The 121,896-nt window shown below is 37.7% G+C and overlaps 1 protein-coding gene across 1 annotated transcript; it reads left to right on the top strand.

The window, feature by feature from the left end:
- The first annotated feature begins 430 nt into the window (after nt 1–430).
- LOC115760440 (G protein-coupled receptor kinase 1) lies at nt 431–108,209 on the top strand. The gene is made up of 15 exons (XM_030701757.1): nt 431–786; nt 29,112–29,188; nt 29,248–29,321; nt 29,385–29,486; nt 29,535–29,609; nt 56,888–56,949; nt 70,847–70,898; nt 70,965–71,156; nt 71,217–71,372; nt 71,429–71,755; nt 80,231–80,331; nt 80,392–80,610; nt 93,576–93,782; nt 107,687–107,849; nt 107,906–108,209. The coding sequence occupies exons 1-15, from the start codon at nt 674–676 to the stop codon at nt 108,086–108,088; spliced, it is 2,103 nt and encodes a 700-aa protein (XP_030557617.1). The 5' UTR covers nt 431–673; the 3' UTR covers nt 108,089–108,209.
- The last annotated feature ends 13,687 nt before the right edge of the window (nt 108,210–121,896 follow it).

Raw genomic sequence — 121,896 nt, 5'->3', positions numbered from 1 at the left:
TTGTCTAGACTGACTGAATGCTTGTTAATCAACGCGAAGCCTAAACAGTAAAAGCTAGGGGGCTGCTATTTTTCTATTTTATTGCTTCCTTATTCGATGGACTTTAAAAATATTTTCAAATATCCATGTAAATTTAGACTAGACTTTCTCGGGTAGTAAGTCCACCCACAGCCGGAAACTGGGGAAAAAAATGATGTTTATCTAAAATCACAAAACTTGCCACGGGCAAGGCCGGAAAATACCTTTTAAATTATATTTTTACACTACCATGCATTTTCTTGTAATTTTTGCAACCGCTTTTTTCAAGAGCCAGACTTGGCACTGTGTACTTTTAATATGTATCTCAATGGTCAGTAACGTTTATTAGTGATGTCTTCGCTGCAAATACATTTTTAAAGTACTTTTCGCAAGTAACTGGGACTATAAAATACCATATCAATAAACGCATTGGTAAACAGCGTTTTCAGTCGTGTTCAAAATAAGAAATATTATTAAATTCGGGCAAAAACGCATAAGACTATTATTGATCATTTATAGAAAAACTCTAATTTATTCTAAGTTGTTATATACCTTGGTGCTTTCAAGTTGAAAAATTGTTTGTTTCATTAAGTTCACTTCTTTCAAAGCGAGCCATATAAACGTAAACAAATCACATATTGTATAAACTACTAAAATGGCAGATTTGGAAGCTGTTTTAGCTGATGTCAGCTATTTGATGGCAATGGAAAAGTCAAAGTGCACTCCAGCAGCAAGAGCCAGCAAAAAATTAATTTTACCGGATCCCAGGTACCCATTTGCAAACGTATTTATTCAAATGTCAATGAAAATTATGTATATATGCATATACATATATATATATTTATATATATATATATATATGTGAGAAAGCAATGTTTTATATCTTAATATAATTAAAATGCGCTAAATTTTAGAAGGAGCATTAACTATAACAATACATTTTTTCATTTCCTGCCAATCTGTATACAAACTAAAGGGTATACGAATATATGCACATACATATGTACATATATATATACTCATGGACAGTTTTATTAACATATGTATTAATGTTTACATATTTATGATTTAAAATAAGCATTTGGTTAAAACTTTTAAGAATGTACTAACATTCGTCATACATATACAATAAAAGAAAAATAGCCTTAGACCAAAAAATGTGTATACATAATAAAATATACAAGTGTTCAAATGCACGTACTTGCATATGTATGTATGTATGTACTTAAGTACATATTCGATTTGTTCTTCCCTGAAATATTGAAAGTGGAACGAGTCAAAGTATGTGGTGAATGAATTTAATGTTACAAATTTTGTGTAAACATACAGAAGACATATCTGAATCCATAAAGCATTCATGTTTTCGTATGACAAAAACAAAACTAGACAATATTCTTGAATTTTGTATATTGGCTCAACAGAATCACAGAAGTTATTGTTTTTTTAATATTCACATATTTTGACTAAATAATAAAATCTTTGGCATATCCCATCCTTACGTTCGAATTCCATATTGTTGGGAAAAATCACTTAACAACAATTTATGAATGAAAATACCATATTCTGAAGATGAGAAGAAAGGAAAAGAAACACATCCCCTACCAAAAGGGCGCAGTTTGGGCGTGTGTACCAATTAATAATTGTATATTTTACGTTAAAATAAAACTGTTGGGTAAGATTACTAACAAGTACAATAAATCCTTTAGATATCAGAATATAAACGAATGTCGAAATTGCTAAAGGTATCTTGGAAAAAAAAAAGTTTTTCATGCAAGAACTTAGTCAGAATATAGTGAAATTAAGAAATAACAAGTTTTTGTAAAGATGTCTTGAAAAAGTAAAGTTATCATTTATAAACATATGTACATTTGGTTTACGTTTGGTGGCTTTTTCACGTTCTACATTTGCCTGATTTTTTTATACGTCGAGATACTTTAAAAATAACCTTTGGCCTTAACCGTTGTGTTTGCCACTTGAATAACATTTGGGATTTAGATGGCAGAACATGTTGAATCGAAAACAAGTAAAAATATAGATAAATAAAAAAAAAAGTTCCCTTGGCAAGGTTCGAACTCGCAACTGTCGCATTACTTGCTACCGACTATACGCCAAAAAAAGTTGTTTCCTCCCTAGGGTTCAAACTCGCAACGGACCGCTGCACTTGGCACCGTCTCTAATAAACATCAACGCCATTAATTAAGTCTAACTGGGAAAACAATGAATTAAAATAGCCGCACAGAAAGCAGTACAATCGCAATTGCAATGCTGTTGATATAATTCAAAGAAAATGCCCATGAATGTGTTTGTGTGTATATGTATGCAGAAATTCTTGCAATTTGCGCTTGCTGCCCCAAACTCGAGACCAGCAAAAACATGTTTTATTAAATAACTTCTGTTTATTTTAACCGATTTTGATAAAATTTTTAGCACCTTACTGTACCATAAAATATTCGTGTATTATAAAAACTTAATTACGTTTAAATTGTGGCCTTTATTGGTGGGCGAATATATATATTATTTACTTGATTTATAGCTATAGATACTTAATATGTATATATACTATTCTAAATGCAACATATTAAGTTTGATGGCTCTGGCTCTTAATATTTACCCAATTTTCTCAAAAAGCAGGATGTAGACATCGATTTTTATCAATTGCTTTGAAACGGAGTAAGTTATCGATTATCGGAAACAAACTCGATCTGCGCAGGCACTAGGACGACTTATAGCTAAAGTCAAGTCTCTAGCTCTTATAGGTTCTGAGATTCTTGCGGTTATACATACGGACGGGCAGAAATAATATTAACAGGTATAAGGCGGCATATATACCATGTGAAAAGTTCGCTGAGCGCTGTCATTTACGGGACCCTATAATTATTATGAAAAATAATAGTATTCTGAATGTAACTCTAAAGTTTCTAGTTTTGGTGTTGGCACACAAAACTGGTATCCTCTTTGTATTTATTATATGTTGAACAATTTTCTTTTTTCCTATTTATTGTTTTTTTGTTTTAATTAATATAGCAAATAAAGATCATTTTTAATTTTACTTAAGAACATTGTTTTCCTAGTTACACCCTTCTTCTTAGCTGTAGGGTCTAATAGCGTCACTGACAAAATTACCTGTGAAAAGGAGCACAGGCCGGACTGGCAAATAAAAAACCTCCATCGGTCGGTGATGCTATTTAGAAAATTGTGTTCTTTAACTTGGCTTTTAGCACATAATTCCATTTTCTATTGTATAATCTATTGAATAATGAGAAAGACACACGTTTTGTCGACCATTAATAATAAATAAATAAATATGTATCTCTGTATAGGAAAAAAATACATTTTTTATTAATGCTTTTTTTTATTTTTTAAAGGACTTATGACTTACAATATTTACAAATTTATTTTTTTTGATTTTGGCGATTTTGCAAAATGTAATCAAAAATGGCTTATAATTAAGTATATTTTGACAAATGTATGTATGCTTATCATTTTCTAAATCCTCTTAATTAGACAATGTTTTACTCTTCACTATGTTGGGAGAATAGTTTTAAACCTGTATATTTTTGTTATACCCTAAACCCATTGAACATGTGTAAAAAAGGTGTACAGCAAATGTATGTAACGAAATCCTATTTCAAATCTTATTTTAACATGTAGTTTGTATAATAGAATATATACATTAATTATCTTTCATTTCAAAAATAACCATTCTTATATCTCAGTTAATTTGGTTTATAAAATCAGCTGTCAAAGCTGCAGTTGCAATAACAGGTATCGCTGTTAAACCTATCAGCATTACATTAACATCATTTTGCGACCAATTACAAAAGTAAGAATGTCCTTACTTGAACTCAAAACAATTGTCAATAAACTTTTAAAAAACATGTAATGTTAAATATGTATAGGCAGCCCTTGACCGTGGTAAGTTTTGGGTTTTAAATTTAACGTATTACTTTTTCACCTATATTCCGAAGGTAATATGGAAATAGGCTATCAACCCTACCTCCATTTATCAGATTTCCTTTGAAGCTCCATCCATCTCTAGAATTAATGCGCAAAAATGTTTGGTTCTTTAAAATTATGAATTAAATAATTAATAACCAGGCCAATAAAGCGATGTTATTTGTTGGTTAGCTTCTTAAGCTAGGTAATTGCTTAAATTTTCGTCGTCTGATTTAATACTGGTTTGACTATATATATGGGGCCCTGATCTAAGTCGCCTTTAAAATAAATTTTTCTTGGTTCGTCTCGGATGTTTTTACTGATTTTATAAATTTTCTCGTTAGTTTTTTGAGCTGCTTATCATATTTTGTCTTAAAAGACTGATGCATTATTATTAAATTAACCTGCGATAAAGGCAACCTAAGTTGCCCACCAATAAACTCATGTCACTTGCAAGGTTACCACAAAGTAGTATCCATGGATTACACAAAAGGGCATAATATTTTCCTTCAAGGGTCATTACCAATACGTGTATATACCGGCATTTGCATGGGGGAATAAATGGCTAAGCAACGCTGTGCTATGCCGAAGTTGGTCAAAGAAGTCAAAGCAACTTGACCTAAATGTAGAAATTTCGTTGGTCAGAATGACTTCTCTATCCAAAAGGTATACAATGTCGACAAACCAAATCAGAGTAAGCGAGGAGTGACGTGAAGACTTGACTGGCGAATGAAAAGTGTTTTCAATATTTAAATGTTTTGGATGAAGAATTCAAATTTATTGAATTTCCTATAGAGCCGTTGAAGCTTTTAACAGCTAGTCTGCTATTTTTACTAACTTCCCCAGACCATTAAGCTTATATTTATTGGCTAAGACCAGGACTGAACTGCAACATGGTCAGTTTGAAATAGATTACAGGAAGCAATAACTTTATAAGCAAGGCGAACATCATATGTACATTATTCCGCGAGTTTGGGACAGTGCCAAGGCAAGGTAATTGGTATCAGAAAGTAAGGAGCGGATTTAACAGCGAATAGATAAATTAGATAAATTGGCATATAGGACCGTGGGGGAAACGAAAGAGCAGAGTCAACGGCGCACGGTAAGGAATGTGTAAGTAATTTGGAAGAAAAGACTGAAGAAATTGAGATGTCCGATGCAACCAAAAGCTCAATAAAATCAAAAGCAACATAATGTGCTTTAAGGGTAGAACTAGGTTAGAAAGTTAGTTTCGATTTAAGTCCTTTATTTTTACAATTAAGCAGGTAAGCTCAAGATATGTTGATAGCTATCTGAGGGGCCACTGAAAAGGTGGTTTTAATATCAGAGATGAAGTTTTCATCCGTAATACTTTAGGCTTGAATCTTAGCTTATATAAAGAATTTAATCAGTGCGATAGTGGGTATAATTTCAGCTGTGACACACAGCCGGGGGTCGGGACGACGAACTGCCCGATTGTCCTGAGACTGGGAGTTAAGTTTGCGAATATCAACGATCTTAAAGCTAATCCTAGTCCTACTCTGCCGCATAAACGCAGCAATTATAAAAATCATTTCTTGGGCGGTAGCATATCCCGGACCTGTGTAATCCACGCATTGCGTCTCCTTTTAAAAGACCCTTTTTAAAACAGTCAATTTTATGCTCCAATTTTATTACACAACATATGTATAAATGCCCACAGAAGCTACTAAATCAAGATAAAACAAGTTAGACGCTCGAGTCAGGAACTCTCGACTATGGGAACCCTGAAAGCGTTACGAGGTCATTTGCATTAGAACTCGAGACCGACCGCCAAACCAAAAATTCATGATCTATGATAAGAAACAAATTAAATTAGCAGTACATGCACACAGCACAGAATACAATACAATTCAATAAAGACGCGCATAAATATGCATGTCTACAGGGATACAGAAATTACTGCAATATGCGATAGCTGCCGCCAACGAGTGTCAATATAGGCACCTGCTTACGTTAATAACTTCTACATTTCTTAATCGATGACCGTTGATGAAAATTTCTGCAGTGATCTTATTGTGCTATAGAATATTCTTTATTCAAAACAAGATAATTGCACAATTAAAATTGAGGCCTTAATTGGTGTGTAGTTTAAATTTATTTATTTATTTGATTTATAGCTATGTTGCCGGCGCGGGTGGGGATGGCGATAACTATAATATGAAAGATATTTGATATATGTATATCCAAAAAGCTACATGTCATTTGGTGATTCTAGCTTTTAAAACCTAAGACATTTGCTCTAAAATAGGATTTCGATATCGATTTTTATCGATTGCTTGGAAACGGGAAAAGTTATCGGAAACAAGCCCGTACTGCAGGCACTAGGCACTAGGCGGACTAACGCTTAAAATTTCAAGTCTCTACCTCTTATGGGCTCTGAGATCCTTGCGTTCATACATACGGACGGACGGACAGATAGACGGATTTGGCTGGTATGAGCGTTAATGAGCTTATAAACGAAAGACACATTGAAATCCAGGGTCCAATAAGGTTTATACCCAAAAATATTCGTTAACTATATCCCTCAACAAAATTATTTATTTTATTATTATCAGTAAATCGACAAAACCATAAGTCCAATCCAATAAAAGTTGATCCTTTGGACAACCTGGAATACCTAGTAGTGAATTATTGTCGTTTTGAACTTAGTGGTTACATCTGGGAATTGCAAAATCAGGCACGTGCCTGTATACAGTAGAACCACCCAGCAACTATCGAACTGACTAGCCCCGTCAGTAACTCCTTTTCTTCAGCGCTATTGATCACAGGAGATTAGATCACAGTAGATTACATTAACGATTAGCAGGAACTAAAAAGCTGCTCGAGCTTAGAGACATACAGTACAAAAAAAGGTCAACATTTGAACTTCAGAATTACAATAAAATATGACATAACCACATAAGGGGGATCTAATTTATGAAAGCCCATGCAAATGCCCCTAGGCTTCGATGAAGAAGTGAAACAACAAATATAAGGGATGATCCGAAAATCAAAATCTTCTTATTGCTATTGTAACTTGACGAGTACGAATGCCCCAGAAACTTTTCAACGTTGCATGAATCATGTTTTGGAAGACCTTATTTATAAAGATTGCTTAGTATATATGGATGATATAATAGTGTATTCCATTATTTGCGAAACTAATTAAAGCAAATCTTAAAATTTAAATTATTTATTATTTCCGACCCAATATTAATTTATATAAATTTCGAGAAACCGTTCTCATTAACTACTGACGCAAGCAACATTGTTATAGCTGTGTTATCACAAGACCATAGATCATAGGAAATTCGGGATCCTTATTAATCACAGACTTTTAGTTTGGCTTAGTTATATGAAAGAACTAAACATGAAACTTCAGTGATAGCGAATTAAGCTAAATAAGTTTAATTACCATATCAAATATGAGCTAACCAAGGAAAGTTATATCGCAGATGTACCACTCAGAATAAAGTTAAAAAAATAACTGTACTAGCAACCATACGTAGTGTTCAAAAGGATAACGAAAGTCATATACCTATAACGGAAAGACCAATTAAATACTATAACAGACAAATCGAATTTACCCAAGCAACAAAAATGAAGTCGAAGTAACTTTATATTTTCATAAGAATATGATAAAAACAAGTAAGAGGTTCATGTCGGGAGCTCCCGACTAGGGGATACCCTGAACCCTCTTCTTCCAACATTAAATGCATATATATGTTATATTTTAGAAGCTATATGTCAAGTTTGGTGGCTCCAACTATTATTATTTACCAAAATTGCCCAAAAAACAGGATATCGATATCGATCCGAGCACCTACATCTAAAATTTCAAGTCTCTAGCTCTTATAGGTTCTGAGATCCTTGCGTTCATACATACTGACAGACGGACAGACGGACGGACGGACAGGCAGACAGACGGACATGGCTAGATCGACTCGGCTATTGGTGCTGATCAAGAATATATTTACTTAATGGGGTTGGAGATGCTTCCTTCTGCCTGTTACATACATTTGCATTTTGCACAAATACGCTATACTCTTATACCCTACTTTTAATGATTTCAGGGTATAACAAGAGGTTCTAGTCGGGAGCTTCCGACTAGGGAATACCCTGACCCCTCTTATTCCAACACCAAATGAAGTTGGCGTAACGAGCTCGTTCGAAGTAATTAAGATAAATTAAAAAAGAAAAGGTCCCTTGGCAGGGTTCGAATTGACCACATTTCTTGCTGACGCTCTACTCAACAACCACACCAGCAAAAAAAAAATAAGAAGAACAGGGCAGGGCTCGAACTCGCGATCGACCACACTACTTGCTATTAAATTTCTCTACATACGGACTAGCTCAACGCGGCTATTGAAGCTGATCAAGAATATATATACTTTATGGGGTCGGAGATGCATCTTTCTGCCTGTTACATACATTTCCACAAAAACATTATACCCCTTTTACCCATTTTTTATGAGTTCAGGGTATATTAATGTATGTAGAGTTAATAATACTAATACTTACGCAAATAATTTGATAACAGAATATATATGTACAAGAAAAACTTTCTCTAATTCCAATCTGCTCATATAAAAATCGTCAGTCCGAATAACATAACTAAAGTTATGAGATCCACTAATAATCTAACAGACACTAAAACATATGCAGAAATCATTGAAATTATTATGAAAACTCACAGGAACCTGTTACACCCAGGCCTAAAGAAACTAACTTTAAATTTTAAACAAAAATATTACTTTCCAGATTATTAAAATCTCTACAGTTTGTAGTTTGTAGTCTGCTCGGCTCAACATTAAAACAAAAACGCGCTTATAGATATGTCGGGGACACAATGGTCCAGCGAACAGTATTGTGTTAACAACAAAGATGTCACTTTCTGCTAATAACAACTTTGATCCTTTGTATGTGTATGTGCGTAGTAGGGATTCGAGAGGGACCGAAGAGTTCCCAAGGTAAGAGATGTAATCCGTCAACATGCCAAACGATATTTTAGACGCCTTCGTTCCTATCCCAACAAGAAGCCTTGCTTCTTCTGGAAGAAGGAGAATATCGTGCCCATTACTGGAGCTAGGCTCTCTAGGGCAAGAAAGAGAAACACAAACGGTGCAATACACATGATTCTCTTAACCAAATCTCATAATCAGACTTCGATATAATAAACATAGTTAAAAACTTTTCGCATTATAACATTGACCTCCTTAGCTTTTTTCCCTCCTATATAAGTACCTTATGCTGCCAATGCTATGTAGTAGTAGTCTTGTTAATAATAATAAAAATATATATATATTTAAAAAAAGAATGTAAGAATATAATGTTAAGATTAATTTGGGGGTGTTTCACAGTTTCCGAAAAACCCATTCCTCCTTGGTGTAAATGGTGGTTAAAGATTTGGTGGGTGACGTTTCGTGCTCAAATTTATTTCCATAGATCTATACCAAAAATCATTCGCAGGATCCAATGAGAGCAGTTTCCTGTAGCGCTTCGTGTCTCGAACCCGAACGAAAACGAAGGCGGCTTTGGACCAGCCGCACAGAAAACGAGAGGCCCCATCGCTGTTCACTGATTGTCCAGTCTATATGTTGTTTGGTTACTGGTCGTACGCTACATGACCTTGTTGGGGAAAATACCTTTATAGATTATAATAGTACTGGCCTTGGGGTCAACGATTGTCCTGGTGCCTGATGCGTCCTGACTTGGTGGCCAATTTATTTTTTTGTCTTAAACCAGCTAGCGACGCGTATAGAAAAAGAGTAATTAGCCTTTTTCAAAGAACTGGCGCATCTGGTCGATAAAAAATAAATCCTCACAACTGGGTTCTATCCTCAGTCAAATGAAAAAATGGTTCAGATAGATTAAAGCAGCATTCAAAGAGGATACATACTGTCCAGCTGCAGCAATGCTATATGACTCACCGTTGCAGATTCTAAATGAACTTTTGAACCACCTTCACAACGTTGCCATCAGCTTTCGCACGCAGGCAGCATAGTCTACCGAGGACAATAGCGCATTTTATCAAGCACAAAATGATTCTCCTAAGTGGCTTATTGTCTCCCGTTGCGTGCACCGCTGGAACCTCCATATTTTTTTAAATGGATGATAACGCACAGATAAAAAGTTAAAAACCAACAGTCTCCCATGTACATATATAAAAAATTGCATTTGAAATGGAAAAAGAAAAATCTGTGTGTGTCGTTTAACTGCAACATAATGGCAACGTTTTATTATTATCGATTGAATTCCAAATAAATGCGTATTTAGGTTCGTGTTAGCACAAGTAAAAAATTGTTGTGTTTAAGCACAAATGCCAGTCTTACTATCACTAACGGGAGAGCTGCAGTCCAGTCTATGCATAAATCGGAAAAATCGATACGATTCCTTCCTCTTGTTAAGCCCTTAATGTGTTTTTTTTCCTCGTTGTTTTCATCAAAACATATTTTGCTTAAAAAGGCTCTGCGAACATTCAAAGTGCGTTAGTTAAAAAGATGTGTTTTCAGGTTATCACAAAGTTGTCACAATTATTGTAAAATTCAATTTTATCACCCATTTATGCCAATTTGTGTATCACTAACCATTGAACCATGTTTTATAGAACATTATGTTAAATATAGGCAATATTTTTGGGGGCGATTTCCTCGCCGTTAGGTAAATTCCAAATTTCCCAAAAAAGATGTGTAGGCTGTGTTGTCGCCGCTCTTATAATTCCATTTACATTCGCAACTGCACTATGACACTTCGATTATTCGATTGTATTATATCTTCAAACGAATCTAGCTCAAATGCAAACAGCTCAGATGCTTAGAAGTGAAAAGCTAGTTGACGTTTGAAATTTATGAGGCTGAACGCTGCGACGAGCGTGACATCGATGCGGCTGACTGGGGAGTAAAAGTCGACGAGGGCATGAGCTTCAAACCATCTCTTCTCTGTGTCGATTTAGACATCGGCTGTTGGGATTACCGTTGTGCTTTTCTGTTGGAGCAGCACGGCCAACGATCTGCTACCCAAGCGTCTATTGCAGGTCGTTGGGCAGGGTATGCGGGAGGAGTGTGCGGTTGTCCTTTTGACACAGACAGAATTTGTTATTGCTGCCACAGGATTGCTCATTTCTTACTAATAAGTACTGCGTAGGGTCTTTTTTTTTGCGCTTAGTCGCTGAAATCGGCTGCATTTTCGAATGGACTGCTTTTCTCGAGTATGTACGGGGACTTGGCTTAAAACTGCGTGTAGAAATATGTTAATTTCTAATGTAAGGAGTAACCTTCTTTATAATTGGCCTGCAATTTGGATGTGCTTTTGATGGTGCCGAGTACAGTGAGGATGCCTACCACGCAGACCTTATCATTGGCTCCCGGCTTGTACTTGACCGAGTCGCCATTCATTGGAAAGGTTGTCTTCTGCGATGATTTATATGAGTTTTTGGAAAAAGCATTTAGCTTAGTGTTGGAGACTTAGCTCGACTTTACGCTTGGTATACGATGATTTTACCCCAACTTCGGAATGGGCGAAGAATAAATCATGAAGTAGGTCTCCATTGAATACCTATCTTGGCAACGCATGTATTATATATTTGGGTAAATCGGAAGGAAATAGATGATCGCAAATGATATATTTTGCATTTGATGTACCCTCTCTTAACCTACCTGCATAAAGCCCCTAATAATGATACTGTGCTTCTACATCATAAGCTAAAAAACTCGAACTACCAAGAATGGAGCGCAGGTAACTCCTCAAGTGACAGTCTTTGAGTCAAAATCGCAGAGTTCTCCATTCTTTACACGGAATAAAATACTTTGAAACTTTCGTTTATTTCCCATTTCCAGAAAGAGTCATACTTTTACAGGTATATAATACACTACCAAGAACTTGGCAAGAAGTGTATCTTTTTAATTGATAGACACTTGGGTTGCAACGTCGATGGCATAATTAATGACGGCTGTGCTCAGCAAGACTACTTGCATACTGGATGCAGTATAATTTTGTAGATTTGCAGACTTATCTGTGGAAGTGTACCGTAAACTTTTATAAGGAGTATTAAAAAAAATTGGTAGCGGAGAGCGCAACAGTATGGCTATCACGCTTCAGGAGTGAGTTGTGGTTATTATACATATTTCACTTGTGTATTATTTACGCTAGTGCCCAAAAATTTAAATATATTCGGTGGCTTTGCCTGGCTTATTCAATCATTTTTTTATATTTGAAGTGGACTGACCTTGGCTTCAAAACAATTGATCTTTTTTAATCCTATTTCTTTCGGGAAGTGTTAAACTAAACTTGGTGTGCTTGCGGAATGCTCATCTCAAGCTAGGTTGGCATCTCAGCCTTGTTAGTTTGCTGCCACTTTAAAGAGCCTATAAGGTCGGGAAGCAATAGCTTATTGGTAACCTTAATTAGTCTTATAACCTTATTTTTAAAATACTCAAAAACGCGGTTATACATTCTATACATTAGGTCTGTTGGGGATTTGGAATTGTATGTTTAGTAGCTACGTTTTATTACCGAACTTTTAGTGGTGACTAGTTCCCCGCTTGTATTAGCATTCCGTTGTTAAAGATTATCAGCTAGGCGCAAGGTCTGGAGGGTCTACTTCTAGAGGTAGCATTTTTAATTGTTTCTGTGAACTATGCAGCGCTTCGTCCCCATTTGCTAAGCAGAGGCAGGCGTAGTTTGTACAGAGAGATTTGGATAGGATTCTTATCGATGGTGCTAAGTGGCCCGCAAAGAGAGTTTTGGGTCGACCCAATACGTAGTGGAATGAAACAATGAAAACTGTAACCCGAATTTGTCCTCGGATGTTGGTGAAAAATAAATAGAAAACATTGGAATGATAGATTGATACAGTTGGTACAAACAGTGGAACAATAGAAAATTGAAAGAGTTTATCTGCTATCGATTGGCGAAAAAACAAGCCGTAAAATGAGCATGGAACGATGGAAGGGAACACATACAAGGAGTGGACTGATAAAAAATATTTCTCATATTCTATTTAATTCTACTTGACAATTTTGTGGAAATGTATTTAACAGACACAAGGAAGCATTTTCGACCCTATAAAGTATTAATATTCTTGATTCAATTGCCGAGTCGATCTGGCCTTGTCCGTCTGTCTGTCCGTGCGTATGGATGAATTGGTTGATCTCCGAATCTATAAGAGCCAAGTGCCCGCGCAGTACGAGTTTGTTTCCAAGATATCGATAAAAATCGATGTAGAATTCTTGTTTTTGAGTAAATCTCTTGGATATTAAAAGCCAGAGTCACAAAACTTGCCATATAGCTTCAGTCAATATCATTTTTAGTTAGCCGTAACCTTCAAAAGACATGTGTATAAATTTGACAGTATTTGACGGTATTTAGAGTAAAGCAGCTTTTGTGATTTAAAAAAAATGGATAAAGGGAATTGTGTGTTTTGGCGAAAAAAAATACTGTTAAATCCAAGGCTTGGCTTGATAAACTCTGCACCAAGAAAATCAACTGTTCAGAAGTTGTGTGCCAAGCTTGAACGAAATGAGCACTGAGGACGATGCACGCAGTGGAAGCCCCCACGCTGTAACCGACGAAAACATCAAAAAAGTTCCTATACAATAGTATCGAAAAATTGTATGCACCGCTGTAATCGATGTATCGCCTTTGAAGGCAACTATATTAAAAACTATAATCAAATTTTATAAAAGAAAGATGTTAGACTATGTTAGCCGTCGAACTTTTCCGCCGAAATGTTACATTCCAAACAGTCATTTATGTTATATTAACTTCACGTTTATATTTCTGTAGCATTATCATTACGAAAAGAAAATGATCGGTATTTTCATTTTTGCGTTGACATTGTATCGTTGACTTCCATAAACTGTAATAGTTTTGATTTAATGAGCTATTCCTGATATTTGCTGACGGATGACAATAAACTTAATGGATGTTAAGAATAAGGTAGCTCCGAAGGTTTCCAATTTCCAAATGGGAATTACTTTTCAAAGCACTCATTGATGTATTTTACGTCATTACGTGAAAAACCCTTAGCTATTTTATGTTCATAAATATTTTAAAGCTGCTAAAAAATAATGTTTCAAGCAATGCATTCATTAATGTTAGTAATAGAGGGTCACTAAGGTTATCTGTAATTAAGTAATTTACACTAAACGATTGAGCTAAAATACGCTCTTTCTTCCCCAAATTTTAGGGTGCCCAAAATTTTTGGGGGTTGTAACGCCGGTCTCACGATACACTGCTCTGAGTTCCTCAAAAATATGAGTAGCAATGGAGCGAAGCAGGTGCCTTTTGCGGTACCCTTCAAGTACACATAGGATTTATCGCACATTGTCATTTATTTAGTAATTATTTTCTTATTTCTTCAAATGGACACAAAATGCATATATGCATAATACATGTGGAGTCGGACTGAGAACACGAGAGACATGTGGGAACATATACATACAATTTTATTTACATTTGAAGTACATATGCGTATGTAAATGTGTTTCTGTCTTCTAATTAATTATTTACTGCTGAATAAACAAATATATACAAATATATTTTAAGAACTTTATGGCTTCTGATTTTATGTTGCTTAATTTTAAACTTGATTTTTCCCCTTTTAATTTTTAGCGGTCGCAATGTTGCGACAGGCTTTTATAACACGAGTGCTTGAAAAATGAATAAATTTCGCATCGATAAGCACATCGCTTGTGGGTGCATCCATTTTGCTAATCTCCAGCGCTCGTCGGCTGGAAGCTTGGAAGCGGAAGCAATCGGTTTTGAAAATGGTCTTTATGAACACGGATGTAACCAATTCTTTTTTAATACGTTTGCCTATTTTTCATATAGATTTTAAGTTTTGTTATTAGTTTTACAAAACACTAGTAATTATATATATGTTTAAAAATTACTAAATTTGTATTAACAGAAAATTAAAATAAAAACAACATAAATGACAATTGTAAAGTTAATTTACAGTAACTATTAAATATACGCAAATAACAAATGTTCCAAATCTACCTCTTACAAATTGTTGTAAGGAATTATAAAAAAAATTTAGTATGGTATTATTTAAAGTTTTTATTTCAGAGGTGAGCTTGCGCAATTGTAATTTATAAGTTCTTTACTGATGTAAAAATGTTTTTTATACCCTGAACGGGGTAATAGGGGTGCAAAAGGTATATTGCTTTTGTGCAAATGTATGTAAAATGAAGCAGTCCTTATGTATGAACGCAAGGATCTCAGAACCACTACAATATACCTGAACAATGGTCCTCCTAGTGCCCGCGCTGTACGAGTCTGTTTTCGATATTCGATAACTTGTCCCGTTTCCAACTAATAAATAAAAATCGATATCGAAATCATATTTTTATGAGCAAATCGTTTAGGTTTTTAGAGCTAGAGTCACTAAACTTGAAATGTAGCTTCCAGAATAGTATATATCAAGTATCTTTCATTTTATTGCTATCGCTACGTCCCCGCTATCACCACATAGCTTTAAATCAAGTAAATATACCAACTTGCATACAATTGACTTTTTGACAATATACAAATGTTCTATATACAATTAAGTTAAAAAACTATAAAGTTATCAAAGAAAATGTGCTTGGCTGGCCTCGTAATTCTGTAAATGTACATACACATACACATTCAAGCGCATCTTTATTGAATTCTATCAACAGCATTGCAATTGCAATTGTATTGTTTTCTGTGCTGCTATTTTAAATCCGTATTATTTCTCAGCAAGACTCAATTGTTGGTGAGGATGATGATTAGATGCGGTTGCAGGAGTGCAGTCCGAGCCCTAATGAGTAAAATTTTTTTTTATTATTTTTTTTCTGATAAGGCAAACAAGCTCGTAGTGCGACCTGAATTTGGTGTTGACAGAAGAGGGTTTAGGGATCTCCTAGTTGGGTACTCCCGATTCGTGCCACTTACTGTAACAATATTCTTTTAAATTTAGAAAATTTAGAAAATTTGGAAAAACTAGAAAACATGTTGGATACTGTTGCAATGTTTAATTCGCTTATTAAAATCATAAGATAAGCCGTTTATCCTTTTCCGCTTTTCAGTTCGCCCCGCGCTGATATTCGGGCCCTACAATGTTCTGCCCGTTATATGTGTACAGATAAGTTGACTCTCAAACGCATTAGGCGAAGATAAGCTCTCCGCGTCTACCGTTACGCATTAGAGACAGATTAGATCTCTGCGTCTACCGTTACCCAACCCATTATCAATTTTCACCGGTGTAATTATTTATTCTAAAATAACGAATACTTTTTTCAGCCATATTATTATTACCTGCGAACGTTTTGAACAAACAAAAATCGAAGAATTTTATTTTGACCACAGGTTATAATACAAGGTCTGACATTAATCGAAACACGAAATTGCCAAATTTATACCAGATAAAATGAATAACCTTGTGCACCCAAATTCGTGTAGTTGAAGTCCGGATGCTTTCTGCTATATAGTATGTCGTACCTACATTGCCAATATAAAATTAAGAAAAATCTTAAACATAAGTCTCCACAATATTTCTAGTAATATTTTTAGAATTCAACTTGCAAAGATGATTAAGCAACATTATTTATTTGCAATTTTTGCCAAGCACATTTGTCAAAAAAAAAAAAAAAAAAAAAAAAAAAAAAAAACGACGAGTAAGTACCATATTACACAATACAAAAATATACTTTTGCTCCTACTACTACTACTTTAAAATTTTTAAGAGTTATGATATGGAATAATACTTATTTCTATAATTCCGCTAGCTACTGTTACGTTTTAAAAATAAACGGGATGAATGGAATGAGCTTATCCGCAATAACTATTCAGCTTCTTTGAAATTACTTGCTGGCGAAGAAAATAGTCAGTGAACCCCAACGGAAACAAACGCCGATATTTTTCTTTCTCTCAATTATATAAATTCAAAGCTTTGCGAAACGAGTAAAGTCTTGGAGGGCAGTGGTTAAATAAAGTATAACTGCATGCTCCGCCTTAATGTCCAAAATGTGTCTCTAGTAAACGTTTATGACATAATATTGCCACACGAATTACGTAAAAGCTTTAAGTACGGAAGCACTAGGCTATATACAAATTGTTTTCGTACTTTCAATGGCGAAAATGAAGGAAGGCGCAATTGATGGGCCGCAGATTCGAAAGCTAATCGGAAATATGTGTACTCTATTTCGACATTCGATGAAAAATAAACGTGGAATTCATTCCGACGAAAATTACTGGTCACTTTCTGTGCTACAACAAGAGTGAGGATTTTATTGAAAACGTCAAAAAATGATTACACCAACAATTAAAATCTCTGGAGCGCCGATATCAAACGAGATTCTAATTCTCATTACGCGATGAAAAGCACCCGTTACTTTAAACATTTTAGGAATACTGATTACGTTGCCAATTCACACTTGGAAACTTAAATAACATTTAATACCTTAATAAATAAGCACTAAATTGTGCTGTTAGTAAGCACTTATAAACATCTATTTTTATACCCTGAACCCCCCATTAAAAATGTGTATAAGGGTATATTGTATTTGTGCAAAATCCAAATGTATGTAACAGGCAGAAGGAAGCTTCTCCGACCCCATAAAGTATATATATTCTTGATCAGCATCAATAGCCGAGTCGATCTAGCCATGTCCGTCTGTCTGTCGGTCCGTCGTCCGTATGTATGAACGCAAGGATCTCAGAACCTATAAGAGCTAGAGACTTGAAATAAGATGTAGGTGCTCCTAGTGCCTGCGCAGTTCGAGTTTGTTTCCGATAATCGATAACTTACTCCGTTTCCAAGCAATCGATAAAAATCGATTTCGATATCCTGTTTTTTGGGTAATTTTGGTAAATAATAATAGTCACCAAACTTGACATATAGCTTCTAAAATAGAATATATATATGCATTTGATGTTGGAAGAAAAGGGTTCAGGGTATCCCCTATTCGGGAGCTCCCGACTAGAACCTTATACTTGTTTCTGATTACTAAAGGGATCGTTTGTCCATTAATTCGTGGGCAATGTGTATGAAAATAACTCCAAATATCGGATAAAACAGCCAGAATAAAGTTTTCGGTGTAGTGGCATTACTTGGATCAAGTATTAAAATTTTGTTTTTCTGTCTCACCACCGATTTAAATTATTAATGCATAAAATACCTCCTTGCTTATGCGATTATGGAAATACATATGTGAAGAACAACATTCGTATTTCTTCCAAATCTTAAAGTCAAAAGTCGTAAAATATTGATGAAATATTTTATAACTTATGATCCAAATTTAAAAGTATATGAATGACAAGCGGGAATTCTCCGGCTTTGTCTGTGGATCGTTTTGAGCTAAAATTTTCACTTAGTACACGCTCGTTTAAAATTGAAACCTACCATATTGAAACCAACCATATTGTGCTCCACTTTTATTTAAAAATATGTTTAAAGTGCCTCGAATAAAGAGCCAAATCTTAGAATCAAAAGTTTACCGCCCTGTTAGTCTAGCGGTAAGAATTTTGAAACCGAATAAAAAACTTGCGTTTACAGATTTTCCATCCAATAGCGGTGAACTTTGAAAAGGCGTGTCAAATATCGGACATAACTTACAAATGTATCAAAAAAAATTTGAATCGTTCTTGCCACCGAGGATTCTTTGATTTTGCGAAAACTGTGAAAAACGTCTTAAATAATTTTTAATATAGAACCTTTGAAATGAACTTGAGCGCGAAACGTCACTCACCAAATCTTTGACCCCCATTTCCACCAAGGAGGAATGGACTTTTCGAAAAGTGTGAAACACCCTTGACAAGATTTTGAACATAGAAAATGAGTTTACGGCCGATCGGATGGTAAACAAAAAGGTTTCATATAATTTCACGATTTGTCCACACTTGCAGGTGTAATTCCCCATATGGGCTGTACGTAGATCACCAATCAGTCAGTCAGTCAGGACAAAAAAATATATATACTTAAAAGCTTTATATACTGTAAAGCTTTTTTAAAATCGGTTATGAGATTTTTGAGCAATGATCGAAAATACCAGCTCATTTCAAAAAAACCAAACATACCAGATTTTAAAAGTTTGTTAACAGATATAGTTTGGCTGTTTCATATTATCACTAACTATACAACATATAGATGGGACGGCTATGTGTTCGTTTTTGTTCGTTTTCGACAAGTCACATGAAATAATGACATGCTGCATGTATTCAAATCTGCAAATTCAGTTATTGCAAAAACTTCAATTCTTGTCAATTTTGCATCGCATAGGCAGACAAAGACACACAAGCGCAAAAATGTTTGTATACAGATTATGCAAGTTGTGTCTACGATGAATCGGTAGGCGTCTTTCTCAATCCAATGTTGTTGGTGTCCCGGTGGAATGAATAGAATAGAATAGAATAGAATGCTGGCTTTGTAGCTCAATAATAAAACAAATGATTAAAGGCAAATGTGGGAGAACGCGTGCGTGTGCTATTCTCCTCATATGTTGCCAAAGGAAGATTAGGCCGCCGAAAAACACGCAAATTCCTATTCCGTCTAAAAATGCAATTGCTCTCTGGTATGCGTGCAGATTCTGCTCACTAAGCCGGTGTAGAAATGGGTCAATTTCAGATCGTGTCCTGTAACGTTCAGCAAGGAAGTGGATACGACTCCAAGTATTTTACTCGGCAATCGTAATTGATACCAGGTCTCTGGGCTGAGATTGGCAGTTGGCAACGCTTCCTGCTTGTAAGCCACGAGCGCAGGTTTCGCGGGTCGCAAGTTCGCAAAACATCGAATATGTAGTTGGCACACAATATCTGACTGCTACAATATAACCATTCCGCTAAGATACTATTTAAGATTTGCAAGACTGTTCTACGGTTTTTATTTGAATTTGTTGGCATATGCGCTTAGCTCTAGGGTATTCAATAAGGCAGTAGATGATGCTATATATATAAAACTATTTGTCCTGACTGACTGCATGACTGAATGAATGACTGACTGACTGACTGATTGGTGATCATCGCACAGCCCAACCCGTAGGTGCTAGGAGGAAGAAATTGTCACTGCAATAACCTTATGTGATGAAATTCCACGTTAAGACGGGGTTTCGGGAAATTCCACCCGCAACCGTAGAAATATCGCGAAAAACGTTTATATGAAACTTTTTTGTTTACCATCCGATCGGCCTCAAACTCAATTTTAAAGTTCTTTGTTCCATTTCATTGGGGGGGGGTGTTTTACACTTTTTACACAAATCCATCCCTCCTTGGTATAGAGGTCAAAGATTTGGTGGGTTACATTTCGCGCTCAAATTCATATCCAAGGATCTATATGAAAAATCATTTGGGAAGTCTTTCACATTTTTCGCAGAATCAAAGCATTCTCGGTAGAAATGCGATTCTAAGACTTTTTTGGTGAAGTTTTATGTTTTGTCCTATTTGCTTCAAACTTATTTTCAGAGCTCTCGAAACGAAGTCAATAAATACATGTCTCAGCGATTTGGGAAATTTCGCCCACAACAGTGGGTAATTGATGAAAAATCTTCGTATGAAACTTTATTAGGTTACCATACGGTCGGCATCAAACTCATTTATAAAAAAATGTGTTCAAATTAATTTGAGGGGTGCTTCGCACTTTTAGAAAAATCTATTCTTTCTTGGTGGAAATGGGGTCTACGATTTGGTGGGTGATGTTTTGCCCTCATATTCGTTTTCAAGGATCTACATAAAAAATCGTTTAAGACGTGTTTCACATTTTTCGTAGAATCTAAACTCCGGTGGAAAGTGCATTTTAAAGATTTGTTTGGTGAATTTTAAGTTGTGTCCGATTTGCATCAAACTTATTTTCGAAGCTCTACATAAGAATATTATGAATATGTGTTTTGCGATTTGGGAAATTTCACTCGCAAATGTCGTAAAATGGCGGAAAAAGTTTGTAAGAAAATTGTTTGTTTACCCTCCGCTAAGTTTCAAAATGATTTTCAAAGCTTTTAGAGAACATTGATTTTATAACATACCTGACACGGGCAAGGCCGGATTATACCCGCTAGTCGGATTATAAAATCTTATTATAAGATGCTTAAATCGGTAATACTCCTTATTTGTTTTAAGAATTTTTTAAGATGTTAAAGTGTGTGTTATACGGTTTGCCTGATCTACCGTGAACCCATTAAAAATGGGTAAAAAGCGTATAATGTATTTTTGTAAATGTATGTAACATAATGTACATTACATATATTGTTGATCAGCATCAACAGTTAAGTCGATCGAGCCATGTCCGTCTGTTTATCCGTCCGTCCGTATGTATAAACGCTCAGAACCTATAAGTGCTAGAAATTCTAGCTGTATGTCCTCCTAGTTTCCATTTCCGATATTCGATAACTTGCCCCGTTTCCAATTAATCAGTAAAAATCTATATCGAAATCCTTTTTTTTTTAAGCAATTTTGGTAAATAATAAGAGCTAGAGTCACCAAACTTGGCATGTAGCCTCTAGAATAGTAAATATATTTGCATTTGGTGTTGGAAGAAGAGGGTTCAGGTTCCCCTAGTCGGGAGCTCCCGACTAGAACCTCTTACTTGTTTGGTGTTAGTCATGGGTGCCTGCCATGCTGTATCCAAAAAATCTGGGCTTCACGCCATCCTGTGGTGCACTTGTAAGGCGGATAACAAGTTTCTCATATGTTCGATATATATGTCTAAAAGCCTTTGCATGCGAGTCTGTGTAAAAAATCTGACATTCCTTATTTTTTTATCCATCATTCCATGTGAATAGTCGGTTATCCGAGCATTAGTCACTGTGTGATATAGAAGTACCGCGGATAAGCCTGGGGTATTGGAAAAGGATAATTTCATAATCTATTACAAAAACTAATGTCACATCCGGCATTTAGGTTTTAGGTTTGTTGTCCTTGTGGACCACACTCTTCTTATTTCAGACTGTGGTCCTTAAGTCTTACTCGACTTTTTGTTTTCTTTTGTTTGTGCTTACTAAGACTTTGTCTCCTACGTCAAATACTCATTTCTGGCCTCTGTTTTCTTTATACCGTGTTGTGTTCTGTCCAGTGTTGTAAAACATCTGACTTTCCATAGATTTGTAAAAATCATGGAAATATATGGTATCGGGTACTTGTCTTGTACAGTATTCTCGTTAAGTTTACGAAAGTCAGCTTTTTCTTATTACCCAGCTCATTGTTCCCTTTTTGTCGACCATATTGGACTAATATAATGGGCCATGGCTCTCTGATAAGGTCTTTCGTGAAGGTCTTATATTTCATATAACTTTAAATAATTTGTCTGGTTATCGGTTGATCGGGTTGTGGCTATTAAAGATGTGTTATATAACAATGTCTCATTAGAGTCTGCAAAAACAGAGTTAGTTTTCGATATTCGATAACTTGACCTGCTTCTAAGTAATCTAAATTATAAATACACGAATTTTTTAAAGAATTATAAGATATACTGTTGAAAATTTAATCAGATCGGTTAAGAAACACAGAAGTTATTAAGAAAATGTGTTTGGCCCACATGTTTGCGGCAGCTAGAGCAAATTGCAAGAATTTCTGTATACATGTATACACACATTCACGCACGTCTTTAGTGAAGACTACCAACATCATTGCAACTGCGATTGTATAATATTCTGAGCTGTGTGTATGTGCCACTATTTTAATTCGTTTATTCTTGCTAGGTGTCAATTGGTGGTATGGCTGTTTAGTAGAGGCAGCGCTAAATGGTGCGGTTTGTTACGAGATCAAGCTTTATTGAACGAACAATTTTTTTTTTAAATTTATTTTTATTATCGCTAAAGCAATTGTGTTCGTAGCGCGAGTTGAGGGGTCAGGGTATCCCCTAATCGGGAAATCCTGAATAGAGCCTCTTATCTTTTTATTTTAAGTGCGTGCTTTTATAAAAAGACTAAGCTTACAAAGGTCTCCTAGGCTACAACAGGTTGCACCATAGAAGTAAGCAATGATCGTAGTGCTTATAAGACAAAAGTATTAATAAATATTGTAACAATAATAAAATAATAGCACATTGTTCTTCTTCAGTAATTGTTTTTAAATCAAAATTCAATTTTTTGATAAGTGACGACAAAAGCGTTAATGACAAAGTAAACTGCGCGATTTCCAGGTCTCGATTGCCAGGTCCTAGTTTAGTGGGCGATGTTGCTTTTAAAAACAAATGAAGATTTCTGATAGGGTTACAAAGGTGGTGACAACGCACAGTCTGCAAAGCGCGTTGGAGTACAACATCACAACATCGCCCACCTTGGTACGTCTCCGACCCATGTCCCATGTGAAAGGACGACGTCAACAAAGTCTATGGATAAGCAAAGACAAAACCGAGCAAAATCGAATTTTGGAAATTCATTCAGTGCAGTATATTATAGACTGCAAAGCTTAAGTATGGCACCGGCATAATAATTGGAAGTTTCATTCAACACCACTTCTTTCAAGCGAATTGCAATCCAGCACAGTGAATCTGGCCGCAGGCTACCGCCAATCGCACTCTGTGCTATCGCAGGCTCGAGCTTAACACGACTATTCAAAATAAATTTTCGGTGTCGAATTCGCATTGAACCGAGCGAACTTAGCATATAATACAATCGTCATTGCAATTATATTAACGGAATTCGTCCGATTTCTTTTTGTAGCCACGTGGCTTTATTAAATTCTTAACCGATCTTGAAGCATCAGCCTTTACCCTGTGACAACAAATGGCTGTTGTTCCAATTGGAATTTGTATTTTTTCGATCATGCTGGATAAGATGGCGGTATCCAATAAATACAATATAATATTTTAATAATAATATAAATATAATTAGTAACTATAAGCGGGTCAATTTATTGGTGATTTGAAACGTTCTTATACCGCGTGGGCACAAGGAGGACACACATTCAACATTTTAATTCTCTAGGTCATAGATTCTGCGATCAAAGCGTAGACGGACGGAGGTGAGTAGATCGACAGGCTATTTATGCTGAGCAGCAAAATATTTACATTTAAGGACGGAGATGCTTCTTTTTTTCTGTTCCAAATATTTGCAAAAAATTTTATAACCATAATAAACATTTGCAAATAGATGCGGGTATACAAATGAAAATAATAGCAGCAGCAAATCGATTGAGCTTTGTAAATCTATACAGAATTTAAAGTTAGAGACATGTGCAGAGCAAACAATTCGAAAATGTTGCAGTTTGTTCTGAGGCTCAAGCAAACGTATTAATTATTGTTACTAACTACTTTTCGATTAAAATAATTAATTAAAATCAATATTTTAAGCCTTTCGATTATTTGTCAATTGCAATTTACAATATTTTAATTTGAAATTGTTATCAGAATGGAGCGTCAATTTCTATATAGCTAGGCAGCCCAAACCGCTGTTGGCTAGGAGACCGAAATTTGTACTGTAGTATGTTATGTGTTTCTAGGAAATTCCAACTACAAACCAAAAATATCGTGAAAAACAGTTTTGACATCATATCGGCCTCAAACTTGATTTAAAAAATATTTTTTCACATTAATTTTGGGGGTGTTTACCACTTTTCAGAAAATCCATTCCTACTTGTTCTTATACCCTGAACCCATTAAAAATGGGTATAAGGGTATATTGTATTTGTGTAAAATCCAAACGTATGTAACAGGCAGAAGGAAGAATCTCCGACCCCATAAAGTATATATATTCTTGATCAGCACCAATAGCCGAGTCGATCTAGCCCTGTCCGTCTGTCCGTCTGTCCGTATGTATGAACGCAGGGATCTCAGAACCTATAAGAGCTGGAGACTTGAAATTTAGATGTAGGTGCTCCTAGTGCCTGCGAAGATCGAGTTTGTTTCCGATAATCGATAACTTACTTCGTTTCCAAGCAATCGATAAAAATCGATATCGATATCACCAAACTTGACATATAGCTTCTAAAATTGATGTTTGAAGAAGAGGGTTCAGGGTATCCTCTAGCGGGAGCTCCCGACTAGAACCTCTTACTTGTCTTTTTATTTTTCACTTATTTGTAGTCTGTCTAGTGGATAAATCACTATCATTTTTGTGTGGAGGTATATTTCCTAACCAACAGTTCCGTTGGACTGAAGGTTTGCATTGCGGTTTGTCGCCAATTATGCAAGTTGTGTTTACGATGAATCCATTAATTGTGTCAATAGGCGTCTTGCGAAATCCAATGTTCTTGGTATCCTGGTGGCGGACACAGCGTGAATCGATGTTCGGCTCCACTTAGTAATAAGACAAATGATTTAATGTATCGACCTAAGCTAAAACCTTAAACAGAACTAAAATTAAAACCATCAGCGAGCTGAGTGATAAGCTACAGAAAAGGCACAGGCGATATTGACTGACTGATTGGTGATCATCGCACAGCCCAACCCGTAGGTGCTAGGAGGAAGAAATTGTCACTGCAATAACCTTATGTGATGAAATTCCACGTTAAGACGGGGTTTCGGGAAATTCCACCCGCAACCGTAGAAATATCGCGAAAAACGTTTATATGAAACTTTTTTGTTTACCATCCGATCGGCCTCAAACTCAATTTTAAAGTTCATTGTTCCATTTCAGGGGGGGGGTGTTTTACACTTTTTACACAAATCCATCCCTCCTTGGTATAAATAGAGGTCAAAGATTTGGTGGGTTACATTTCGCGCTCAAATTCATATCCAAGGATCTATATGAAAAATCATTTGGGAAGTCTTTCACATTTTTCGCAGAATCAAAGCATTCTCGGTAGAAATGCGATTCTAAGACTTTTTTGGTGAAGTTTTATGTTTTGTCCTATTTGCTTCAAACTTATTTTCAGAGCTCTCGAAACGAAGTCAATAAATACATGTCTCAGCGATTTGGGAAATTTCGCCCACAACAGTGGGTAATTGATGAAAAATGTTCGTATGAAACTTTATTAGGTTACCATCCGGTCGGGATCAAACTCATTTATAAAAAAAATGTGTTCAAATTAATTTGAGGGGTGCTTCGCACTTTTAGAAAAATCTATTCTTTCTTGGTGGAAATGGGGTCTACGATTTGGTGGGTGATGTTTTGCCCTCATATTCGTTTTCAAGGATCTACATAAAAAATCGTTTAAGACGTGTTTCACATTTTTCGTAGAATCTAAACTCCGGTGGAAAGTGCATTTTAAAGATTTGTTTGGTGAATTTTAAGTTGTGTCCGATTTGCATCAAACTTATTTTCGAAGCTCTACATAAGAATATTATGAATATGTGTTTTGCGATTTGGGAAATTTCACTCGCAAATGTCGTAAAATTGCGGAAAAAAAAATGGAAAACGGGAGGTATACGAATCACTGGCAACTAAAAACCTACTGTAAATTCTTAAATGATCATTGATGGGCATCCATTGTGCTCGTACATTTTGATGTGACTAATGCATATTCCCATTTACGCATTGATCACGAATTCATTCACGAACTGACATTAAATACGGTCTCACTCGACCGTCTCGTGCAACATTAGAAAAATTACAGAACCTAGGATTTAAGTTATAAAAAATCAAAATGTGTACTCGCCGCATTTACGGTTGAATTTCTGGGACACAAGATTGACGCAGAATGCATACAAAAATCAACTAAGCATTTTGAGGCCATCTTAAAAGCACCCAAACCATCTACAATCGAAACACGTGCACCTGTTTCTTGGAAAAGCAGCTTACTACTTAAATTTCAAACCAAATCTGTCAACTCTGGGAAGCTGGCGATATACTTATAGGACGGAAATTCTACTGGTCAGAAGGGACGGAATTAGCTTGACAGAATCAAACAAAGTCTAATTTTACAGCAAAGGTGTTATGACCCAACACTTCGCTTGGAAAATGGTGGCAAAAGTCCAATTGCATATGCAAGCTGTACAACACAACCGGAAGCTTTAGCAATTGCATGGGTGTACAACAATTCTTCAAATATTTATATGCCAGAAGTTGGATATTAGTTACCGATAACAAGCCACTCGCACAACTTCTACACCTTAACAAATCACTACTGACACTATGCATTTTTAGGATGGCAAACTATGCAAAACTATTTAGGCATCTTAAATTTTACAGTAATTGCCAAATACAGAATTGACAATTAAGTATGAGAATTGCAACTTTTGAAATGTACGTCGCTTCCACAATTTAAGAGCTAGTAATTTAGTAGCAAGCGGCAAATGATCTGCAAGATTTACCGGGCAATAAGACAATGGTAAATAAAACGTAAGTTATGTTCTGTAAACTTTTTGTTATTTTGTGGTAGTGATTTGGTCAGAGGAGGAAGACCATGCTGTGATCCTTCGCTAATGGAAGAATAACTACATAGTCAAAAAAAGCAGAGAAACAAATGTGGGCTCCCTAAGCTTCAAAGTTCAAAATAAATTAAAGAAATAATAACAACCTATTAATTTAAACATCATATATATTTTTTTGTATACCCTGAACCCATTGAAAATGTGTAAAAAGGGAATAATATTTTTGTGCAAATGTAAATGTATTCCTTTAGGCAGAAGGAAGCAGTTCGTCGTTATGTATGAACGCAATGGTCCTCCTAGTGCTCGCGCTGTACGAGTCTATTTTCGATATTCGATAACTTTCCCCGTTTCCAACTAATCGATAAAAATCGATATCGAAATCATATTTTTTTGAGCAAATCGTTTTGGTATTTAGAGTCACTAAACTTGACAAGAAGCTTTTAGAATAAAATATATATATCAAGTATCTTTCATTTTATTGCTATCGCCAGGTCCCCACTATCGCCACATAGCTTTAAATCAAGTAAATAAACAATCTTAAATGCAATTGACTTTTTGAGAATATACAAATGTTCCTGAATGTAGGGCATAATGTATTTGTGCAAATGTATGTAACAGGCAGAAAAAAGCATCTCCGACCCCATAAAGTATATATATTCTTGATCAGCATCAATAGTCGATCTAGACATGTCCGTCTGTCCGTATGTGGGAACGCACAGATATGAGAACCATTAAGAGCTGGAGACTTGAAATTTTAGCTGTAGGTCCTCATAGTGCCTGAACAAATCGTGTTTGTTTCCGATAATCGATAACTTACTTCGTTTCCAAGCAGTCGATAAAAATCTATATTGACATCCTGTTTTTTGAGCAAATTGGATAAATATTAGGAGCTAGAGCCACCAAACTTGATATAGTATATAAATATCAAGTATCTTTCATTGTATACCTATCGCTACCTCCCCGCTACTTCCACATAGCTATAAATCAAGTTAATAACCCAGCTTGTATTGCCCACGAATTCAAGCCACAATTTAAATGCAATTTACTTGTTGGGAATACACAAATATTCTATGGTACAATAAGATATACTGTAGAAGATTTTATAAAGAACGGTTAACAAAGCCCAATAGTTATGAGCTTTACTGCGCAATTGGATGGGGCAGCTAGAGCAAATTCCAAGACTTTCTGTATACATATACACACACACATTCATGCACGTCTGCTTCAAATTCTATCAACAGCATTGCAATTTCGATTCTTTTCTTAGCTGCTATTTTAGTTCGTTTATTTTTCTCATTAAGTCTGAATTATAGGTGTGGCTGTTGAGTAGAGGCAGTGGCAAATGGTGCGGTCAGTCTCGAGTGCGAGCCCTACCGGGGACCATATGGTTTTTTTTTGTGGCTGGTGTGGCTGCTGAGTAGATTCCGCAGCAAATAATGCGGTCAGTTGCGAGTTCGAACCCTGCCAATGGAGTTTTTTGTATGCCCTGAACACATTGAAAATGGGTAAAAAGGGAATACTGTTTTTAATTTATTGTTATTACTTCAAACATGCGCGTAGCGCGTGCTGCATTTGGTGTTGGAATAAGAGGGTTCAAGGTATTCTCTAGTCGGTAGATCCCGACTAGAACCTCTTATTTGTTTCCTTATATGTAGCTCTGTTTGCACCGCACATACCTACCTTGTTAATGCTCAGTATCAATTGCATTGAATCATCAGCAAAAATTTAACTGTAAAATTTACATTAACTTATCATACAACTCAAGACAAAGAACAAAGCTATATGATATATACCTATATACCTTTTGATTTTTATTATAATATGCTTAAACATTAAAACCTCACTCTATATTTGAAGTAAAATTAATTTAGCCTGTCCTCTAGCTACCAATCACATCTGTCAAGTACTTACACCCTGAACATGAACTTAAACCATATAAATCTCTTTGCAGCGTTCGAAGCGTTATGTACAAATACCTTGAGAAGGAAAACGAACTCAACTTCCACAACATTTTTAATCAGATTATAGGTATTCAAAATTTTATAAGATCCCAATCTGCATGATAATAACTTTTATATCCTCCATAGGCTACTTGTTGTTTAAGGACTTCTGCGAGAATGATTCTGATGAACCTATTCAACAGTTAAAGTTTTATGAGCAGGTATTACCATTTTGTATGACTATAATAAGTGCATTATATTTTGAATTGATTGTTCCTTTCAAGATAAAAAACTTTGAAAAAACCGAGTGTTATGAGGAGCGAAAAAAAATGGCTAGAGAAATATATGATAATTTTATAATGGAAGAAATGCTGTCACACACATATGTAAGTACTCAAACCGAAATAAAAGCCTAATAACACATTTTATTATAGGAATACTCGAAAGATGCCGTCGCTAATGTCCAAAAGTATTTATTGAAAAATGAAGTTCCTGTCAATTTATTTGAAGTAAGTTTTAAAGAGAATTAAATTTTTGTTGGCTTCTCTATTTAACTATATATGACTTAATATTTCTAGTATTACATAATATACACCTCCTCAAATTTCAAAATCGGTATACTTTCAAAAAAACAACGTTAGGAAAGTTTTAAAGAGATACATGGGTGTAACTTCACTTTTTATGACTATTACAACAGTTTTAAATTTGTTGTAGTTGTTGGTAACTATAAAAGGATTCATTTTAAAAATAACGATAAGAAATATATGAGCCACTGTTCATACCCAGAACCTATTGAAAATAGGTATAAGGGTTTGATGGTCTTGTTAAAGTGTTTGTAACTGGTAGGAGGATACGTTCTCTACCCCCAGAAAGATTTTATAATAGTCTTGATTCCAGATTCCTATAAGAGATAAAGAAATTTGTAATTCGGATCATTTCGATTATCGACAGCCGATTTAGAAACCAAGTGTTTTATATTTCCACAATTATTTTATTTTTTTTTGCTTGAATACCATCCCTGTTTTTAACCGTGAATAGTAACTGAGTTAAGTTTGTCAGCTGTTCCGTTAACTCACTCAAAGTAACAATAAAAAACAAGTAAGAGGTTCTAGTCGGGAGCTCCCGACTAGGGGATACCCGGAACCCTCTTCTTCCAACATCAAATGCATATATATATTCTATTTTAGAAGCTATATGTCAAGTTTGGTGACTCTAGCTCTTATTATTTACCAAAATTGCCCAAAAAACATGATATCGATATCCGTTTTTATCGATTGCTTGGAAACGGAGTAAGCTATCGACTATCGGAAACAAACTCGATCTTCGCAGGCACTAGGAGCACGTATATCTAAATTTTAAGTCTCTAGCTCTTATAGGTTCTGAGATCCTTGCGTTCATACATACGGACGGACGGACGGACGGACAGACAGACAGACGGACACGGCTAGATCGACTCGGCTATTTATGCTGATCAAGTATATATATACTTTATGGGGTCGGAGATGCTTCCTTCTGCCTATACATAACCAATGTTTGTATAAGGTAAGATTTTTCAGTCAACTGGTTTTTACAGTACGGAAGATGTATGTAAATTAAGAAGTTCTGTCCCGGACTGTTGAAGAATGCCTACAATGCCTACAAAAAAAAGAGTTAATGCCGAGATTGGTCAAAATATCTTGAAAAACAAAAAAGGTTTATAATCAAAAACCTAGTTTTCCACTGATCGTTCCTATGTCTGATATATGATATAGTAGTCATAAGTTAATAGGATTTTGCACGTATATGAGGAGCTTAGTAAAACTAATAAATGCCGAGTTTGGTCGAGATATCTTGCAAAACAAAATGTTTATACATACAACTTAATTTTCGACCGATCGTTCCTATGGCAGCTATATGATATAGTGGTCCGATCTTAATAGGATTTTGCATTTTTATGAAGAGCATAGTATAATTAATAAATGCAGACTTTGGTCAAGATATCTTGAAAAAAAAACATTTTTTTCATACAACAACTTAATTTTCGACCGATCGTTCCTATGGCAGCTATATGATATAGTGGTCCGATCTTAATAGGATTTTGCATTTTTATGAAGAGCATAGTATAACTAATAAATGCCGACTTTGGTCAAGATATCTTGAAAAAAACATTTTTTTTAATACAACAACTTAATTTTCGACCGATCGTTCCTATGGCAGCTGTATGATATAGTGGTCCGATCTTAAAAGGATTTTTCATATATATGAGGAGCTTAGTAAAATTAATAAATGCCTGGTTTGGTCAAGATATATTGTAAAACAAAATGTTTTTTCATACAAAAACTTAATTTTCGACCGATCGTTTCTATGGCAGCTATATGATATAGTGGTCCGATCCAGCTAGTTTTGTCATATGTGCTGCGTTCAACAAAAATAGGGACTTTTGCAAAGTTTCATTAAGATAGCTTTTAAACTGAGGGACTAGTTCGCATAGAAACAGACAGACGGTCAGACGGACATGACTATATCGACTCGGCTCTTGATGCTGATCAAGAATATATATACTTTATGGGGTCGGAGATGTCTCCTTTTATGCGTTAAACATTTTACGATAAAATTATAATACCCTCTGCAAGGGTATAAATTGAAAGTATATTTATTGAAAGTCAGATATGAACTAAAACAGAGTTGAAGTATTGAATTGGATCAGAGCCCAAAGGCTGGCACATAAGTCTCAGCTGCTATATCCGGCAACCGAATCAGCATACGCCAACACAGTCGCTTGCTATATAGGCAAGTGACTGGTTACCGCTGCTGGTCGCAGTGCCCGGGCACTGAACTCATGCGTCAGCAGAATGTCGCAATGTAAGCAAAGTGCACTGCAACATTTTTGTGTGTGAAAAATGTGTTCTTATGACATAAAAATGAAGTGCAGTTCTTATGTATTAACTTCTCCCCCCTTATGATCGTCATCGTTTATTTTATAGCTGTTAATGGCCTCTTGTACCACCTTCGATACTTGTCTTCTCTTTACAATTTTCGAAACGACGATAAAGCCAATGCCAACGACACTGTGGATGATGCCTGCTGCAACCCCAATCTTATGTGACCAGGCGGCCTTCATTTCGTCTTTGAACTTTTTGATGACGAGCAGATTGGGGTTGTTCATCCTCTGGTGTTGGGGCTTAGCACTGGATCGTGGCTGATGATGGCGATCTGGCTCGCCCTGGTTTACATATTTTGTGCAGTTGATTGTGGCCGAAGAGAGGCACGTGACGAGATGCGTCCAGGTTTTAGTAATCTCTGGACCAACGTCTGTGCTGACCTTGGTGATAATGCCGTCATCGGCTTGTGTGATGGGCTTCAGGTGGCTTGGCTGCGTGCGTCAAAGGTCTGTGCTGCAAGCGTGCAATGCTTGCGCTGCCAACTTACAGACGGCGGTGTAGGTCATCGTTTCGAATTCATTGACCGCTAGAATGTCATTGTCGCATTCGGTATGTCGCATATGGTATCATCTTGTAGCTGTAGTGTGAAATTGTTGGCGTGCCACCGGGAAGATGGTGATTTTCTTGCATATGAGCTTAACCATAGGATACGGTATTAATATATCAACAATGTTCTCGGACTGGAGGACCTTGATTTCAGACACTTCGGTTAGGCTAACTATGATAATTTCAACAGGGTGTTCATTTATAATTGATTTCAAATCATTGTGGTCAAAAATAGCGGGAGTTATTATAGCCGCTTTAGCTAGTGTAATTGTGACTATCAAGTTTATATTTGAATTGTTAGTATTCTGTTTCTGGCTAATAGTGTTTCATACAAATGCGGTGTGTCAACCAATTCATTACTTTTAGCTTTAATTATTTCGTTCCCCGTGTCGTTGAGTTTATTAATTTGTGTCTGTGTTTGTGTATTAATGAATACCTGCCTACCTTACTTTTTCGAAATCAGAGGCGTCTGGCGTGCCTGCTATTACATTGAGTGCTGAATCCAGGAAGTCTAAACTTCTTGGCATTCTGTGATGCACTTTAACTACGGACAATAGATTTCTGCTATGCTCTGTATCCCCGTCTAGCCGTTTTCCCATGTGCGACTGAGGGAATAATTTGGTTATTTTACTGTTTCATCTGCTGTGCTAGCAAGGTCTGTTCAATTGCTTGAGTACCTCAGAAAATCGCGTTGCTCCCATACCAGTACCTTTCCGTCGATTACGGGGATATAGTTGGACTGGGAGTAGTTTCTCATCCGACCATGTATTACTCCTAACACTAGTACGATTACAGTGCAATCCTCTAAAAATAAAAGAAGCTAAGAATAAATTGTTGTGCGCTTAAACCCTTAAAATACTATTTTAGCTTCTGTGATTTTTACTTGAGAGCAACAATCATTTGAGGTTGTCCTTATGGACCACCCTCCCTCTAATAAGAACAGAAGTTCCCAAAGTCTGCTTGAACTGTTTCTTCTGTGCAAAGCGGTGTTAACTCATCCTCCTAATCTTCTTTTTACGAAAACTCTTTCGCCTACCTCAAATGCACTGTTTTGTCTATTCGGGTTGGATATTTCAATGTAATCGGGGATTTTCCAATTTTATTTTTAATGGCTTGCCCAAGTTCTTTATTATGTCGATGGGTGTCTAGTCTGTGACGGAAAGTATGGATCGGTTGTACGCGATTGTTGCCTTTAGTATCAATTCGACTGTATCTTCAGACATTTTTTTTAAGCTAAATGCTCTGGCTATGTCTGCGAATGTGCTGTGAAAACGTTTAAAAATGTCGACGTCGTACCCGTTTTTCAACAGCGATCTGATAGTTTCTGAATTAAAAAAGCTTCATTATCACAATAAAGTGTCTTGGTCTGTGGGAATAAATTCAGACAATTTCGATTTGTTCATGTTTATCTGTAATGTCGACCACTATATTTGTGTTGATGGGTGGCCTGATTGTTTCGAATAGGGTGTTTTTGTGTGTGATGTTTATAAGGCGGCGTATTTTTTGGCCGAGTATAACTCGTATCAATGGAAATTTCGCTTTTTCAAGAACAATTTGATTTTTTAAGCAGTTTGAAAGCCTTTTAGTCGTTTCGATCGTGTAGGTTAATGACATTTCGCTGTGAATTGTTGCAGCGTCTGACTGTATATCGTTGTGTAAGGCGTTTACTTCTTGCAGGGCATCCGCCACGTAATTTTTGTTGCCTGGTTTGTTGAACACTTTTGCGTTGTGTTCATCAATGAATGCCTTCCATCGATTGATTTTTGCATTCGTATTTCTATCTGAGACAGCAAAAGAAAGGGGCTGATGATCAGTGAAAATATTTATATCTCTTATCCCATAGTAATTTTGCAGTTTACCTAAAGCCCAGACAATATATAACAATTCTCATTCATTCGTGGCGTAGTGTGTCTCGCTTTGCTTTAACGTACGTGAAATTATGGAAATAGGTCTGCCCTCTTGGGATAGGGCTTCACCGATGCCATCCATTGAGGCGTCAGTAGTTAGGTCAAAAGGCTGCTTGAAGTCTGGATACATGACTATGACATCTTCTGATGCCAGGATAGTCCTCAGTCTGTCGAAAGCATCTCGTTGAGTTTCGTCAAATTCAATCGTGACCTTTTTGGACATATGTTTTTGCTCGCCGAGCCATTTTCTCCTTTGAGCATATTGGTTAGAGGCCTTGCTATTGCTGCGAAGTCTTTAATAAACCCCCTGTAGTAACAGCTAACATATTTTACGGCTCAGTATACTCTTGTATGGCTCTTCAACCCATATTGGGCTGTTGTGTGGGGACTTTGATGGTCTTATGCTGCCATCTTTAAGTAACTGCTAGATTTCGTTATTTACGAAATCGGAAGCTCCAATTGGGTAAGGGTATAATTCAGTGTAAATTGGCTCGTTGTCTACAGTGCGGATTGTGGCAATGACAGAGGTATTGAATGGCAACACTTTTATTCTTACCAAAATCATGCTTCTGCATTCCTTTTTGACGGATGTAGGCACTATTATGTCATCCACATCTGTGAAGTTTACACTGTCACAGTAATAATACTGCAACTGCTTGTGCTTGTGTAACAAGTTGAATCCTATAATGGCATCAAATGAGTTGAGTGTGTCTAGTACGAAGAATGGGGAGACTTCGCCAAAAATTTTCATAAGACACTTACTGGTTACTTTGCTCGAACCATGTATCGAGCTTACGGTGAAAGGGCTTTCGACAGGAATTACTTCTTTACGCTCCTTTACGGGCTTAATGTAATTCTTTGCCGCTCCTGTATCAATTAATATTCTTATATTTTTCCCACCCAGCTGTCGCTTGATATATGGCAGCCGGGAGCGTTCCCTAAAAAATTCAATGAGTCGTTGTCGCATGACTCGCAGTCGTCTTCGATTTCGATTGCAGCGTCCTCCGCCGACTTTTGATATTCTGGCTCTTGCGAATCTGGAGCGGTCTGAACAAAATTGTTCAGTCGCTGCCGCCCTGGTCCTGTTACCCTTTCCCTCGTGTTGTGCCTTTTTTGGGAGTGTTCGTCACTAGTTTGGGGCTTGGTTTAGTGGCTTGCCCACACTTCGAAGATGAGTCAACTTCCTTTGGCTCTGGGGCTTGCCCTTAGTTTTCTTTTTTGTTCTTATCTTGGTGGCTTTTGACGAAATGAGGGATTCTTTCACCGCCACGATCTTCTCTATTATTTTTGTCTTGTTTCGCGTGCGGTTGATTTCTATTATCTTCCATCGCCTGATCTCTCTCTGCCATGGCTTTGGCTTAGGATGCCAAAAACATACTGCGCTCTTTGGTCGACTCTGCTTCTCTGGCTAGTACCAATGCAGACGCGAAGTCTTTCGGCTGTGTAGGAAAAACAATGGCCTTAAGGAACTTTTTCAGTCCCGAAATAAAGTCGTGGAGTGCATCTGCTCTGACTTCACAGTTGAACAACTTAGCCTGCTCCGCCCCGTGTGACAACGATTTTGTTTGTAGGTCGGGTCAACTTCCTTTCGACGTCATCATAATATTGCATGAAGCTTAATTCACCTTGCCTAACCATTTCAAGGAATTGCCTCAAAAGGCGTAGCAAAGTTTTATCTGCATATGAGTAATCTAGCCTAGCTATGATTGCTTCGAAATTAAGGACAGTATTGTGAGACACTAGCACTCCCCTAGCGGCGTAATGGATTTTATTTCTTATGATCGTTACCGCTTGGTAATACGTGCAGCTGCCATTAAATGGTTTGAACAGCTCGTACGCGTCTACGGCCGATTGCCTCCATACTACAGATTCTTCAGATCCCCCACTAAACTCGGGAGCTGATTTGATTATATCGAGAGGAACATCGCATCTGATTTCTGAGTTCACCAAAACTCTCTGATAAACTTTCACTCTGATAAAATGCACTTGTTCGAGCTAGAGTCATCCACGAGCGTTGAAATTTATAATTATAAGAAAATTTCCATTCCGTTCCCAGCAAAAATGACCATCAGCTCCGCTTCAACTCTTTTACTTGAAAGACAAAGTGATTACAGTTCAATGTACAATACATTGATGAACAATATCGATAGTTATGCAATTCAATTAACATTTTAATGAGTGTAAGCAAAAATACTAAATAGCGCTGACGTCGTTACTAAATATACATAAACATACTCCCCGCCTTGGAAGCTCCTTCCAAAACACCATCTATTGTGGGCTCCAGTGGCAAGTGGCAAATGCTATACACATTCCGCTTGAGAAACCCCCTCTTGGTCTTGAGATTCACGACACGCACTGCGCCATCGCATCCGGGATGTAATTCTGGTACTCTTTCTAGTAACCATTGACCAGGCGGTGCGTTGACTTCGGCGGACAAAACAAGTCTTCCGATCTGAACGTTGCTTGCAGTTACTCCATTTTGAGCGTTCTTGCATCATGTTTTGTACTACGAGAATCCTATTCCAATGGTTGATCAGCGATAGTTTGACCATGGCTTCGTCAAATAGTTCCACTAGCGCATTGAGTGGGCGGCCAACCAAGAAGTGGCCTGGAGTTAGTGCTTCTAAGTCATTTGGGACGATGATAAAGGATACAGCGATCATGCCGTGCTGTTTGAGCATTTGACCAGTAGCTGCTTCACAATCTTCACCGCGCTCTCCCATAACCCTCCAAAGGGGTAAGCGTGGTTGGATAAATTTGACTCCGCGTTAACTGCACGTGTCGTTGATAAAACCTCTGACCGACTAGTCAATCTTGCCCAGTTCTCGTGAAGCGCCTACAAAGTAAGTGGCGTTATCGCAGAACAGGTCGGAGCTTAGGCCACGTCCGGCAAAGAACCGCTATGAAGGCGCTGGCACTCTAGTCTGACACGATCTCAATGAGCCTTCGTCAGGAATCAAACGAATACAGCTAAATAAACCTTGACTGGGCGCTTCTCTCGTGTGTTAAAATGCATCTAAATTGGTCCTGCGAAGTCTAGTCCCGCTCGTTGAAAGGGGTAGATCCTCGCACTCGGCCTTCTGGCAGTGGTCCTATGACCTGATTGCCCAAGACATATAGCCCAGCCATCTACTGGATGCCTATAAAATCAGTGCCCTCCCACCATAAGGTTGCATTGCTCAAGTCCGTTGGATACAGTCCCCTGGATACAATATCTGCAGGGTTTAATTTTGACTCTACTTTAAACCAATCCTGAATATTGCTTATTTTTTGTATTTCACCCACCCGGTTGGCAACGAAAGTCGTCCATCGGCTTGCATGCGATGACAACCAGTTGCACAATTGTGAAGTCTGTGAAATATCGTGCCTGCGTAGATCAATACAAGTGATAACCTTTGCCATAAGTCTCGCCATTAAAAGTGCTCCTTGCAGCTGACTGGAGCGACCTTGGACCTGTCAATAGGCGCACTGAAACCGTTCTGTCTTTATTACGCACACGAGGATAGTCGCTCCACCCTAAGCTCGTTTAGTTGCGTCAGAGAACCCGTAAAGCTCTAATGAGTCCACCTCAAACGTGATGAGAATTGCCGATCGTGGCAGCGAACACTGATTTATGAGCTTCAGTTCCTCACGGTATCTTTTCCATGGAGCCGCGTAACTTGATGGCAGCACTTCATCCCAGTCATGCTTTAGTAACCACAACTCTTGCACGAATATTTTACCTAGAATCAGTATGCGACCCATCTTCAGTTTTAAGCATTGAAGGCTCTAAGTCGTCTGCATTGCTGAAGGCTTCATGACAATTACTACGCCATTTGTGTAGCTTAAATCTGCCAAGCTCTTACAGCACACTAACTTGCTGTTTCAATTCTACAAGGTGTCTGCACCACACAACATACCATCCATGTAGAAACTACGTCTAATCGCTTTAGCTGCCAATGGATACTCTTCCCCATATTTTTCTGCTAGATAGAACAAGCAGCGCACTGCTAGGAATGGAGCAGAATTTGTTCCATATGTGACAGTTTTTTGACGCAGCACTACAATGGGTGTGTACTTGTTAAACCGCCACAATATACACTGGAAGATGCGATGAGAATCTGTGGCTAAGACTTGCCTATACATCTTGGCTATATTTGCTGTTAGGGCGAACCTATAGAAGCGAAATGTAGTCATCGTCTCCAAAAGATCGGGCTGCAAGGTCGGCCCAACAGGCATAGTATCGTTTAAGGAGAAGCCATTACTGGACTTGCAAGAAGCGTCGAATACAAGTTTTCAGACTTTCCGGCCTGAGGACTGAATGATGGGACATAAAGTACAACATGTCCTTTATCCAAGAGGGCTGTACTATTTCTAAATAGCCCAAATTTTTGTATTCATCAATAAATTTGGTATACTGTTTCTTTAGAGAGCCACTGCGATTAAACTTCTTTTCTAAATTTAAAAATCTAGTAAGGGCAATCTGGTATGTATCCCCTAGTACTATCATGGGACTTTTGAATGGAAGTGCTATAGTTAAATGCCCGTCTTCAAATTGTCCAACATCGGAAACGAAACTGTTTTCGCATCGTTTTTTCTCTTCAATGAATTTATCAACAGGCTGTGGTATTTCCTCGTGTTTCCCAAACCGTTGCACTAGCTTTTGCAGAGCTCAACACATTTTGCTCCTTTTCCTTGGCTAGCAGCGCCACGCTACTGCTGGGTGTAAGCTCGCCAACGACTACCTAGCCTAATAGCGATTTCTGAAGAGTGGCCAATTTTTGTCCTAGTTTGATTTGACCTGCAACAATCATCTTGAAGAATAAAGAAACTCCCAATAGCATATCAATTCTTAAAGAAGAGCTAAGTGTCGGATTCACAAGTGTTACTCCGTTGGGTTGTAGCCAATTCAAACCTAGAGGGGAACTTGTCGGATTATATTGCGTAATTGCTGATAACACACAAAAATTGTACGTGGCTGCAACCCTTGTCACTCTTGATTTGAGAGTAGCATTCACCTGACCAATAATCTGAGATGTTGCATTGCCGATCCCACTAAGTCGCATGCTTGGTTCCCGCATTTCTAGATTTAAAGTCGAAACTAATCTAGAAGTAAAAAGGTTAATTTGACTGCCAGAATCTTATATACCTCTACAATTATGAAAAATTCCATCGTTTCCGTTTATCATAACCACGGCGGTCGCTAGGAGACTTACAGATGACTTCGTTAATAGTGCACTATGTAAAGAACTGTTCCCTTTATGTTATTGGCCATTATGCACAACGTCACCTACGCTATGCAAGACATTACGATGAAGCATTTCATGATAAGGGTTGTTGCATATGGCACAGCGTTGGCTAACGCAACTCCTCTTTACCTGCCGCTTACTGAAACCTACTAGGCATAGCGCACGTTTTTTAACTTCCTAGTTAAAAGTTAGCCAAGTTCATACTTCTATTTATTAGAAATTGCGATAAAAATGGCCAATTTTTTGCAATCCCATTCCCATATATCGAGTGTGTCATCATCCAGCTTGCTGCGAATCAAATGAAAAACTAGCGCGTCAAAAATGTCTTGCCCACTGCCGAGAGATTTAAGGGCCGCCAACTACAAATTTACACTGCCTACAAGTACCCTCAGAACCTCTGAGTCTACATTCTTGATACGTTTCAGATTAAACAACTCATTTATATTAGATTGAACAATAATTGCCTTGTTCTCATAACGGTCTTGCATTAACCATGCTCTTTGATCGCATGGCGACTGTCATATTCACTTGTATCATAACTTTTCTCTTCTCTTTTGGCTTGGATTACATAAAATTGGCTATTATTTGCTTCAATTAGGATTAATCGTGCTTCCCACTCTCCAAGGGTCATTGAAGCATTATGCTTCGCAATATAATTTTTGTGGGGCATAAAGGAATTCACTAAGCTGACCCGCGCCGTAAAGCTTTAAATGAAAGTTAAGAAAATTCTTAACTCCTTTTTGGAGCCATTGTGCCAACAACTAATTATCATGAAAATTGAACAATAATTTTCCCTATGCTTTGCTGCATTTAAAGCGAAAGAGCACGAAAAAGCAATTCAAACCCAAAGTCAGTCAGGTTGCTGCTATGTCACGATGTATGTATGTTGGCATGATTGTAACGCGTTGAGAGCTTTAATGGAAAAACGGCAGTTTTTACCACGAATGGTGTTGAGTGCGTGTCCAAAAGATTATCGAAATAGGTCATTGACTCAGGCTTTCATATGGAATATGTGAATGACTCAAACCATATGAGGATGCACGCGTTATACACAACTTTGAGATGCAAATACACATAATAGCGTAAATAATAGGAAAAGTAACTAATAATAAAAACGATGTCATTGAATTAGGTCGGCTCTATCGTAAATACAATAATAAACTGTTGTGCCGAAGCAGCTACAGTATCAGATCCTCTATTTATTATTTAAATTTCCAGAACATATAGAACCAATAACAGTTAATATTATGAACGGAATAAACTTTTGAACCCGACCAGAATATTTAAATAAATAAATTCTTATAAATTTTTGATATGTTATTTGGGAGGCAACTCTTAATTGAGATTTATGCAATTCAATTAACATTTTAATGAGTGTAAGCAAAAATACTAAATAGCGCTGACGTCGTTACTAAATATACATAAACATACTCCCCGCCTTGGAAGCTCCTTCCAAAACACCATCTATTGTGGACTCCAGTGGCAAGTGGCAAATGCTATACACATTCCGCTTGAGAAACCCCCTCTTGGTCTTGAGATTCACGACACGCACTGCGCCATCGCATCCGGGATGTAATTCTGGTACTCTTCCTAGTAACCATTGACCAGGCGGTGCGTTGACTTCGGCGGACAAAACAAGTCTTCCGATCTGAACGTTGCTTGCAGTTACTCCATTTTGAGCGTTCTTGCATCATGTTTTGTACTACGAGAATCCTATTCCAATGGTTGATCAGCGATAGTTTGACCATGGCTTCGTCAAATAGTTCCACTAGCGCATTGAGTTGGCGGCCAACCAAAAAGTGGCCTGGAGTTAGTGCTTCTAAGTCATTTGGGACGATGATAAAGGATACAGCGATCATGCCGTGCTGTTTGAGCATTTGACCAGTAGCTGCTTCACAATCTTCACCGCGCTCTCCCATAACCCTCCAAAGGGGTAAGCGTGGTTGGATAAATTTGACTCCGCGTTAACTGCACGTGTCGTTGATAAAACCTCTGACCGACTAGTCAATCTTGCCCAGTTCTCGTGAAGCGCCTACAAAGTAAGTGGCGTTATCGCAGAACAGGTCGGAGCTTAGGCCACGTCCGGCAAAGAACCGCTATGAAGGCGCTGGCACTCTAGTCTGACACGATCTCAATGAGCCTTCGTCAGGAATCAAACGAATACAGCTAAATAAACCTTGACTGGGCGCTTCTCTCGTGTGTTAAAATGCATCTAAATTGGTCCTGCGAAGTCTAGTCCCGCTCGTTGAAAGGGGTAGATCCTCGCACTCGGCCTTCTGGCAGTGGTCCTATGACCTGATTGCCCAAGACATATAGCCCAGTCATCTACTGGATGCCTATAAAATCAGTGCCCTCCCACCATAAGGTTGCATTGCTCAAGTCCGTTGGATACAGTCCCCTGGATACAATATCTGCAGGGTTTAATTTTGACTCTACTTTAAACCAATCCTGAATATTGCTTATTTTTTGTATTTCACCCACCCGGTTGGCAACGAAAGTCGTCCATCGGCTTGCATGCGATGACAACCAGTTGCACAATTGTGAAGTCTGTGAAATATCGTGCCTGCGTAGATCAATACAAGTGATAACCTTTGCCATAAGTCTCGCCATTAAAAGTGCTCCTTGCAGCTGACTGGAGCGACCTTGGACCTGTCAATAGGCGCACTGAAACCGTTCTGTCTTTATTACGCACACGAGGATAGTCGCTCCACCCTAAGCTCGTTTAGTTGCGTCAGAGAACCCGTAAAGCTCTAATGAGTCCACCTCAAACGTGATGAGAATTGCCGATCGTGGCAGCGAACACTGATTTATGAGCTTCAGTTCCTCACGGTATCTTTTCCATGGAGCCGCGTAACTTGATGGCAGCACTTCATCCCAGTCATGCTTAAGTAACCACAACTCTTGCACGAATATTTTACCTAGAATCAGTATGCGACCCATCTTCAGTTTTAAGCATTGAAGGCTCTAAGTCGTCTGCATTGCTGAAGGCTTCATGACAATTACTACGCCATTTGTGTAGCTTAAATCTGCCAAGCTCTTACAGCACACTAACTTGCTGTTTCAATTCTACAAGGTGTCTGCACCACACAACATATCATCCATGTAGAAACTACGTCTAATCGCTTTAGCTGCCAATGGATACTCTTCCCCATATTTTTCTGCTAGATAGAACAAGCAGCGCACTGCTAGGAATGGAGCAGAATTTGTTCCATATGTGACAGTTTTTTGACGCAGCACTACAATGGGTGTGTACTTGTTAAACCGCCACAATATACACTGGAAGATGCGATGAGAATCTGTGGCTAAGACTTGCCTATACATCTTGGCTATATTTGCTGTTAGGGCGAACCTATAGAAGCGAAATGTAGTCATCGTCTCCAAAAGATCGGGCTGCAAGGTCGGCCCAACAGGCATAGTATCGTTTAAGGAGAAGCCATTACTGGACTTGCAAGAAGCGTCGAATACAAGTTTTCAGACTTTCCGGCCTGAGCACTGAATGATGGGACATAAAGTACAACATGTCCTTTATCCAAGAGGGCTGTACTATTTCTAAATAGCCCAAATTTTTGTATTCATCAATAAATTTGGTATACTGTTTCTTTAGAGAGCCACTGCGATTCAACTTCTTTTCTAAATTTAAAAATCTAGTAAGGGCAATCTGGTATGTATCCCCTAGTACTATCATGGGACTTTTGAATGGAAGTGCTATAGTTAAATGCCCGTCTTCAAATTGTCCAACATCGGAAACGAAACTGTTTTCGCATCGTTTTTTCTCTTCAATGAATTTATCAACAGGCTGTGGTATTTCCTCGTATTTCCCAAACCGTTGCACTAGCTTTTGCAGAGCTCAACACATTTTGCTCCTTTTCCTTGGCTAGCAGCGCCACGCTACTGCTGGGTGTAAGCTCGCCAACGACTACCTAGCCTAATAGCGATTTCTGAAGAGTGGCCAATTTTTGTCCTAGTTTGATTTGACCTGCAACAATCATCTTGAAGAATAAAGAAACTCCCAATAGCATATCAATTCTTAAAGAAGAGCTAAGTGTCGGATTCACAAGTGTTACTCCGTTGGGTTGTAGCCAATTCAAACCTAGAGGGGAACTTGTCGGATTATATTGCGTAGTTGCTGATAACACACAAAAATTGTACGTGGCTGCAACCCTTGTCACTCTTGATTTGAGAGTAGCATTCACCTGACCAATAATCTGAGATGTTGCATTGCCGATCCCACTAAGTCGCATGCTTGGTTCCCGCATTTCTAGATTTAAAGTCGAAACTAATCTAGAAGTAAAAAGGTTAATTTGACTGCCAGAATCTTATATACCTCTACAATTATGAAAAATTCCATCGTTTCCGTTTATCATAACCACGGCGGTCGCTAGGAGACTTACAGATGACTTCGTTAATAGTGCACTATGTAAAGAACTGTTCCCTTTATGTTATTGGCCATTATGCACAACGTCACCTACGCTATGCAAGACATTACGATGAAGCATTTCATGATAAGGGTTGTTGCATATGGCACAGCGTTGGCTAACGCAACTCCTCTTTACCTGCCGCTTACTGAAACCTACTAGGCATAGCGCACGTTTTTTAACTTCCTAGTTAAAAGTTAGCCAAGTTCATACTTCTATTTATTAGAAATTGCGATAAAAATGGCCAATTTTTTGCAATCCCATTCCCATATATCGAGTGTGTCATCATCCAGCTTGCTGCGAATCAAATGAAAAACTAGCGCGTCAAAAATGTCTTGCCCACTGCCGAGAGATTTAAGGGCCGCCAACTACAAATTTACACTGCCTACAAGTACCCTCAGAACCTCTGAGTCTACATTCTTGATACGTTTCAGATTAAACAACTCATTTATATTAGATTGAACAATAATTGCCTTGTTCTCATAACGGTCTTGCATTAACCATGCTCTTTGATCGCATGGCGACTGTCATATTCACTTGTATAACTTTTCTCTTCTCTTTTGGCTTGGATTACATAAAATTGGCTATTATTTGCTTCAATTAGGATTAATCGTGCTTCCCACTCTCCAAGGGTCATTGAAGCATTATGCTTCGCAATATAATTTTTGTGGGGCATAAAGGAATTCACTAAGCTGACCCGCGCCGTAAAGCTTTAAATGAAAGTTAAGAAAATTCTTAACTCCTTTTTGGAGCCATTGTGCCAACAACTAATTATCATGAAAATTGAACAATAATTTTCCCTATGCTTTGCTGCATTTAAAGCGAAAGAGCACGAAAAAGCAATTCAAACCCAAAGTCAGTCAGGTTGCTGCTATGTCACGATGTATGTATGTTGGCATGATTGTAACGCGTTGAGAGCTTTAATGGAAAAACGGCAGTTTTTACCACGAATGGTGTTGAGTGCGTGTCCAAAAGATTATCGAAATAGGTCATTGACTCAGGCTTTCATATGGAATATGTGAATGACTCAAACCATATGAGGATGCACGCGTTATACACAACTTTGAGATGCAAATATACATAATAGCGTAAATAATAGGAAAAGTAACTAATAATAAAAACGATGTCATTGAATTAGGTCGGCTCTATCGTAAATACAACAATAAACTGTTGTGCCGAAGCAGCTACAGTATCAGATCCTCTATTTATTATTTAAATTTCCAGAACATATAGAACCAATAACAGTTAATATTATGAACGGAATAAACTTTTGAACCCGACCAGAATATTTAAATAAATAAATTCTTATAAATTTTTGATATGTTATTTGGGAGGCAACTCTTAATTGAGAGTGAACCAATAATAGATTATCAAGACGGAATAACTATTAATGATAATATAAAATAAATGTTTTTTCAACTTCGCTTAAGTCGACTTATTACGGAACGTATACGAAAGACTTGAAACAGCATGTTTGAAATTACTGCTTGACAAATGCGAATTCCTAAGCCACATAATAAATACTGATGGAATCACAAGCAACCCAAATATAATAATAGCAATTCAAAATTTCCCAATTTAAACAAATAAGATGCTCTAGTCGAAATTTCCCGACTATGGGATACTGTGAACCCTCTTCTAGCAACACCAAATACAGCACGCGCTACGAGCTCGTTAGCAATACTAACGAGAAAGAAAGGCTATCTTCGGCACGCCGAAGATCTTATACCCTTGCAGACCCAACCTTTTCATAATGCTTATAGTGCTTTGCCCGTATCTAAGAAGCACAGGGAAAATAGTTAATGCCGAGTTTGGGCAAGATATCTTGATATATATATGTGAGGAGTAAAGTAAAACTAATTGAAAACAAAATGTTTTTTCATACAAAAACTTAAATTTCGACCTATGGCAGCTATATGATATAGTGGTCCGATCTTAATAGGATTTTGCATATATATGAGGAGCTTAATAAAACTAATAAATGCAGAGTTTGGTCAAGATATCTTGATAAACAAAATGTTTTTTCATACAAAAACTTAATTTTCGACCGATCGTTGCTATGGCAGCTATATGATATAGTGGTCCGATCCAGCTGGTTTTCACATATGAGCTGCGTGCAACAGAAAGAGGGACTTTTGCAAAATTTCATTAAGATAGCTTTAAAACTGAGAGACTAGTTCGCATAGAAACAGACAGACGGACAGACGGACATGGCTATATCGACTCGGCTGCTGATGCTGATCAAGAATATATATACTTTATGGGGTCGGAGATGTCTCCTTCTATGCGTTACACATTTCACGACAAAATTATAATACCCTCTGCAAGGGTATACAAAATTAAACAAGAGTTTAGATCTCGCAACATACCACCCTACATGCCACCGCCACTAATCAACAGATACACCAAAAATTTATTGTTAATGAAAGAAAAACAAATGAAAATAGCAGTACATACACACAACACTGAAGACTAAACAATCTCAATTACAATGCTGTTCAATAAAGACGCGTATGAATGTGTGTGTGACATGTATATAGAAATTCTTTCAATTTACGCTAGTTCCCCCAGGCATGTGAGCAGCCAAAACACATTTTCTTTAATCACTTTTGTATTTCTTAACCAATCTCGATGAAATTTTCAACAGGAAAATCTCAATATGCTTTTTAATATACATACGTTTATTCTCAAAAAGTAAAAGCAAATTGGTTTATAGCTATAAGATGATAGCGTGGAGGTGGCGATAGCTATAAAATGAAAGATACTTGAAATATATGTACATACCATTTTGGAAGCTAAGAGACTTGCTCAAAAAACACGATTTTAATATCGATTCTTATCGACTACTTTGAAACGGGGCAAGTTATTTGGCACTAGGAGGACTCACACTTCGCTCATACATACGGACGGACAGACAGACGGACATGGCTACATCGCTTATGATGCTGATCAAAAATATATATACTTTATGGTGATCGGAGATGCTTCCTTCTGCCTGTTACATACATTTGCACAAATTCTTTATACCCTACATTCAGTTATTAAGAAAGCAAAGTTGAGCACACAATTACCTATGTATATTAGTAACACCAGAAGCATTCACATTTAAAGAAAAATATGTTATTGATTGTTATTTTTGTAATTGTAATTTGACATGTAGCTTCTAGAATAGTATATAGATTTCAAGTATCTTTTATTTTATATTAGCTATCGCCACCTCCCCGCTATCATCTCATAATTATAAATCAAGTAAATAAAGCAATTTGTATTACCCACCAATTTAAACCACAATTTTATTGCATTCGACCTTTTGAGCACAATCAAATATTCAGTAGTATAATAAGATCTATTGTTGAAAATTTTATCAAGATAGGTTAAGAAACACAGAATTTATTAAAGAAAACGTGTGGTTATATAAGTAACAAGATCCCGAGTTTCGATATAAAATATTTATTCGGCTCAACTGAGCACTTGAGTTTCCAATTAAGAACTAACTTAAACATAGTTCGGCTCCTGACAACGTAACCCATGGCTCGCGGCAGCGCTGGAGCATAGCCCATGGTTCGTGGCAGAGCCGGCAGCAGAACGCTGACTTGGCGCCTCGTGACCGTTCTTGCGGCGATCACTCGACGCAGGCATGCTGGTGTCAGGTTCCGTTGGCAACTTAGTTGCACAAGCGTCCGGTCCAATGACCTGGTGAGCACAATTTGTCTTGCGCGTGTTAACTTATATATATATATATATATATATATATATATATACATATATATATATTGGCAGCCCACGTATCAACGGCAGCTATCGCAACGGCAATATGTTCTGTGTATATTCATAATAATTAATGAAAACTTGTGCTCATGTTGGCATGTGTTTGCGGCATGTGCATACACACACTCATGCGTATCTTTGTTATATCCTATAAAAAGCTGTGCAGCTCACTTATGCAACTTACATAAAAATATAGCAAATGAGGGCAATTCCGTTGCAAATTCAATGAGAAAAAACAAAAGATCAAGTTACTGTACATTTTTTTTCATGCCAAGAGACTATTGACACAAATAATAAATTGTGATTTTATACTTAACTGTGCCGTGCCCGTGGCACGGATATAATAAATTTTCTCAAAAAGCTTTAAAAATGATTTTGAAACTAAACAAATAACTTTTATACAATTGGTTTCCAAAAATGTACCACTGTTGTGGGTGGGATTTCACAAATTGCTGAAACCGGTAATCCTTATTGAGTGCGAAACGTCACCCACCAAATCCTTGAACCCCATCAAGGAGGAATGGATTTTCAAAAAAAGCGAGACATCCCTCAAATGAATTTGAACAAATTTCTTTGAAAATGAGTTTGAGGCCGATTGGATGATAAACAAACAAGTTAGAGATTCTAGTCGGGAGCTCCCGACTAGGGGATACCCTGAACTCTCTTCATCCAACATCAAATGCATATATATATTCTTTTTTAGAAGCTGTATGTCCAGTTTGGTGACTCTAGCTCTTATTATTTACCAAAATTGCCAAAAAAAAACAGGATATCGATATCGATTTTTATCGATTGCTTGGAAATGGAGTAAGTTATCGATTATCGGAAACAAACTCGATCTGCGCTGGCACTAGGAGCACCTGCATCTAAAATTTCAATTCTCTTGCTCTAATAGGTTCTAAGATCCTTGCGTTCATACATACGGACGGACGGACAGGCAGAAGGACATGGCTATTGATGCTGATCAAGAATATATATACTTTATGGGGTCGGAGATGCTTCCTCCTGCCTGTTACATACATTTGCATTTTACACAAATACAATATAGCCTTATACCCATTTTTAATGGGTTCAGGGTATACAAAGTTTCATACAAATGTTATTCGCTAATTACCCACTGTTGTGGGTGGAATTTCCCAAATCGTTGAAACACGTATTTATTAAATTCTTATGTAGAGCACTGAAAATAAGTGTGAAGCAAATCGGACAAAACTTAAAATTTCACCAACAAAATCTAAGAATGCACTTTTCTGCGAAAAATATAGATATATAGATCCTTGGAAATTAATTTTAGCGCGAAACGTCACCCATCAAATCGTTTACCTCCATTTTCAGCAAGGAGGATTACATTTCTGAAAAGGGATTAGGAAAGTATAACATTTCCCCTCAAATGAATTTGAACAAAGATCTTTGAAAATACATTTGAAACCTATCGGATGGTAATCAAAAAAGTTTCATACAAACGTTTTTCGCTATTTTTCTATATTTGCGTTGAAATTTCCCGAAGCCCTGTCTTAACGTGCACCTTCATCACATAAGGTAACTAGAGCGAAAATTTCTGATTCCTAACTCCTACGGCTGTGCGTTGATCACCAATCAGTCAGTCAATAAGTCAGTCAGGCAGGACAAACTGTTGTATATAGAAAGATTATATATAATTAATAAAAGGTAATATAATTTGTAGATTAATATAGCTTAAAGCTATCATCATAGGTTAATGTTAATGTCGAATAACTAAATAAATAAATATTTTCACAGAGGGTAGCAAAAGAATGTGCAAAGAGCTGCTTGACACTTGCCAAACTGAGTAATATTTGTATTTGTATTTTTTTAAACCCTGAAATGGATATAATTTTTTTTGCAAATGTATGTAACAAGCAGAAGGTAGCATATACGACTCCGTAAAGTACATATAGTCTTGATCGCCATCTATACCCGAGGTTGATTTATTTTTTTTTAACACAATTATTATTTTTATTTAAAATCTGCCCGTTTTTTGGGCATTAATTAAAGTGGGTGTTTCGTTTTGAACCTTCTCGTTATTGAGCTGTTGTACAAAAGGTTGATGGCAAGATTGTTTGGGTGGTTGCCTTGTCTGGCGATGTTTCCTTTGCGCAGCGTAAAGGTAGTATGAGTGGACTTTTCCTGGTTGACTGCGATGTTCCACCTTTTCAGCCAGCTGTCCAGGGTCCAGTCCAACTGTGGTGTGTTGGCTGCTTTAAGAAAAGCAGTATCATCCGCGTATGTGGCGACCAAGATCCGAGCTGACATGCATGTCGGCTGTGTACACCGTGAATAACAGTGGTACCAGAACGCTGCCTTGTAGGACTCCGGCTCTGATGCTTTTATATATGAGCTAGTGTCACCGCATTTGGTGCAAAACTGTCTGCAGGAGATGTAGCATTTAAAAAAATTGAAGTAGGATGCTGGTAAGTTTGCCTTAAGTTTATGCAGTAGACCGGGGTGCCATACCCTTGCTTCACGTCGAGCATGACCGCACAGCAGTACTTCTTTTCTTAGTATGCCTGCGTTATTCACTCTACTATCCTATGGCACTGTTCACGGAACACCGGAGGTGCCTGAAGCTGAACTGATGGTCTGGGATTATACCAGGGATTATGCCTTGTTCAATACTGGAAGCACTCTACGTAAACACATCTAAAAAGACTCTTTTCAGCAATTTAGAGAAGCCGATAGGCGGAGAGATCGGTCTCAGGTTCACCAGGCTTTGGAATTAAAAATACATCAGCTCGTTTTCACTGGGAAGGCAAATGTCGCATTTCAAAGCATCGGTTAATTACATTCAGTAACTGGATACAATTTTTTGGGAAGCATTTTTATAGCCCTTGCGTCGATGCCATCGTGTCCCGGCACCTTTTTTTTGGTTGAGTAGAGCAACCTTGTTTACAATGTCGTACAGGGATACGGGAACGATCCGTCACCCACACTTGGTAGCTCCAAGAATCGGATACCATTCCCCACTTGCTTTCCGGACTACAGCTGCCCTTCTAATATGCCGTTTAATATTTTTTGTTAAGTAGTTGGAAACGATCTTTTTATCGCATGTGTAAGCTTATTCATTCCTTACTGCATTATTCTCTTATCTTTTTAATAAACGCTCATTGTCGTTCAAGGCGAAGCGAAGAAACGTTTTGAGCTACCACCAAATTCTTTTATAATTAAGATATATTAATCTCGATCAATAAATGTTATTGTTGAAAGCTAAACTGTTCTTTTTAATTCTTAGCTAGAGTTTCAAAACAGCTGTTGAAAAATAAATGAAACTTAATAAAATTGTTTGATATTTAAAAATCCTTTTGTTAAAGATTTTTGAAATGTATCAAAACAAGGTGGGATTGCGGCCGCACGAATATGGACGCGCAAGATATACATGTCAGAACTGTGCAACGGTAGATATAGTATGTCATTAATAGTATTATTGTTATTGATATTTTTATTATTATTATTATTTTCATTATTAATGCAATCGAGTAAATACAGGGGTTAGAAAATAATGTACAAATTATTATCGAGCTTTCCCCGAATTTTTCAAAATCCTTCTGTTGTCCTATTTTACTTTGGGCTAAAGTTTATAATCTTAAACAATACTAGAACAATACTTAGGAGCCAATCATTTTCTGTTTATCAGGTCAGTTCGTCGACTTCGTTTTTTTCGGGTCTTAAACTCACTCCCTTGCAATTTTAGCATCCTAACTTTGACGGTTTGGGCTGTGCGTTCATCACATCTATACAAACAGTTTTATATTTAAAGATAAAAGGGCTTGACATATCCATGCAAAATTATTGCATGTTTGCACGTTATTTTTGATTAGGATACCTAACCGATGGCATTTGTGCATGGGAACTTTTTTGGCAGGTCACGCACGCTTTTACATGAATACAAATATTTAAGCGATTTTATGTTTTTGGGATTTCTGAATATCAAGCTCCACATCTACAGTAGAAATAAATGAGAAAGCACCGAGAGTAATCAAAAGGAGTTTCAGCGATGCAATTTTGTAACACTAAGCTTATGACAGTCTTGCATGTAACTTGCATGCTCTTTGAGCAAGTGAGCGAGTTATGGACCCGAACAAAAACGAAATGAATGACTAGCAATTTTTGTTCTAGATGTCCCATTTATGTGTTGTATGGTTAGTGCTACAATCTTATCTTTCTCTTGACGCCCTTTATAGTTGTTTGCACACGCACATTTTAAGGCAAGTTTTCATGTGTGTGTTTGCGAGGCAAAAATGTTATATACAATTTAAGGGTTACAACGTTTTGTTCTGCGTATGGTATCACAGTCTGTGATTGTTGTGACTGTACGTAACGACCTTCATTAGTTTTTAATTAGTGAATGATTAAAATGTACATTTTCTAAGCCCAATACGGTCTACAGCTAAAAATTTAATCATAATTGGTTAAGAAAAAAGAAGTTATAAAGAAATCCGCGTGGTTATATTGGCAAGCCACGTGTCAGTGGCAGCTAGCGCAAAGCGCAAAAGTACAAAAACAAATAGAATTTTCGTTGAAACTCAATTTTTGGCTGTGGAGTAGAGGCAGTGCTAAGTAGTTCGGTTGGTAGTCCGCAAATTAATTTTTATTTATGCTGCGCCACTGGAACGCTCAGAAGTTCAGTTTGATTTCTCATTTGCAGTCCAATCGCAATCCCAATCCAATTTACAGCGACCTTTCTTTTCTATGTTCTTTTTACTCCGAATTTAATGGTTTTTGTTCTGAGACAGGGATATTGGGATATTTCCAGTGTGCCCGAGATACAAACGCAGTGGTTCTGTTTGACGTTAAATAGAAAATTAATCATGAGTACACAAACGATTAACGCAGTAGTCAATTACAGAAAGAGTACTTTGCTAATATAATGTAGCTAGATTTTAAGAATGCCTATCAGCTGATACTATTTTAACACCTCCCAATTATAATCAGTTCTTAAACCAACAAATTAAATTCATTACAAGTTGTTTTAAAAAGCCTTAAAACTTATGAGTTTATATAATTAGAAATGAAAATTGGTGGCTATTCTGCGCTTCGTGCTAAATGGTTAAATTTTGCTAAAAAATGCGAATTCCAATGGCCGACAGCATATTCAGGGTCATTGACCTTCTCTATTGCTATATCGACGACATTTTGATTAGGTTCAAACCGTTCTCTTCATGCTACAGAATACTGGCTATAAATAAATGTCAGGTCGCCTAGTCCGAAGTAAAAATCCTGCACTACACCATTGACATAAGTGGAATACTGCCACTAGAAGATCGAGTCAACGTCATTATCAATAGACCCGACAAGTTTGAAACTTGGCCGATTCCTTGGCATCGCTAATTATTAGCGTCGTTGTATTCTTAATGTATTTGCCTTTTAAGCAGCACTCAGAGAAATTTGTCGAGGTATGAAAAAGAACTACAAACGCAAAATCTAGTGGATTGCAGGGACGATAAATTAATTTTAATCGTGCAAACGGCCTCAGGCGTCTCAGGCTGCTATTATGTCACATCCGAGTCCTAATGCTCCGGTTAGTCTAATATCCGACGAGCGTTAGCCTAGAAAGTTCACAGAGAATGGGAGCCGCTGGGATTCTTTTACCGCAAGCTTACAAGAGTTATAAGCTTTATGAGGTTATTCGATTTTTCAACCACATCCCGGATGTTCTTGTGACATCAAAACAGACCACAAGCTTCTTACTAAAATATATTCTCTCAGAAGCCTGAGAAGGCATCACCTCGACAGGTACGTCTCCCGGATTTTATTGCGCATTATTCCACCTTACTGTTATTTCAATGGCCATGCTATCATGCTGGAAAAAATAAAAGAGGCTCAAAACAACGGCATTGAACTACAACATGTATTACAAGGTAGTCCCCGCCTCAAAGAGTTTCAATATGCCAGTTTACACACATTCCACTGTGCTATAGCGTTTTTGCTTTCAATCATAATGTCTCTCATCCCAGCAGCAGAGCCACTAATCAGCAAATATGCCGCAAATACATATGGCCATGTATGAGAAAAGATGTGACATCCTGGTCTCGAAACTGCTTACTCTGTCAACGATCGAAAATCCATCGCCATAGTACTATGATCCCGGAAAACATCGAAATGCCGGAAGGCCGGCTTACCATGTGCATTGAGACATTGTTGTAATGCTAGAAGTAAAAGGATTTCGCTATTGTCTAACTATGAGCAGCCGATTCTCAAGATGGCTCGAGGCTATTCCAATGAAACATATGTCAGCTGACCGTGTTGTTTCGATATTCTGGTCGAATTGGATTACACAGCTTGCATGCCTAAAAACAATAACTACAGACCAGGGCGCTGAAATACTTTACGGTATATCTTATTCCCTTTTCTACCGAGGAAATGAATCTGAATACGAAACTTCACATACTAAACCTTTGACCCGCAATAAGTTTGAGGCCGATCAGAAGTAAAATAAAAAAGTTGAATGCACGTTTTGCACGATATTCTCACAGTTGCTGTTGGAATTTCCAAAAAAGATTAACTTATATTATTATTATATTATATACTAGCGGGTATGAGTCGGCCTTTCCCGTGGCACATATGTTATAAAATAAATGTTCTCAAAAAGCTTTGAAAATGATTTTGCAACTGATTGAACGGTTAACAAACAACTTTATACAATATCCACACGTTTTCCGCCAATGTACCACTAGAATTTCCCAAATCGCTGATACACGTATTCATTATATTCTTATGTAGAGCTTTACAAATAAGTTTGAAGCAAATCGAACAAAACTTCAAGCTTTACCAAAAAAAAAATTTAAATGCACTTTCTACCGAAAAAGTTTAGATTTTGCGGAAAATGTGAAGCACTTCTCAAATAACTTTTTATCTAGATCCTTGGATATAAATTTGAGGGCAAAACGTCAGCCACCAAATCTTTGACCCCCATTTCCACCAAGGAGGAATGGATTTTCCAAAAATTTCGGAACACTCCTCAAATAAATTTAAATGAGAAAGAGAGGCTATCTTCGGCACGCCGCCATAAAAAATGACGAGTTTGGTCAAGATATCTTAAAAAAACAAAAAATGTTCCATACATCAAGTTAACTTTCGACCGAGCAGCAATATGATATAGTGCTCCAATCTTAATAGGATAGCTCCTCATAAGGAGCATAGTAAAACTTATAAATGTCGAGTTTGGTCAAGATATCTTGATAAAAAAAATGTTTTGCGTACAACAACCTAATTTTCGACCGATCGTTCATATGGCAGCTATATGATATAGTGATCCGATCTCAATGGGATTTTGCATATATATGAGGAGCATAGTAAAACTAATAAATGCCGAGTTTGTTCAAATACATCGAGTTTGGTAAATATATCTTGATAAGCAAAATTTATTTCCATACAACAACTTAATTTTCGACCGATCGTTCCTATGGTGATATTTGATATAGTGGTCCAATCCAGCTGGTTTTGACAAATGTGCTGGGTGCAACAGAAGAGGGACTTCTGTCTCCTTCTCTGCAAATGGAAATTTTTTTCCTCCTAGTTCCTGCGCAGATCGAGTTTGTTTCCGATAATCGATAACTTGCCCCGTTTACGTCGAAATCCTGTTATTTTTGATAATTTTGGTAAATAATAATAGCTAGAGTCACCAAACTTAACATGTAGCGTTTAGTATATATATTTGCATTTGGAAGAAGAGGGTTTAGGGTGTTATTTCTCAAGTGAAGACCTGCGTCATTCTTTCTTAAAGCTTTTATGTGCTTAAAATCTGCGAACTGTACTCCTGTACTACACAATCCAAACATTCCAGTTACTTTTAGCTGTCGAAATATATGAACGAATTTATTCGGTGAATCTTTGATGAATGCGCTTCATCGTACCAGGGGTGGGGTAGTGGTGGGCTGCAGAGGAAATCATAGTTATTTTTTATGTATTTACATAAGTCTGTTATTGTTCAATTTTTGTACTGTGTACGCATGACGGTAATTAGGGCCTTCATTGGATCATATCTAAGTACAAAAGATTCAAAGATTGCTTTTGAAACGGTTCATGTTCTTTTATTTCTTATTGGAATTGCAACCAGATACTTGGTCAGATTACCTGTTATTGTGACTGCACAAACATTGCCATCTTCAGATTTAGGAAGTGGATCGATGGTGTTATTTAGTAGCGTATGAATGAATTTTCAATTTTGACATACATTGCGTATGTCATATGCTTAGTAATTTTGTGTTTGAAAAGTATTGCGTCTATTGGAACTTCACTATCTTTATTTATTACGCTCACCTTTTGAAGTCGCGCTACTCTTAATTTTGTAAGGTCATTACTGCCTTTACTTTAAATTGGTTAAATTTAATATATATTCAACTGTCGAATATCATGTAGCCTGGATTCTGATTCTGGTTTGATTGACCGGATTATAATTACTTACTTTTATTACATTTAAATGAGGATGTGCCATTTAAGGGTTCTTGCTAGTGTATGCCGATTATGTGAAGGTGTGCATTACATATAAGAAATTGAGTTTCTATTATCTATCATTGATGTCTTTTCAAGTTTCTAATTCTAAAATGTTGGAAACGGAGTAAGTTATCGATAATCGGAAACAAACTCGATCTGCGCAGGCAATAGGAGCACCTACATCTAAAATTTCAAGTCTCTAGCTCTTATAGGTTCTGAGATCCTTGCGTTCATACATACGGACAGACGGACGGACGGACAGACAGAAAGACGGACATGGCTCGATCGACTCCGCTATTGGTGCTGATCAAGAATATATATTCTTTATGGGGTCGGAGATGCTTCCTTCTGCTTGTTTTGCATTTGGATTTTGCACAAATACAATATACCCTTATACCCATTCTTAATGGGTTCAGGGTATAATATTCATATAAGCATCTTAAGTAAACAAAAAGTAAAAGTACGATTAAAAACGTACATATTATACATTTTAGTATTTCTTTTTAATTAGTGGGATTTTTAAATAATTTGGTTTTATTTTTTTTTTTTAACAGCCGTACATGGATGAAATCTTTGGGCAACTTAAGGGTAGACCGTTCAAAAAGTTTTTGGAAAGGTAAGTCTCAAAATTTTCAAAAAATTAATATCAATTACAGTTTCGTCCAAATATATGTGTACTTGCAACATTATCAATTTTGAAATTTTTAAATGCATTGGGCCGATTTGAATAAGAGTTTGTCCCTAAAGTAGGAGCATGGTATATCCAAAGACAATATAAACACTAAGATGAGTAACGCCCTACAACAAGATGCTACTATGCAGCTTGATTTTTGAAAATTGAGAACGAAAACGAAATCTGTAGCATTGCGCTCTCACAGCCGAGAGAACGAAAAAGCTAAAAATAGAATTTGCTCTCAGCTTCGGCCCTATGAGGGCCGTGCAACCAATTATGTTTGTATGCGTGTGAATATACATACATAACATACAAATGTGTTGTTATCCACTGCTCTGGCAAAGTCTCTGGCTGGCAAAGAAACAATTTTCTTAGTTTTTTAGCGCAGATCACGACCTACCCAAAATTTGTGTTGATATATGAATGCATTTTGTGTACTGAGGTTGGCTCCGTAGAAAATATGTATTTTTAAGTCGATGCAAATATTTATGTAATTTTTATACCCTTGCAGAGGGTATTATAATTTTGTCGTTAAATGTGTAACGCATAGAAGGAGACATCTCCGACCCCATAAAGTATATATATTCTTGATCATCATCAGCAGCCGAGTCGATATAGCCATGTCCGTCTGTCCGTCGACCGTCTGTCCGTCTGTCTGTTTCTATGCGAATTAGTCTTTCAGTTTTAAAGCTATCTTAATGAAATTTTGCAGAAGTCCCTCTTTCTGTTGCACGCAGCTCATATGTGAAAACCAGCTTGATCGGACCACTATATCATATAGCTCCATAGGAACGATCGGTCGAAAATTAAGTTTTTGTTTATCAAGATATCTTGACCAAACTCGGCATTTATTAGTTTTATTAAGCTCTTCATATATATGCGAAATCCTATTAAGATCGGACCACTATTTCATATAGCTGCCATAGGAACGATCGGTCGAAATTTAAGTTTCTGTATGAAAAAACATTTTGTTTTTCAAGATATCTTGACCAAACTCGGCATTTATTAGTTTTACTTTACTCCTCACATATATATATTAAGATATCTTGCCCAAACTCGGCATTAACTATTTTCCCTGTGCTTCTTAGATACGGGCAAAGCACTATAAGCATTATGAAAAGGTTGGTTCTGCAAGGGTATAAGATCTTCTCGTTTATATTTAAAATTATTAATTAAATTATTATTATTTTTAAGTAATACAAAAAAATTTAAGTGAATAAAAGTGCAAATTTGTTGTTTTCAAAGATACATTTAATTAATTTTTATTTCTTTTTAATTTATTATTTTTTGTTCGAATTATAAACAACAAAGTCGCCGCTCGAATTAGCTACCGATGCTAATTGGTACCCTGGGGACACCGCGAGGAGGCCATTATAATTATATTGGGGTCATAACTAAATATGACCTTCGAGTCGACTTCAAATGTAATTGTATTTTTTAGCACTCTTTTATTTCTTAATTGGAGAATAAAAATAATATTAATTTATTTTAAAGAAATTATGTAAATATTTGCATCGACTTAGAAAAACATATTTTCTACGGTGCCAACCTCAGTACACAAAATGCATTCATATATCAAAAATTTGCGTTGGGATAGGTCATGATCTGCGCTAGAAAACTAACAAAATTAATTTCATGCCAGCTAAAGCCAGAGCAGTGAATACATACACATACATACATACTTTAAGGTTCTTATGCATGTGTAATTCACGCATACAACCAATGGTGCTTGCACGCCATTGGCTGAGACGAGAACTTTTCTCGAGCATACACTGTTCAAAAACAAAAGTGAAATCAATCTATGTGTGTTAATTTCTTATCGTAGTTATTGCACAGGATGCGCCTTGTGTAAAAATTATTTAATTCTGAAATTTTCCTGTAAAATTAATCGTTAATATCTAGGGTAATATATCATTAAAATAAACTATGCATTTCATGGATAAAGCATAAGCACTTTGCGTCGATCGTAACTTCTAAAATTTTTCGCTTAATGTACTTCGAAAACGAAGCGACGCAAAGCAGCATCGACCAGCTTTGCTGAAGGCAAGCTGGCGACTAACTTCGTTGCTCGTGTCAGCATCAGCAAGCCGCGACTTCGGCATTCGTTCGTCTGGTCTTTGGAGAACGAACAACCAGTCGGCAGGCATGCCGTACGAAGCCTCAAAGGCCAGATGAAAGGCCTGGCTAGAAATTTTGCGTCGCATTCAAATGTATGGGCGTTACTCATCTTAGTGTTTATATTGTCTTTGGTATATCTATTACTCAGCAGCTGTTAAAATAAACAACCTAGTCGGGAAACCATATGCCCAGCACCACCCGCATGTTACAATTATTAGGACTTCCTTGAAAAAAAAAAAGGTTTCTATCCAACAACTTAATTTTCTTCGATCGTTTCTATGGCAGATATATGATATTGTGGTCCGATCTATGCGGTTCCAATATACATTTGTAATGCGTGCAACAGAAAGAGGTACTTTTGCAAAGTTTCATGGCGAAAGCTTCATAACTGAGAGACTAGTTCGTATACATTAACATTGCGTTACACATTTCACGACAAAATTATAATACCCTCTGCAAGGGTATAAAAAGACAGGCATATGAATGCATGTATGTGCACTTGTATACAGAAATTCTTACAATTTTTACCACCTGCCGCAATCGCGAGGCTTGTTGAGTGTTCGTTAACAACTTCTAACTAACTAACTTTCCTAATTAATATTGACGAAAAATCAATAACATTTAAATTGTTGGATGAATTGGAGGACAGTTCCAATTGAGTTATTTATTTGATATATAGCTATGGGGTAGAGGCATATGGGTGACAGTAGCTTTAAAATGAAAGATACTTGATTTGTATTTACTTTTTTTACCTTAGTTCTTAAAACCTAAGAGATTGGTTCAAAAAAGAGGATGTTGATATTGATTATTTTGATTGATTGGACACGGGGAAAATAATCGCTTATCGGAAAAAAACTCACACAGCGCGGTCACTGGGAAATTTTACTTTCAAACTTTAAAGTCTCTTAGAAACTTAAACGGATAGACGGACGGAAATGCAGAATGGTGGACATAATTAGATCGACTTGGCTATTGACGCAGACCAATATATGTATATACTCTGCGTGGTCGAAGCTGCTTCCTTTCCTTGTTACATACATTTGCACGTTACAAATTGTGCACTTAACAAACAGCCTGTGTTTCTTATTTTCTTGCCGGCACACTTGAAAATTCATTCTTGAATAAATTCAGTGTTTGTAACAAATATGGCCAAATGTGTACAGATAGCGAAAGCCGAATTTGGTTTAACTGACTACAAAACGTAATTAACAAAAATAATTTTTGTCAATAACAATTTTATATCATAACAAGACAGCATTCAGAAAACGCAACTTTTCTACACGAAATTTCTCGATCTATTTATACCCTGAACCCATTAAAAATGGTAATAAGGGTATGTTATATTTGTGCAAAATCCAAATGTATGTCACAGGCAGAAGGACGCATCTCAGACGCCATTAAGTAACTCTAATTGACTCTCTGCCTCCTCTGTTCGCTTAAACGCCCAGACGTGGCCGTTCTTTTGTAGGCTTGAGGAGCGCTAAAGTTAACGTAGGCTGGTGCTTGCGATGGTTTAAGAATTTTAGACACAGATGGATCGACGTCCATTGGTTCCTGTGACCCGCCACCTTTGTTCCACCTGCCACTCTGTTGCTCAAATTGACTTTGTTGGTGTTTCTGTTGTTTAGTGAAGTGAGGATTTTTGGAACCGCTGGGTTGCGGATCCCCCTGCTGTTGACCCCTATCTTGCTGACGGACCTGCGGCCTCGGGATCACTTTTCGTTCCCTATCTTCTTGTCCTTTAGCGAAGCTAGCGGCAAAGGTGTACTTCTCATGGCTTGCCTCTACCTCTTGCGCTAGCGCTAGGGCCGACGGTAAGTCCTTAGGCTTTGCCGCGAACAGGACATCCGTCAGGCTACGCTTTAGGCCTGAGACAAAAACACGCAACGCATCATCTCTTAACTTTGTACAGAGCCCTTGTGCCATGCTTGGTTCATAAGACATGTTGACCTTATTGGTGAGAAGAGTTAGCTTTCTCTCAACCTCGTCATAGTATTGTAAAATTGTTAACGAGCCCTGTCTTAGGGTGCTCATCTCTTGCTCTATGACGTGAATGCCTCTCTTATCCCTGTATGTGAAATCGAGACGGTTTATCATGGCATCAAAATTCATTACTGTGCCAAACTGACCCAAAACGCCATCAGCTGCCCCTCTAATTTTGCTCTTAATAATAATGACTAGCGTGATCTGGTGATAGCCGGATTTCAGGTCCAATGTCGAAAAGTATTTAGCTTTGCCAAGATTCCCCAAAATCATTGGAATGTTAGGCATAGGGTATCTGTCTGCGATGGTTTTCTCGTTAAGTTTGCGAAAATCCATTACTAGGCGCATATTCTTGTTACCAAACTCGTCCGTCCCCTTCTTGTCCACCACCCAAATGGGGTTGTTGTAGGGGGAGACAGATTTTTTGATGATACCGTTCTTCGGAAGGCTTTGAATCTCTTTATTAACGAATTCCGCTGCTCCCATGGGGTAGGGGTACAGTCGGACATAAACTGGTTGTTCATCAGTGGTCCTGATGGTTGCCACCACTGATGTGTTATGTTTGCTTTTTAGCATATTTAGGAATGCATCTTTTACAGCATCGGGCGCATCGGCGCAGTCAACATTGGTAAAGTTAACATCCGCGCACCTGTGGAATTCAATTTGTTCAGTTTCTGCGCCACATTTGAGTTGGCCAGAAGAAAGACAAAGCGAAACTCCTGCTTGAGTGAGCAAGTCGAGGCCCACAATTCCATCAAATGTGGACCGGTTTGGGATTAAGAAAAATGTGACAGTTTTGCCGAACAGAGATATAAGGCACTTATGAGTGATCTTCGTAGTGCCGTGTATAGAATGGGTAGAGAAGGGGGAATTTAATGGGCACACACCTTTTAGATTTTTATGTGGTCTGATATAATTCTTGGAAGCGCCCGTGTCGATGAGAAACCTCATCTGGATCCCTGCTACTCTTCTACTGATGTAGGGCAGCAGGGAGCTTCCCCTAAAAAATTGAGAGTGTCTGAGTAATAACCGCTACCATTGTCGTCGGCAATTTGCTGTTCTGCTGCTGCTGCAGAGGTAGCATACGAACCTGAATCTTGATCCGGCTCGTGAGCTGTGTGATTGACTCTCTGCCTCCTCTGTTCGCTTAAACGCCCAGACGTGGCCGTTCTTTTGTAGGCTTGAGGAGCGCTAGAGTTAACGTAGGCTGGTGCTTGCGATGGTTGTAGAATTTTAGACATTAGACAATTTCCACCGGCTCAAATGCCTGGACCGGCGGTGTTTCTATACTATTGGTAGATATTCTGCCTACCAATTCTTGTATCTGAGCGTCTAAGGAAGCCCTCAACTCTGCATCTCTTTGCCTCAATATTGCGCTCTGTGCTTCTAAGGCGGAGGCCACTGCGGCTTGCACCAAGGCCCTAAGCTGCTCAGGCTCCATTCCTATTTTACACCTGCTGTCAGCGATTTTTTGCGGGACGGCGGGTGGTGGAGTCGTCTGACTCAGATCCCCTCGCAGAGCGGTCTCTGTACCTGAGAAACGACTATACTTGTCAACAATAATAACAACACAATTTCAAAGGCAAATCAACAACGGTAAATTAAATGAATGCTGACAGAGGAGAGTTTATTGAAAATTGCTGACGGACGCAAAATTGTGTTACTCAAAGTTAGTTGGGAACACAATTACTGCAATTTTAATATTTCTACTTATATTTTTTTACGATTTTATTTTAAATAAATCTCGCAAATTGAAAAAAGTTTGTGCCAAATGATGGCCCACTTACATTTTATTTAATCCTAGAAAGGTTGTATGTTCTACGTATAAAACTACTGATTCGCACGCAGCAGTCGGAATGCATATTTTTTTATCCCTCGCTGAAGTCTGTGATGTTGGTTTACGTCGCTGCCCAAACCCGCTTGCGCGCTGGTTTGGTGACAAGTCACTGGCCGAAGAGCTCCAGCGGCTTCGGTGTATCAAATGGTTTTTATTGTGCTTGTGCCGCTGACGTAAGTTGATGTAGGTCAGGCACAGCTTTTATTGTTTGCTCTGGTAGGTTAGTTCTTTACACTGCACAGCACACAAAATAATTATGGAACAAAATGGTCCGAAAAACGTTGGGCGCCAATTAGGTATTAAATAATAAGTCTTCGCGGATTATTATATTATTATATCCGGCCCAGAGCTATGTCAGCATATGCGGATGGTGTTATGTTGCATTTTGCTGACCCCATGTTAGCTCGTAAGAACATCCGGCTCAGTGCTATATCAGCATCTGGAGCTGGTGTCGTTGGCCTCTGTTAACTTATATGTCAAGTATCTTTCATTTTATAGCTATCGCCACCTCCCCGCTACCACCCAAGAGCTATAAATCAAGTTAATAACCCAACTTTTATTGCCAACTAATTTAAGCCACAATTCAAATGCAATTGACTTTTTCAGAATACACAAATGTTCTATAGTACAATAGTACAATAAGATATACTGTAGAAAATTTCATAATGATCGGTTAAGAAAAAACCAAAGTTATATGCAACTGCTCAATTGAATGGGGCAGCAGCTTTAAGAATTTCTGAATACATATACACACACACATTTATGCGCTTGTGCTTCGCATTCTAACAGCATGGTAATTGCGACTTTTTTCTGTAATGCTATTTTAGTTCCTTTCTTATCATAAGTTGCTGTGGCTGGTGAGTAAAGGCATCTCAAGTGGTGCGGTCTGTCGCGAGTTTGCTCCCTACCGGGGAAAGTATTATTTTTTTTTTATACCCTGAACCCATTTAAAATGGGTATAAGGGTTTAATGTATTTGTGCAAAATCCAAATGTATGTAACAGGCAGAAGGAAGCTTCTCCGACCCCATAAAGTATATATATTCTTGATCAGCATCAATAGCCGAGTCGATCTAGCCATATCCGTCTGTATCGCCTAGTCGGGAGCTACCGACTAGAACCTCTTACTTGTTTTACTTTATTTGGTGTTGGAATAAGAGGGTTCACGGTATTCCCTAGTCGGGAGCTCCCGACTAGAACCTCTTACTTGTTTATAATTTATTACCCGCAACAGCCCTTTCGGCCGAAAGAAGAATATATATACTTTATGGGGTCGGAGATGCTTCCTTCGGCCTGTTACATACATTTGGATTTTACACAAATACCAGATACCCTTAAACCCATTTTTAATGGGTTCAGGGTATAAAATGGATCGATTAATTATTTATATTATTCATAATTTTATTGAGTTATCATATTAAGCTTTTTCATTCAATTTATTCTCTCTTAACTTTTAATGAGTTGCGTCCATCCCTAGTTCAGGGTACAATTATGTGAAAGTTGGAGTCGTTAAAATACGTTTTCCAGCATTTCCACTAGGAATTATTATCACCCATTTTGACCTAAGCGATTAAAACAGTCAATTCACACTGAGTACATTTTCGGTGAACGAATCAAATTTATGGGATATGTGAAACTGGTCTTCACATTGCCATCATCTGTTGCATTTTTAAAGGCACAATGCTATATATTATTTTCGTATAAATACTTATATTATAATAAATAATAATATATGAATTATTTGCATTTCGAAGCATTCTAATAGCAGTGCCTGAAAATTTACAGCGCTGGACAAAATTTCCTTCAGCGTCTTCTTTTACGCATGCCATTCAGGGGCAATGCTGACCAGCTCTGCCTGGCTCCACAGTGCTGTCGCTGTGGAGCGGTAATATCTGTAAAATATAAAACGCATATTAACTAAATAAACAGACATTATGTTTACAATTACTATGGTTATCCACCGTGACTGTAGCATGAATATTTGGATCGGATATCAGTCCATACCCCAGTAAACCCGGATTGGTTCAAGTGCGCTCTCCATGTACATATATGTGTGAATTTTTTCGCGCACCTCGCAAGTCTCCGAAATTCTCTTGCCATATATCCATTAGGAGGTTTTTAGTGGCGATACTTCAAGTAAGACAAATGTTCTTTTTGCCTTCTAAAAGACAAATATATTAAACAAAAAAAAAATTGATTAAATTGCCTTCAATACTTACGCGCTGCTTTGCGCGCTAGATGTTAAACTTTGCTCAGTGTTAAAACATTTCCTATTAATAACTTCTGATTATTTTGTAATAGTTTATGACTTTATTAGTGTCCAGGTATATATATATATATATCAAATGCATATATATATTCTAATTTAGAAGCTATATGTCAAGTTTGGTGACTCTAGCTCTTATTATTTACCAAAATTGCCCAAAAACAGAATATCGATATCGATTTTTATCGATTGCTTGGAAACGGAGTAAGTTATCGATTATCGAAAACAAACTCGATCTGCACAGGCACTAGGAGCATTTGATGTTGGAAGAAGAGGGTTCAGGGAATCCCGTAGTCGGGAGCTCCCGACTAGAACCTCTTACTTGTTTCTTCTTACGAGGCCAGATTTTTCGGGCCTTACGACAGCATGGTGAATGTTATAGTCACAGTTTTGGATCAGGTAATGTTATTTCGAAATTTACCTACCAAGAGCTTGAAGTTAGGCAAGCATCTGAAGCTGCTTTACAGTGGTAACGATTTACCTTCAGTAGTCGTACAGACTACACCAAACAGCGCTTATCAAATGAATAATTTAATCTTCGCCTAAATTATTACTTAATAATAATAAAAAAGTATTTGATTTTACACTGAAAAGAAATTAAGCAAAGAAGCGGTTTCTGCTTTAATTAAGTTATATGTGCTAATTTGTGTGACCTTGTGTCTCCTTTCGAGTTTAAACTTAGAGCAAAATAATGCAATGCAAGTTAACCACGGTATGCGATATAATAAGCGTGGACACACATTACATTTTATGACAGCAATAAAAGAAAGGCTTATCAACCGTTTTTTATTTGCAACAAACAGCTGTTTGAATAATCTAATTGTGGGACTTTTTTAAAGTTTCAATTTGAATTTAATGATTTGCTAATCCTCATATCAGGTACATGAGAGATTCCATCGTTGCTAGGAATCAGATTTACTCAGAGCGACCAACGCATTGGAGGTAGATCATTTTATTTTTGTTAAGCACAATGTAATTGACGCACAACGCTTTTGCAGCAAGGTAAGGTACTACAAACGCCCCTAGTCCAGAACACTTTTATGTGCCACATGCTGCCATTCTGCTAAAACAGGGTTGATGATGGTCTTTGGAGGACCAAACAGTAGATGAGCAGTAAATCCAAAGTAATGGGCTGAATAATTGATGTAATTTGACAAACAAGAGTGCGAAGCTCATTAAAATTAAGCAACGGCCGACAGATCGATAGATATATAGGTGCTTCCTCCCTGAAGCAAAGTACGGGGAACGAATTCCCATTCTATGTCCATGTGGGGATCGCTTAGCAGGATACAGGTACCATAAGTTTCATAACTCTCTTTAGACTGTATTACGTGCAATGGGCAAGCTTTCAACCCAAGTAAATTGATCCTTACAAAGAAAGATCTTTGATCTAGCTATGTTGGATCATATGCACATCAGCAGATTGAATGCGTTAGGAGTGTTTCGATGCGGCAGCGCTCGAAACGGATGATATATGTGATGGTGTCGAAGCTTTAACATCTGTTGATGTACAGCAAGGTATGTTGTTTTCCCTCGCAGTTATGACAATGACTACACGGCAAGACCGAGTTTGATGTCCCTTTTTTGGGAAGTTAAAAAAAAAAGAGAAACAAATTTCCGAATCTACATGTAGATTCTATATGTAGATTCCATGACAAATTGTCTCACAAAAACTGCAGTCATTTTGGTCTCGCTTACAAACACACTTTTGCTGGGGTTAGTACTATGACTGGATTTGCCTACCTGATAACTGGTCACATGTTATAAGATGGCAGGTTGCACAGTTTCCAGTTTTTGACTTCTCCTTTGCAGTAATGCGAAGAACTCATCCGCTGTCGAGGCTTTGTCAATGTCAGTGGCCTCCTCACATATGGTCTTTGTCTTGGTATCCAATTTTCGAACTAAACCATACATTCAGAGATTGCTCTGGCACACTCGCATAAAGTTGACCTTATTAGAGAACTCCCGCAGTTTTGGAGCTGACTCCGAATCTACCCTCGTAAGTCCAAGAATCTCAATGACAACAATCTCATAGTGTGCCTGTACAACAAGACGTTTGGTACTAAATATTTCATTTTGAATATTCAGGCCCACACGATAAATTACACTAGAAAACTCTAACGATCGAACCGAATCCAACGCAGGTTCAAATAAACACGAGCGGAGATGCGGCGACTTTTCAATATACGACAGATCGATACGCTTATCGACAACCAACAAAAACATCGCGATATTAATTTTCTCCTATACCCTTGGCGCACGCGACCAGTATAGCTACTTTGCGCTTAAGAAAAGTTTAAAATACACTCTTACCACCACTGGAAACTTCACACTATAAAATCTATAAATCACTTCTTTTATAAACTTAATATAATAGTTTATTAATACTGTTGACTGTTGACAACAAAGAAATTGTACTACGATAATTATTTAACAAGTATTCATTTCATTTTTCAAAAATAATAAATATGACTGACAGACTGACTGATTGGCGATCAACGCACAGGCATACCGTAAAATATAGGAAGCTTAAGCTTCACTGTAGTTACCTTATGTGATTAAGGTGCACGTTAGCAAGGGGTTAGGAGAAATTCAACTCGCATGTGCAGTTTTAAGTTTTGTCCAATTTGCTTCAAACTTATTTTCAAATAATGAATACCTGTTTCAGGTATTAGGAAAATTTCACCCACAACAGTTTTTCTTTACCGTCCGATCGATTTCAAATTCATTTCAAGGATCTGTAAATGAGTATACTTTACACGGGCCAGGGGCAAGGGTGGGTTATACCCGCTATATACTGATATATACATATAGCCGATTGAAATTTTAAATTGAAAGAACAATATTCAACTACTTAAAACATCGCTGATTTTAGACCGCTTCTGCAACAGCCTATGGAGAACAAAGGACTACAAGCAAATAGCACTGAAAATCCCAATGTAAACAAGGCCCTGCCAATTTTCTAAGCAATGTTTAGAAAACTGAGAGCATCATTATAATGCAAATCAGTCGGGGTTACGATCTTTCAAAGCAAATGTACAAATTGCTTTATAGACAAAGTAAAGCTTATAAATTTAAATTTACACAGTGCATCGATGCAACTGGCCGGAAACATATAGTCGAACAATTTTATTATTCTAAATACTCGGAAGAAATGAAATCTACCGTAGATAAGTAAATACGCGAAAAATCGTATATCCGTCTGCATCAGAATACAACAGCCCACTCTTACTGATTCCCAACAAATCTTCACGAGCTTCCGGTAACAAAAGATGGCGATAAGTTAAAGATTATCGTCACGTTGATTAAAAATTCCAAGAATAGAAGATATTATTGATCAATTAAGACGGGCAAGAGATTTTACGTGTCTCAACCTATTGTCTAGATTCCACCAGATTGAATTTTCTGACGAGCAATGGCTAATGCGAATACTACACGGATAGGAAAATAGTGCCAAGTTTCCAACAAATGATGACAATAACATTTTCATGTCTTGAACCGTTTTAAGCTATATTTGGATAGCTTAATTGGTACTTAAGAAAACATTTAATTAAATATCAAACATGTCAACAAAGTACACAAAATAAATCGTGCGCCGGAGATAAAAAAAAATGTTCTTATAAAGCTAGAATCATAAAAGAAAATAATACGAGCAAAATGAGTAGAATTTTTCTGATTGGAAAGTGTCATATTTAAAACTAGACTTAGAGCAAAAGACCCTTCAAAATTATAACAAGTAAGAGGTTCTAGTCGGGAGCTCCCGACTATGGGATACCATGAACCCTCTTCTTCCAACATCAAATGCATATATATATTCTATTTTAGAAGCTATATGTTAAGTTTGGTGACTTTAGTTCTTATTATTTACCAAAATTGCCCAAAAAAACAGAATATCGATATCGATTCTTATCAATTGCTTGTAAATGGAGTAAGTTATCGATTATCGGAAACAAACTCGATATGCGCGGGAACTAGGAGCACCTTCATCTAATTTATAATTTCAAGTCTCTAGCTCTTATAGGTTCTGAGATCCTTGCGTTTATACATACGGACAGACGGACAGACAGACAGACGGACATGGCTAGATCGACTCGGCTATTGGTGCTGATCAAGAATATGTATACTTTATGGGGTCGGAGATGCTTCTTTCTGCCTGTTACATATATTTGGATTTTGCACAAATACAATATACCCTTATACCCATTTTTAATGGGTTCAGGGTATAAAATACGATTATGGACTTATATATATTCTTAAAACAGAGGAGCGACCCTTTATGCTTTGGCAAGATTATTCGAGTCGGAATGCACTGTTATGCGATGATACAATGATACAATGCATAGATACATACATATGTGTTTATGCATGTGCAGAGTGCGCCTTGCTCTTACTTATTGCTCATTGCTCACTTGTGTGCATCACTTTCTCCCTGCATAGATTTCCACAAAACACCGAGATCTACAAACATACATACGTCTGAGTTGTGTGGATGTACGCACAAGTAGATCACGGCGTTTTTCGCGAGCCAGAGATTTTTTCTTCAAGTGTGTGCCTCTTGTTCCCGTGCTCTATCATGTATTTCTTCGTCCAGTCAGGCATAATGAGAAGAGTTTGATCTAATTTTTTTAATACACAATTAATTGACCTAAATTAAATATTTAGATTTATATTGTGTTTACTGTAGGGACTAATTTTGCTTTAAATTTAAAAATATCTAAAAGGGTAATTCATCGTCGACTTATCAACGAGTTCTAAGAAAAGACCAAAAATTGAAAAAATTAAATTTTGCGACTTGCTGTTTGTGCACACGCACACTCTTTCGAGCAAGCAGTTGCGTGATAATATTAAAGGGTTTGGCCTGTTCATGGGCAAAATTGCTATTTTCCATGCTTGTTGTAAGGGTAAGGGTACCTGAACGTTGGCTTGTGTACATGAAAAAAAAAACAAAGACCGTGCCCGTCGCCCAAATTTACGCACCTATTGATGAAAATATCACTGTCTCACGACAAACCCTTGATCAGCTCATATGCACACATTTGTATGTCTGTATATGTGTGTGTATCGAGCTCGAAATTCAGAAATCACAAAAACTTCAAATCCTTTCAAATTTGCAAGGGACATATATATATATATATATATATACATATATTTATAAAATGTTATGACCAAAACATGCCGCGGACAAGACCGGCGAGTTTATTTTGAGTCAAACGTCGTAATCGGTGTGCAAAAGTTTTTTATTTTAACAAATTAAGTAATTTGAATAAATAAATAAGCATTTGAAACAGAAGTTTTTAAGTTTTGATTATTAGCCTGATGCTCAGACCGAAGTCAAGCATGTTCTTCACGACACCTTTGCAATATAGGAATGTTTTTCATAAAAGCTTCATAACTTTCCCCTCTTGGCAATCAAGCAGCCAAACCACTAGCTTAATGCTGACATTCGTACTTGAATACCAATCCTGCTCTAATATTCCATGAGTTCGAAGCGATAATCAAAGGAATTGAACCTATTATATGGAATGAGATATGAACTGAAAAATATTAACATCCAATTAATAGATGAATTTTAATATAATTATGTATAGAATAATGAGATATGCATTATCTAGTAAATAACCATTTGTTATTTTTGCAGTGACAAATTCACGAGATTTTGCCAATGGAAAAACCTGGAGCTTAATATACAAGTACGTAACTGTAATTTGAATTCCCCAGTCTCAAATAAATATATAATAAATATCAAATACTTCCAGTTATCTATGAATGACTTTAGCGTACACAGAATAATTGGTCGCGGAGGCTTTGGAGAAGTCTACGGTTGTCGAAAAGCCGATACTGGAAAAATGTACGCAATGAAATGTTTAGACAAAAAACGTATTAAAATGAAGCAGGGTGAAATGCTAGCATTAAATGAACGCAATATGTTACAAGCCGTTAGCACAGGAGTAAGTTAGTAAATGAAAATATTTGTTTTAGTAATATACCTTTGCATTTGCTTTAAACAGATTGATTGCCCTTTCATCGTGTGCATGACGTATGCGTTTCACACCCCAGATAAGCTTTGTTTTATATTAGATTTGATGAATGGTGGAGACTTGCATTACCACCTCTCACAACATGGAGTTTTCAGTGAAGATGAAATGAAATTTTATGCTGCCGAGGTAATCAGTGACTATATAAGGTATAAATAATGTAATACAAATACATTTTTCTATAGGTTATTTTGGGTTTGGAACATATGCATAAACGCTATATTGTCTATCGAGATTTAAAACCTGCAAATATTTTACTGGATGAAAATGGTCATATTCGAATATCTGATTTAGGCCTGGCATGTGATTACTCAAGAAAAAAACCTCATGCTTCAGTGGGCACGCACGGATATATGTCACCAGAAGTATTATCAAAGGGAACATCGTACGATTCGTGCGCGGATTGGTTTAGCTTTGGATGCATGCTTTACAAGCTTCTGAAGGGTCATTCCCCATTCCGCCAACATAAAACAAAAGATAAACATGAGATCGACAGAATGACATTAACTATGGTAAGCCATTTTAACTTATTGAACTTTAGTCAGAACATTATCCATTACTATGTGTAATTTTCAAAAAAGGTTTTTTCTATTACACATTTTTTACGCCAATTAATATTTCAATATTATAAATTCAAAAAAAAAACTACATAAGAAAAGTCACTCTGTTTACACAGGGTCCTGCACTCCAGACATTCTGTAGACACGTAAGAGTCAAGCTATGTAACGTGGCAAAGGCAATCATTTTTACATTAATAGCTCACGAAAGGCAAAAACCTTTCAGGAACCGAGTGAATAGCCTATAATGCTTGCTTTTATCATCATATTGCAGAAATGTGAAAGAAACAAGTAAGAGGTTCTGGTCGGGAGCTCCCGACTAGGGGATACCCTGAACTCTCTTCTTCCAACATATATAACGATCGGTCGAAAATAAAGTTGTTGTATGAAAAAACATTTTGTTTTTCAGGATATCTTGATCAAACTCGGCATTTATTAGTTTTACTTTACTCTTCATATATATATGCAAAATCCTATTAAGATCGGACCACTATATCATATAGTTGCCATAAGAACGATCGGTCGAAAATTAAGTTTTTGAATGAAAAAACATTTTGTTTATCAAGATATCTTCACCAAACTCGGCATTTATTAGTTTTATTATACTCCTTATATCTGCAAAATCCGGTTAATATCGGACCACTATATCATATAGGTGCCATAGGTAAAAATTAAGTTGTTGTATGAAAAACAGTTTGTTTATCAAGATATCTTGCCCAAACTCGGCATTAACTATTTTCCCTGTGCTTCTTAGATACGGGCAAAGCACTATAAGCATTATGAAAAGGTTGGGTCTGCAAGGGTATTAGATCTTCAGCGTGCCGAAGAATGTAGGTGCTCCTAGTGCCTGCGCAGATCGAGTTTGTTTCCGATAATCGATAACTTACTCCGTTTCCAAGCAATTGATAAAAATCGATATCGATATCCTTTTTTTTTTTTTGGGCAATTTTGGTAAATAATAAGATCTAGAGTCACCAAACTTGACATATAGCTTCTTAAATAGAATATATATATGCATTTGATGTTGAAAGAAGAGGGTTCAGGGTATTCCCTAGTCGGGAGCTCCCGACTAGAACCTCTTAATTGTTTTTAATATATTTGGTGTTGAAATAAGAGGGTGCAGGGTATTCCCTAGTCGGGAGCTCCCGACTAGAACCTCTTACTTGTTTCAATTACGAGAAGCAGGCAGACCTGATTAAGTCTGTGCTATTTTATCAATTTACAATAGTTTTACAAAGGCAAGCAAACCCAAATTGGATAATATTAAAATTATATAGGTGGCCGATGTGTACCAAATTCATGAAGCGAACGAAATTAACTAGCTCGCTGCGCTGCACCGAGACCTTAGCATAAGGTAATAATTATCTTAACAGAGAAGACCGCAAGATCAATATAAGCAAAGATAACAGATAGTTAGGCATATCAGTATATTCGCAGAGTAACTTTCGATTCTGTCTGTTGCGAGATCGCTGAAGTTGTTATGTTTGGGTAACCAGACAAATGACTAAAAATAGTATAATGATTTTGTGCAAGTGTGTGACATTCACAGGCAGAAGGAAACATCTCCGACCGCATAAGGTATATACATTCTTGATCAACATCAATAGTTCAGTCGATCTAGCCGTGTTCGTCTGTCAGTGCATTAGTTCGTCAGTACGTATATATGAACGCTTCGATCCAGAACGTAGGTCCTCCTCCCGCGCAGGAATAGAACAACACACCAATTTAAGCCACAATTCAAAATCTTTTTGAGAATATACGAATATTCTATAGCACAATAAGATCTACTACTGAAAATTTCATGAAGATCAGTAAAGAAACACAGAAAGAAGTTATTAAAGACAAGTTTGCATAAAATATTTTATTTAACATAGTTTTATTAACATAGTCAGTTTGAATTCTATGAAATGAAAAGCAAACAAGTATAAAACTATGTTTCTTCACCATTAAACCCTTGCATGTGTCAACTATTTTTCTTTACGAAATAAAATCAAAATAAAACAATTTTCAACCAACGCTAAAGATCGCAGACTTGTAAAACAAATGCCTGAAGACGGTTGTTGAAGTGCAGCTGAAATATATCAATGAAAATTTAAGCAAAATTGTGTTTCCTTTTTGTCTTGAATAAAATCTCCTGACCTCGAGCCAGCCAAACATATATTTATGTTATGGGAATGTCACCAGGTCAAATACTTTTATTCATTAAGATAAGGGATACCCTTAACCCTTTTCTACCAAAACCAACTGCAGCTCGCGCTACGAACTCGTTGCTTATCAGTAATAAAAATAAATTTAACAAAAGAAAACAAAAAATTGTTCCCTTGCCGCCTCTCCTCAACCATTAATGGTACAATGTTGGGTTCTAAACCCAACAATAAATTGCTAACGAAAAAAAAACGTTGATAGAATTTAATAAAGACGCTTGCGAATGTGTGTGTGTACATGCATACAAAAATTATTGCAATTTGCGCTAGCTGTCCCAAACACGTATTCTGCCAAACCACGTTTTCTTTCTTAACTTCTGTGTTTCCTAACCGATCTTGATGAAATTTTTAACATTTGATCCTGTTGTACTATAGAATATAGTGTATTCCCAAAAAGACAATTGCATTAAAGTTGAGACTTAAATTGTCTAAGTCTGCATGTAGTGGTGGTAGGGGGTGGTTTGATATATACATACATATATACTATTCTAAAACATACATGTCAAGTTTGGTGACTCTAGCTCTAAGAATCCAAGGGATTTGCTGAAAAAACGGGATGTCGATATCGAATTTGATCGATTACTTGGAAACGGGGTAAGTTATCGATTGTCGGAAAAAAAACTCGGCGGGCACTGGAGGACCTACGTTCCAAATTTAAAGTCTTTAGCTTTAATAGGTTTTAGGATCCTTGCGTTCATACATACAGATGGAAGGACAGACAGACTCAGTTGGGGTCAGAGAGGCTTCCTTCTGCCTGTTACATATATTTGCACAAATCAGAGTATAAAAATAATGCTGCTAAAGCCGGGTGTATAAATAATATAAACACACATTAAGGTAATACACGCACAAAAAATTCGCCCATTATTATTGTTGAGTTGCAAGCTCACTTAGGAATGGTGATTTCAGTTTTAATTTTTAATAAAAATCTAAAACAATATTGTCAAATGGTAAAACTGAAATTTTCAGTTTTCAATATATTAGATGTTGGCTCTTCTTAAGTTTGTGTTACTATCTGTATATACATATGTACAAAGTATAGCATAGGAGAAGGCAGTGATTTTTCTTCTGAAGCACTCGTATCAGTGAAAGATGATAGTACTCCCTTAAAAACATTCTGTGATTCAGAGCTTATAACCGCAACCTGCTTGGTACAGTGGACATATATAATTAATATGCATTCTTTATAGTGATTTTATTAATTACATTTATCAAACGTATTAGTTTAAAAAAAAAAACAGTTATTCTTATATACAAAACACTGACTGCCATATATTATAAAACCCTTAAGTACAAAAGCAGGTCTTACCTACTTCAATGAAACATTTACCCAAACTCTTGTCTTACTTGCTTTAGTTCAATATTTTTTGTAAACAAGTTGCTTCCGTTGCAATTTTAAGGCATCTTCATATATGTCTTTGAATGCATCAATATTTAGCTCTACCCAGCACACAACATCAAGTGATGGCATCCTTTATTGTGCTCTATGCGTAGCTCACCACACAAGGTTAATATTAGCAAAAGCAATGGATTCCAGTTTTTCCATACAACTCTGCCGCCTTTGCCATTGTCGGAAGAAAATATATTTGTTCTGTGGTTTAACAACAAGTTCAAACCTTGTCAGGAGTTCCCGACCTTGCTAAAATTTGTTTGCTATAGAATATTCTTATATTCTTACAAAGATAACAGGAATTAAGTTAGTCGAATGTCTAACATAATTATGCATACTAAAACATTACCGCCCAACAGGGGAATATAATTTGCACGAGAAAGGTCAGTGATTCGGGCATTTATTGCGGTTAGGAGTGTGAAAATTATTCCAACTAACCTGCAGAAGACCATTAAGCGAAAACTATATATTTGAGCTCCTTCACAAATTTATAAAAAACACGTAAGAGGTTCTAGTCGGGAGCTCCCGACTAGGGAATACCCTGAACCCTCTTATGCCAACACGAAATAAATTAAAAAAAAAAAGTTCCCTTGACAGGGTTTGAACACGCAACTTGCATTACTTGCTGTCGACTCTTCTCAACAACCACTCCAGCAAAAAAAATACTCGCGACAGACCGCACCACTCGCTATGCCTCTACTTAGCAGCCACACCAATAATTAAGTGCTTATGATAAAAAAAAGGAACTAAAATAGAATTACAGAAAAAAGTCGCAATTACCATGCTGTTAGAATGCGAAGCAGACGCGCATGAATGTGTGTGTACATGTATACAGAAATTCTTAAAGCTGCTGCCCCATTCAATTGCGCAGTTGCATATAACTTTGTTTTTTTCTTAACCGATCTTTTTGAAATTTTCTACAGTATATCTTATTGTACCATAGAATATTTGTGTATTCTGAAAAAGTCAATTGCATTTAAATTGTGGCTTAAATTGATTGGCATTAAAAGTTGGGTTATTAACCTTGATTTATAGCTCTTGGGTGGTAGCGGGGAGGTGGCGATAGGTATGAAATGAAAGATACTTGAAATATCTATAATATTCTAGAAGCTTCATATCATGTTTAGTGGCTCTAGCTCTTATTATTTACTCCATTTGCTCAAAAACAGGATGTCGATATCGATTTTTATCGATTGCTTGGAAATGGAGTAAGTTATCGATTATCGGAAACAAACTCGATCTACGCAGGCACTAGGAGCACCTACATCTAAATTTCAAGTCTCTAGCTCTTATATGTTCTGAGATCCCTGCGTTCATACATACGGACAGACGGACAGGCAGACAGACGGACAGGGCTAGATCGACTCGGTGCTGATCAAGAACATATATACTTTATGAGGTCGGAGATGCTTCCTTCTGCCTGTTACATACATTTGTATTTAGGACAAATACAATATACCCTTATACCCATTTTCAATGGGTTCAGGGTATAAGAAGTATGATATAATGTACCAGGAACGTATAAAAAGTTTTGCAATCAACTCCGACTGTCCTCATAGACCACCCTCCGCTTAATAAGTACTGACGTTTCTAGGTCTGCTTCTATTCTTTCATCAGAGTAATAGGAAGTAATTTGTTGCCCAATCTTTTGATTTTTTCCGAGATAATTTTTCTCATACATCAAACACTCTTTTTTGCCTATCTGGGTTGGATCTGGTGAATTGGTCTCTAATTTTTTTCTAATTTTTTAAACACCTAGGAATTTATATTAATGTACTGTGGAAACGTTTCACTTGTCCATATGATCTGCTAAGGGGTGCGGGACCGTTTACAATGTATATGTTGAGTTAGCTTTTTAAAAATGAATTGATCGTCTCTGAATTGAACAATACTTTATTCTCGCAGTAAAAATCTTGATTTTTTGAAAAAGGTTAATCAGTTGTAGAATGTATTATGTGGCAGTTCTTACTGCCAAACATGAGATTTCGCCTCAAATTGTAACATGTCTCTTCTAGAAACACTTGATGCTTGTCAGAAAGAAAAGAAAATGCAAGACATTGCTATTTTACCGGGATATGGCGTCTGCCACCAAGTTTTCTTCCCCTGGCGTATAATTCCTTCCACCTTTAAATTTTCCGTGAGCGGTGGATGATACAGATAATTCTGCAGTTTACCAATGGCTCGTACAATGGCCAAGAGCTCAATTTCGTTAGTAGCATATCGCTGTTCGTGATATCCCCTTGGGATAGCACTAATCCGGTTAAGTCGAAGTCGCGTTGTGTGTCGTCAAAATCAAATGGTATTTTTCTTGACATGTGTTTATGAACTTTGCCATTTTAGCCTTTCAATATGTTGGTAATACCCAGACTTCAAAATTAATGTGATGAAAAATTTGGCCTTTCCAAGATTTGTTAGAATCATTGGGATGCTTGGCATCGGGTAGCGGTCGGCGATAGTTTGCCCGTTTAATTTCCTTTTTTTCTTTATTTTGATTGCCATTGGAATCTAGGCCTTTCGTATCTCTTGCAGGGACAATAATACCATTATTTAATAATGATCTTGTTAAAGATATCTGCTATCGTTATCTGCTGTAGATGACGGATATAGCTTTGAATAAATCATTGGCTTCGGTACTTATTGTGGCAATGACTGAGTGTTAAGGGGCAACGCTTTGTTAGAGAACGAAAACACATTAATTCTCTTCAATATTATTTGATTGAATTAATGCGTAACGACTTGAGGGGCTACTATGTCATCGACAAGCGTAACGTTCACAGTCTCACAAGAGTGATGGTTCCGTGTTTTTAATAAGTTGGCGTTAATTAAGTAGGTTAGTGTAGCACCCGCCTGCGTTATCAGGTCAAAGCGTATGATTTGGGGCTAATTTTCCAATGATTTTTATTGAATGTATCTGTACGTATCTTCTAGAATATTATATACAGATTAAATTGTTTCACTTTATATCCATCGCCACCGTCACCTTATAGCTTTGAGTGAAGTAAATAAATCAATTAGAACTACCCAACAATTGAACCCACAATTTTAATGCTGTTGTGTTTCTGAGATAAACTGTAAAAAATTGCCTCCAGATGGGTTAAAAAACGCAGAAGCTATTAAAGTAAGTGTCTGGTTATTTACCTGTACACACAGACACACTAATAGAAATGTAGTTGCGATTTAATCGTATGCTGTGCTTTGTGAATTTGCTGTTCGGTTGGACAAAGGTATTTGCGAGTTTGACTTCGAAAGGGTGAACTTAATTTTTAAAATGCGTTTATATTATACCCTGAACCCATTAAAAATGGGTATAAGGGTATATTGTATTTGTGCGAAATGCAAATGTATGTAACAGGCAGAAGGAAGCATCTCCGATCCCATAAAGTATATATATTCTTGATCAGCATCAATAGCCGAGTCGATCTAGCCATGTCCGTCTGTCTGTCCGTCCGTTCGTCCGTCCGTGCGTCCGTCTGTCTGTCCGTCCGTCCGTCCGTATGTATGAACTCAAGGATCTCAGAACCTATAAGAGCTAGAGACTTGAAATCTTAGATGTAGGTGCTCCTAGTGCCCGCGCAGATCGAGTTTGTTTCCGATAATCGATAACTTACTCCGTTTCCAAGCAATCGATCAAAATAGATATCGATAACCTGTTTTTGGGATATTTTGGTAAATAATAAGAGGTAGAGTCACCAAACTCGAAATATAGCTTCTAAAATACAATAAATATATGCATTTGATGTTGGAAGAAGAGGGTTCAGGGTATCCCCTAGTCGGGAGCTCCCGAATAGAACCTCTTACTTGTTTTTCAAATTGAGATTTGTATCGAGTACCAACTCTAGATGACTCACAAAAACGATGCGCAAATCCATAAAGCTTAGGATTACACAATAAGATACTTCGGCCCAGTCCAAGTGAAAAGCATTGATATTGTGTACTGTACATTTTGCTGTCTATCCACTTGCTGGAGTTTTTTGCATCTAGATACATATTCTACAGTCTAATGAAACATGAATGCAATTAAAGAATGGAATAATACAGAAAAAGGCATTCAACACTGTTAGTAATAATAACATTATTAAAATTTTGTATACCCTTGCAGAGGGTATTATAATTTTGTCGTGATATGTGTAACGCATAGAAGGAGACATCTCCGACCCCATAAAGTATATATATTCTTGATCAGCATCAGCAGCCGAGTCGATATAACCATTTCCGTCTGTCCGTCTGACCGTCTGTCCGTCTGTCCGTTTCTATGCGAACTAGTCTCTCAGTTTTAAAGCTATCTTAATGAAATTTTGCAGAAGTCCCTCTTTCTGTTGCACGCAGCTCATATGTGAAAACCAGCTGGATCGGACCACTATATCATATAGCTGCCATAGGAACGATCGGTCGAAAATTAAGTTTTTGTATGAAAAAACATTTTGTTTATCAAGATATCTTGACCAAACTCGGCATTTGTTAGTTTTATTATACTCCTCATATATCTGCAAAATCCTATTAAGATCGGACCACTATATCATATAGCTGCCATAGGAACGATCGGTCAAAAATTAAGTTTTTGTATGAAAAACCATTTGGTTTATCAAGATATCTTGACCAAACTCGGCATTTATTAGTTTTACTTTACTCCTCACATATATATATCAAGATATCTTGCCCAAACTAGGCATTAACTATTTTCCCAGTGCTTCTTAGATACGGGTAAAGCACTATAAGCATTAAAAAAAGGTTGGGTCTGCAAGAGTATTAGATCTTCGGCGTGCCGAAGATAGCCTTTCTTTCTCGTTAAATTTCAAAACTTTTTTAATTGACTTATTTTACCTTTTTCTTCAACAGAATGTTGAACTTCCAGATTCATTTTCAGTGGAATTAAGGAATTTATTGGATATGCTTCTTCAAAGAGATGTACCTAAGCGTCTCGGTTGTATGGGGAATGGGTAAGATAAAAGGTCAAATAAAATGTTTTATTTTTAATTTAATTCCAATTTAATTTTAAGTGCTGACGAAGTCAAAATGCATAATTTTTTTTCTGGAATTGATTGGCACCAGGTTTATATTCAAAAATACACTCCGCCATTAGTGCCACCTCGAGGCGAAGTGAATGCGGCTGATGCCTTTGATATCGGCTCTTTTGACGAGGAAGATACGAAAGGCATTAAGCTGAATGACAATGATCAGGATCTCTATAAGCACTTCTCATTAACGATTTCGGAAAGGTGAGCCAAAAAATAGAATGAATGCTAATCTTAAAGTTTTAAAGGGAACAGTAATTAACTTAAGGACGCATAACTGAAAAAGTAAACAGTTTCTAAGAATTGATGGTTTAATTAATAGGGATAAACGTTGTTGACGACAAACGTTGTTGACCCTCTCGACCTTAAAGTACCTTCAAAATACCACCAATGCCAAAGGCGCCAAGACCGCCCCTCTGATGCGGAAGCGTTCATAAGCACAACGTTCATAAAGACGAATCTTGCCGTATTTGCCTTCAACACTCGGTTGCACATAAACGAACTTGCCGACCAATAACGAATGTGGTAGCGGTTTACCCAGGCCTCTTGACTAAAACACGAGAATTTTGCGAACCACCTCGATAGTGGTGCCTGGGCCACCTATTAGGAGATGCCCAGGGATGAGCCGATGAGTCGCCAAAAAAAAAAAAACAATCAATAAGTTAACCGCAACTTCAAACTTCTGTGTGTTCATAAATCATTGTACATTGAAAGCTCAATCGTGTGTTTAGATTATTTTAACGAATGTTTTTATAACGTGACTAAAATCAGAATACCGATTTAAGGGCCCATAGTCTTCTGAATTAAGCAGAAAAAGCGAACCAGATTGAAATGATTAGCTCGAATTGAATCCGCAAGAAAAAACGTCTGCTGGCTTGACTTTCATAGTGTCTATATGGGATATTAGCCTCGCGGTGAAGCACCAAAACTGATAAGTAAGAAATATTTTTTTTCGGGATTTCTTTAGAAGAAGACAATTAGACCATTGGGCAATGGCGTAACCGAATAAAATACGAATTCAACAGTCATTCAGTAAAATCTGTATGTAATATCCCTATGCAACAAAGTCAAGCCTAGTTATTTATTGTCTAAGGTGATGCTGACCTTTGGGCAATGGCGTAACCGAATAAAATAAGAATTCAAGAGTCATTCAGTAAAATCTGTATGTAATATTCCTATGCAACAAAGTCAAGCCTAGTTATTTATTGTCTAAGCTGATGCTGATAGACCCGGTGGTTTTTGGAAACCAGAAACTTCGCTTTGCATCTGAAAAATTTTATTAATGGTTAAGATTAAGTCATTCTAAATTACTTCGGCGGCTATTGGACACTATGTGTGTACTGATCCATGCTGAAAACCCTCATAACTATATGTAACAGCTTCAACCCCTAGAAAGGTACGGCATGAAACGTCAAATACTACTGACGCGTGAATTTTAGCTCTGGGTTGTGGGCTTGTGTCCACAATGCTTCCTACTGGCATCTGATTCTTGCAAACTTACTTGTCCATAATAGTCAACACGACAATGATTTGTTTAAGGATGGATAATTTTGCCACTTCTGTATTTTGCACGACGGACAACATTATAAAAAAATTTCAACGCCTGGAATATCTGGAAGAATGCGTTTTCTAACTTAAGATTTTTCGGGTGACTGGACTCGATGCTGTTCACCGTTTGCTCAGCGTGTTAACCAGACTTCTAAGAATCTGAAAATCATACTGCAACAAAATTTTACGTAAGATTTTAAAATGTGCATATTTTTCAAGCTCATACACATTTCCCTCCTGATCTGTAGTCTCTAAGAGAGTTCCTCGGATACAAAATAAACTCGTGAACTTGAATTAAGTAATGCTCAACCGCCACAATTGCACTGGCAAGCATTACATCATTTGAAACTGCCGCATGAATAGCATTTTAAGGGGAAGGCTTATGCTTGAGTAAGCGTTTAAAAGTTCTCAAATTCGAATATTTTCTGAACTGTATGGGCTGCTATCGGCGATTTTTTTAACTGTGAATTGCAAAAAACTCAAGAATCGGGCTCGTTATCTGAAAAAAAAGAAATAAATTGACAACTGACTGTCCCAATAGTTAGGTAAATTCGAAACATTATTGTGATGTTTGTGACGTCGCCAATGGATAACAGAGATTCGAAAAAAAATCAATGCACCAATATAATAAACCCTCCTTAGACTGGCCAGTGCCTTCGGATCATTTTATTCTGTAATTTGAAATGATCTCAGTGTGCCTAAATTACCACCACTTAAAGATGGCACCAAATGACTTAACTTCTTGATATCGTGAAATTAAATAATCTGTATAAACAATCGATTTAAAGCCGCTTATAAAATGTTTAAATTTGCATTTCTCGCTTAAGAAAGAAACATACATAGTTGGCTGTCGGCATTCTGTAGAACACATTAGTGGTGTTAGTTTTGAATAATAAAGAAGAAGTAATAGCTATTATGCCTATCTCCTCGATTTTGTAATTTAAAGGCAATTTTTATCAATTGAGTTCCAAGAGTCGTTCTAACTCAACTGGTTCCAGCGACAATTTACGAACTGCTGCCATTTCTACAGAGAATCGTGGACTCTTCGAAAAGGGTGAAACACGTCTCAAATGATTCTTCATGAAGATCCTTGAAAATGAATTTGAACGCGAAACGGCACCCACTAAATCATTGAACGCCATTTCCACCGAGGAAGAATACATTTTTGGAAAATTGTGAAACTGTGAGCTTGAGGCCGATCGGATGGTAAACAAACAAGATTCAAACCAACTGTTTTTCGCGACTTTTCCAGACTTCCGGGTGGAATTTCCCGACACCCCATCTTAACGTGGACCTTCTTCACATATGGTAACTACAGTGAAAATTTTAGGTTCCCAGCTCTTACGGTATGGGTTTGCGTTGATTATCAATCAGTCATTCATTCATTCAGTCAGGAAATAGAAACCCTTTTTTTTAATAGAGATAAATAAATATTTTGTCTCAGACTTACATCAACATCCCAGCAGAAAGAAAGGTCGCTAAGCTGTGAAAAAAAAGCTTTTGCTGATGATTGAAAGCTGATTCTTAAAACGTCAACAATCATATGCAAGCACAAGCTTGGCTAAGAAGCTAATGCGAATAACTAATTGAATATTTGTTTTTATTATTGCGTTAGCCTTATTTTCATTTTTTTTATACTGTGAACCCATTAAAAATGGGCAAAGAGGCTCTAATGTGTTTGTGTGTAACAGTCAGCAGAAAACCCGACCCCATGAAGTATATATATTTTCGATCAACATCAGCTCAGTCGGTCTAGCCATGTCCGTCTGTCTGTCCATATGTATGAACGCAACGATCCCAAAACCTATAGGCTCTTCTAATGCCCGTGCAGTACGAGCTTGTTTCCAAATAATCTATCTAAATCGATATCGAAATCGTGTTTATTGAGAAAATCTCTTAGGTTTTTAGTGCTAGAGGCACCAAAAATGGCATGTAGCTTCCAGAGTAGTATATAAACTATAAATTAGTATCTTAGCCGGGGTAATAAGCTCAGTCTTACCAAGTCCACTCTACCAGAAATTTGTTGTCTGCCCAGAAGTAGGGGGGTTAGAGAAATGAAGTGATATCTCCGCCACAGAGGGATTAATAATTTTGGAAAAGGGAGGGAACCTGAACAGGGTTTCGGGAAATTTGTTGACCATCCGATCGGCGTTAAACTCAATTTCAAAGATCTTTGTTCAAATTCATTTGAGGGGTGTTTCACAACTTTCCAAAAATATATTTCGCTTCGGTGGAAATGGGGGTCAATGATTTGGTGGGTGACGTATAAAAAATCATTTGAGACGTGTTTCTCATTTTTCGCAGAACAAAGCATCCTCGCTAATAAGTGCGATTCTACGATTTTTTGGTGGAATTTTAAGTTTTGTCCGATAAGCTTCAAACTTATTTTTAGAGCTCTAAAAAAGAACTTAATAAATACGTATTTTAGCGATTCGGGAAATTCCACCCACAGCTGTGGTTGATTAGCGAAAAGCGTTTGTATGAAGGTTTTTTGCTAACCATCCGATCGGCCTCAAACTCATTTTCAAAGGTGTTTGTTAAAATTCATTTGGGGGGGGTTTCATACTTTTCGAAAAATCCATTCCTCCTTGGTGGAAAGGGAGTCAAAAATTTGGTGGATGCCCTTTCGTCTTCAAACTCATTTCCATGGATCTACATGAAAAACCATTGTAGACGTATATGACATTTTTTGCAAAATCTAATCTTCTTCGGTGGAAAGTGCATTTTAAAGATTTTTTTGTGAATTTTAAGTTGTGTCCGATTTGCATCAAACTTATTTTCAAAGCTCTACATAAGAATATAATGAAAACGTGTTTCAGCGATTCGGGAAATTCCACTCGCCACAGTGGTAAAGTTTATTTACCGCCCGCTTAGTTTCCAAATCATTTGCAAAGCCTTTTGAGAACATTGATTTTATTACTTACGTGCCACGGGCAAGGCCAGCTATACCCGCTAGTTAATAATATAATAACTTCATTGCCTTCACATCTGAACAGCGCTAAAAGTCAATAGTTTGATTGTGCGTTCGGCATTCACGTATGTTAGGCGGTATGGCTTTTGCCCCTGTAATTGTGACCCCGCGTCACGACCCGGGAGGGGCCGTCAAACTTTGGCGCTAACTTTGTCGCAAATCCGTCGTCAGCTTTTGACAGCTGATGGCGTAGCCACACCTGCTCGATCATTTTGTGCCGACATTTTCTTCCACGCAAATTGTAGTGCCTTCCTAGGACCTGGGAAGCACGCTGCAGGTTGTGACGAACGATATTAAACACCTCTCTCGAACGCCCGGCCTATTCCCCTGGCGTTTGCTGAACAGTGGCGGGCCCGGGCGTATCCTCGTCGTATAAGGCAGCGTGGAGACGAGGCTCGCGACCTTGCACCAAGAAGGCGGGCGAAAATCTGGTCGGCCACGCTAGTGTTCACCGCCAACGCTATTTCGGGTAGCATCTCGTCCCACGGGCTCTGATGTTCTTCGATGAACTGGGCGATCATCGTCTTGACCGGGTTTTTTTAGGATAATACGGCGCCGTCTATTGCACCTCTACGCTGATAGACTTCAGGAAAGCCTTGAATATCCGGCTTTTGAACTGCACTCCGTTATCGCATACAAACTGTCGGAGGACTCCGAAGCGACAGAGTATCTGTTCTCGTAATGCCCTCCTCAAGGGAACCAGTTCCACCCATGCTTCGAGCGTAGTAGGGCGCCCACGAAGTCGGCGCATAGGATGGACTATGGTTCCGTAATCTGACTTGTTAACATTCGTACGCTGGGCTCACCTATTCTACTTTAAACTTTTGGCACACCTCAGTGTACCTCACATGTTGTGCGGCGTCCCGGAACATTCTTGGCACCTAGCTCCTCTGCACTAGTCGGGATATTGTCTTCCTCACCACTTGATGACCACGTGCAACTTTTCTCGCCGGTACTGCACGCCAAACTGGAATTGCTGTAATTCTAAGGCCCATCGAGCGATCCTTCCAGATGGACTCTTTATTGAGTTTAACCATTTGAGTGCCATGTGGTCGGTAACGACGTCGAACCTATAGCCCTCCAAATAGCACCTCTGGAACTTATCACCCGCCAAGTGCAGACCGAAGGGCATCACCTTCCACTGGTATATCCCCTGGCCTGAGACCGTAAACGCGTCTATGGGTATCTGCCAATATCCTTGGTCAGATTCAGCGTCGAGATGTAGCGTGCGTCCCGTAGGCGCTCTTAAATATGATTTATCCGGGGTACTGGGTATGCGTCCGGAATCGAATGTGCGTGAAGCTGTCTATAATCGACAGCCATTAGCACAATTGGCTCACTGTACGGCTTCGGGACGACTCGATGGCTCACGTCCGGAGCAATTCCTCCACCTGCTCATCGATGGCTCGCTGCATCGCCGGGTTCCTCGAGTAGTACCTCTGCTTGATGGGCTCGTTGTCATCACAATACAATGGCTGTCTATGTAGGACACGCCCTTCGAACTTGGCTCCAGGTTTGCTGGCCAAACATCCTCACTGTTGGGACTCCCCTGTCAGACCCTTCACCACTACGAGCTTTGTGACTAGCTCCCGCGGCTGGGGTTTCCCCCGCGACAAGCTCACCTGCTAGCACGACTACTTCTGTGGTGCGAGGTTGATCCTCTCGCCCGTTGGATCCAGCCACCCTTCCCAGCTTCGCGCTTTTAGGTGCTAATCCATGCGTAGGCCCCGAATCCCCGCCTCTGCTGACCTCCGTCGTCGCCTGTCCTGTCACCCTTACCCTTGTCAAGTGCTCCTTATGCCCCCGTTTCCACTCCTTTACTGGTGCTCTAAGCACACTTGCGTTGTCTGACCGCGCCTCTAATGGCAACCTGCACACATTGCTCTCCGACCGCGCCTCCACTGACACCCTGGACATGCGCCTCCGGGATATTCTCCGCGGGACGGACTGCCACCCCCTGTCGAATCCCTAACCTCACCTCTGGGATAGCCTCCGCAGGTCAACCATTCGCCCCTTCCCTAATCCCTAGTCTCCCCGGCTTTCCTAGCGTCATCTCACTGTCTCCACAACGCATCCTCGTGCCTATCGCACGGAGAAAGTCCATGCCTAGAATCACCTGGTCTGGCATTGACGCCAATATTAGAAGAGGCAGGCCGATCGTGCGACTCGCTAAATTGATTTCCGCGAGCACCATCTGCTAACCGTATTCTAGTTTGCACCTCTTTAATCTCCACATTCTTCGCCACCTTCGCCGCACAGACCCCACTGATGAAAGATCGGGTCGCACCGGCGTCGATCGTTGCCGCTTACTCCTCCTCGACTCGCAAGATCTCTACTGGTACTGGATGGCGCCGCTGCCCGTTTCCCTGAGATGGCCGTCTACAGCACTCATGGCTGCTCACCCCTCTTCAACCGTATTGCGTACAAAGACCACCTGAGGGTTGGAACATTGCCTCCTAAAATGCCCCTCTTGCCGTTCCCCCCGATTCTTGGCCAATCATCACGTTGGCAGCCTCTTCTCTCTGTACCGGTAGTGCCCCTGGAACTGCCCCACTGAGATCCACTCCACAGACGCGCGTCACACGTTTGTGCGTGTGAGCGTGTATTAGCGAGAAGCTTTGAGACCGTTCGATAGTTTTCGAGTCTCTTTGCTATTTCACTCCTGTCACCGCTTGTCTGCCTACACATGTGTGTTAGCTGCTGACACCCCAGTTGGACTTTTGATGTTCCCTTTTCTATGCCGAGGGCAGCTAACTTCTCAGTTAACGCTGCCTTTTTGGCCCTGAATCCACTCTGGTGGCACTTTCTTGGGCTTTTAGGCCACGTTAATGCCACGTCTCTATACGCCTGGGGTCCCTTTTCGGGCGCCACTTGTAAAGTAGTATCTTAGCCGGGGTAATAAACTCAGTCTTACCGAGTCCACTCTACAAGAAATTTGTAGTCTGCCGATGCGTAAAGCTGACAGGGAGTTAGAGAACTGAAGTGATAACTCCGCCACAGAGGGATTAATAATTTTGGAAAAGGGAGGGAACCGCTGGACTCACTCCGCTGCGGTTAGGTTATTAGGTCAGCGTGATGGGTGCCGCTGGGATCGCTCCCTTTAAGTTCGTTTTCCGTCTTCACCCTCGGTACTTACGCTCAACCTGCTGATCAGCCTCCCCGCTTTACGACCCTTTTCATGCCCTTTTCGCCGTGCGGCGAAAACTATCTACTTAAGCTTATTCGCTCATCCGTTCCTCCTTTTTACATTTTTAGGAGTCAGAGTTGTCTATGAATATATTTTACTTCGTAGTCGGTCTCTCTTAGCTTAAATCCTCTCAATATGTTCCCTTGGCTTAATAATTAGATTAGAATTCCCTTAGTTTAATGACAATAAATAACATTATAACTCCATATGCTTGACATCTGAACATCGCTAAAAGTCAACAGTATGATTTCCGTTCGGCATTCGTGTATGTTAGGCGGTATGGCTTCTGCCCTTGTAATTGTGACCCCGCATCACAATACTTTATATCAAATATTTTACTATTTTCTATAGTACAATAAGATTTACTGTTAAAAATTTCATCAATATCAGTTACGAGACACATAAGTTATTAAGGGAACGTGTTTTGGCTGCCAAGTGTTTGGGTCAGCAAGCGCAAATTGTAAGAATTTCAAGTGGTGTGGTGTGTTACGACCCCGAGTTCTATGGATGGAACTATATTTTTAGGTTTTTTAAATTTATTTTTAATAATGAAATGAGCTCGTAGTGCGAACATCATCGGTAGCTCCCTACTATAGTCTCTTACTTGTTATAATTTTAATGTGGAAAATCGGTTAGTAGCATTTCGCGTTGTCGATGTGGACGATCGATACCGGGCTAATATCCGAATTGGCCGAAACCCGGTCTTAACGTGCACCTCATCGCATAAGGTAACTATAATGAATAGCTTAAACTGAACCTGGTATCGCCGTTTTACGTACTAAGGTACTTTGCACACACTTTCGAACAACGCTTGAAATGGCAACAGAAAATAATGCCTCTAATGCAGTGCCAATTCCAAACACTGCAAAATGCTTAAATTTGCAGTTTAGATGGGGATTTCGGCTCGGAGTGAAATCGCGAAATGGCGTGGCTGTAGAATTTATCGCTGGACGGAATTGGGTCATTGGAAATATTAAATAATATTTATGTCACAGCACTTAAATGATTAGAGAAAAGATTTAAAAATCGATGTTTAGTTTTTTAGGTAAACATATTTGAGATATTGGCGCTCAAGAGGGTGGCAGGTGGATTACCTGTAGCGCTAAGGGAGTTGTCCCATCAATTCAACACACACATTCACGCGTTAAAAAACAATGGGCAACACCGAACAGATTGCTCGATGCATCATTGTGCAGATTATTCTGCAAAAGATGGACCCAACATCACAGGACAAGTGGGAAGAGAAGCTAGAGCACTCGTCGTTTGTCAACTTAATACCACCGTGAAAGCTTATGGCTACGCTTCTGCAGCAGAGATGCCGAACCATGGAAACTTTAATTTTCCTATGGCTATGCCTCTAGCCATAAGATGCTCACTTATCGTCACTATCCACGACGTCCCTGTCTGCGAATTTTGTGCCACACCTCGTTATGGCATTTATAATTGCTTTCGGATTGTAAATTTGGATCCTGCATTACGGCTTAGGGAAGCAAATCGACTTGATTTGTGCTTGAATTGTCTAAAGAAAGGTCATCAATTTCGATCATGCAGCTCTGGATGCCTTCGAACCTGCGGAGCGAAGCATCACTCCCTGCTGCCTTTTAACTCTTATTTTCCGTATAGTCAGCTGACTGCGATTAGTTATTTATTGTCATGCCTTTTTCTCTAACACTACAAATTGGACCATTCCCGCTAACATACGTCTTGTACGTCCGTCTTTTCTTAAGCCACAGGGCGTGGACTTGCTGCTTGGAGCTTGTCTTTTTTATGAGAAAATTCTTCAGAAAACAAGGCGGATCGCATTTGGGTGGGTCCTCGTTGCTTACGAAGCATACTGTAGGCAAACTTGAGTCAAGTTGTGAAGAACGTGCTGATAAATTGGTGCGACGATTTTGGGAGATAGAGCCCTGCTTGGTAACTACACCCACCACTTCAAAATGCTGTTCGTATACCCTTCAAGCGAACGTTTGCATGTCTTGGGAAGTCATACCAACAAGCCTTTCGTCGTTTCCTGACCCTGGAACGGAAACTAAAAAATCGTCCAGACCGGTGACTCAATATTCAAATTTTTTGAAAGAATGCTTGGATCTGGGTCAATATGTCAACTTTCGCTCCAGAGTCCATAGGACTTTGTCAATATATTCTCCCTCATCACTGTGTCTTCCAAAAAAACAGCTCAACGATATATACGGTTATATATGGAACAATTCTAGATTCATTTCTCTCTGTCCGTGTTATGCATCAGCTTTCTATGGATGCAGAAACTAATTTCCCAATTAGATCCGGGGTCCGTGGTGTGTTTTCCACGTTTCCCTTATTTCAAGGGGTAACTCGATTCAAGAAGTTAAGGAAATTCTTAATCAGATGGCTGGAATCCTGGAAAATGGAGGCTTTAAGCTGCGAAAGCGGTGATCAAGTAATGCTGCTGTACTGGAAGGGATACTAGAATTGAACAGAGAATCTTCTCGAAAGTTTGATGATGAGAGCGACATCATCACAACTCTTGGCCTCGATTGGGACTCACCTTCGAATCGATTGCTGTTTTCTTTCTCATCCATTCAGCAGAAATCCAAACCATCTAAAAATCGTTAGGTATAAACGTTTGCATCAGATCTGGTAAGGCAGGACATCTTAGATATGGTGAATACCAACTGGGTCAGCGCCAAAAACAAGCTTCTGGAACTCAAGCCGCAATCATATTGATTCAGAGCACAAGTTTTGCATGGCTGACTTGAATGGAAATTATCACCCCCGTTCGCCGCACTTTGGCGGCCTTTGAGAAGCAGCAGTGAAGACAGTGAAGGATCATTTTTATCGTACTGTTGTCTTTGCACCCTATAGCATCGATAATTAAAGCCAGGCCTATGCGTTAGCAAACTACTAGTCTTTGTATTGGAGCCAATCGTGGGAAAGAATGGAGTCGCTCGCTTAGCCATCTTGCGCACAGCAACAGGAATGATAAGGAGAGCTGAATGCCTACCGCCATCAAGGATTCATTTAAAAGCCCATGTTTTCCAACGGGGAGAGAATATCCAACTTGCCCATGTAAAAGTCTTGTAAATTAATAATAACACCAGACCAATTCATGTTTGTCTTCTTTTCGTAACTAATATCAAATACACAAGCAAATTGAATAACAAGAAATAAAATCATTTTAATTATTTATAGTGTGAAAGCTATTGAAAAAGCTCGATAGCGCAACATATGTTTTTTCTTTATACACTGAACCCATTGATAATGGGTAAAGAGGGTAAATATTTGTGCAAATGTATGTAACAGGCAGAAACAACTCCATAAAGTATATATATTCTTGATCAGCATCAATAGCTGAGTCGATCTAGTCATGTCAATCTATCTGTTCGTCTGATTTTGAGAAAATTTAGTAATTTTAAGAGCTAGAGTCTCCAAACTAAAAATGTAGCTTTAAGATTAGTATAAATATATATATATATATATATATATATATATATATATATATATATCAAGTATCTTTCATTTTAGCTATATATACAGTAAATAAACCAATTTGTATTGCCCACATAATTAAGCAATAATTTTATTTGCTTTTGAGTTTTTAACAATATACAAATATTCTATAGTAAGATAAGATCCACTATTGGAAATTTCATCAAGATCGGTTAAGATTTGATCGCATTTCACCAGTATGTAATGTCATTGGTGAAAGATTGGTCTACTGAGATAGCGCAGCCTACATATACAATTTCTTCGTACGTGCGCAATGTCTTGTTTCTTGTTTCCAACCAAAGCCACCAGTTTTTTAAGCGTTGCGCAAACCTGCACATGAGTATAAAGCAAGTAAGAGATTCTAGTCGGCAGCTTTCGACTAGGGGATATCCTGAACCCTATTATTCCAACTCCAAATGCACAGCAGCCAAAAAAGAAATATAAAAAAATAGTTTCCTCGGCAGGGCTCAAACTCGCAACAGACCACACCAATAATTAAGTCTTAGTGAGAAAAAAACGAATTTAAATAGCAGCACAGAAAACAATATAATCGCAATTACAAAGTTGTTGATTGAATTCGAAGCAGACGCGCATGAATGTGTGTGTGTGTGTGTGCGTGTACAAGCATACAGAAATTCTTGGAATTTGCGTCGAAAAACACGTGCGTCAAAATACCGAAATAGAATAAAAAAAACCGATCTTATTGAAATTTTCTACAGTATATCTAATTGTACCATATAATATTTGTGTATTCTCAAAAAGTCAATCGCATTTGAATTGTGGCTTAAATTGGTTGGCAATACAACCTGGGTTATTAACTTGATTTATAGCTGTGGGGTGGTAGCGGGGAGGTGGCGATAGGTATAAAATGAAAGATACTTGATATCTATGTATATAACATTCTAGGAGCAACATATCAAGTTTGGTGACTCTAGCTCTTAATATTTACCAAAATTTCTCAATAAATATCGATTACTTGGAAACGTAGTAACTTGGAAACGTAGTAAGTTATCGATTATCGGAAACAAATTCGATCTGCGCAAGCACTAGGAGGACCTACAATTAAAGTCAAGTCTCTAGCTCTTAAAGGTTCTGATATCCTTGCGTTCATACATACGGACATACGGACGGACGCACGGGCAGACGGACAGACGGACATGGCTAGATCGACTCGGCTATTGATGCTGATCAAGAATATATTTATTTTATTTTACATATTGCACAAATACAATATACCTTTTTTACCCATTTGTAATGGGTTCAGGGTATAACAATGGATACCAGAATGTTGCACCGTTAATCTTTTTAATTTATGTACACATCTTACCATAGATTTTGATGTTCAGTATGTATCTACTGCTTACACTTGCACTCAATATACGATACATACTTGGCGTCAGCATAACTATTGCTTCGTTCTCGAGATATGTTGCTTAGGATTAATACAAACGTAAAGCAATAACAAAACAAAACCGGAGATAAAACGCAATATAATAAAATAATTTTACTATTTTGACTAAAAATAATAAAAGTGCTGCAGTCGTGTGCAAACTAGTGCTGTTTTCCATTCTAATAACCTAAAACAAATATGTATAAACTAAAAATATAACTTCTTGGAACTCAGTGCGCGAGAGTGCGCGAATGCAGATGATTTTTCATTGTTTTATCTATTTGTTTGCCACATTAAGTTTTTTAGCAAGCCTTGATTAAGTATTATTTCACAGCTCTACAGATAGAAAAACAAATCGCGCATATTACTGATATCCTTATATTAATATCGAACGCCCCGAAATATTTCAGAACTTTAATTTGTATACATATTTTGTATTTTCTAAGCTCCTAGTTTACAATACATTGCGTTTGGCTGACAGACTGAGTTTCGCCAATGCAATGACTCTTTCCTACGATTGGTTGTTGTCAATGCCAATATCGGTTGAACCTAATTGAAAAAATCGCACATGCTTTTTATTAACAAAATTAATATTTTGATTTATTCAGGTGGCAACAGGAAGTGTCTGAGACTGTATTTGAAACAATCAACGCGGAAACTGATAAAATAGAGCACAAAAAGAAAGCTAAACAAAAACAACACTTTGACGCAGATGAAAAAGAATCGGACTGCATACTGCATGGATACATAAAAAAATTAGGAGGATCATTTGCTTCATTATGGCAAACTAAATATGCTAAATTATATCCGAACCGGTATGGTATTCCCTTTAATTTTATTAATTTATGCCGAATTAACTCTCATTTAGTTAAACATTGCATCAGCAAATAATAGTGTTTAATGACGCCGATATTTTTTTAATTATTATTACCATAAAGAAATGGATTTTGAAAATTGTTCAGAGACAACGCTTTTTTTTTTAATTGTTAAAAATAGATGGCCACTCATTTAGTCTGTTACTCATTGTAAAATATCAAAATCTTAGAAAATATTCAATTGAAATTAAGAAGAATGTGCAAAAAGTTGACATTTTTGTGTTAAAAAATTGAGGAAAGGGCTAAAAATATGCTTTAAACGGATAAGCAGCTGACTCATAAATATGTGTCTCGTAAGATAATGTAAAATGATAAGCGAGTAAGTTACTGGGCTTCATGCTAGCTAGCTAATAACCGATTGTTTAATGAATTTCATAGTAGACAGCTCTTTTAAATATGACATTATGAATCAGGTGCTTATCCGTCTAGCACACTTTTTTATACCCTGAACCCATTAAAAATGGGTATAAGGGGGTATATTGTATTTGTGCAAAATCCAAATGTATGTAACAGGCAGATGAAAGCCTCTCCGACCCCATAAAGAATTTATATTCTTAATCAGCACCAATAGCCGAGTCGATCTAGCCATGTCCGTGTGTCTGTCCATCCGTCCGTCCGTATGTATGAACGCAAGGATCTCAGAACCTATAAGAGCTAGAAATTTGATGTAGATGCTCCTAGCTCCCGCGCAGATCGAGTTTGTTTCCGATAATCGATAGCTTGCTCCGTTTCCAAGCGATCGATATCGATATCCTGTTTTTGGGCAATTTTGGTAAATAATAAGAGCTAGATTCACCAAACTTGACATATAGCTTCTAAAATAGAATATATATATGCATTTGATGTTGGAAGAAGAGGGTTCAGGGTATCCTGTATTAGGGAGCTCCCGACTAGAACCTCTTGTTTATTTTTTAAAAACGTAAAGTTTTTTTTAATAACCAATTGAATATTTTCTCTACTATTTTGATTTTCAAATGTGTAAAATACCTAATTGTTGGTTTATTGGCTTTCTATAGTAGGTTTTTATTTAACTAACTTTATTAAACCCTGCCTTTAAAAATGTTGTAAAATTATATTTCACTATTAAAAGTCTATTAATAGATATGGGAGAATAATGGAACCCCTAATAGTATACAAAAATGTCTAATAACATTCTCGTTTTCCGTCCGGCTAGCAATGCTTTTATTCACACCTAATGTTTTTTCAGTTGCGTTATTAAAATATGCAATGAGTTAATATTGAAATAAAAAGATGGTTGGAGGAAATAAAGAGAAAGGGATAAGAAAAATTTTAAAACAGAAAATATAGAGTGAATAACCAATACAAATTTTAAATTATACTAAGCACTCGGTCTTCAAATCGAATATTTGGTGCAGTGTTTGTGGGCGCTTATGTTTGCTTGTGGGGAAGAAACCTTAAGGACAGCAGGCAGTTGACGATTTCTTCTTCTTTGCTTAAGCTCGTAAATAATCGTATATGGAGGCTATGGACATGAGAGCCGAAAGTGGTGTGAGCGCAAGGCTACCAATTTCGTTTTCGCTCTCCATTCTCTTAAGCGCATGGTATTACATATACATTTTGTTGTACTCAACTTAGTTTTTATATTGTCTTTGTTAAATCATTGTGCTTTGATTTATGCATATACATTAGGTTGTCATATTTAAGACCCGAAAGTTAGTAATACTCCTTTTTTGACGTTGAAGATTCAATTTTATATTGATGCCAGTTCTATTGATTATTTATGATATGTTTGCTATTTTTTTGGAAAAAGGTTAATGTGGTCTTTGACTATACGGTTTTTTGCAAATGGACAAGTTTTTGAAAAAAAATGTATTTGACGTAATTAGGTTTTGTTAATGATATAAGAGAAGCGCTAAGAGTTCCAAAACGTTTCGTAATTGATAGCTTCAGGAAAGATATGTATAAAGGGATTTCCAATTTGTCTTGATTTTTGGAACCTCCTTTATAAACTTTTTAATAATTTCAGTTGTATATTTTAGAATTTGGATTTTGTTGGAAGTATTATACTGGTATACAGATTTTTTCAACAAAATTGTCGAGTCGTTTGCATAGTCCGCCTTCCTGTTCATCTCTCCCTATGAACGTAATTTTTTACGGCGGTATTGAAATTACACACATAAGACTTGGAATAAGTACTTGAGTAAACACGCGTCAAATCGAGCGTTAATTTATTAATATGTACCGTTTCATATTAAATAAATTTTTTGAATCATTGTTTTGCAAAAAATATGGAAGCAAAAGCAACATTATCGAAAAAACAACGTCAATAATTTACCAACAATACACCAAGAGATGTGAAAATCCTAGGACATGTATGTAGGCGGATTTACGCAAGATATAGTGAGATGTTGAACCAATTTGATCTAACTTCGTAAGCTTACAGTACACCCAAAAAAAAAAAGAAAGTTTACCCAATCAAATATACCTGATGCATCTTTAATATCAGAAAATCATGTTTACAAAAGAGGTTTGTCCTAAAATCCTATTGAAAAATCGAAGTGAAAAACGTCCAATTTAATGCAATCAGTGACGGAAATTAAATGGAGGAAAGTGTTAGGAAAGTGACAGTTGCGTTCCTTACATTTGGTAATATTTCCGGCAAAATTTGCGTTTTTTGCTGACTATACTCGGTATGCAATACAACCCTACGTTAATGGGAGGTTGCTTTCCGGTTGCCGGCCCCAAGGAAAATAATTTTCTTATCAAACCAACTAACCCAAATTTCAGCCTTCAGTTGAGCTTTTGAAAACGGATGCTTTAAGAAGGACAATTAGGATGCAATATTTCTCATCCACGAGTTGGAGAACAATGCTAATGACCAGTTATATTCTACAGAAATATTTAGCTGGGGGCCGCATGCATAGATAACACGCTCCACATCTTCCTCCAGTGAGATAAGAGTTCACTCGGTCTTGATTTTTGGCTCTATGTTTGGGATGAGTCGATCGAGCGTCCATTATATAACGCATTTACTGGCCCTGCCACTTTCGCAGCCCCTTGCGGTGAACCATTGTTATTTTTGCTACCAGTTCATCTAAGAGCCTCTCTACACTCGTAACGCTGTCTCTTCTGACCTGACACTGCTATTCAGTTTTGGCCGTACGTCTCGCATCATTTAAAAATATTTAAGACTTACATGTGAGCTGCGTACTGCATTACTGTTATATTTACACTGGTCAGCGGAATACGCCTACCAACGAGAGCCATACCTGGCCCGTATCAATTGATTGATTGTATGTTCCTTCAGCATCTAGTTGTTCTTAAGCCTCTACCTGTGTGTGCGTTTAGGTTGCAAAATATCGTTATAAGCTGATTTCCATAAAAGTGGGCCCAGGACAGATTGTCATGGAACAGCCCCTAGTCCTGATCTGTTCTCCCCATTGTATCATACTTGAGTACCCGTATTTTGACATCACTGCTGATCATAATTACTGGCTATTGTGGAACCTCCAAAGATGTCAATAAACGCAGCATACTCCTCCACTTGACAGTGTTAAATGTTTACAATGTGAAAATCAAAAGAAATTCCTGTCTTTCTACCTGGTGCCCGCAAATACCTTGGAAGCTACGTGCACGACCATGTCGACAATCGATTTAGCCTTGCAGAATATTAATGATTTGGAGCTAAATTATTGCATACTGACTGCCTACCAGTGCGGCTTTTGGCAGCTAGCGGGCATACGGCTTCCTGTTTGGTGACTCATCTCCTACTTTCCCTTGCTACTATAAATGGCTTCTATCAACCGGATTCCGACATTTGGTGGCAATGTGGCCGACATACAGTTATCTGAAACATCTAGTTCCAGGCTATTATTTGATAATTCCGCATAGCGTAACATAAAGCGAATCTTGCCCAGTCTCAAAATCCTTTATGCCCTGTAAGCGTGAACCGTTTATGTAGTCATCTGGGTACCCGATATTTAAGACACTTGCAATCTGATAGATTTGTTCTTGCGATAAGAGCCTTTGCAATCTCATCCTTTCTGATCAACACTTGAAACCCACCATCAACAATTTCCTTAGATTTGTAGCGGTCCCAGCCAGCTCGGCGATCAAAAAAAAAAGCTGTATCTAAAGCTTGTTGATCTTAAGCCGCGTAGCAATGCTCAAAACTTGTCTATATATTATCTCTCCTACGGCACTTATAAGCAGTATGTTCGGTTTAGCTCTAACAACTGATTTATGGTCAAGAGCAGCTGAGATCTTCTCCAAACTGTACTGTCTGACATTGGTTATCTGCATCGTGCCTGACAGTAGATGCCCTCCAGCCCTAGTGCCTATCAAGGAATCGGAATAAGCTGATCCTGTCGGCTGTTATCGTGGGGCTGATTTTCATAAACTAAATGATCTTATTCTGCAAGTCGATTGGTCCCTACTGTACAATTGTGCAGACATTGATATTGTCATTAAAATATTTTATGAAACCTTGTACTTGTTTTCTGATATCTGCGTCCCTATTGATCACCTAGTGAGGTAGGAAAGGCATTCGTGGTTCTTAAAGGAACTAATGAGATTAAAATACGTGAATTCGATGTGTTATAATTTTTAGAAATCGGAAAATCACACAGATTTCTCCCGTTATGCAGTTGCCCGATCGAACTTTTTACGCAAAATTCCATGTGCCTTTACCGTTGTAGCGTTTAGTTTGCACATAATTCTAAGCAACTTTTTAACTTTGGCAATCTTTCACGTAAGGCATCTATTTTGCCATCTTCGGTCAATTTTTCAGATGAAAGCGAGAATAATGGTACCTTAAAGGTATTATAAAAATCAGCCTAATCATTATCAGTTGCAGTGGTCAAACTGCACCTTAAATCCGTTTATTACTGAAAGTTCGCTTCTCAGCTACCTTAACACAGTCAAGCCGTGATACTTAGCGAGCCCTAATGGTGTTCGCGCCTGTGTGCTCCAGCAATTTGTAAGTCTATCTTAAAACTTGTTTAATTGTCTGTAATCACTTCATCTTTTCCGATATTTTTGTAAAGAATCATATATTTACCCTCTCCAAAAGAAAGGACTCACTAGTCCGATATCGAAAACTATGGAGGTATTTCCAAATTCTCCAGCTCCAGCTTTTGAGTGATTCATAACATCTCAACTGCAACATTTATGTAACTCTATTATCACCAACCCATAACCTTTTTGAGTGTAGTTCGCAAGTAATTGATGGTTTTAAGAAAGATTTTCGAATCCAGGAGAAACCCTTACTTCTTCATAAATGAAGCCTCTTCGGTTTTCCAGTCAATCTTTTGAACTAGATTTTAGAGTATTTGCATAACACAATCGAAACTCTTCTAAATGTAAGGTAATCACTTTATGCAGAAGCCCTCAACAATTTATTTCTTCCATCCTTGACAGCTTACCGCTCGAGCGTGTCAACAGTACTTGTAATGAGGTTAAATTTCTAAGTGTCATTTTCGCTCATAAATTTAAATTTGACTTTCATGTTAAGACCGTGGTCAATAAAGCCAGAATTGTTTTGGGTTTCATCAATCGATGGTCAAAGGAGTTTGACGACCCCTACACGACAAAGGTCCTCTATATATCTTTCGTACGACCTATACTAGAGTATGCTTCATGTATCTGGCCACCACAATATTCTATTCATCAAGACAGAATGCAATCTTTACAGAAACAATATTTGTTGTTTGCGCTTCGTGGCTTAAATTGGGATCTTCGTGTGCGTTTACCGTCATACTGCAGTAGACTTCTGATTATAAAGCCTCCTTACTTTATTAATTGTAGATCCATGCTTGGTGTTATATGTATTCATATGTTTATGACGGGTTTAATCGACTCTTCTGGATTGACTAGCCAATTAAACTTATCTTTCCTACTAGACTAACACGTAAATATGCACCTTGCCGCATCAGTTTTGTTCAACTAACTATGCCTTGCATGAACCGTTCAGGATTCTATGTGATGATTATAACAAGCAATTTAGAATATTCTGCTCAGAGTCATCTCTTGCTCTAATAAATTCATCTATTTTAACCTATTAAGCAAGTAGATAGTCATAGTATATAGTCGTAGTTTGTATTCGTTTTGTACTTCGCGACTGGATCCTTCCACGATTTGTACTTCGCGACTGGATCTTCCCACGATTATTGAACTGACGGGGGAGCTCGACAAATGTGTTATGGTAAACAGCATTGGCCGCCTTAATAGATGCGATTGGGATTCCATCGCTTAATTTTGCAGCAGCTTTAATTTCCGCATTACATCACTCTCACGGCATTGGTAAACCCCTTGCCCTCGTTCTGATGTCAATGGCTAAGGGCAGCGGTATCTATCTTGGTGGCTGTGATGGAAAAGGGTGTGAATTATATGTCAACGTTGCACACGTGGGTATTGGTTGTCTCACTATCTAGCCTATCACTAGCTTGTACGCCCAAAGGGCTTTGTGTAATTGCAACTAATTAATTATCACTGCTTGTGTGCAAGAAAATTTTAAGAACAATATATTTATTAGAATTTATTAATTATAATATTGTTGCTTGGCAGCCAGCTCGAAATAGTTGTGCCTCGCTTGCGATCAAATGAAAAACTAATTATATGTAAAGCGAACGAAAGAGAGTGGGCAGCAGCTTAAAAAAAGCACGCAAACGTTATTTACTCTTAGGCTGTATTTATGTCTTCTCCTGTTACTGCACGCAGCCGTCGATGTTGTCTTTGCTGGTTACTTAGTCAGCAGCCTTGAAAAGATTTTAAAAGCATTTAAATTTGCTGTGCTTAGAAGCATTCTTGAAGATTAACCGTTTTAGCTTTTTCCTGCGAGTGTGCGATTCGTAAGCAGCTCTGGGCGTTGATGATCTCGACATTCCACCAGGCTACAGAATGATACGGGCACTAGTAATAACCTTTGCTATTGCAGCTGCTGAAGAATTAGCGACTCTACTGACACTTAACACAAGAACTGAAGAAAATAATCTTTTAAGGTTCAGGGTCTTTGCTCTGAGAAAGATTTTAGCGTGTGTTCGTTAAGATTGAAACAAAACTTTAAGTAATTAAAGTAATTTATTAAATTACAATTACTGGATTTTTTCTTACAGTATTTAGAGTACAGAATTCACTCAAATCGGCGTCACTGTTATGATTATCATCTGATATACTATAATACCCAATAAATGCATAGAACAGTTGGCTCACCTATAGGCTTATTTAAAGCCGTTTGTTATAAAATTGCTATCACCAGACTGAAAGTGAACCTCTAGAAAGCTCGATCTACGAAAAGCGATCCACAAATATTTTCATGTTGTTAAATACTGTTACAGCACGCATCTCTTACATATTGTTTGTAATTTCAAAAAAAAATTTTTGTTTGCCGTCTATTTTATATTCATTAAGTATGGCTATTTAGATCGTTTTTTACGTAATTAAACGTACTAATATTTGCTACTTTATCCGAAATTAATTTAATTTGTCCTATAATTCGCGTTGTTCTACTCTAGACAAAGGTGAGAGTAGTCGATAAAGAATTGCTGCACAAGTAGCAGTAATATCGATTGGTCCGTTTCCACACTTTTATTCTGGTAGGATTCTTATAATAATATAAGTAGGTCGACATTTTTATTCTTATCGTCTTTTAGATATGCTCCTGACTTCAATTGTACTATCAAATTTATTAAATTGTTTAGTATTTTGTTGATCTATTTTCGCCGACGTTTATTATTCAGTATTGAAAATACTTATTATACCCTGAACCCATTGAAAATGGGTAAAAAGGGTATAATGTGTTTGTGCAAATGTATGTAACAGGCAGAAGGAAACATCTCATACCTCATAAAGTGTAGATATTCTTGATCAGCATCAATAACTGTGTCGATCTAGCCATGTCCGTCTGCCCATCTTATTGCCATCTTTTTGCCTGTCCGTCTGTCTGCCCGTCCGTCCGTCCGTATGTATCGAAAACCTTTTTTTTTATTTTAAGAAATTTGACCAATAGTTAGAGCTAGAGTTACCAAACTTTACATTTCGTTTTAATAATTATTTTTCTCAAGCTTTACGATGTAACCAAATGAAGTCATTTTCATCATTAGAATAAGGTTCCAATAATATCTGAAAAGAGTATGACCGATTCAAGAAGTGTCGGGAGCTCCCGACTAGGGGATACCCTAAACCCTCTTATTCCAACACCAAATGCACAGCAGCCAAAAAAAATAAAAAATAAAATAGTTTCTTCGACAGGGTTCGAACTCGCGACAGACCACACCACATAATTAAGTCTCAGTGAGAAAAAACGCGAATTTAAGTAGCAACACAGAAAACAATACAATCGCAATTACAATGTTGTTGATAGAATTCGAAGCTGACAAGCATAAATGTGTGTGTGTACATGTATACACAAATTCCTGGAATTTGCTTCGCAAACTCGTGCGCAGCCAAAATACCGAAAAACAAAACAAAAACCGATCTTATTGAAATTTTCTACAGTATATCTAATTGTACCATAGAATATTTGGGTATTCTCAAAAGGTCAAGTTCATTTATATTGTGGCTGAAGCTGAAGGGTATAAAAAACATCGATATCGTGCCCGTTTCCAAGTAATCGTAAAATAAACCAAAAGTCGATATAGCTTTGCTGTTTTTTGAACATATCTCGTAAATAATAAAAGTTGGAGACACAAAATTTAACAAGAAGCTTCGTGATTATCATATATGTATATATATTGCTCCGCCTAAGCAACATATCATTAAATCAAATAAATAAACCACCAACGATTTAAGTCATATTTTTAATGCAATGGTATTTTTCTGAATATTCTATTCTGTTGAAAATTTCATCAAGATCGTTTAAGAAACACAAAAGTTATTTAACAAAAATTGCCGGAATTTTTGTATATATGTACACGCACTCATTTATGGGCATCTTTATTGAATTTTATCAACAGCTTTGCAATTGCGAGCGTACTTTCATCAGTGGCTGTTTTTTTATATACAGTGGTTCGTTATTATTATGCCTTAATTTGAAGTCGAATTTGTGTTGTATAATCCATGTTTTTATGTTTGGAGTTTTATTGTGCCGATGCTATTACTATTGCACTTATTGTTGCTTTCCCCGTAACAGTGGATTTTTATAAATGACGTTACTTTTGTACATCATTTGAATATTCACGTATAATTTGTTAAATAATTAATGTTCTGTTGACTTCTATGTTCTGCTTTGTTGTATTAAACCCATTACCTAGTACCTTGATCCCATTAAAAGTGTGTAAAAGGGGTGTAATGTATTTGTGCAAATGTATATAACAGGCAGAATGAAGCTTCTCTGACCCCATAATATATTGTATATATATATTTTTTATCAGCATCAATAGCCAAGTGGATCTAGCCATGTCTGAGTTTCATTCCGATAGTCGATAACTTTCCCGTGTTCAAGTAATCAATAAAAATGGATATCGAAATCCTTATTTTTGAACAAATCTCATGTAATAAAAGCTAGAGTCACCAGACTTGACATATAGCTTCTAGAATAGTACATATATATATACCAAGTATCTTCATTATATAGCTATCGCCACCTCCCCGCTACCACCAAATAGCTATAAATCTAGTAAACAAACCAATTTGTATTGCACACCAATTTAAGCAACAATTTTAATGCAATCAACTTTTTGAGAATATACAAATATTCTAGAGCACAATATCTGATGTGCAAAATTTCATTAAGATCGGTTAAGAAGCACAGAAGTTATTAAAGAAAACGTGTATATATATATATAAATTGGCAGCCTACGTGTCAGCGGCAGCTAGCGTCAAGCGCAAGAATTCTTGTATATCTGTACACACACACATTCACGCGCTTCTTTATTGAATTCTATCTTTACTAGCGTAGTCTGTTAGTAGCTCACTCCCATCGAAGGAACTAAAATTTTTTTTTTCCACTTTATTTGTATTAATGCTAGTAAGCGCGTAGCACGATTTGCATTTGGTGTTGGTAGAAGAGGGTTCAGGGTATCCCCTAGTCGGGAGCTCCCGAATAGAGCCTCTTACTTATAATTTTTTATTACATTCTGTGGGAAATCATTTTTCGTCTAAAGTTTTTAAATTACGTGTCCAACTTCTATGTGAAAATTCATCTATACTCCTCTTGGATGATAAATACTGGTCAAAGGTTGAATGTTTCGGGTGTAAGTTTATTCGCAATGATCCAACGAAATAATCATTTGAAACGTGTCTTACACTTTTCGAAATACGCACGCCTCACCGATGTAAATTGCGGGTTAACGATTTTTTGAGGGAAGCTTCAAGTTTCATCCGATTGGCCTTTAACTTACATAAGCCCTACAAAAGCAATTTATTCTTATAGCCTTTGTTGAACTTAAGAACGGGTTTCAGCGATTTTGGAAATAACATCCGCACGCATAGCAAATGGATGACTATAGTTGTATGAACGTTATTCCCTTACCACCAGCTCGATTTTAAAAGCATTTTAAATTCTAAAATTGAAGGCAATGAACTTGGTACGAGTAAAGCAGGAAAGTACTAGCTAGTCGTTATATACATACATACATATGTGAAATCGTAGACAGCAAAGATATATGCGATTAGGGATCGCAGCTCAATTAGCAACACACGCTGACAGAGCTATGCAAAGTAGTATGTAAGTGTAAGCTAAGTTTTAGCTACATTTTTTAGCTTAATAAATTTGGCCAAACAAACGTTTTGTATTAATTAGTCTTATCAAGAAGCATGTGTAGAGAATGTTTGTATGTATATACATACAGTAACGTCTTAGAACCTACTTCGCCATCAGCTGCTACAAAATACAGTTGTTCTTTGTAAAATTCCATGTGTTCACATTTTTTCAGTTAGCAAAATTAAAGTACATTTACTCACTCACAAACACACACCAATAAAGGAGTCTTGTTCTAAGCCAAGGCAATATCGACGGTAGATGCCTTGTATAAAGTAGTCGATATAGCAACAAGATACAAATGAGCACGTTAGGTTAAGCAATGTATTTAACGAGCTGGAAGCGTTCTGCGCCCTCGACTGCCTCCAGAAAATTATACGCAGCTGTTTTAAAGAAAGTCTGCTGAGGTATGGTCCCTTTACCCACTAATGCTGTATGACGACATCTACCGACTGGAATTCCCTAACGATACAAACGATTCAGTTAATTTTCATGCTTTCAGTTGCAAAAAATATGTTATACATTTTACTTATTATGCTGTACCATTGATAATAGATATTTAAAAGTTGTAAGTTACAACTCAACAAATCAAAGGTGAAATTAAAATCCATCTTTCTTTTATGTTAATTAAGAACTGAACATCTCAAAAGAATGTATCGTTCAGGAACGGCTGAACTGCTGAGTTGCATACAACGTTCATGACCGACTGAACGAGTATCAATAAAGTATCGTTCGTGACCGACTGAACGAGTTCAGAATACATCGTTCATGACCGACTGAATAGCTGAACGAGTGAACTAAATGACCGATTTAGTTCACTAATCACTGAATTAGTTCAGTAGTTCATTTTAATGATCCGTTCAATCGAACTTGGTCTGAACTAAACAACATAACTCTAGAAAACACTATTCCAGATAAGTACCCGATCCCAGACATTTCCATTATTTTAGGAAATCAACAGATTCACATCACTGGATCTAAAGTCCGGCTATCATTAAATTATGATTGCAGAGTGCGATCGAGAGAAGAGGGAAGTGTGAGTTCTGTCGACTTCCATTTGGAAACGAAGGAATAACGTGTCGAACATGTCGACTGGGTCTTAGAAAACTTGATCGATGCAAACACCTTGAACTCCAAGGTTTCGTAATGACTCACATAACTGACCCAAAAGTAGTACGTTGAGCCGACAACTTTGTTCGAGCTCAGATCACTTTAGGGCTTAGTCAGCTATTACAGAAATTCAAAAAGACCACTTCTAATGATAAGCCCCTTTTAAGTATCCACAAACGTGAAGGCGGCTTAGTTGGTTAACATTGTTCTATGAAAATCATATAGAATTCAATGGACCCCAACGTCATCTATTCGACAAGCTTAGAAACATCTGAAAACCTCTGAAAGCATCATGCTCACGAGCCCAGACTATAAGAAACCGTTCAATAGGAGCAGTTCTTTCCCAAAATAACCGCCCTGTTACTATGATAAAAACATTTAAGAAAAGCGAAACGTAATATGAATACGAATATCGTTTGTGCCTTTGCAAGGAGTTTCCACAAGCCCGGTTATTTAAATCAAGACTTCAAATAGAGGACAATTCACCGACAAAGGGTCAGTATTATGTGAAGAAAACCGGCGTTCCTTCAATATAAATTTTTTCGAAGATTCCCAGGTACGAAGCTCCGCCACAAAAACATCGTGTCTATGATAATTGCAACAGTAACGAGAGGCGGAACACTTTCAGAGTACGCTTATAGAATTTAAAGATAGAAATGAGAATCTACGATACGTGTGAGGTTATTTTGCTAGCCCTAGTCGAGTATCACCGCAAAATTCATTTGGTAAATTTGAAGACCAATCGAAATAATGTTCACTTCCGAGCCAGGCCATCAGGAATAGATTAGAGCGGTCTAAGAAAACCGAAATCAACATCAAGATGGAACAGGATAGTCGAGATAAACATGATTTAAGGAACATAATGTCGGGGCAGATTTAGGGACCACAGTTTTATTTAAAGGATCGTACTCCAGATAAATACCAAACGTGACATTAGATTAGTTTGATACTTTTAGCAGCTAGCCCTTCTTTGCTAATATACCAGGTTTATACACGTGTAACTTCTATTTATCTCAGTGACTTATGCTTAATGACTATTCGCACTCTGATAACATTCCAATAGTAATTTAATTAGACTTTTATTAGACACAGAATCGGAAAATTGTTTGTCTATCTGATGATGGTTTAAAGTTTTGTCTAAATGAGCAACTCGCAGATATCCCGGTAATTAGTTTAATGGATGTAGCTAATATTAATATATTACAGTCCGATAACATCATTCACATTTACAAATGCAAAGAAATTCAAATATTCCCCTTATAACATGATCACACAGTCTTTCAGATTTTACTCAGGATCTTGGCGGGCACGATGACTCATAGGTAGCTGCTGCGGGTTCTTTCTTTTTCACATTCGACCACAAAAGGTTGTTAATTGGCATCATGTACTTTAACAGTGACAATGTCGTGAGCGAATCCCCTGCAGTCGCTTGTGAACATTACTGGACACGATCCACTATTGAACCTCCCTCTTCTACATCGGCCAAATAAGCAGAGTCTTTATGATATCCAGCAGTTCTGAGACGAAATAACTTCTAGCTTAAGGAACACAGCAGCGATGGTATGCTTTGTTGGAATAGGAATTTGCGTGGACATTAGTGGCTCTGGAAATAAATGAGGAAAAGACGAGTAGCCCACGAGATACAGGAAGTGGTGGACCGCGAAAGCCCACGATTCAAAGGGGGGAGTAGTTATTAAATAAAACTGTAGTTCAGCTCTGCAGGTGAGACCAACGAACTGCAATTTTAGTGTGAACAGAAGGAGGTACAGGTGAAACATTCTGGTTCTTTGCTTTGTATACGATATAGTTCAATCTCAATTGAAAAATGAATTTGCTGATATAAGACCTTGGGTAGTCAATTATTAATATATACACTGAACTGGGTCAAAGATGTCTCCTTTTATGTGATTTTAACTCCATTTATTACAACCAATTCTCTTAGATTCAAGGGGTTTTAATTTTACTAGTTGTCTCATGGACAGGCATTTCAAAATAATATATTTAGTATGCCGTTTATTCTTATAATAATACAAGATATTAATACTAATCAATTTTATTTGCATATTATTTGTTGAAGTTTGGAACTTTATTCAGACAGTGGAAATAACAAACCAGAACTTATATTTTTGGACCAAGTTGAAGATGTTTCATCTGATTTTGTACACTACAAAAACGAACAATGTATTCAAATTCGTGTTAATGACGGCAGTCGTGATGGCAGAATTATTTTGACAAATTCGGTAAGTAGGTTTTTGTTTATAAATTTACTTCATATAACTAAAGTGCTCTTTTAAAGGATGAAATTGGCTTAAAAGAATGGGCGTTGTCATTGAGATCGGCCCACAAAATGTCACAAGACCTTCTAGGATCCATGGCTAAAAAAGCTGGAAAAATTTATGGAAGTGAACGGGACGCAAACAAGTCAATGTATATTTTGGGAGGGAACTGTTCGACGACATCGTCCAATGGCTCTAAATAAGTATTAGATATAATGGAATTTATTATAACATATAATAGGTTTCCAGCTTTGAAACTCATAAAACAAATAGTTTCATTCACTAAGAAATGAATCCTAATAAAACACATCTTGTAAAATCACATAAAATCTTATGAGTATGGATGAACTTATATAAGCTGCGTAATCGATAAATAAAATGCTTTATTCATTTTATCTAATTTTAGCCAACACCTTTGACATTCAAGCATTATAAAGCATATAATGTACTACTCAAAAAGCTTTAAAAATGTTGTTGACACTGATCGGACGGTAAACAAACAACTTTCATACAAACGTTTTCTGCCAATTTACCACTCCTGTGAGTGGAATTTCCAAAATCGTTGAAACACGTATTTATTAAGTTCTGCAGAGCTGTGAAAATAAGTTTGAAGCAAATCGAAAAAAACTTAAAACTTCATCAAAAAAATCTTTGAATTGCACTTTCCACCAAGGAAGCTTTGATTTTATGAAAAATGATTTTTCAAATAGATCCTTGAAAATGAATTTGAGCTCGAAACGTCGTCCACCAAATCTGTGACCCGCAGTTCCACCAAGGAGGAATGCATCTTTCGAAAAGTATAAAACACCCCGAATGAATTTGATCAAAGATCAAAGAACAAAGAGTTTGAGGCCGATCGGATGGTAAACAAAAAAAGTTTCATTCAAACGTTTTTTCGCGATTTTTCCACACTTGCGGGTTGTATTGTACACTTGCTGTAACCCCGTCTTAACGTGCATCTTCATAACATAAGGTAACTACAATGAAAATTTCAGCTTCCCAGCTCTTACGGTATGGGCTGAGCGTTGATCACCAATCAGTCAAGACAAACAGTTTTATATAAAGAGATAGCATTCTACGTTACCGGGATTATATAGTCCCCTCTGTTTGACAACCGTTTTGTCCTTCTGTTAAAATACTGCAGCTGTATTCATACTTATTTGATGTTTTCAATTTTGAAAATTATTCAATAGTGTGTAGCAGCTTAATCAAGGTTTTCCTCTATTAAACCAAAAAAATATAATAATAATTTAAACACTTATTAAAAACTATTTTTAACCCGAAGCTTTACTTACGGGAATTATATTCAGAAATGTAATAATAACCATGGCACTTAAACTCACGTCGACTTCGCGTTATAGACTGCCCACCCATTTTTTAGAAAATCAGCATCAAGGTATTTCCGATGTATACTTAACATCAACTACTAGTTAAAGCGGCTATATGACCTCATCCTCCACAGGTAGAATCCATCTTCAATGGAGCCTATTGGCACACGCTCCAAACCACCAATTAGATATTGCAGCCCACCCCTGTCACTACATATGCTCCTCCCTGGCAGGGGAGGGCATGCGGTTTGCAGCTCTTATTTCATTAAAAACATAGCAGCCTTTCAACTGCTGGTCAGTTGGCAAAAGGTTACCTCAAAAAACGGCGAGGGACTAAGTTGCTAGCCGAAGCCGTAAAAATAAAAGGAAGGTACCTGTAAAAAATCGAAAGGCAGCAGTCCTGGTGAAAAATCCACTGCTCCTACTACCTGCTCAACAAATAGTAACAGATATGCTCCTCTTGCGCCTCAGAAGGACGCCTGTTTCATCGAATACAACGGGATGAAAACTGCCGACGACCAGTGTTTCAGGCTACAAAATCCACAAAGCGGATAATCCTAGCGAAAGAGCAAGAGGAGGAGCGGCAGTGCTTATTAAGCAGGAGATCGAATTTTCCCAAAACGTACCAGTAAGGACGGAGCAATTGCAAATGGCCAGCATTCAGATTGCAACTAGCAGGGGTGAATTAACAATTGCTTCGGCATATCTCCCGCCGCAACTGCCGTGGTCAGCAATGGAGTTCCAGCAACTTTTCAGCGGACTATGAAGACTGTTTCTAATGTGAGGCGATTTTAACGACAAAAACAGATGCTGGGGTTGCTTTAGAGCTAACGCAAGAGGCACCTGCTTACTGGACGCGGTGCAAAACTCATCAGCTGAAATACTAGCGACTGGACAAGCCAGTCATATTCCGTATGCCCTAAGTTACACGCAGAGTGCTATTGACTTTTTTATTTATAACGGGCTTCACCCAGATGGCTCAAGTATAAGCCCTGAGTATCAGTTATCATCCGATCATATCCCACTGGTAGTTGGTTACGACTGTTTTCCAAAGAGCAAAACAATTAAAGGTCATTTGCTGCCTCGTGGAGCCAACATTGCTGCTTTTCGACGAAATCTAGAGGAAACTTTAGACCTAAACTAGGAAATACTTGCACCAGAAGACATTGAAGATGCAAATGTGCTATTCCTTTACAAGGTTCACTCGGCAGTCCTCATTTCTGTGCCAGTAAGCCGATCATAAAGCTCAAGACCACAGGTGAGACTTCCGCCAGCAATTTATGTACATCTACTGATTAAGAGAAGGCTTAGAAGCAGCCTGTCGAACCGGAGATCCAATTGTGGCCGGGAGCTACCGCAGAGTGTTAAGCCGGGTAAAAAAGTTGCTGGAGCTGAATAGACAAAGGGAAGCCGACCGGTTTTTTTTCGAAAATGGTTCTCCAAATGAGTATTCACTCACTGTGCAGACGAGAAGGTTCATACAGCAAATGACCCCCAAATTACCGATTAGAAAGCCTGATGGGCCACATCTCCAAAGGAACGGGCTGATGCATTCGCCGAAGACTTGGAGTAACGCTTCAAGCCTCTTAATACAAGCTCGGCAAGCAAGAACAGAAGGTTTTAACTCACACTGGAGAGCCCAGGTCAATTAAGCCTCCCAATTGCTCCTATCACTGCCTACGAAGTTTCAGACCACATAGCAGCACTTAAGACAAGAACAGCTCCTGGCGAAGATGGGATTGACAATATAACATTTAAAGCATTGCCGGTCAGAGAAGTCCTATTTTTAGATTTAATCTTGAATGCGGTATTTAGACTGGGGCATGTTCCAAGCCAATGGAAAAAGGCGAGGATATGTATGATCCATAAGGCTGCAAAAAGTCCCTCATTCCTAGACTCTTACAGGCCCATAAGCTTGTTGCCCACGATTGGAAAACTCTCGAACGTTTTCTACTTACGAGACTGCTGTCTATGGATAGAATCAAAGAAAAAGTTCCCCCCTTTCAGTTCGGGTTCCAAAAATTTCATGGCACTCCGGAACAGTGGCAGCGTACTTAGATATAAAACAAGCCTTCGACAGAGTCTGGCATGACGGACCACTCTGCAAAATCAAGCCCTTGTTGCCACCTCAACTTTATTTGATTATGCAAAGCTATTTAACAAATCGGTCATTTTCGAAAGTACTCGATGGAGTTGAGTCCAACATGAAGGCCATTGGGGCTGGCGTTCCTCAAGGGAGTGTGCTGAGGCCCACGCTCTACACCCTCTTTACCTACGCCATGCCCACTGGCTCTACTATTGCAGTCGCGGATCCACAAGACTTTACCATCGCCACTTTTGCAGATGACACAGCCATCTTATCCAGAAATGAATGTGTTTATGAAGCTACTGATGTCCTGCAGAAACACCTTCAGAAATTTTAAATGTGAGCCAAGCGTTGGAATACTGGCATAAATTTTAATAAATGCGCCAATGTGACCTATCCGTTAAATAGGTATATATGTCCGGGAGTATTCTTGCACGGTCAATTGGTGACGCACCACAACAGCTACAAATACTTAGATAGTTCCAAGCAAAAACGCTCCGATATCTGTCTGGTGCCCCCTGGTATATGAAAACTTCCAATTTGGTAAAAGATCGAAAGTCGGGGACGTTATAAATATACAGGCTGCAAATTACATAGCGCGACTAGGAAACCATCCTAATCGTCTGGCAATACATCTTCTAAAAAGGCGCAGAATTAGAGGAGTCCGTACGCTGACGAGATTACGAAGGTCCCGATCTCTCAGATTGATTTATATAGTCACCCTTGCAAATTTGTATAATTGACTTACTAGTAGAATAAGTAGTTTGTAAATATTCATATAAATTTAATTTAAGTTGTTCTTCATAATAATAGAAAAATTAAAATAAAGCTAATTAAAAAAAAAAAATGTCAGCAAACCTATCCTCAACCTGCGAAGAAGGTGTTGCGGTCAGGCCGCAACATTCATGAGCAATATGCGGTGCTCGTCTAACAGGGCTTGGTACACTGGCAACTTCATCCAGTTGCTTCCAGCACCTCAAAGATGATTGTCATTATGGTGGAGACCCCTTTTTGACGGAATCCCTGTAGATGCAGCGTATCTACTAACAAACATCTCGTAGAGACGAGTTGGATTTGATCCCTTTTTGATCAGCTTTGTCATAAATTTATTGTTATAGGCAAGCTAAAGAGCTGACAGAAGCGCTGACTAGCTGCTCAGCCGATATATAAATGTATCCTCAGCATCGATCCATCGGTTCGGAAAGAGTATTAGTTTCCATCCCACCACCTGCCACTCCTTGCGACGGTGTCTACGTCTGTTCAAACGACCCCAAGAAAGCGCAGGCTTGTCCCCCCTGGACCGGACACTCAAAATTTTACGGCTGATCTAAATGGCATGAATAATTTAAACACTCAGATCTTGACAATCGAGGCTGCCGACACTGCAGCTCAAACCCCATTGGACCAAGTAAGAACCAACACCTCTTGAGGAAGCACAATTCCTCTCAGATAGAAGTTTTATCCTCTGTAAGGACTGACTACGACATTTCGTCCGATTCACTGCCAGAAAGCCCTTATGGCATATACTAGAACAGTCAGTTGGTCAAAACTATCTTTTATCCTACACAGGATAGTAGAGACATTCCCCGCAACAGCTTGCAGACATTTTAAACACTTGTGACACGAACTGACTTCAATGATAATGCGTACAGAACGGATTGAGCAATTAACAGAGTTCGAAAAAGAGCGGAACTTCGTACAAGTGTGTATGCTTATTGCATTGAATTGCATATGTATAAGATAGTTAGCATAATCTTAATATATTCTGATTATAACATTGCTTTTGAAACAGCTTTTGAGTTTATGCATGCATTGATACCCTATCTAATATGTATATGAGCTATATGATAAAATAATTTGGTTGCGGACAAAAGTTTCTGTTTAAAGGCAAAGTATAGGCGTCACTCGGTTGAATAGGCTTTAGCCAGAACTCCCATGCCATCATTCATAGGATCCACATTTTTCCCACGACAAGATATGTATGTTGACGTTCATAGTTCAACCTATAAACTTATATAAAAACACCACTGTTATTGCTGGTAAATTTTTATCAGGAGTTAGAAAAATTGACTGCGATAGAGATAACTTGAAAATTGTACAACTAATAAACTATATTATTCACAATTGCATAAAAAAACTGATAATTCAGTCACAAACAGAAATTCAAATAGTGCACTCTGCCTCAATATAGTTAGAATTACAAGTTAGGGAGCTAAATCAAAGAGCCCAAGACAAATTTTTTCCAATCAACATACATCCCTGTGTCTGTCCTAATAATAATTCTTTTCCTTATAACAATATTTCTTCTAGGCAATTCTTGCTCTCTTTATTTTCCATTCCCCTCTCATTTCAGCTATAAATTCTGGCAAATCTTCTAACTCTCCAGGGCCTGATATTCCTAGTTGTCTATTTAAGGTGTGTACCGCTTCCCTTCTTCGTTCTATCCAATTTTTTGGTAAGAACATTCCTCCTCACAAAAAAGGTGGAAAGTCTGATAAAACAGATGGCAAAACCGTCCGCTATCCTTAAATTATTTGAAAATATATATATATATTTATATATATAAATTTGACATTGCAGCATTTCTGCAAATCAGTCAACTACGACCAACCTGCTGTAATTTACTTCCTTGGTAAATTATGCTTTCCTTTCTAGTATGCAAGCTTATGTTATTACACTGAATTCAATATGGCATTTGACTCTGTGCACCATTAACCATTTACTCGCTTTTGTTTTGGATTTCTGCGTATTTCGAAAGGTAGGACCCAAAAAGTCACGCTGATTTTGACTATGTAGAACAGATAAGCTATACTTCTGGTGTACCCCAGAATTGGATCTTGGATCGTTACTCCTTTTATAAACCATCTCATCTCCGTATGACGGAGACATGTTATATGAACATGTCCATATACTTATGAATGCGGACCATGTGAAACTTATTCTTTCATACACTGATTCTCTTTAATCTTCATATAGCTATCATCGTTAATGAGTCCACAATATAATAACAGCCAAGATCTTATTGAATCAGCTCAGACGTAGTTTCTGCGTTTTGCCTTATCTTCGGTTGCCATCATACTCCAGCAGGCTTCTTCTTCTTGGTCTTCCGTCACTAACCAACTGAAGGACATTCGTCGGTCTTGCTACTCATATTAGTTGATTGTTGGCGACATAGATGTGGGGTTTTATTTAAGATAAGCTATACAAATTGTTACAAATAGTATTGTAACGTTTAAGGTTACAAGTTATTGGGTTAAGTTATACGATCAGCGAATCGTCGTCTTTCTTCATTTGGAAACAGCTCTCACAACCTTTCTCGTCTAAGACCGAACTGCAACTCTTCCTTTGTCGTTTTTGGCACGCTCTTCTTCTTTGCATCGTGAATGCTTAGGTGATATTTCGCAAAATCTGGTTGGGTTCTCAGCTTTGTTAGCACGCTTTTTGCCTTCTGCTTTAGCGGATTCGCCTTCATTGTGAAATGTTGTGTGTTGAATGGTTGTTTTCTAAGGATCTCATTGTTGTTATGATAAAATCGAAAATGGGCAATGGCATGCATCCAGAAATACCAATACACATAGATTCTTCTTTTTTATCAAGGCGTCTTCGATTCTCTGCGCCGTCCAGACCTACCAGAAATGATCGCCCCTTATTCCCACCTACATGCAGATTCGGTAACGATTGTGCAACTCTTTTATTGTATTATGCAAAGATTACAAAAGATTGTACCTCGTATTATCCCTCGAACTTTTTCTTTCTCACTGACTATTCCCAGCTTTCAGTATGGATTCTATTTACTAATGCATTTTCATTAGATTTTTTAATAACTTTTATTCCTTTTTTCCTATTTATTGTATATTCCAAAAAATATAGTAATTTACGATTATATTTAATTATTACTTAACAATACTATTTTCTTTGCCTTTCTTCTGTCCCTCCTGTCGAGAGTTGCTCCAATCTGTGCTTGACTAGCTGTGTCAGCAACTGGATTAGATGGATTGGCAATGTTACCTGTGTTTATTCTCCTAGAGTAAAAGCGATCGATGTGCTCGGCGGACTTATGACTGCGCAGGACGGTGGCACAAGATTGCTGAAAGGGAGCGAAGCTGAGGACAGCAGGTACTGGTGCATGGGGTGGCGATCCCTGGAACGGGTTGCGGCTTTGCCATTGTCTAATGCTGGTTATTCTGCTGTAATGAGTACTGTTGCTACTTTTTCTGAAGGTAAATCTTCTTAAAGATTGCTGCGTGTGATTCGTCCTGCATTGCCAGGTCTGCACTCCCTCGTTGGATGGTTGTACCCATATTCCTTACACACATGATGTCTCGAGTAATAGCACATCGTGTGCGTCGTATGCACGGTTTCTCCCAGGACACATTCTAATGGTCCATCGTCTATGTCTTTCGCTACATATTCAGTGGCATTGTTATTACCGGCTGGCTTACTCCGAGTCCATTTGGCTATGCTTTACCTCAAAGAAGGCCGAGAAACGTTTTGGTTGCTTTTTTAACTTCTGTGGTGCTCGTCTTTGCCAGTTGGGTGGATGTTTAATGAAGATCGTAAAGGCACCGACGCTCTGGGAGAAGATGCTGCGTGTGAGAGACGACATTAACAAGTCGTTCCTAGTAAGCGGGCGGCTGTGCTGATGCAATATGTGGTGGGCTGCGTCTTATCCCCAAACAGCGTAGTGCAGGACGGTTCAACATGGACCCCGGAATTCCGGTGGATAGAATATTGATAACGAAGGATAGCCTAGTATTGAAGATAAATTGGGCTGTTATTAGAATGTATTTTTCACAAAAAATAACTTTTTCCACTTAATTTCAAAAATCATTAGTATTTTTGTAAAAAGTGACTTTGGTAAATGTGTGGCGTAACGGTGACTGGAAAGTGTAAGCACTTTCACGGGCAGTGACTGGCTTGTCACACTCCATGGCTGTTTATGGGCACAGTTTAAGCTTAGCTGAAGCTTCGCTCTCACAATCACGCGATGACGGCAAGCGGTAGCACTTTTGTAAAAACGAAAATGTAATAGTTTTGATTTAGTTAAAAGATTTTTCAGCAGTTGGCTAAATTTTAAGTTACCGCCGTAATCACATATTGCCGGAAAGACTTTCTAAACCATTTTCATTTTTAGTGAATAAAATGGATAAAATAAAGTTGTATACGAAAGACTAGTTATATTCGGAAAGGCTTACAGACTGCTGATTTTTGAGAAGATTTGTAAAATCGTTCCCTACAAAACCTCTTTTTTTGAACGATTCTTCCTTTTGATTTATATGATTTTAGTGCTTAAGTCTATACATATTCGGACATTCGGAGATGTCTTCTATTCGTGCATTACAAAATTCGCGACAGTACAATATTAAATCTCTACATGGGTATAAGGCTGATAAAATTAGATTTTGAGTTATATTTTACATGCTTTAATAGCAAAGAAATTTTGTAACGGATATTGCGCTACATCGAGGTATCGTTTTTTACATGATTAAAAAAAGGTTCCTTAAAACCTACCACTAGTGTTGCGAGCTTTTAAAATCTGCAAAGTTGCACTGGTCGATGATCAAGATGTGTTATATACATAGAAGAGACGCTTAATTACAAGGCTACATGGAGGAGAATAAATCTGATCCGCGGGCCAAGGTTAACTTATTAACTTATTGACTATCCCGTGAACTAAGTTGAGTCTCATGTAAATTGTTGTATGACCGATTGAATAAAATCTTCTATATTGTTATTTTCATATCCTTATCGTAGACTGCAAGTCCACATTTGAAGATGTGCTAGATCTAACCATAACTCACCAGGCATAACTTCAAAAACATTTTGAATTCCCAAGAAAATGAATTAGAATATTTTTATCCTTGAAATGATCAGCTCTATGTCAACCTCAACTCTCTTAGTGAAATACTGATCACTCACAAGATGTTATCCTATCAATGTAACCGAAGGGTTCCCCTGGGGTTATTTAAAATTCACTAACCAAAGGCACTTCCATAAAACAAAATCCAACAAAGGCTCTTTTAATTGAGTTGGTCTACAGAAACGGCAGATGGCTACACAAGAACAACGAGAAACACTATAACTATTTTATTTTATTTTAATCTCTTTATGCTCTATCATTGATTTCAACAATCTTTTTGACAAATGAGTTGATATCTTTACTGACAGAAGCGTGTAATCCTTCACACCATACAAAACCGCAAAATAAGCGCCCGTCAGAAACAATTTTGTCTCCAGCGCTCCCATGCACTCGCTGTCCGAAATACGATCCGCTTGGGATCAGTGCTGTGATTGCGAATATTGGTTACGGGGCTAGATTCGCTTACATTTCTGTACTAAGCTTAAGTTTGCTTTAAACAATGAATCCGTTCCGACCGAAAAAAACATAACCTCTTAAGTGGCTTCCCACAAGTAAGGAGCCTCCAAAAAGCTTAGCTGGAGCCCAACGCGAATTCGTGATTTTTAAATCTAATCATAATAAAAACTCAATAGAATAAACATAAAACCCGCCACACTGGCGATTAATTTTTAAAATAAATAAAAAAAGCACCAACGACAGCTGCGGTGGTAGCCAACCATATCAGTCTGCAGAAGTCAACCCAAGACACAGTGACAGACGGTTATTTCTAATTATAAAACATACACAAAAGAACAAAATGTTTAAAACATTTTTGCGTTAAAAGAAAGTTTCAATAGAAAAAACAAAATACTTACCAAGTTTTAAATTTATACGGGTGCCTGAAAAATAGTTTTTGTAAACCAACAAATTTTTACATAGAGTGATACCCGAATAAATAACTAAAGAATTAAGTATCCGGCTTAGACAAGATTTCTGTGAAACTAAGACAGTTTAAAACAAGTATACGTGACAATTGGTGGTCGAAACTTAACATTAATAAATTTAGGAAAACTGGCCGTACCCGAGGTAGAAATATATGAAGATGTTGAGATAATACGAGCATAGAATAGCATAGAAAAAGGCACTGCCGATATGGTTCTGTCTTCGTTTGACACGTCATTAAATTTTAAATAAATCATTAACAGACTCGCCTTTACTTACGCCGACATACGTCCCATTTATCTAACTGAACAAGAACTATTGACTCTGCGTCCAGGAGTCTTGACAATAATACCGTATTGCGAGGGGACCGAACGTAAACCGACACTCTTTATTAATAAGACGATAACGACTTAAGACTATATAAAAGTATTTATTTATTATTTATAGAAGTATTTTATTTATTTTATAGAGTATTTATTTTTGACACAACAAAATCGTTAAATGGTATACTTTTTTCTGCAAGTCTCAATAAACTGACATAAGCTCTGGCTTTAACTAAAGAAGTGGGGTCTAACCTTCCAAATCGCTAAAAATTATTCAAAATGCCTTGACACAGCTTAACGAAATGAGCAACGACAGTTTAAAATCTTGGTTTCAGAAAATGTTGCACTATCGAGCTTTTTCAATAACTTTCTCACAAGAAATTACAAAACTGATTTTATTTCTGATTTTTACATTTATATTTCTTTTAAAATACGAGAAGCAGACAACCCCGAATTGGTCTGTGTTTATTTAATAAAAATAGTTTTACAAAGGCAAGCGACCCCGAGTTGGTACATGACGATTGCAAAAAATTGACAATAGAATTATTTTTTATAATTATTAATAATTCAAGTCGCCGATGTGTGCAAAATGCACCAAACGAGCGATGTTATCTAACTCGATGCGAAGCCGTCAACAGATCCTTGACCAGCTCCAGATGATCTTTTTTAGTCGCGAAGAAGACGAAGTCGATGACAGCTATGTGACATTTGACTGGTCCACGCCCGAGACTTCAAAGACTCGACAAGCAGTCAAACGTTCTTTAGGAACTTCAGCCTTTATATGCTCTACTAATCGAGGCTTGGCACGAAAGCATCTGTCACATTTTTCCAACTACCTTGGATACGGTCTTCCTTCCACCAATCGGCCAATACTACACGCAAATATGAGCCAGAAGTGCCCATGGACCAGCGGGAATGTCCCGATTGTGAAACCTTGTGATGAGTGAATCTTTGATGGGATGACACCGCGGAAGAATTATTAAGTAAGTTTCGAAATCCAGTAAAGCGTTTTTTAGGCGACCATCAACTCTAAAGTTACCTAACTTATCCAAAAAAGGGTTAGAAGAGTTATTGAGCCATCCAGTTATATGATCACAGCAGCTATATGATCACAGCTGGATAGCTCAACAACTCTTCTCGATTCCAGGGATTTAATACCTTCCCTCAGGTGAGCTTCTGGACGAGACGCAGTAAGAGTTGCCTGATTGTGATTGTGAAAATGAGAAACATATGCGAATATTCGCTGCATTGTTTCAAGAGAGTAAACTTACTAACAAGTAGCAGAGCAAGAGGCCTCTCAGGCAAATTTATTTCAACAAAGCAATTTTTGGCCGTTGAACCAAAGTGACGATTTGCTCAATGCAATCCGATCCCCTCAAGAGTATATCTGCCGGATTGAGTAAAGTGGAAACGTAGTGCCATTCTATGCTATAAGTTAGCTCTTTAACTGCTGTGACGCGATTAGCTGCATAACGATTAGTACACATAAGCTAATTGCGCTTGCAGAGCTCGGTCTTTATCCAGGAACGACATACAGAGGAATTTGCTCAGCAGTAGAATTTTCCAACGAAGAGTTCAATTCTAAATATCTCACTCATGAGATTAGATAGTAAGTCGGCGCTTCAAAGCTCTAGCTTTTTTTCTGTGATTGTATTAAGAGGAACTACACGCGATTTGGAACACAACAGCTGGATGAAGATTGTCGAGAAATTACGGAGACACAAGCCCCATACTCTTCAATGTTGGCGTCGCAGAAACAATGAGCTTCTAACTCTGCTGTGGGTATTGACACGAGACAAGATAATTTAAGAACCTGCGCTTTCTCGAAAATCTTGACATTCTGTTCTGGCGAGTCGTGCCAGTTAGGGCGGCCGGGGCGTCGCAGGAAACGAATCGCAACTTTGTCGTTAAGCTGTCTTCTTTAAAGATGGTGGTGATGGAGAATATATTGACAAAATCTATGGACTCTCATAAGTCCTAGGTCGAAATTTCTTTAAGAAATTTGAATATTGAGTCTTGAGGTCTGGACGATTTTTTAGTTTCCGTTCCAGGGTCAGGAACCGACGAATGGAATGCCTTCCCAAGCGATTCCAAACTTCTCTTGAAAGGTATACGAGCAGAATATTAAGTGGTGGGTGTAGTTTCCAAGCAGGGCTCTATCTCACAAAATCGTCGCACCAATTCATCAGCACGTTCTTCACAGCTTGACTCAAGAGTGCCTACAGTATGCTTCGCAATCAACGTGGACCAACACAAATCCGAATCAAGCCTTGTTTTCTGAAGAAGCTCATAGAAAATACTAGCTTCAAGCAGCAAGTCCACGCCCTGTGGCTTAAGAAAAGACGGATCTGCAAGTCTTACAAAGGCTAAGGAATGGTGCTTCTTTAACTGAAGCTGGCGAAACGTCAAAAGGTCAATCAGAAAACCGGAATCCGAAAGGGCACAACAAGGTATCAAGTTGCTAGTGTGATTTTTCACATTAGACAATAGCGTCGTGGTTACTGACGATCTACTTGAGTTAAATGATCTAGTTTTTCCCATGGTTCGGCATCTCTGCTCCTGAAACGTAGCCGAATGCTTCCAGCCGTAGCCGTAGTTTCTCTTCCCATTGTATTGTGATGTTGGTTCCAGCTTTTCGGAGTAATCTGGACAATGTTGCATCCAGCGATCTTTTCGGTGTAGCCCATGCTCTTTAACGCGTGAAAGTGAGCGTTGAATTGGTGGGACAACTCCCTTAGCGCCACATGTGATCCACCTGCCACCCTCTTGAACCCCAATATCTCAAATATGTGTGTCTGAAAAACCAAATTTCTATTATTAAATCTTTTCTGCAAAAATGAAGTGCTATGGCATAATTAATGATTGTTATTTTCAGTAATCGGCTGACTGATGTCTATTTGTAACGAAAACGAAAGAACACTTATCTGTTATTAATTTATGCAGGAGAGGCTTTGTCAAATGTTCGCTGCTAAATATGAGCAAACAATAATTGCAACAATTAAAAGTGATCTTCAGATAAATTAATTTATGCTGTTGTGTTGTGACACAACGTTGCTGCACTCTAAGAGTTGACATTTGTGGTATTCTTAATTGAATTTATTTTATTTCAATTTAGACTGAATCAACATTTCGACCCACACTTTACCATTTTCGCCGACTGTGTTTGCCTTGATCTTACGGAATGGATACATTTAGCAATCTTCCACGCATGCCAATGATTATCGATTTGATTTACAATTTACAATTTACAATTTCATGCACAAATGAAGATGACATGCTAAGGCTTTTGATTTCTATAATTGGACCAATTCGTGACCAAGCCCAGACATTTGCACCAATTTTAAAAAGGCGAGTCGCAGCTCTTGTGGTGGGAAAACTGATTCGTGACTACGTTTTTTCGTTTGGAAAAATCAGTTAATTTATGCCATGGTATTCACCAATTTACTGAAAGAGCAGCTATCGATTAGCCTCAAGATTTTATATCCATGAATCT

Source organism: Drosophila novamexicana, unplaced genomic scaffold (assembly GCF_003285875.2).
Source record: "Drosophila novamexicana strain 15010-1031.04,08,12 unplaced genomic scaffold, DnovRS2.1 tig00000458-arrow-arrow-pilon, whole genome shotgun sequence".
Classification (NCBI taxonomy): domain Eukaryota; kingdom Metazoa; phylum Arthropoda; class Insecta; order Diptera; family Drosophilidae; genus Drosophila; species Drosophila novamexicana.
Note: the sequence above shows the minus strand (reverse complement) of the source record. Positions and strands in the feature narration are given on the sequence as shown.

Excerpts from the sequence above, each read along its gene's own strand:
- LOC115760440 (XM_030701757.1), top strand. The coding sequence starts at position 674 with ATGGCAGATTTGGAAGCTGTTTTAGCTGATGTCAGCTATTTGATGGCA. Across the intron at positions 29,322-29,384 it reads AGTTAAAGTTTTATGAGCAG|ATAAAAAACTTTGAAAAAAC; the intron begins GTATTACCATTT and ends GTTCCTTTCAAG. Across the intron at positions 107,850-107,905 it reads GAATTATTTTGACAAATTCG|GATGAAATTGGCTTAAAAGA; the intron begins GTAAGTAGGTTT and ends GCTCTTTTAAAG.